Source organism: Mercenaria mercenaria, chromosome 5 (assembly GCF_021730395.1).
Source record: "Mercenaria mercenaria strain notata chromosome 5, MADL_Memer_1, whole genome shotgun sequence".
Classification (NCBI taxonomy): Eukaryota; Metazoa; Mollusca; class Bivalvia; order Venerida; family Veneridae; genus Mercenaria; species Mercenaria mercenaria.
Genome location: NC_069365.1, coordinates 54069428 through 54191323, shown reverse-complemented (window position 1 = coordinate 54191323; position 121896 = coordinate 54069428). Strand labels below are relative to the sequence as shown.

At 35.0% G+C, this 121896-nt stretch overlaps 4 protein-coding genes across 11 annotated transcripts; 2 read left to right on the top strand and 2 right to left on the bottom strand.

The window, feature by feature from the left end:
* Positions 1-397: 397 nt before the first annotated feature.
* LOC123557245 (L-proline trans-4-hydroxylase-like) lies at positions 398-19710 on the top strand. Its single transcript, XM_045348603.2, has 10 exons — positions 398-472; positions 1141-1220; positions 7269-7347; positions 8455-8536; positions 9094-9204; positions 11256-11347; positions 11585-11672; positions 12947-13082; positions 16596-16747; positions 19093-19710. The coding sequence occupies exons 2-10, from the start codon at positions 1211-1213 to the stop codon at positions 19213-19215; spliced, it is 873 nt and encodes a 290-aa protein (XP_045204538.2). The 5' UTR covers positions 398-472; positions 1141-1210; the 3' UTR covers positions 19216-19710.
* Positions 19711-20324: 614 nt separating this feature from the next.
* LOC123557244 (WD repeat-containing protein 19-like) lies at positions 20325-72387 on the bottom strand. Of its 7 annotated transcripts, XM_045348595.2 has the most exons (37): positions 72250-72387; positions 71581-71669; positions 70750-70815; positions 69988-70113; positions 69541-69639; positions 66865-67078; positions 66055-66167; positions 63765-63846; positions 63192-63283; positions 62459-62699; positions 61338-61352; positions 59428-59542; positions 58533-58553; positions 53435-53541; positions 47233-47244; positions 44644-44769; positions 43203-43352; positions 40583-40730; positions 38994-39166; positions 36884-36921; positions 36446-36543; positions 36051-36112; positions 35089-35199; positions 34145-34383; positions 33473-33548; positions 32892-32974; positions 31875-32015; positions 31151-31240; positions 30369-30493; positions 29788-29897; positions 29359-29502; positions 28921-29017; positions 27743-27867; positions 27195-27276; positions 24392-24494; positions 23578-23826; positions 20325-21019 (listed from the first exon to the last, which is right to left on the bottom strand). In XM_045348595.2, exons 1-37 carry the CDS (start codon positions 72253-72255, stop codon positions 20902-20904), a joined length of 4086 nt encoding a protein of 1361 aa, XP_045204530.2. In that variant the 5' UTR covers positions 72256-72387; the 3' UTR covers positions 20325-20901. The 7 variants fall into 7 exon arrangements, with proteins under 7 accessions (XP_045204530.2, XP_053399571.1, XP_053399573.1 ...); XM_053543596.1 differs by lacking the exon at positions 47233-47244; XM_053543598.1 differs by lacking the exon at positions 58533-58553.
* A 4113-nt stretch (positions 72388-76500) lies between these two features.
* On the top strand, positions 76501-98830 carry LOC123559032 (methyltransferase-like protein 27). Of its 2 annotated transcripts, XM_045350852.2 has the most exons (7): positions 76501-76754; positions 85202-85301; positions 91431-91590; positions 92252-92380; positions 92857-92992; positions 93850-93942; positions 97901-98830. In XM_045350852.2, exons 2-7 carry the CDS (start codon positions 85210-85212, stop codon positions 98095-98097), a joined length of 807 nt encoding a protein of 268 aa, XP_045206787.2. In that variant the 5' UTR covers positions 76501-76754; positions 85202-85209; the 3' UTR covers positions 98098-98830. The 2 variants fall into 2 exon arrangements, with proteins under 2 accessions (XP_045206787.2, XP_045206788.2); XM_045350853.2 differs by lacking the exons at positions 76501-76754; positions 85202-85301 and adding an exon at positions 90699-90874.
* Positions 98831-114887: 16057 nt separating this feature from the next.
* LOC123559031 (uncharacterized) lies at positions 114888-119356 on the bottom strand. Its single transcript, XM_045350851.2, has 2 exons — positions 118985-119356; positions 114888-116380 (listed from the first exon to the last, which is right to left on the bottom strand). The coding sequence occupies exons 1-2, from the start codon at positions 119308-119310 to the stop codon at positions 115048-115050; spliced, it is 1659 nt and encodes a 552-aa protein (XP_045206786.2). The 5' UTR covers positions 119311-119356; the 3' UTR covers positions 114888-115047.
* Between the last annotated feature and the right edge of the window lie 2540 nt (positions 119357-121896).

The window sequence follows — 121896 nt, the reverse complement described above, 5'->3', positions numbered from 1 at the left end:
GGGTGCTCACTGAAAATTTATTGACTGAATAGCAAACAGTACAGACCGTAATATTGGTCTGCAATGGTCGCAAAGGCAGAATCACATGCCCCCAGCAGGCTTATGGTTAAAAAGATCCATTCATTGTGATGTTACAGTATGTCATAAATACACATTGAAGAATTAAAGACAAAATCACTATTTATAATTTATTGAACTGAACAATTCCACCAACTGCAAACATTACGACTGTCACGTATCAGTTTTCCTTGTGTTAGAATGACACCTTTTAAGGCTATTTAAACTGACTATGAATAGAAGTGTTTCTTTATCTCATGTCTTGAATCTGTATCTAGATGAACCTATCATGACTTTACAATCATTAACACAGATAAATTGTTGTTGTCACTTTAATATTATCTACTCAAGACTGATACTGAAACCTTGAACTGGAGGAGATTGCCTGTTGAAAAATTGAGACATAGTCTGAAATGTAAGTATATATTTGTTTTCTTGTATTTTATTATTATTTTTTATATCAATTATGTATGCAGTTTTAGAAAATATTTCTATAGAATTATATCAAAAGTTGTCAAAATTTTAATGTCAAATATGCCAGAGTTTTTCTGAATCTCTCTGGTTACTGGAACACTGACCTATATCAAGTTTGGATACTTTATACTGTCTGTCATGCATCCCCAGTAATTTAATTGATATGTTTTTTTTTTTGTTTTTTTTTGGGGGGTGCGGGGGTTTCAATTTTTCAGTTATGTAGCAGTTAGGCAGTTGGCCTAACCAGTGTACCTGGATTCTGTACCATTAAAAACCTGTTCTCTGCACATAACTGCCAACTTCTCCGTATGAATCAGCATTGTAGGACGAATGATTTCAGATACAATGTTTTTTTATCAAAGCGTAATGGAGAACATACACCTTCATACACCTTCCCAAGGAATGGAACTCACAACCCCACAATCCGTAGATCTGACTTATTGAGCTAAGCGGGTGGGATTAATTGATATTGCCATGTTAAAGAAATACGTTACATATTTAGTTGAGCATTAGGAAGCTTACTAATTAGGTCATAATAAATTGCATGTTGAGTAAATAAAGCTTCAAAATTGCTTGACTGTATGATTTTAATAATTATTCTTGTTACAGCTACTGTTGTTGGAAAAGAAAGTGAGAGCAAAACTATAGACTGGTTCAGAGGTTTTAGACTATAGTCACTATGGTGGATAGTAAGTATTTCTAGTTATTTTCAGCAAATGTCTAGAATAATAAAACAGATCTGAAACTCTTGAAAGAACATAGAGTACATGAGCCATAGGGTTGATTGGTACCATCTGGGGGGATTAATTCTTACAGTGATTTTTGGAAAGGCATACAACCCCGGAGTAAGATAATATGTGATAGCAATGTATCGACGGTAGCTTTTGGTGTGATATCATCTTGATATATGCCTACACTTAGATACAAGTTCAGGTGAGCTAAAATATATCCAATGTAGACATACGAATTATGGAACGTATGCTTTTCAGTTTGAATAATTGATGTATTTGTAATAAGTATTTAAAAACAAACAAAATATTTCCTTAATTTTCGACATTTTTGGGTTTGCTTCTTTGAATAAGTGTTAATTAAAATAATGATTATGAAGAACATCTTAATAGCATGGACAACTAATAAGCATAATTATGGCTCATAATTAGATTTTCTTCCGATAGATGTTAGACCTTGAAGTACCATTTCCCCCTGCCTTCCCTAAGGAATCAAGGAATATTCAACATTATGACTTTCTGAAAGTACATACCGAATGCTTTTTATTCCTACATGAATGCCGTTTAAACATTAGGGCTTTTGTAACTTACGTGACATTTAATATGTTTCCTAAAAACATTTAAGAGGATGAAATAGTGCTACACAATGATTAAGAAAAAGTGCAGTCTGTAGTTTATTAACAACCTTATACATGTATAACAATGAATTGAATGTGCTTTAAAACAATATATCTTTCACGTACCCGTTAACATCTTAATTAGTGTAATTTACGTAACAGTGATTTCATTCCAGCATTATAGATATTTTACTTGTACTAATAACCCAATGACCAAGATGTTTATGATTCTTCAATATAATTGAAAGTACAGACTGAATAGTGTTTCTTATAACTATTTTTCTGCAGTGGTAGGAACTTTTCCATGATGTAATCTTCGTATAAGTTTTATGTTACCAAAAATGTACAAAACTGAAATTTCTGAAGTGAAGAAAATGCCCTGCACAGATCGGGAAAAAATATAACATTTTATAATAACTATACATAATTTGTGTTGTTGATCTAGATATTTACTAGAATGCAGTGAATCACCATCTCATTTCAATAGTTGTGCGAATTTTACGTGACAATAATATGTGTTACCAAAATCAGTACAAATCAATTATAAATGTTCAAGAACATAATTATACATGTATATATACTGAAATACATTTTAGAAATGGGCCTAAACAAGTAGAAAACAAATAGATACTCATTGGAACACCATGGCTTCATAGGGACAGAATCATTTTAGTTTAAATGTTAGAAATCTCCTGACACTTACTTATTAACAGATGACACATATATTCAACCTTAATTATTTGACCTTCAACCGATGTTTATGTAAACAAGTAAAGGAACTTGCTGACAATTCAAGCCGTGAAAATCTGCTGAAAGTCAAACAGCGTTAAAAGAGTACTTTCAAAAGTACCAACACTTCAAAAGTGTCAGAGAGACACATCACGGAAAAGGGCACACTTCTGTATATACTTTATTGATATTATTCATGATATACTGGCATTAATACATGCCACAAATGTCAACGACCTAGATGTGAAAATAGGAGTCTGGCACAAGTTGTGCCCACTATTATTTGCGTCCAATCTTATGAACAATGCAATGTATCTACCTGCTTATCCGTTAGTTTATACTAATTTGTTTTAGCTCGATTGTGATGAAAGCTTCAAGCATATTGGTATCACTCTCGAGCCCGCTTCCTGGAAAATCAGTACTGGTGTCATTAGAAAAGACATGGTTGTGACCCCAGTGGGGCTCTCGAACCTACGACTCCTGGATTGAGCCGACACCTTATCCACTAGACCACCGCTCCCTATCTGCTCCTAATAATGAATCTTGAAATAACCCACCCTTGTGCAGAAAAGCTTTCGAGGGTTCGTGGCTTCAGTGTGTCTAGATCAGCCGCAACAGCATCACAGAATGTGTAAATTACTATAGAACAGACTATCAACCTTCATGCCAAGAAAAAGGGAAGCATCATAAGCTTCAGCAGACAATATTTATCATACTACAGGTGTTGTTTGACACAGCACATGCTAGCTACATATGTTGAAGCTACACAACAGAAAACAGACAAGACTTCAGAAGACAAATCCAAACACAAAGAAGTGGAACCTGAGCAGATCAAAGTCGATTATATATGCGGATGTAAAAAAGTGATGACAGATGTAGAAAAATGCATGTATCCATTCAAAGCAGAAATTGGCAATAGTGGCCTTTACTTTAAAAAATCAAAGAAAGTTACCAGCTCGCAGAATAGAATGGCTCAGATAAGGGCTGAAAGAAATGTATTTTGGACTGTTCGTGATATTAGTTGTTGAACACGCATGATGTAGTCAAAGAATTTCCTGTGTCATTTGCAACATCCTACGGAATGCCAACAAACACCGACAAAGCCAAACTATTATACTACGTTGAAGGAAGTATCGAGCTGCAACAAGCCATTCTATGGTGGCATATTTCTGCAAACGAGAATCATAAAGTTTTCATGAACATTTTCTGAACTTTCCCGAAAAAAAAACAATACTTTTTGCGAAAAATGAATAAACTTTCGTGAAAGTAGGAGAAAGTTTTCGTGAAAATATTATCTTGTTAACGAGACAATGTGTCAAAATAGTGAACTGAACTGCATAAAGATAACCCAATAGTCCCCTCTACGGAATGAAGCGTGTTATATCAACCTCAATCCCCAACCACCACCCCTAAGAGTGTCTAAAACTTATAGATATTTTATTACAACATTCATATGGGTTACAAAATTAACGTATTTTTTAACTCCCTTTATTATTTCTGTTAATTTGGTATCTGTTATCATATACAGTAGTTCGCACTATCGTGATTTTTTTCCACTTAGAATAAGAGATTCTTTTCGTGAAAAGTTTTTAAATTTTCACGTAAACTGTTCGCGAAAACTATCTGCTTCAGTGAATGCAGAAATATGCCACCATACCATTCTATTGAAAACGTATCTTACATCATTGACGGCGATGCTTTGATAGTAGATTTCATTGCAGATACATACTTTTCCAAAAGAATTTAGTCTGTCGAAAGAAAACGACGTGTTTTCTGGTCAAAAATACCAAAACATCCGCAGAATTGGAAATATTTCATGAGTAATGATGGCAACAAGACTCAGTCATGTTCAGACAGCTAAATGTTGGGATGTCAACATGTGTGCTCCGACGACATTTTGGAGACGGAGAGTTATTTATATTTGCAGTATAATGGTCGCCCAAAATATCGGAGCATCAACAAGGTTAGATACGGAATGTCTGTCAACAAGAATGGCAACCAAGACTGCGTCCTTAATAGTTCTGACGGCATAGACATGACCCTGATGCCACCATATTAGTCCAGTCAACTATCAGTTACTTATTCATTTATTTATATTAATCTACAAAATTTTTAATATACATATCTGCGTAGCTATTGTAAAAATAATAGGAAAACTTTATCATAATATATACTTAAATTTTATACAATCTCTTCATGTTTTTCTTCATTAAATTGATAATTTTGCAGTTTAACACTTATTCATATCAATATCAAACAACCTTGATCTTTTCTTAAAGGTGTATATTTGACTACTTGCCCATGAAAATAGCCTTTATCTTCCTGGTGTTGTTAAAAATTGCTGATACTTTGATGACAAAAACAGTTAGTGAACAACTTGAGTGACAAAAAGATCGTTCCTGATGAACTTGTTGATATAAACGAAACCAGTGAAACTGATGAAGATTATTCGCGTACCAATATTGACGATATCTTATTAGATTCAGACACTGATGAAGAGTCATAACTAAGAATGTTCTAGTATGTTGAATACATAGAAAATGTGGTTTATTGAAAACAAAGAATAACCTTGACATGATATAGAAAGATAATGACTGAAAATAATAACGGCAGCATATTACCGATTAAGGTAACATATTGTAATGTAAATTACACTTTTACATTCAATTAATTAACATGGCATTTGATATCTAACCGAATAATGATTTTATTGATTAGTTAAAATCTTTCTTTTCTAAACATAATACTAAATAACAACGACTTTAACATGTTTATATGAAATATTATGAAAATCTTGATTTTATGGTAACGTATTTTACTGTATAAAAGTACCATTTGGTATTATTCAGCATAAAAATGTTTACTGTTTAAGCATAAGAATGTTGATACAGAAGTAGGCATGAATATGCACCTTTTAGACAGATCAGATAGTAAAACATCATGTTTAAATAACATATTTGTGTTTTTCGTCTATAGGTGTATTGTCACGTAAATTACAATAACAACAAGGTGGCTTTGATATTAAAAGCTATTGGTCTGCGAATAACTGTCTAATTGTTAATTTAACATATCAACACTAGTTCAGAAATTGCTTTGATTTAACGATATTCATACTATTCCATATCATTTATAGAAGTATTAATTAATTTCAAACAAATAGGTAACGCACATTATTATGCTATAAATTACAAGCGCCCCAACAGCCAATGGCAGACAACTTGATTTTGTGATATGTAGAATTCTACTACCTTATACTCTATGTATTTAAACATGTCATATTAGTTCAAGAATGAGCAAAATACTTTTCTAACTGCAAATTATGAAACAATATTTGTGTTCTTTAATTATGTTTAAGCACTGGTCTATGTTTGTCTGTAATTGCAATCAGTAAACGCTAAAGAGGCAATATTTTAATAACAGTTATTAAATACATAAAATACATAAACTGAGCTGTTTGTCTATCAATTTCCAAGAAAATATATTCCAAAATAAGAGAGAACTATTAGTTTGAAATAGAAAGTCTACTTATCTATAACGGAAGTTTGATGAAAGTCTATTTTGTGGTGGTGTTACTACATGGCTAATAACGCACAAAAAGCTACCACCACTGCAATGCTATCACATAGTTTCTGAATTGTCAGATGTTTACCTATCCAAAAATAGCATTGAGCTTTAATCCCCTCGGATGATACCACTAGCCAAAATTTCTGGGTCTGGCTCATGGACTAATAGGGCAAATTCCCACTATTAATCTCAGTGGTGACTTAACCTAATGAGACCTCGTTCATTAATGTTTGCTTTGCACCTTTCCTTTAGATTTTTTTCCCATCCTTTCTGTTTTAAATTAAGGACAATATTATTTAAGATATACATCATTTTAAACTCTTGTTGATAAAGAAACGTAAATTTTCAAAATGTCATGACAAGTTTTAAAATTATCGTCAAAACACTTTTTGGTAGAATATTGTCAATCATTGTAGACACAGAAAGTTTTATTATTTCAATATTGAGTTTTTTTTGTAAATAAATTATCTTAGTTAGCATAAAAGCAACATTTCTAGGTAAATGTGTTGCATATATTCAAAATCTCCATTATTAGGGGGAAAAAATTATTTTGGCCATAAAATTGACATTTTCAGAGATACATTTTTGTACCTGAAAAATTAGAAAAGGTCATATTTCCACCTCACCCTATTAAAATGTGATAAATAAATATATAAATAATATCAGAATCTTGCATAATAAAGCCGCAAGTAAAACAAAAAACCCATCTGATACAAATTTGATGTATGAAACTTTAGAGAATTACTTCTTTGATTATGGTGATACATGACTTCACAAGAGAAATTTTTGTGTTTTATTTTAAAGAATTGTGTTGTGAAAATTACTTTTTAAGTAAGTATTCTAATTATAAAAACAGATTTGCAGATTTTTTTCCATGATATACACATCAAGTATTTGTTATAGTTACTCTTTAATAAAAATGTGTAAAATTCTTGATTTGCACTATGAATCATGAGTTAGAAAGTCTGAAGAGTTTGCAACCGTAAGATGAACTGAGAGAGATTATAATTATATCCAGAGTTTAAAGTAAGTAGATTACAGAAAAAAGTAGCATGTCTCTTCAAATTTTTGTTATCCCTGTTATATTTTGCATGAACAGAAATAAAATTTGAGGGAGAGTTTGAGCTGACAGATGAGATGAAGAAGCAGTTCGATGATGACGGCTTTATTGTTGTCAAGTAAGTCTATCGGTGTTAGTTTTCAGTGTTTTGTTCGTATGGCGGCAGAAAATTTTGCCTTTGCGACCAGTGCAGACCAAGATCAGCCTGCACATCCGTGCAGTCTGATTTTGGTCTGCACTGTTCGTTTAAACACTTTTTTAAATGGCTTGAACACTGCTTTTAACCTTTACCCTGCTAAATTTCTAAAATGAAATTGTCTATCATTCAATTTTAATATTCAAAGGGGTGTTCACAGATAATTTTCTGATGGAATAGTGAACAGTGCAGATCGCCCATAATCAGCCTGCACAAATGTGCAGGCTGATCTTGGTCTGCACTGGTCTCTTGCCACCAGCAGGCTAAAGGTTAACAGTATTTTTGTAAACTGGTATAAATCTAATGGCTTGATTGCATTATTATTATTATTATTATTATACCAGATTTATATAGCGCCCTTTTCATGATCAATTTCACGTTCAAAGGCGCTTTACATAGTTCAAATGCAGCCACACAGGGCGCATAATTCATCCTCTACTAGTACAGACACAGAGCGATCTGACCAGAGGGACAGAGTGAGACAAAGCCCCCACGACAGAGAGATCAGAAATCAGATACAGGCTTGTTCGGCTAACTTAGCCTAGCTCGTTTCGAATAGACAGCCAGGTTCTTTAACGTGCCCAGTGTATAGCACTGATACACGCAAGGATACTAGTTCTATTTTAAAATCGGTTATACTAACAAGGGATTCATTTTCCTGGTTCCATTTTTTAATAAAATATTTTGCAAAATTATTATGCGTGTAAACTTTGATTTTTATTTTCTTGTAAGAAAAAATTGACAGCTTGCATGAAGATTAAATTTTGTGTTAAGACAATATTTAAATTTCAATATCTGATTTTATCAGTATATAAAATTGGCTACAACAGCTAATTAAGACATTTGTACATGAATAACGTAGATAAATGGAAGAAAAGACTTGATTAGAACTTTCCAAATTGTTTCCTATTGATATTCTATAAATAGTATGTACAATTCATGTACATGTATATGCCAGTTACTTGTACATGCCTTTTGTTTTGCAGTAGTTTTTATAAGATTAATGTTTCCTTTCCATTATAATCTTAGAGATTTGCTGGATAAAGAAGTAATAGCACAGATGTGGAAACTATTTGAAGGGCCTGATGGGATCCTCAAACATTCTTATGAGGTAAATTTACCTTACATTAATCTATCTTGACCTTTGTTGAGAGTTTGCATTTTGTAATTACATCTCCCTCATTTAATAGGAAACATACTATTTTTGCCTTCACTGTCTGTCTATCTGTTCATTTTATCTGCATGTTTATGCCATAAGTTCTTCTAAAAAAACTTTGGTTGAATTCCATTGAAACTTTATACTAAGGAGCCTTGTTGCACATATTTAATGGGTTTTGCTTTTGAATGATTTTAATAGAGTTATGGCCCTTCAATTACTATACATAAAATCTAAGTAGATATTCTTGTCCATACTTCATCTCCAAAACTCGTGGTCAAATTTCAGTGAATCTACACATGAGATACATGTATTGGTATAACAATCCTAGTGGTCGGAGCCCACATTTACTACTCAAGTCAGTCCTGATATTCAAGCCATCTATGCTCAAGTGAAATGTGTTTCACTCATTCACTGTATATACAAAAGTAATCCATTATATGTGTCTTTATTGTTGCAGATGACAGGTTTGTTGCATAAATTCATTTTAAACTGTTCTTTTGTTGTTGCAGACAACAGAGCCAGATGGAAGGAAGATTCTGCGTGTGATGTATCAGCATGCAGGAACTGATGTTAGCGGTATGATTTCCAGGTCAGAGAAGATCGTAAACACTTGTGAAAAGGTCTGTATCTTAAAAGTGGTCCATCATAATATTTGAGCAACATTTTATGACACTTTCCAGTTTTCATTCTGTTACAGATTTATTTAAGGAACAAAAAGACCCATAACATAGAGTTAGATCCCTACTGGAAATATATATTTTATAACTTTCGTGAAATTTTGTAATTACCTCCCTTTTATATAAAAACATTTAAAAGGAGACTATTTCTTTAGATTTTAATATAATTACTAGTTTTACATTAGCATTTAATAGATATTGGGATATTTCAACTACCTGAAACAAAAGACAAGTTTTAAAACTGTGTGTAGCTTCTAATTCATCTATTTTCAATCTATATTGGTTGTGGAACAGAGATAGGCAAAGGAACTTTATAACTTGCATTTTTAATGAAATTTGGCAAAATATGTACTTGTCAATGCAAATCTTTGACAATACAACAGTGCTTATATTTATATTATTTCTTAAGCAAAATATGTTTATTAAATTTATACTTATGCTAACATTTGGTTGGGCAACCTGAACCAAAATAGGAAAAAGTAATTCTAAAAATACTTCCAGTGAAAATCTAGCACGTATTTAGAACTCAATGAACACAAATAAGTTTAAATGATGAACCAATCCCTTAGTTGAGCAAAATCTGATTAACCACCTTTTATGTGGAATCATTTGATTTCATGGGTATAAAATTTTGTGGTTTTGGCCAAAACAGCTACGTCATAGGGACATAGTCAGAGTTTCAAGATAAAAGGAATGGGATTTTTAGCTCCACTATTCGGAGAATAGGGGGCTATTCTACTCGCTCAGGCGTCAGCGTGACCTTTCTTGGTTAAAGTTTTTCGGCAACCTTTATTTTTCTGTCATATATTTGTTACTGTTGCTTATATCTTACTGTAACTTCACATAAACATTGTCCAGTATACAAACAAAGTATGTGCAGGGGCTGAGCCCATTATACCCAAGGTCAAGGTCACCAAGGTGTTATACTTAGGTTATTTTTAAGGTTAAAGTTTTTCGGCAACCATTGTTTCTCTGTCATATCTTTGTTACTATTGCTTATATCTTACTGTAAGTTCACATAAACATTGTCCAGCATGCAAACAAAGTATGTACAGGGACTGGGCCCATTATACCCAAGGTCAAGGTCACAAAGTTGTTATACTTGGAATTATTTTCATGTTAAATTTTTTAGAAAGCTTTGTTTATAGACAAATCTTTGGTACTTTAAAAGATAATGACTTGAAATTAAAAATGTTTCTTTATAATCATCATCTGCATGTGTTGTTACAATCCCCATAACTCTTATTGTATTTTTGACAGAATTATGCCCCTTTCATACTTAATGTTTTTTGGCAATCTTCGCTTTCTGGATATAACTTATGTACAATATAAAATAAGACTTGAAACTTATATGTATCTTTATCATCATCATCTGCATGTGTGGTAACAATCCCCATAACTCTGATTTGTATTTTTGACCAAATTATGCCCCTTTTATACTTAAATGTTTTGACAAACTTCGTTTTCTGGACATAACTTTGGTTCTATATAAGATAATGACATGAAACTCAAAATATATCTTTACCATCATTATCTGCATGTGTGGTAACAATCCCAATAACTCTAATTTGTGTTCTTGACAGAATTATGCCCCTTGGTGTATCTTCCTTTTAAAAGTAGAGGTCTCTTATTGAGACATATATTCATTTTACTGTCAAATTGCCAAATAGTGGCACACGCTGTCTTACGGACAGCTCTTGTTATATGTTGGGATTAAATTTCATGGATTGATGGAACCACAAAATCCTCGAAAATTAGTCCCTCATGAACATCAATGATCTTACTGGATATGACCTTAATCAATGAACATTATCAGGATGAAAGACTTTTATGTCAACAAATGACACATTCCTGCTCAGTCAAAATGTAATAGTGTTTTTTTTATACTTTTGTTTACATCTTGTCATATGTAACAGCTACCAATGTCATGGTCGGAATAAAGCTTGTTTTGAATCCAGATAAGATTTCATGTTTGATTTTTTATGTTTTGACAGTTACTGGGTGGAGAAGTTTATCACTACCACGGAAAGTTTATCTTAAAGAATCCCAAGGAAGCTGGAAGTCATGTCTGGCACCAGGACTATGGGTATGAATTTTTGAAGAAAAAAAAGAAGCTCTTTCCAATATCCTAGACACCCAGAAAAATGCTAACTTTTACACAGAAATACCATTTTGGTGTTATTTGCAAAAACACATGTCAAACTAAAGATGCTTTAGAACAAAACATAAAAGCTATTCAATCTTTAATTGTTTGCAGCATACATGTAGTGATCCACGTCCAGCTTTCAGTATTTGATACATAACTTAAATATTTATTATTCAGATATTGGTACAGACATAATCTATTCCCAGACATGATAACAGTATGGATGCCAATGGACAAGGCAACAAGACAAAACAGCTGTCTACAGGTAACTTAGGCAAAGACAAACTCATATACATGTAATATAAATTTTTATGCCCCCGAAGGGAGGCATATAGTTTTTGAACTGTCTGTCCGTCTGTCGGTCTGTCCGCAATTTTCGTGTCCTGTCCATATCTTTGTCATCCATGGATGGATTTTCAAATAACTTGGCATGAATGTGTACCACAGTGAGACGACATGTAGCGCGCAAGACCCAGGTCCGTTGCTCAAAGGTCAAGGTCACACTTAGACGTTAAAGGTCATTTTTCATGATAGTGCATTGATGGGCGTGTCCGGTCCATATCTTTGTCATCCATGGATGGATTTTCAAGTAACTACGCATAAATGAGTTGCACAGTAAGACCCAGGTCTGTAGCTCAAAGGTCAAGGTCACACTTAGACGTTAAAGGTCATATTTCATGATAGTGCATTGATGGGCGTGTCCGGTTCATATCTTTGTCATTCATGCATGGATTTTAAAATTATTGGGCATGAATGTGTACCACAGTAAGACGATGTGTCGCGCGAAAGACCCAGGTCCGTAGCTCAAAAGTCAAGGTCACACTTAGACGTTAAAGGTCATATATCATGATAGTGCAATGATGGGCGTGTCCGGTCCATATCTTTGTCATTCATGCATGGATTTTAAAATAACTACGCATGAATGTGTGGCACAGTAAGACAACGTGTCTTGCGCAAGACCCATGTCCATAGGTCAAAGGTCCTAAACTCTAACATCGGCCATAACTATTCATTCAAAGTGCCATCGGGGGCATGTGTCATCCTATGGAGACAGCTCTTGTTTGAATAAAGGTTTACTCCTACATTTATTTTTTATAATGGCAGTGATTCAGTTTTCTTAATATATTGTTGGGAACAATTCTAGACATTAGTAAAGTACCGCAGATGTGCTTTCAGTGTTACAAAACAGGAGTTTAAAGACCAGTCTCAAGTCTCCACTTTCTGATTGGTTGTTTCTGAGAACAATTTTGAAATGGACCAATCACTAGGCTGTATTCTTAGACTGGTCTACAAACTAAGTTATATATTTTACATTCAAGTACTTTTGTTTCATGATTTCAGATTCATCAGATTTAGCTGAAACAATACCAGGTGTCAATATTATCCAATCTGTTGTATTCTGTGGCATTTAGAAGTATTATAAAAATGACATACGAATGGAAACAAGATCGTTTGTTTTTTTTTGTTTTTTTTTTTTAATTTGGCTAGATTCTTTTATAAGACTGGTTATTTCTAAATGTTTAATATTTCAATTTTCAGGTGTTGAAGGGTTCTCACAAATGTGGCAGGATAGATCATATCCCTGGAAAAGGCACCATGCAAACAGAGGCCGATCTTGATCGCATAGAGGCTTTGAAGAAAGTTTGTCCTCATCTGTATTGTGAGATGGAACCAGGTAACTTCTGTGATTCACATTTTCTATATAAAGGTCTTTCCTTGATTTCTCTTTCTTATATGACAGTTCCACTGAGATTATTATACATCATTCTAAAAAACACCTAAGGGTGGTAACAGGAATTTTTTTAACCTTTACACCTTTACCCTGCTGAATTTCTAAAATGAATTGGTCCATCATTCAATTTGGGCGATACCATTTGTTTGTCAAAGCGGTGTTCACTAAAAATTTACTGACTGAATAGTGAACAGTGCAGACCATGCAAAGATGTACAGGCTGATCTTGGTCTGCTCTGGTCGCAAAAGCAGAATCACTTGCCACCAGCTGGTTAAAGGTTAATTTTCAAAAAACACATGTATCATGATTAATTTTGAATTTATCACCAAAAGATAAATTTGATGGAAGGTGAACCATGGCATCCACGTCCCGATTTGGTTAAGTTTTTGTATGTAAGCTGGTATCTCAGTAACCACCAGTGGGAATGGATTGAAACTTCACACACTTATTTACTGTGATAAACGGACTTACATTGCACAGATTCCTTAACTCTATTTTGCTTTTTTACAAAATTATGCCCATTCTTCGACTTAGAAATTTTTGGTTAAGGTTTTGTATGTAAGCTGGTATCTCAGTACTCGCTAATGGGAATGGTTTGAAACTTCACACACTTATTCACTGTCATGATCTGACATGCACTGTGCAGGTCCCATAACTCTACTATGCATTTTTACAAAATTATGCCCCTTTTTCAACTTTGGTTAAGTTTTTGTATGTAAGCTGGTATCTCAGTATCTACTAATGGGAATGGATTGAAACTTCACACACTTGTCCACTGTCATGAGCTGATAAGCACTGTGCAGGTTCCATAACCCTGTTTTGCATTTTTACAAAATTATGCCCCTTTTTCGACTTTTGTATTCATTCCATTGACAAGGCTGTTGAATAGTCGAGTGTTTCTGCCCTCCCGACAGCTCTTGTTTTAATGGATTGTAATAGACTCTGTAGGATATCTAAGTTAATAGCAACATTTCCATGCAAAAAATTTATGAAATTTCAAAAAAAAAATTTGCTGAGATTGTGATTTTGCACGAATTTTTTTCAATGGGAAAAACAGTTTTGGCCATAAAATTTACTACTAGTGGATTCAATGGGTCAAGTATTCAAATATATTTTTAGCTCACCTGTCAGTGACAAGGTGAGCTATTGTGACCGCTTGATGTCTGTCGTCCATCGTGCGTCAACAATTTCTGAAAAATCTTCTTCTTGAAAACCACCGGGCAGAATTACACCAAACTTTACAGGAATGATCCTTGGGTGGCCCCCTTTCAAAATTGTTCAAAGAATTGAATTCCATGCTGAACTCTGGTTGCAATGGCAACCGAAAGGAAAAACTTTAAAAATCTTCTTGTCCAAAACCACAGGGCCTAGGGCTTTGATATCTGGTGTGTAGCATCATCTAGTGGTTCTCTACCAAAATTGTTCAAATTATCCCCCTAGGGTCAAATATGGCCCCGCCCCAGGGGTCACATGGTTTATATAGACCTATATAGGGAAAACTTCGAAAATCTTCTTGTACAAAACCACATGGCCTAGGGCTTTGATATTTGGTATGTAGCATCATCTAGTGGTCCTCTACCAAGATTGTTCAAATTACCCCCCTAGGGTCAAATATGGCCCTGCCCCAGGGGTCACATGGTTTATATAGACTTATATAGGGAAAACTTTGAAAATCTTCTTGTACAAAACCACAACACTTAGACCTTTGATATTTGGTTTGTAGCATTGTCTTATGGTCCTCAACCACAATTGTTCAAATTTTACCCCTTAGGTGAAAAGAGGCCCTGCCCTGGGGGTCCCAAGTTTTATATAGACTTATATAGGAAAAAAGCTTTAAAAATCTTCTTGTCTGAAACCATACGACCTAGGCTTTTGATATTTTGTATGATGCATTGTCTAGTAGTCCTCTACCAAAATTGTTCAGATTATGCCCCTGGGGTTAAAAGAGGCCCCGCCCTGGGGTCACTTAGTTATTATGTGAGTTATATAGGAAAAATACTTAAAAAATCATCTGGTCCTATTTCCAAGACTGTTTAATTATAATTACCTGATGACCCCAAGTAATATGATGTCACTTGACTGTGACCTTGACCGTCTGACCTACTTTCTTGTTTTTTAAGATACAGCCTTGAAATTTTGATGACTTACACAGTTTTGCACACAAATCGTAAAACTGAATTTCATTGACCATGAATGTGACCTAGTGACTTTCTTAATATTTCATCATCAGTTTGACATTTGAAACATGTAGCTCATATTACTCAGGTGAGCAATCCAGGGTCATCATGACCCTCTTGTTTAAACTTTTTTGTGTCCCCAAAATATTTTAGGGGCACTTGGAGTTGCCCTTGTCCATCTGTCTGACCTTCAGTCCTTACATCCGTCTGAATTTATGTTGTGCCTATCTAAAAAAGTATTTGACAGAGTTTTCCAACCTCACATGATTGTCATTCAGCATGTGGAGTTATGCACTGGGTGTTTTAAATGGGATTTCACACAGCCAAACCAGAGTTACATGTGTATGCATAAAAAGGGCTTAAAGTTTGTGTCACATGTATCTTAAAATGTATTTGAACTAGGGTTTTAAAACATTATAGGAATATTATCCAACATGTGAATTTATGCACCATAGGTTTGTTTGAGATTTCACTCAGCTAGACCAGAGTTATGGCCCTTGACTTAGTCAAAAATATGCATAAAAGGGCAAAAAGTATTTGACCTAGAGTCATAAAACATTAGAGGATTGTTATATAGCATGTGTTGTGCACCTGGTGTTCTGTTCTGGATTTCACTATTTCAGACCAGAGTTATATGAAGTTCTTAAAAGTTAATGTTGCAATTATCTTGAAAAATATTTCACTTAGTCATGAAACCATGTAGGGTGACAGGATAGGGTTGGCAGCAGTGGGCACACATCAAGTGTTTCTATATAGGACAATTAAAAGCTCAAGGCATGAAAAAATTTCCACTTGCTTCGCTTACACACCATAAATAATAATTATCAATACTTGCAAATCAAGAAGACTGAAATACTGTTGAACTTATATTAAGCAGTCAGCTGATGGGAGCACCATAATGTGGTCTCTTAAGACAGGTGGATGCTCAAGTCAGGTTAAAATTAGAACATTTATCAATTTGGGAAGTCAGCTGACGGATTGCTTAAGGTAAGTGGCTGCTTAATACAGATGGCCTGAAAGGCTGTTGTTTTGGAGGGTAATTTTCTCAGAATAGGGTGAAAATATCCGTCTTTATAAATGAATCATGTATAGGGGTGAAAATATCCGTCTCTGTAAATAAATCATGTATAGGGGTAAAAATATCCACCTTTGTAGATACGAGTTGTTAGAAAAGGTTGTTCTATGTATACATGTACATTTGGTTGAAAAATATTAGTGAACCAGTAGTTTATACACAACTAAACAACAACAAACAAACAAGAAATACTTTTATCTGTAGGAGATGTGTTGTTTCAACATTGTAACTTGTTACATACCAGCAGCCCTAACGACAGTGACATGAGGAGATGGGCGTTTGTTGCCTGTTACAACAAGGCGAGCAATGATTCCTTCATCAAACATCATCATGCAAGCTATACAAAACTTGAGAAGGTACACTAGCCAATTCTTTTTACCTCTACTGTATGAAGTATATGGAGAGCTACACTCGGTGTTGGTTTCCATGTCCATACCTTGGTTGTACTTCTGATGCTGTTTCACTTTGTCCCTGTTATAACATTATGGATTTGTTTCAGACTTAAAATAGTTATCCTCATCATCATCTACATCACATGATTATGTCTGCCATGTCTTTTCCATATTGGGTTAGAATCAGTGTGAAATAGAAATGCTGTTATTGTCTGAGATCAGTTTAAAAATTGCCTTTGATTTAAAAATTGAAATGCATGGTAATAGGTCTATGCCAGAAAAAACTAAAGCGCTGTATCCCCATTCTCTGTAGGACAAGGGTCGAACTTTTAACCAGTGTTTTGATGATTTTTTCACAAAAAGTCAAAAGCTTAGATATAAGTAAATTAAACAGTGGAATTTATCCTTTCATACAATGATTTTGTTATGAATAGAGCCAACTGGATTTTAGACTAAACATAATTAGTGTACCCAGGATATATAGGAAAGGATTTACCCATCATTTATTTGTATTCCACATTTTCTTCAGACTTAAGTCTTTGTAGAACATTGTATGCAAATATGGGTTACTTTAAAGCCAAACCATCCTTGTCATGCACATGCATACGATTAAATGCATTTAACAGCAAACTTGTGCCTAAGTAGTGATTTGCACCACTAAACCTGTCTTTGCACTGTGCCAAGTTATTCTCGTGCCATTATACATGTGTAGGTTGAGTGAGATTAAGAACCTTTTAAAGCACATTTGCTATTTGCCCTCGTGCCAGTGTAGGTGGAGTGAGACTAATGACCTTTTAAAGCACATCAATTAAACGTATAGTATTGATAGCATTGCATGTTTCATAAATCTTGCTATTACATGACTATATAAATGGCCAGTCCATAGTTATGGCCCCCTTCGAAGAAGGAGGTGTAAATTGTTTTGCAGATGTCGGTCGGTCCGTCGGTCTGTATGTAGACCAATCGGTTTCCTGATGATAACTCAAGAACGCATGGGCCTAGGATCATGAAAGTTGATAGGAAGGTTGGTCATCACCAGCAGATGACCCCTATTGATTTTGAGATCTGTATGTCAAAGATCAAGGTCACAGTGACCCTGAACAGTTAAACGGTTTCCGGATGATAACTCAAGAACGCTTGGGCTTAGGATCATGAAAGTTGATAGGGAGGTTGGTCATGACCAGCAGATGATCTCTATTGATTTTGAGGTCAGTATGTCAAAGGTCAAGGTCACAGTGACCCGGAACAGTAAAACGGTTCCCGGGCGATAACTCGAGAACGCTTGGACCTAGGATCAGGAAAATTGATAGGGAGGTTGGTTATGACCATTAGATGACACCTATAGATTTTGAGGTCAGTAGCCTAAAGTTCAAGGTCACATTGGCCAGGAACAGTTAAACGGTTTTTGGACAATAACTTGAGTACGCTTGGGCCAAGGGTCATGAAAGATGATAGAGAGGTTCATCATGACCAGCAGATGACCCCTATTGATTTTGAGGTCAGTAGGTCAAGGTTACAGTGACCTGGAACATTTAAACCATTTCCAGATAATTACCAGAGAACGCTTGGGCCTAGGATCATGAAACTTGATAGGGAGGTTGGTCATGACCAGTAGATGACCCCTATAGATTTTGAGGTCAGAAGGCCAAAGGTCAAGGTCACATTGACCTGGAATAGTTTAACCCTTTCTGGACGATACCTAGAGAACGCTTGGGTCAGGATCACGAAACTTAAGAGGGAGGTTGATCATGACCAGCAGATGACCCCTGTTGATTTTGAGATCATTAGGTCAAAGGTCAAGGTCACATTGAACCAGAACAGTAGAACTTTTGTTTACAGTGAGCAAATAATTTCTGTTCCTTGTGCAATTACTGAATGCATCAAGGGGGGCATTTTGTGTTTGACGAGCTCTGTTTGTATTATAATCATAACCAATATATATTCAGCAGCTCATTTACTTGGATTGTTAGTAAAAAATAAGTAGAAATAAAACTAAGAAACTTAATTTCTGACGTCATGTGATAAAACGTCATGTAATTAAACACTTACTGAATGGCTTGCCAGTCAATACTATTGGTCCTTTGGACAATAGTTTTGACTGTTGACTAGCAAATCATTCAATACGTGTATACATGTTCTGTGTAATCTAAGGTATATTTCTATGACATCTAGTCAGTCTTGATCTTCAACTCTAAACTCCTGTTTAAATTCAGTTATGGACAAAATCAGATTTCCAGTATAATTTAAGGGAAAAAAATTAGAATTTTACTCGAGTAAAAATATCATAATTCTATGTACTTGTATTGCAGGTACCTAACTCTGCTATCAAAGAATGCAAGAATTATAAAGACTTCAGTGGGAAGGAGTTTACTGACCCAATTACCAACATGGAAGATAGAAAGCACTTCCCTCCCAGCAGTGTACAGGGATAATTAATGTGGAAGTTCTTCCCATTAATAAAACTAACATTTTATTGTAGTCTGCATGAAGGAAAAAAATATGCTGATCTGATGTTTTGAATACAGTGAAATCATTCATATTCATGGGGGGTCAATTTCCATGGATTTCATGGTTTAGTCAGTCCATGAAATTAAATTCCAACAAACAAGTAAAATCCCAATTTATTTTATGTTCAAAAGCAGAATTCCATGAAAACATATCCCTAGTAAATAGCCATTTTGGCAAAAACCCACGAAATTTCTTGCACACGAAAATAAACGATTTCAAAGTACCCAGGACTTTTTCTTGGATTATATTTGTACAGCTATTCTCTAGACTGAATATATATGTAGAATATGTGCAGGTTGTAGAAAATGAAAATTTTATTAAATTGTTGTTGAGATATCAGTTTGCACAATCTTTCCAATTTAAATGCCAATTGTAAATTTATGAAAATATGCATAATTGAAATAAATCTGAAATTTTCAGTTGTCTCTAAATGAGTCTATGTTAGAAACAGCGGCTTAATCAAAGGAAGTAAATTTTGATGATCGAGTTGGTATTAATAATCTACCCAGTATTTTGCAAATCATAGGGAAGTAATTTTTGACAGCTAGAAATAGGGCTGTATGGGTTAACTCCGCAATGGCATGAAAGAATTAAAGGGAAGTAACATTTTAACAACTTACTGTATTTTGTAAATGGAGAGAAGAAAAATGAAAGGAAGTAATTAAATGTTTGATGACTATAAGTTCGTATGAGTTACCTCCCCTGTATTTTGCAAAACTGTCAAGGAATCAAAGGGAAGTAACTTTTTGATAACTCACTTTTTAAGTCTGTATGGGTAACCTTGGTTTTTCTATTAGCTATTTATAGGTCAAGTTAACTTCCATACATCAATCCAAACTGGAGTTATTAAGCAGAAACCTCTTTGTCACTCATCAATGATTTTTGCTCATTTGGTTTAAAGTTGCTACCTCACATGATGACCCAAGCAGGCCTCAACTCCAGAAAGGTGAGGCAGGTCACTTGAAGTTGGAAACCTGAACCACTCTATCAAGGTGTCCTCTTGTTAAAAGCATACAGCAAAAAGCAATAAAAATTTGATGGTAAAAAGTGTTTATTCATAAATGATAAATACAGTAATTTGTTTCTGTAGAAAAATAAATAGTGGAATGTAAATAAAATATCAAGAAAAAGAATTTTGTGGACGGCATTAATCACAAAAGCACTAACAAGACGTAATTCTTAAAATCTAGATAAATTATGGTTCTTCTTTCTGAAGTATGGATTTCTGCTTGTAGACGGATATTACACAGAACATTTTTTCTCCTCTTATTCTTACACTACACAGTATCAACACAGTTTATAATTTGTAAAAAAATTTGAGGAGTTACCAGTATACCTTTATTATTATCAAAGTGCATAGCAAAACAATTTGTGTATGTCCATCTGTATTTTATCCAAAATTGAACACACCATTACTGTTCACTTAGTATAGAAAAAAAATTCATTTTTTCAGTAGTTTTTTCTTTTTGAAATGTCTCTTCCAATTTACTGCAAAACATGAAAAATTATCATCAGCAAGTAAAACAATGAAAGCTGAACTGAAAAAATAGAGAATCACTTAAGGAAGTTCATTTCAAACAGTTCTTCATGAACAATGGAACTCGACTGTTTTATTCGACATTGCCTTCCTCGGGGTTCAGGTACTTGTGTGTATCAGAAATCTTCTGTAGGTTCTGTTTGATCACCTTCTCAGAGCACATTGGGCAGTTTTCCTCAGTCTCCATCAATCTGTAATTAACAATTTCATAAATCGTCACATGATAGTTTTGTGCTGAGGCAGCAAAATTCAACAACAACAACTTTAACTTTAACTTTATTTACATAAGGATTCAGGCCTCCGGCCCATAACATGTTAAATTATAATGCAAAAGGTTAAGCTTTCTTTAGTAGGTTTTAACAGTGCTTAACACCAACACAAGGGTGTATGTTCTTTATTAGGTTTTAAGAGTATTTAAGAACAACACAAGGGTATGCTCTTTATTAGGTTTTAAGAGTACTTAAGAACAACACAGAGGTATATGTTCTTTATTAGGTTTTAAGAGTACTTTAGGTATATGACCCATAATAGAGTACCTCCTTTTTGAAGAGTATTCAATTCCTACAATAAATCTACTTTGACTGAAATTTTCCATGGGGGCGTAGGTTCAATCCCCACTGGGACCCAATTTTTTTCTCCTTCATTTTCCTTTTTTCCTAGTAAGTATTTACTATTTTCAAGACTTATTATTGATTTATTGCACAAAAGTGGAAATTTTTCATTTGATAAGCAATTTCTTGCTGTCCAAAGTGAATTTACCTCTGAAACAGAAGGGGGCAGAGTTAGACATCTTTAAAAATACTGAGTTACATGTGGTAAAAGTTCTCTATTTTGCCTTTACTCTTTAGATTACATATTGTGGAAGAAATGTAGGTAGGTTTTACTTCTGCCCCAAGACTATTTTTGAATGAAGTGAGTAAAATTTAAAACAGTCCCACAGGACTCGACCATAATTTTCCAATGTTGGGAGTTAGAATTCTGTCTCATTAAATTAGTTTACTTGAGGCACCCGAGAAAAAATGATATTGGCAGTTTTATTTCGTGTTTTATTATTGTTTACAAATAGTTTGGTGTTTCTTTAATATTAATGGTATAATGAATTCTCTGGAAACGTTTTGGACAGTGGCCATCACTGCAATTTGTCTCTACTTCAGCTTGAGGAAATACCATAAATTATACAAAATTTATAAAAAAACGGCACGGTAAAAGTTGTTTAAAATTTGCAACACAATGCAAAACACAGTCAACTGTAAGAATATACCTAGCAAATACATATACCATTTTTTAAACATTCCTATAAGGGGTCCAATACCTAAAGAACAACACAAGGGTATACAGTACAACCTCTTCAGAGCGGCCCTCTCTTAAGCAAAAACCTCTCTATAACAACATTATCAAAATTTCCCTACGCTGAAATATACTATCAAATTTACCTCCCTCTACATAACAGTCGATATTGGTACCTCTCAGTGTTGCTCTACAGAGGTTGCACTGTATGTTCTTTAATAGGTTTTGACAGTACTTAAAAACAACATAAGGGTATATGTTCTTCATTAGGTTTTGACAGAATTTAAGAACAACACAAGGGTATATGTACTTTATAAGGTTTTGACAGTACTTAAGAACAACACAAGAGTATAATAATTATTATGTTCTTTATTAGGTTTTGACAGTAATTAAGAACAACATAGGAGTATATGTTCTTTATTAGGTTTTAACAGTATTTAAGAACAACACAGGGGTTCTTTATTTGGATTTGACAGTACTTAAGTACAACACAAAGGTGATCCTTATTAGGTTTTAACAGTACTTAAGAACAACACAGGGGTATATGTTCTTTATTAGGTTTAAACAGTACTTAGAACAACACAAAGGTATATGTTCTGTACTTGGTTTTAACAAACAGGGGTATATGTTCCTTATTAGGCTTCAACAGTACTTAAGATATGTATGAGCTATCACCTTGTCAACACTTTCAAAATTTCTCACCAATGCTAACTTATTAGCAAGTAAAACACAACAACCAATCATGAAACATATAGTGGGACAATATGACTAATGTTTTATCCAGCTAATCCATAACAAGTTTTTTTTATTATTTGTGACTTTAATGTGCATGATCCATATATAAACTATCCATCATTCTAAAGGTCTCAGAGGGTTACAGTAAAATCTTTTTGAATAATTTCTAAAATATCTTGAATAATGTCAATTTTATGGCTTACAATCAGGCAAATACACAATTTTGTAAAAAAAAAAAAAAAAAAAAAAGATGTTTTTACAAATTTCACTTATTTTTCAAGGAAATATTGCTATTACAGTATGTTAACTAAGATATCCTGAAAGTTATTATAACAACAGATTCACAAAGAAATTCAAAATTGGTGAAAAACTTCAAGGAAATTTACAATGGAAAATATCCCAACCAACAAAATAGTTATTTTTGACAATACACTTAAAAGCAATCAAGATATTTTGAGAATTTAACACGTCATGTTTCTTTAACAACCCTTGGATTTTTTAAAGTTTTTTTTAGAATGATTATAATTAATAATGGCATCGTCTTGTATTTAAAGAGAAATCAAGTGAAAATCTTTACCAAAATGGTGGGTCAAACAATAGGTGTTACTTTTGTGCTATATGTGAATTCAAGAAGAATGTTTGAATTTCATGCTCAGGTCAAAAAATTAGTATACTAAGAATCTTTTGTATAATTTAAAATGTGGAATACAGAAAAAAAATTACTTACCTTATAAATTCCGAGAAAATAGCTGGAAAGTCACAACTTGGACAAGCTGTCATATCTTCTTTGACCAAATGGCGACCAGTGATGGTGCAGTAAGGAACATTGCCCTTACATTCTGGACAGAGGAGCTCTGTTTCTGCAAGCTGGAACCCACAATATGGACAAGGGGAACAGGGCTCTTCTTCCTCAGTTTTATCCGGCTTTCTTACAATCATTTCAATTTTCTTTTTGTATTTCAGATCTATCTGGTTTCTGAAAAAGGAAAATTTCATTTGTAACAGTGGAGAATAAATTTATTTTCCCCTCAGTGAATGAGTTGTATTACTGTTAGTATTCGTAACAATATGTGACCATCAACTTCAAATCTCTTGCCCTTCATATCTTTTTCTTTAAGTCTCACTTGGGTAACCTCCAACTAACTTGTGGAAGGTCAGTTTTATCCAGCTGCCAATCTGTGCCTAAAATAATTCCAGGACAGGCATCCACGGTTTTCACTTACCATGGAATGCTTCAACCCTAACTGTGTACGTGTGAATTTAAACCTAACAAAATAAAAAAAATCAAGAGCAGATTTCAAATCGCTTGCCCCTCATCTCTTGAATTTGAGACCTGTATAGTTATGAAGCAATCCAGCTGGATTGCAGAAGGTTGTTGATTCTATCAAGGTCTCTGCAAGCACCTGAAATAATGCTCTGAGTGGCAAACTGGGTCTCGTACTTTACTCATTAAAGATGGAAATTCGCCATAGGACCTGTGTAAGTGTGACATGTAACTAAATGAGGATGATATTAGGTAAAATGGGTAAAAAATATTTTACCTGTATTCTGGTCTCATCAACATAGCAGCGTAACTGAATGAAGAATTCTTGAGTCCTGCTCTGTGGCATTCTATCACAGTTGATGTTAGAATAGGTACAATATCTGTAAACAAAGATTAACTAAAGTCATAGACAGATCAATACAAAATTACAACTATTTTAGCGACACATACCACTTTTTTCAGGCTTTGACATAGAAAATTGTACTTCTTCATCACGTAAAATTAAATTAATTAAGTTAGTCATGTTCTCGTGGAAGTTTTCACATTATTCTTTAAATTAAAGGAAGCTGAAAGTCTTAGAGTGTATATACCTTTCCTATTACTTCAAAACAGTAATAAAAGATAAAACTACTCATTTTATTTGCTGCTCTGAAACAACTTAACAAATCTTTTTTAGCTCGACTATTCGAAGAATAGTCTAGCTATTCTACTCACCCTGGCGTCGGTGTCGGCGTCACACCTTGGTTAAGTTTTTGCATGCAAGTACATACAGCCATCATTTAAAGGCATATAGCTTTGAAACTTATTTATTCTTTTTCTAGGTCAATTACCAACCTCACTGGGTCAAGTTCCATAACTCTGACATGTATTTTGAGCAAATTATGCCCCTTTTGGACTTAGAAAATTCTGGTTAAAGTTTTACATGCAAGTTACTATCTCCAAAACTAATGCAGATATTGAATTGAAACTTCACATGTGTCTTCGGGGTTATAAAACTAGTTGATAGCAGCAAGTCCAATAACTCTGACCTTCATTTTGGCAAAATTATGCCCCCTTTTGGACTTAGAAAATTCTGGTTAAAGTTTTGCATGCAAGTACATACAGTCATCATTTAAAGGCATATAGCTTTGAAACTTATTTATTCTTTTTCTAGGTCAATTACCAACCTCACTGGGTCAAGTTCCATAACTCTGACATGTATTTTGAGCAAATTATGCCCCCTTTTGGACTTAGAAAGTTCTGGTTAAAGTTTTACATGCAAGTTACTATCTCCAAAACTAATGCAGATATTGAATTAAAACTTCACATGTGTCTTTGCGGTTATAAAACTAGTTGATAGCAGCTAGTCCTATAACTCTGACCTTCATTTTGGCCAAATTATGTCCCCTTTTGGACTTAGAAAATTCTGGTTAAAGTTTTGCGTGCAAGTACATACAGCTATTACTAAAAGGCATATAGATTTGAAACTTATTTATTCTTTTCTATTCAATTACCAACCTCACTGGTCAAGTCCCATAACCTGACATGTATTTTAAGCAAATTAAGCCCCCCTTTTGGACTTAGAAAATTCTGTTAAAGTTTTACATGCAAGTTACTATCTTCAAAACTAATTCAGATATTAAATAGAAACTCCACATTGTGTCTCAGGGTTATAAAAACTAGTTGATAGCAGCAAGTCTCATAACTCTGATATGCATTTTGGTCAAATTATGTCCCCTTTTGAACTTAAAACTCTTTTGATATTTAACATTTTGGGTATTTTTTTCCTGCTTCTGGGACAATATTTCGAATAGTCAAGCTTGGCTGTCTTACGGACAGCTCTTGTTTAAGTACCTATTGAAACTTATGTAATGGGCAATTTACTGATGTTGTTCTACGTAACTTGTATAACTTACGTGACAGAAATTTACTGATGTTGATCACTACCCTGACCTTGTTCTAAGTAACCAATATAACTATAGTGATAGAAATTTACTGATATTATTAGCTACCCTGATCTGGTTCTAAACTAGAAGATGGTTTTGTAGAAAAGCACAGGTCTCCCCAAAAGCATAGTAGTAATAGGCAATTGGGGACAGGAGCCAAAGTTAAAGAGACACCGATGGTTGGTTTGGTGACTGAAATGTAATAGGGATCATCTATTCTACATGTCCAATCATCCCATGATGTTCAAGTTCAGAACCGGAAACGGTTTTCCATGTTCTGGCCCCTGTGATCTTGACCTCTGAAAGAACGGCCCCAAGATCAATATGGGTCATCTACTCTGCATGTCCAATCATCCTATGAAGTTTCAACATTCTGGGTCAAGCGGTTCTCAAGTTATTGCTCCATAACAGTCTTCCATGCCCGGGCACCTGTGACTTTGACCTCTGATCGAGTGACCCCAAAAACAAAAGGGGTCATCTATTTTGAAAGCCCTATCACCATAACAAGTTTGAAGGTTCTGAGTCAAATGGTTCTCCAGTTACTCCATGTTCTGGCCCTTGTGACCCTGACCTTTGATCGAGTGACCCCAAAATCAATAGCGGCCATCTACTCTGCATTTCCAATAATCCTATGAAGTTTCAACATTTCATTTCTGGTGAAGTGGTTCTCAAGTTATTGATCAGAAACCATTTTCCATGTTCATCCCCTGTGACCTTGACCTTTGAGTGAGAGGTCATCTACTCTAAGCCCTACCACCCTATGAAGTCTGAAGGTTCTAGGTCAAATGGTTCTCAAGTTATTGATCGGAAATGAAGTGTGAAGGATGGATGGACTGACAGGGCAAAAACAATATATCTCCCCCTAGTGAGGGGGGCGGGGGGGTGGAGACAAAATAACTATTGTAATTTATGTGAAGGAAATTTACTGCTACTGTTTGCTACCGTGACCTTGTTCTAAGTAACTAACGTAAGTTGTGTGATGGAAATATACTGATATTGTTTGCAACCCCATTCTGGTTCTAAATAACTACTGTAACTTATGTGATTAGTATTTGCTGCTACTGTTCTAAGTAACTAATTTCACTTTACGTAATGGAAATTTACCGATACTGCTCTCTTCCCTGATCTTGTTTTAAGCAACTAAATGTAACTTACGTGATGGAAATTTACTGATATTATTTGCTACTCTGATCAGCATTCTAGCTCCCTTTAAATGGTCTCCTCTTTTAACATGAATCTGAAATGAGACATTGTAATATGAGCCGTGCCATGGGAAAACCAACATAGTGGCTTTGCGACCAGCATGGATCCAGACCAGCCTGCGCCTCCGCGCAGTCTGGTCAGGATCCATGCTGTTCGCTTTCAAAGCCTAATGGAATTAGAGAAACTAATAGCGAACAGCATGGATCCTGACCAGACTGCGCGGAGGCGCAGGCTGGTCTGGATCCATGCTGGTCGCAAACCCACTATGTTGGTTTTCTCATGGCACAGCTCATATGTATTTACTTGAGATTCTACATTTTTGTTTATGTTTGTTGTAGAGAGGTTGTTGCTCTTGGGAAAATGTTTTGAACCTCTCGCAAGTAACAATTAAACAAAGAAATACATCTAATCACTTAACAGAAACTTCCACCTTATACTGTAACACCCATATCCCCCTATATCATTTGCTAAAAGTAGAGCAATCTACTCATGACAGTTACCTTGACGAGGATGTAACTATGTAGAATCATTAGGTTGTTAGCCATTTCTGTAGGAATCTTGATTTTCTGTTGTTTTAACTCCTGGTACATACTGAACAACACGTCGTGAGCATTCCTGTAATTTCCTGCAAACATAAAAAAGATTCCAAAATAAATTCTAACAGTTTGTATGAAAAGAGAGATGTCACTATAATGGTAAGTGATGACTACTCCAAAAGTAGAGTGCCAATTTCTCTGGGTTAGGGGTAGAGGCAGGGTCCTTGCCTGTGATACTGACCATACATACCTGATTCTTGAACAGCACGCACCTTCTCATAATGCCTAATATATGTAAAGTTTCATCAAAATTTAAAACCAAGATATGGAGAGACTGAACCTTTAAATGATTTAATACTACATCCTCTTGTTCCTGTTGTTATGGTGAAAGTTTATACCATATTATCTGAACATCCTTCCATAAATATAACTTCATAGATAAGAAAAATGATTTAAAATCTTTCACCTTGAAATGTGATCTTGACCACTGATTTAGCAGTGAAGTCATGACTTGACACTATGTCATATAGTTTTATAATGGTGATTTCTGATAACTTTTTGAATATAAAAATACAAATGTTATAGACTGCACAAGAAAAACTCAGTAAAATTTTTGACCTCTTAAGTGTGACCTTGACCTTTAAGCTAGTGGTCTAGGTCTTCTATGGACTCATTGTCTAGTAATAGTGAATATTTGTGCCAAGTTATATGAATATTCATCCTTTAATACATAAAGTCTTTTACCTCTAAGGGTGACCTTGACCTTTCAGTAAGGGGACTAGGTCTAGCACACAACACACCTCATGTCTAGATAGGGTGAATGTTTGTGTCTACTTACTTAAATATCCATACATTCAAGATATAGTTCAGACATAAAAAAGATGTTTGTTTTTTTTGTTTCCTCTATGTTTGACCTTGACCTAAAAGGCTGGGTATGAATCTTTAATTTGAAAAGTAGTCTTGTTACGGTAAATACTTGTGCCAAGCTATTTGAATATCCTTGCATGCATAAAAAATTATTGAGCGAAGAAGAAAAAGGACCTTAAATCTTTGCCCTTAAGTGTGACCTTGACCTTTGAGTTATAGGCTGGACACAAATATTTACACTCATGGACAGACAGTGGACAATGGTATATTGTTACCTGCACTTTGTTCCTCTCGAGCTATGATGATTGCTGTCCTACCAGCCTCCCTCCACTGCTTCAGTGCCATATACAGACGGAACAGGTACTTCGCATCCTGTCAAAATATCATTGATCACTTTAGATATAGTAATCTACATCCATTTGATCAATCTTTTAAAGTTGCAATCTACAAAGTATACCACAAATCTGTACGTTTTTTAACATCAGCAAAAGGAGGCAGTTATTCCTTTTAGTTTTGTCAGCATAAGAAACTATGCTAAATCCGAAAATTAGTATCTCGAGTTAGCAAAATATTTCAACTTATGAGCAACAGAAATGGATGATGTCATAAAAAAATTGCTATGTGCAAGTAATTAGAGGGATGACATTTTATAGTTTCATGATCAACTCTTGAAATTAAAACACAATTTAGGAAAATATAAAACTACGACATACTTTAGGAACACCATCAGTATCTCCCATAAGGAAGTTGACAAGCTCGTGTGTCAGCTGATCATCGTTAGCACGTCCAACGGTCTCGATAGCAAGCTCTATAGCCTGACTGTTCTCACCATCACATCGAAGGAAATGTTTCATAGCCTGAAAGTATTGATTTAGTTCATACTAACTTAGTTTAGTCTCATTCAATTGATCTCACGTCTTTTTCTAGGAAAAATAATACTCTAGGTCTAAAATACTTGGCATCTGAATGATGAATTTTATTAACAGTACTTTTGAAAGATTTTACTCATACTTTGTTTTGATATAGCTTCTTCATGTAAAAAATCTGCTTAATCTTTATTCTTCAATACTAATTAATATGTGAAATAGGAAACATCCAATTTTATCATGCTCTATTTTTGTTAGTTATCTCCCTTCACTTACCCTGTTATACTGTCCACTCAACAAGAAGAATTTTCCAGATAGGAAGTGGTTCTTCTCATTTTCAAAGAATAATGCTATACTCTGGTAGTCTTCTGGTGTAGCATCAGGACCTACAATCAACAGAATGAAACCCATGTTCATTTTTGTTAAGGACTAATTAAATATCTCTGTAAATATATGTCTGAAAATACTGCATTTCTGTTTCTGATGACACTTACCGGTGTATTTTCTACAATGTTAAATGATAACCAATTCATTTTCTTTAATCAGCAATGAAGACAATTTACATGCAACAGTTTTTCATTTTTGTTTCTGTTATGTTCAACATTTTCAGCTTTCAAGGAATGGGAAGACCCCAGGTGCTCCTTCGACCATTTTTTCATGCACAGGTGTAAAACTGGGTAGGACCAGCAACCTTCTGCAAGCCAACTGGATGGCTTCCTCAATAAAGAGTACAAGCAAGGTTTAGGAATAATAGAGGAGCAAGTGATTCGAAGTCAGTTGCCTTAACCATTTAAAGAGTCCTACCGTAAAAACCATACAGCTGTAATACAATCAGCTGTTTGTGTATGATCTATTACCTATAATATCGGCATATATTTCCATCTGGTTATGTTGTTGTGCCAGCTGGAAAGCTTCATCATTACATTTAGACATCACCAGGAACTGTATTGCTGAACCATAGTCATTCAGCTTCTGGAAAAACCTGAAAACAAACATATACATACAAGTAGATAATTTACATTTCACCACACTGTAACATTATTCCCATCATTAAATGTGAAATCTACAACATCCTGACTTAAAGAATTACAATGTTCATCGAAACCACAAAGTTTTGATTATGAGGAAATTTGATTATTTCCCAAGACACTAATTCAAAAACCTTTTCACTTGCCTTATTGGGATTTGTTTAAACCCATAGGGACCTTAGTGTCTAATCCATCCCTTGGAAAGATTCTGTAATTCTATTTTGCAACACATGCCTATGGGAAGTACTTGCAAAATTCGGCTCTTAATTTTTCTAAGTTTCTAATTGGATCCGTCACCACCAGCTGATTCTGTGTGCCTATTTTCTAACCAGAACTTCTATAAATCTATCGCTTACTAAGCCAACTATTTTTTTTTATCTAAATCAGGAACAATGCTAATCTGTTTGTGTATTCGACACTCGTTATGACACCATGCAAATTGTCAACAGTCCGGGTAGCAGTAATTAGCGAGTGCGGAAATCAAAGAAAATCGGGCGACTTGCATTTCGCTTTGAGGTTAAATTTGAGCAAAGTTTGAAGTTCTAGAGCGCCCACTCGCGAGAACCCTGATAATTTAAGTCTGAAATTATTTTTATATTATAATAGCTTACCTAGCAACCATTTTTGCTCCTTCAACAGACTGCACCTCCCTCACAATTTTTACAGCCTCTTCAGGGTTTTGTAGGAACTCTAGATTTATCCTGAAATATAGAGGACCAAAATAATCACAATTTATGCATACCTTCCTGAACTTATTGTTTTGCAGACACATTTCAATATGTGAGCCATTTTTACAAACTTAACAATATTTTCTTGAAACTGCCATGTTTAATGGACCAGTGGCAATTATCAAACAAAATATTCATAGCAGATATTTTCTATCAGATCCACACATTTTAAAGAAATTCAAATAAGCTTTAAATTTCTGCTGCGAAAAATGGTTTAAAACAAATGGGCTCAAAACTGACCATTCACACTTCACACTTGCAGTAAAATTTCAGATGGATTAGCGTTAACCCTTCTTTTTCAACAATCACATGCCAGAAATTTTCAAAATTTTCCAATAGCTATTCATATATAGTAGTATATTAGCATCTCCATCAGGTAAGAGTACTATAAAGCTGCTGATTTATTTACAGTTGCACAGGAAAGTTGAGAAAACACTTGTCGAAGAGAGGCTATGAAATGAAGTCAGTTGTGCACTTCATTCCAGTTTCTTAATGCTGATGATTTCACTTCATAGTCTCTATCCTAAATGTAAAGCCTAAAAGCTTTATTGCATTCCACTTATTACTTCTGCACTAATTATTTTTCCTGTTGGTATATGCATATTACCTGATGACATTGTCCCAGTCTTTAGCTTGCTTGTATGCCTCGGCCGCCTCTTTGTATCTTCCATCAGCCTCCTTCGCCTTCGCATACTGTATGTGGATCTTTGGAGATGTGATATGGTGAAGTAACTCACCAACCTTTGTCCTGAAATATAAACAATGTATAATAAGAACCTACCTTAAATTATGATTTCTCACTTATCTTTTTAAAGTTCTGTGGAATCATTTAATTTCGTGGGGAAGAAATTTTGTGGTGTTTACCAAAACAGTTATTTTGTGGGGATACAAATTTGTGGGTTTCAATTTCTTATCTTTGGGATTCAGTTCTGAGGATTGACAATCATGAATCCATGAAAATTAGTTCACTGCAAATGTTAATGATTTCACACTAGTTTTTTTCATCAGGAAAAATATTTCCCTTATGCTAGATTTTGTTGTAAATAATGTTTTCAATTCTCATTTTATCAGAAAATAACACAACAAGAGCACAGCAATGTAGAGCAATATACGCCCGAAGCGTATGAACTTTGACCCCTAAGTGTGACCTTGACCTTGAAGCTAGCCATCCTAAACATGCGTCTTGATGTGGTGAACATTTTTGCCAAGTTTCTTTAAAATCCTTCAGGCAGTTGAAGAGTTAAAAAGCAGACACGAAGCAGTCATATGACCTTTGACCTTGACCTTGAAGCAAAGAATCCAAAACATGCACTCTGCACGTCGTCTCGATGTGGTGAACATTTGTGTCAAGTTTCTTTGAAATCCTTCAAGGAGCACAAGAGTTACAGATGCGGACACGAAATTGCTAACGGACGGACAGATGGCGTCGTAACATAAAACGTACCTTTGGGCATATAAAAAGCAGGAGTTTTGTCTTGCCTCAGTGATTAGAGCATTGGATTAGCATCTGAGCGACCTGGGTTCAAATCCCGCCACAGGCAATAGGGATTTTTCGTCATAAAATGGTATCCTCTTTGATTTGTTATAGCTAAAAGTGGTTAAGACTGATAAAACATAAACGTACCAATTTTTGCTTCGTATATACACTGAAGCAGCCTTGTCATAAAATCCTCCTTGTTCATACAGCAGGGCTGCCTCTTGCCATTGCTGTAAACATACATATTTCATTCATGGATAATGATATTCAATTCATGTTTTTGTTTAAGATTGTAAAACATATACCTGCACTACAATAGGTCTCCTACTGGTATATCCTCTTCTGAATTATAAAACTTCTGAATTTCTTAATTCTACAACTTTTAAATTTTTCTTAAATGCATGACATCTAACAGAGGTGTTGATAAAATGCTTATCTCTTGAGCTGAATGTAAGTTTACATCACAAGATGTAACTACTGTCAAATTTTGTTTGCTCAAACTCAACGGGACAATCAAAATTTATTCGAGTCGGTAGTTTGAGCCATCAAACAATATACATTATATAGATATTTTGCTGGGACCTGACGATGTGTTTGAGTGAAGGGTGGTGCATGAATTATCCAATTTCGAGCGAACAAAGTTTGACTGTATTAACATTGTAAAAATCTCAATTTTGAAGTCAAGAGTTCCATTTTTCTAGCATGTGTAGAAAATTAGTGTACATTACCTTCATACTTTCTAGAATGCTGGCACACTCCTTCTTCAACACTCTACTGGGCATTTTGCTAGCCATACCTACACCCCTGTAAACATAAAATTCAGATAATGTTGTGTAACCCAAGTGACCACAAAATTCTGAAAATTTTGTGCTTGGGAAAGAAAGAACTGAAGCTAAAGTCGCCATATGACCTATCATGTGTCGGTGCGACGTTAAATCCAAAAAAAAAAAAAAAAAAAAAAAGAACTGAAGCTGTCTTACTGTTACTTCAAGTCAGATAAAATGAAGTTATCTGAGCGAACAAGCTCTTTCAACAGAGACAGGGCTACATTCAGATTCATATACACTCAGTTCATTTCTGAAATGAACTAAATGTTTGTCAGCTAATGCTCAGTCATCAGAAATATTTTAAAAATACTTTAAACTGAAGTCTGAATGAATATAACTATAAATATTTATTTCACTGAGCACAGTATCTGCTGAAACACACAGTTGTTAATTTTGCTCAAACTGGTTGACAATGTAACGGAAACAACAGACATTCCATGCTCAAAATTTAATCAACATTTTCAACTTTGCATGAGACTTCTAAACAATTTCAAATGTGCAACCACTACCACTTTTGGTAATTTTGTAATGCTAATTCAAGATGAAATGATGACAAATGAAAACTGGACATACCTTCTAATATCTCCCATCCTAATGGACATCCTGGCTACTCCAGCAGCACACACCTCATCATGGTCCTTGTCTACTTCCTGTCTGGTGATTCCCTTCTCATAGTGAGCCAGTGCCGTCATATAGTCTCCTGTAAACTCAAGCTGCTGGGCATACTCCTTACTGATATACGGGATCTGTTCTGGGGCTAGAGCCTTTGCCAATTGGAGGGCACTGTCCCAATGCAGGAGATCTCTTCTCATCTAAATGTAAAGGTTTGTATGTTTATTATCCTTAATTCATTTGTTTTGTGGGGGTTTTAAGTCAAAATGACACAAATCAGGTCATATGACACCTCGGCCTTCAGAAGTCAACTGTATGGCTTTCTAACACAACTCCAGCAGAGATGAAAACCATAGATATGTGGGGCAAGTGAATCAAATTCAGGACACTAACCACTCAGCAATGAAGGATCAGTGTCTTTTGAAGCATTCTGATTTTCAGGATAGTCAGTTAACATTACAATATTCCCAAGATTTCAATCAGCATCAACTTGTATGAAAGTAACTGTTACGAAAGTAGCTGACAACCTCATAACATGACACCTGTGTGGTACATAAAGAGCAAATTAAAGTCTTTGTCCAATTCATCATGAAACAATGTAACTTATTATTACTATTATCACTTACTGTGAAATCATTAATTTTTGTGGGGAACTAATTTTTGTGGACTGCATGGTTCATCCATGAAATTTAATCCCAATGAGGAACTAAAATTCCCATTTATTTTATGTTCAAAATTCAAAATCCAAGAACTAATATCTTCACAAATAGCCATTTGGGCTAAAACCACAAAATTTTAAGCTCATGAAATGACAGTTTACAGCACTCTCTTCATGTATATAACATGGTCCAAACTATCACATTTAATAGTCTGAATGCCTTTAAACTGAGCCAGTATCAGCTTACCTCTAAAGCAGCCAGCGGTTTGCCAGAAGCCAGGAACAAATCTTGAGCCAGGTTAAATTCTCCTAGATACATAGCAAGGTATCCAGACAGCTGGTTCCTATCTTCCATGTGCTGAAATATTCATGACATAAATCAAATGTACATTCTTACTTTGTTGACCTTGTGCATCATGTGTCTGATTTGACAACATGATATATACAGGGCAGGATAGCATATATCAAAGAATAACACCTGCTTATTTCTAAGTTTATCTAGCCTAAACATCCTATCTGCAACCCGAGATTTTAAATGTTTTGATCGACTGGTTTAGTATGTCATGTTATCCAGTTGGTATAAAGTGAATCCATTAAGTAGATCACTAAGTGAGTGAACATGGTTACCAAAGTCTTAAATAGGCTACAGATCACTTACTGACTTTCTGATGATTTAAGTTACTGAATGATAGATTTTATTGCAAAGTTATGTTTGATAACATGAACAGGCTTTATTTCTTTGATTAAAATCTACAATGGTTCAACAGCATGGTTTCTTTTTATTGAAAAACTTCATGAATCTCCTTTTAAATAATGGGACTATCTAGTTGATTATCTCCCTTTAAGAAAAAATCCAGTTAATTATGTTTGGACAAAAATGTAAATCTCGCTAAAAATACTTTCGTTTAATAAAAATTCACAGAATTTACACTTGTAGTAAAGAAAATTCAAATTATTTCAAGTGCAAATAGACTTGTACTTCATATGATAAAAAGTTAGTTATTTTAAAAAAAAAATCACTGTTACAGTAGTAAGACATGTCACAATAAAGTATTATTCTGAATGAAGGCTAATCTTGGAATTATCTTAATTAATGATAAACAGCTTTACATACCCTGAAGCAAAAATGTCTTTCGAGAAATTATGACGAAAATTTTCTTTCATAAAAATAACATATAATTCTGTATCAAGGCAAAAAATTGACCTTACCCGTATCTGCATCAGAGAGGCAACCATGCCAACATCTCCCTGTTCCCTGAACACCCGGATAGCTGGAATATAGTAAATGTAGTATACAATTATTTCACACCCACAGTTTTTACACAATGCTGGCTTATCATCAAGTCAAAAGGATCAAGTTAATTAGACTTAAAAGCAACTGAGAATGTTTCAAAGTGCCATAACATACTCGCTGTGCTAGTGTAACAAGTTTTCTTCTTTTCTTTTTTTTTTTTTGCATTTAATTCAGTATTTGAATAAAAAAGTTTTCAAATCTTTATTTTATTCCATCCATATACATGGAAGAAATATAATTTATTCTGCTGAAGCTTTGCTTGATAAACAAATGGGCAAACTGTATCACAAAGTGAAATAATCATACATACCAAAGTCAATATCAAGGCATTTAAATGAAGCATATCCCAGTTTCAGCCAGTACTCCTTTGCATTTAGTTGCTGGCAAAAAATCCAACCGTCTTTCCACCTATAACAGAAATGGCAACATTTTGATATCAAAGAAGCAAATTACATCATATATTAATGATTTTACTGAAGTATTTGAATTCTTGCAATTACCAGCATACTGACAATTTACCCTTCAAGAAACAAAAGTTGACAGCAAATGTTACAAACAGTCAAACAGGATAACTGCATCTGTGACCCCTGAGCTGATCCAGCCAAGTGGGATACATTTGTGCATCAAACATGTGCTAAAGACCACCTCTGACTGATGGCCTGGTAATAAGGTTTATAAATGGCCCAGATTTGCCTGTACTGAGACCCCACCTGTCAACGTTTGACTGTTCATTAATTACTACACCTACCTCTTCAAAGCAATGCATTGGTCCAGGCAGGAACTGAGCTGAAATATTAAATTATCATAGTTAGAATTACATTTGTAACCTTTTTTTCAAGACGAAAAAATATTGAATTGTTTAAAAACTTTAAACAAAAACTCAATGCAATCGAACATTTATCAAATTAAGACTAACGCACAACAGAAAATGAAATTAATGTAAAATCAGACACCAATGATAATGTAAATCAGTAATATACTGTGAAATCATTTAAGTTTGTGGGCATGAAATTTTGTAGTTTTGTAAGTAACCATTATTTTGATGGGATATGAATTCTTAGATTTCAAATTTTGAAGAACAAATGAATGGAAATTTACCGGTAATTAAATGTGTAGATTGACTAAAGCACAAATGCAGAAAGTTCAGTCCACATCAAGTATAAATGATTTCACAGTATAACATGAAATGGTGAATACTGATGGTGACTGACCGACCAACACACTACCATTCCCTATACTGTGGAGACTTACTATTAAAACAGACCCATTCCCTACATACACACAGACCAACTACCAAATCAAAAAGTAAGAGTTATAAGATAACACGGAAAGAAGAATGACAGAAACACACATAATATCAGATTTTTTGGTGATCAAAATTTTGAAAATGAAAGATTTATCTCCAATAATCTCTAAATTTTTTCATATAAAAGTAGATAAAGTAAATAAAATCTGAGTTTACAAGCAGACTTTTTTTCAAGAAATGAAAATCGCAAAATAGTCAAAACTTATCCCTTGTGAAAACTTTGATTTAGTCTAGATGGAACTTGCTCACTAGAATCAAGACAGAGGCGCAGAGAGTATCATTTGATAATCAGTCTTAGAGTCCTCTTGTCACTTTTCCCATAATGCCTGTCTGAAGAACTTTAGTTTTACGAAATTGTACCATTTCAAACAGACCGGCTTATTCTAAATAATGGCCAAATTAAAATGCAGTTGCAAATCTTGCAACTAAAAAGTTTCAGATTCTTTTCCTTCTTTAAAAGCCACTGAAATTCTGTGACTTTCCAATCAATACTTGGCGCACTATTTCCAAACTCTGGCAAATACAATTCCAAATTTTAAAATTTTACTTCATTTCTTTTACATAATTATTTCTGTTCAGACTCTCCCTATATCAACTTAAACATTTGAATAGCAAGATTTTGTGCTCCAACAAAACAATTTCTTGTGAAATACAACAATTTCATTAAAAATTCTCAATTACACAAAGATCATGCTGATATTTCCCAAAACTGGGCACCAGGGCCTTTTCCCAAGGGAAAAAAAAAGGCCCAGACTTTTCTATATCTGACTCTTTCGATATCAGATGAAGTAATAGAAAATGCACATGCTTATAAAATGGCAATTTGTCTTCAAAGTTTAATTCTGCTACCTTGCACTCCACAAAATATTACCATACAATTCTGTATGCCTTAATGCTCCAGTGAGTAAAATAAAGACAGAAAGATACACAAACAGGTGATGTGAAAATATCAAGTACCATATGCTTTTCCTGTAAGAAAAGAAAACTACAAAGTTGAAAAAATTGAAAAACACAACTGAACTGTACAAAAAATCTAAGCCTCTCTGCAAAATTTGTTTTCTTCCTTTTGCTGAAATAAGTGTTCTATCACATTTAAGTTATCTGCTAGCCATCAATGGACTAGCTTATTGAAACAATATATTTATAAATAAGAAGAAACTGAAGGAAAAATTAAGACAAAAAAACACCATTAAAACCACCCCACAATAGAAATGAAAATAACAAATAAACTAACTACTATGTTGTATGGAGTTTACACTGTAAACTGTTTACACTTTACAATTACAAAACATGTATAATTCCTCTCAAGAGGTTGTTAATACAAAGTTTTTTTTAACATAAAAAGCACTCTCCCAGATGTCTTCCCTGTATATTGATATGGTCCAATAAATGAACTTTGCAAGCCAACAGTCAAGTAAGGAATATACATGTACAGACCCTTCTATAAAACATGACCACAAAAAAAGACAAATTTTGCATAAACAACACAGGCCAAAAGATATATTTATTCACTTTTCTAGCTCTTTTTGATGTAATTGATTTAGCAGCTTACCTCTTTTGTAGTCTTGCCTTCAATGGTGTCAATAAACAGGTAAGAGTGGGTATCTAGAGCTATGGTGACAAGTTTTCCGCTCTGAGTTTGTAGAGTTACCTCCCCATTGTGTAACATGATTGGTACCTGTCCATAGGGCAGTTTGGTTGTTCCAACCAAGTCACATCTGGTACCTATGGAAGAGAAAGGTTCAGACAGGCAAATGCAAGTTACTGTATTGATTACAAATTACCAAGAAAACACATTTTTAACCAGTATTGACTTATATCTCTTCATCAGCAATAACAACATACAACATAGAAGTCACTGAGGTCATGAGGAAAGTCAAAATTACTATATTTAAGAAATAATAAGTTCCCATGCATGGTTTATTGTAGAACAACCCGTGTTTTGAGTTCTTATGCATAAGAATATATCATGAAAGCCTTAGGCCGGAGTGATATATTGTTTCGCATAAGAACAAAAACTCGGGTTATTCTACAAAAAATCACACTTGGGAACTTGTTATTTCGATTCTAACAGGACATACTAGTATCATCAATGTTAGAAGAAATGGTAACTACTTTTTACGACATGAACTACACTTCGTGCTATGCATCTGGATCATTCTATACATAGAGGATGACCTCATTACTTTGTACGTGCATGGGTTATCACAAAATTACCATTGATTGATTTTCTCCTATGTGTATACAGGTAAATTTTGCTGGTCGTGTTAGAATTAAACATTGATCATTCAATCAGACAACAAACACTCCTATTGTTTATACACTGTTTTCCGTGTGGTGAGTGATCTTGATATCAGAAAACTTTTGAGACCCGTCTCTGAGAACTACTTTGCCATTGGTCAATTTCTAAAAACAAGTTCAGAAACAGCAAATGAGATGCTGGAGACCGTTCTCCATACTCAAGCATATAACCCGGGAGCCTTAACCAGTGACATTGAGACCTGGAGGTTGCAGATTAAAATTTCATAAATATCGCCTCCATGTTCCCTAACGAAGCAAGAGTGCTGGCAAATATTTCAGGGGCCAGTTGTCACAATAATAATCATCAATTTACTTTCCCCAAGGCTGATCTAAAATTGTTTTGATGTAGTTGAACTGTAATGACAATGATTATCGGAATTTTCCATTTGATTATTCATATATTCAACTCAGGAATTTTGCCAGGTTGATTTGTTTGAGCTTCATTTAAGAGCCATAAATACCAAAGCTCTGGATATAAAGATTATGCAATCAAATGGAACTTGCAAACTGACATTTCAGGTCCACCACCTTAATTTCATTCACATCAAATTAAGCATTTTAAACAAAACTGGCCGTTTTTTGGGGCAAGAATTCTTGAATTTTAAATTTCGAAGATGAAATGTTTTGAAATGTTAATTTTTTGATAGGGTATAATGTTGTGTACTAAAGCATCCATTTACTCCATGAAAATTATTCCCATACAAATAAATATGAATTCACAATACCAGTCAAAAATGTCTACACTATTAATGACAAAAATTAATAGTTTTAAAAGCAATAATTTTCTTAACTTATTCTAAGAAAATCAGAATGGAACAACAAATTTGTAACATTTCTTACCCATGACGTGTTCTCTAGAGTACATGTAAGTGTAGATTTTCTCTTCATCATAGGCAATAAACACGCCCCTATCCAGAGCCCACATTTCCCACAGTACACCTCGGACATAAGGTGAAAAGTCAGGTACTTCAACTAGCAAGTCATTTACCTGTCGAAACAACAGAAATATTTCATACTTGCAATGCAACCATAAATATAGATCTTTTTTTTTGCATTCATAGACCATTAGTAAAATATTGCTGAAAACTTATCCATACATGTTTAGTAAGTGTATAAATGGATAATGTTTGTTTTATAAGTTTTAAAGTCTAAACGATGCAAACTAGAGCTATCACTAAAGGTGATGAATGTACCCCCCGCATGCACTGACACAGTACATTGCAATTTGACGCACACAAGACTGCATAATTAAGTGGACTGTATGTATATAGACTGTATGTATACAGCATAGTAACAAAAAACAAAGTCCATAACTATGTACTGGTGCAGTGCCTAATTCCGGACACATTTAGTGATTTTATGACGATAACTTTGCATTCTGAAACTGCACTTGCATCACATTTCAAATGTATAATTTTAGGTTCTTTATAAATCTCTATGCAAAACAAGAATGTCGTATATTGCTGATTTCATCATAGAAAAAGTCATCTGAAGTGGGCCAGTAAAAGCTGTCAAAATCGACTTTCAGAGTGCTTAAATAATCGGACACTATTTCGGTATGAAATGCAACGAATCTGTGCACCAAAAAATAACAATGAACACGACTTTGTTTGAAACAAAGCAGTCAGATTCAGTCCTGTAAATGTATACAGACATCTCCGTTTGGTTGAAGTTTTATTACCTGTTAATCACGTGATCATGTGGACTAGTTTCTAATTTAATGTTTAACTGCCAAATATAACAATAATATACGCAATAAAATCTATCTTAGCGGAAATTAATGTTTACAAGTTTTCTCACCCACATGCAGATTCTGTTGCTGTCGTTATACTTTTTGACGCAACTATAATGACGCCGGGCCGATTTTATCTTATGAATTGCTTCCCTTGTCTGCAAAAATGCTGGCATTTTCTTCTCTATTGAATTAATTATGTAACAGAAGTCGGTTAAATTTCTTAAATAAATGCTGAGGGTAGTACAGAATTGTAAAATATGTTTTTACGTCAGTTTTGATCAACTAAGAAAAAGAGTCGTCTGCAACAGGCAGAATTGTTTTCTCGTTATATTAGTACCTCGCCGCACCTGAAATAACTGGCGTGCGCTGTATGACGTCATCCCCCACGACACACAATTTTTACTTTAAGCGATGCGGATATTTGAAGGTAATTTTCTCTGAAAACACTTACATTCACACACTGTTGTTGACAAATGGTCATCAAAGCGTTCGGCTGCGTCGATCATTTTCATTCCGGTAAAAATCACGATCGTAAAGCGTTTTTAAAGGTGTCCGAATTATTAAGCACAGTCCGGATTTAGGCACTGAACCAGTAGAATATTTATCTAAAAGAACATAACATGCACCATGCACAACTAGGGTTGGTACTGATCACTTGTGTGAAGTTTCATTAAATTGTGTGCAAGGGTTCGGAAGATTAGGCGCGCACAAGATTGCATATGCAGACTGTATGTACAAAGTATGTTAACAAGAAACAAAGTCCCATAACTCTGCAATTTTTGTGTTGAAAGAACCTAACATGCCCCATGCACAACTACTGTTGTTACTGATCACTTGTGTGAAGTTTCATTAAATTGTGTCAAGGGGATGAGGAGAGATGAAGCGCACAAGATTGTGTCTATGTATATAGTAAAGTAACAAAAAACAAAGTCCCATAACTCTGCAATTTTTTTTTCTGAAAGAACCTAACATACCCCATGCACAACTACTGTTGTTACTGATCACTTGTGTGAAGTTTCATTAAATTGTGTCAAGGGGATGAGGAGAGATGTTGCACACAAGATTGTGTCTATGTATGTAGTATAGTAACAAAAAACAAAGTCCCGTAACTCTGCAATTTTTTTTTCTGAAAGAACCTAACATGCCCCATGCACAACTACTGTTGATACTGATCACTTGTGTGAAGTTTCATTAAATTGTATCAAGGGGATGAGGAGAGATGGTGCGCACAAGATTGTGTCTACGGACGGACAGACAGACAGACAATCTGAAACCAGTATAGCCCCCCTTAGTTACAACTTTGTTGTCGGGGGGTACAAATAGCTCATACGGCAACTTTCCAGCTTTAAACTGTGGAAAAAGTTCCCCAGGTGCTCTTCAAGGAATTATTTCAAGCAGTGGCAGGCAACTGTACAGAACCACTGACTTAAAGCTAGCTGAATGTACTGGATCAGATATGAAATCCAGGAAGAAGTTATCAAGCGTAACTAATATCAGTTGGTGAGTTTAAAGGAAGAGATTTTACACAAGGAGTCTATGATAAAGTCCGGGTAAAATGTAATCACTACCCAATGAAAATAGTATCAATAATATCAAATAATATCATAATATGTTTCGGATATGTTAAAATTATGAATTACAGTTCACAAAAATTGCCTACACTGCCTCGTTTATCTGTCTAAAAGTGTTCACAACATACAAATGTTTAATCTGAAAAAGGCTTACAGGATTGTAAACATATCCATCTTTCTTGTCGTCCATGAAGACCAGTCTGGTTCCACTGGGGTCGGGAAACAACTTGCGCACACCTACACTGTGACGGAACTCATTCACATACTGCCAGTCTTCTATGTAGAAGTAATACAGACCTCCATTCTGGTACAAAAACAAAAGTCAAATATATCTTAGTACAGCTGAAACTCGGTATCTCGAATTACAAGGGATAGAGGGTTTCACTTTGAGATAACTGAAATTCGACATAAAAAAATCGTATTTTGTGCATGTGTTTCCAGGACGGGGCTTGAAAATGTTTTTGAGATAACCGAATATTGAGATAAGCAAGTTCAAGATACCAAGTTTCAACTGTATATTTTAGTATATCGTCGGAAGCCCTTGAGCCGTCCCTTCCCTTGACCCGTTACCATGTTTAGTTTTGACTTCTATCTAGCGAGATCTCTCATCGCACATGTACAATCTGTGGAAAAACTTTTTACTTTCATTTTAACATTTTTCTTGGAAGAAGATGATGAATTATGCAGTGAAAACATGAATTATCAGCATAATTTCATTTTGAATCAACTAAAACTTACTTTTTATTCCCATCCTCAAAAGATTCATCAAAGATTCTTTGTAATAAAAAATTATTTTTCAGGATAAAATTTACGTCTGCTTTGTTTTCATTTCCTCAATTGAAGTCACGTGATGTGACTAATAACTTGGTGTGACGTCACAAGGGCATTCCCAAAATGGCCGATATCTAACTGACAAGTGCTGTTTTTCTGTTAGTTTCTTTTTATAACTTGGAAAACTATTCTGAAAATATTGCATGGATTGAAAGGAATAGGAACATTTATTAAGGTAAGATTAAAATTTTCTGAAAGTGTAAAAGATTTTAAATGCATTTTTGCTGGAAATCATTAACGGGACGGCTCATGGGCTCCCGAGGATACTATTTAAATGAGAATGAAATTTGAAACTGAAAATTTGTAAAAATTTCAAGTTTTCATAATACATTCAACATCGTTCTCTCGAACTCTGATAATAAGAACCCCACCCTTAGCACTGAAGTCATCATCAGGTCCTGGCAAAGTTCCTACATAATGAATATTTTTCAATGGCTCGAAGTACCGATAACTCGAACAAATGATGCCTGTCCCATCGAGTTCGTGTGAACGAAGTTTGACTGTATAAAGTGATATTTCAGGAGGAAAAATCTAAGTTTACTTAACTTCAGTGACATGGCATCATAGTATCTCTCTTTAAAAAGTTAAGCATTAATTTAAAAATGTAATTCATACCTTTTTTTTTTTGAAAAAAAAGATATGCTTCTCTTTGAGATTAATTATGAGCATTTTTCCATTCGTTTAAAAGCTCTAACTCTTTTGGAACATAAATTCTTCTGCCTTATGATGTTACTGCAACCATACACAAGCAGATACAAACTTACATCTGTTCCAAAGATGAGGAATTCTGGTGTCATATCATGGCATGTAATGTGCGTCTGGTTAACATCCTTGTCCGGGAACAGTTTACTTTCCCGCTCGTCTGTTGTACCAGTTGTCTCCCCTTCAATCTACAAATTTGATAACAATTTCATTAGAAAATATAGAACTAATATGTTGCAACAGACACACATCAAAATTGTCACTACTGGGCTAAAATTGATATGAATATGTTAGTATGGGGTTAATATAAGACATTTTATTACTTTCTTGTAATAACTAAGATGTATCCGCATTTTAGTACAAATTATATGTCTTATGGTAGTATTACAAAGTTAAGGAGTATAATATTAAAGTATAAGAAAAAGATAAAGCCACGGTAATTATTGACAGTTGCGTATAAACCCTCCGAAACAAGCTGGCAAGAATGACCCAATCGCTTAAGTACAGCTGAACTGGCCTTTAAAGCCACCTGTACTAAACAACTAATTACGTTAAGTAGTCAGTCAGTTAACTTCCTAAACTGACTTTTTGGTAAACAAATAATCAAGGCCTTCGAGTGGTTTGTTGCCTCATTTGTCACAGTTCAGAGTTCAGATGCACAGGAACTGAACAACAAGTGGTTAAATATCTTAGCATCTGAACGACGAACCTTGGTAAATTAGACAAAAAACCTCAAGAACACCTTGATTGTTTTCCTTCTTACAGGGTCACTGAAATATTTTGGTAAACATTTTGCTGAGTTTTTTTTCTCCAAGTAATAATAAGCCGGACTGATGTCACAATGCTCTCTTACTGGTCAGTGCATCAACTGTTGTTTATCGCAGAATATACACAGCTTGACTCTTCTTTGTTTAACTGGCAATCAAATCTTGTCAATCTAATTTCAACTTTTCTTCTGTAGCCACCTGTCTTAAGCAGCCTGATTGAGTTGTTAATATTGCTAGCTACTTAAGGTTTGACTGTACATCAATCTATATATATTACCAGTAATAAACGAAGAGATCCTTTTTTCTTTTTTTTCAGAAATAACATTATTATGTGTAAATCTTAAAATAGGAAATAACAGCCAGATTATTAAGGAGGGATTATAGAAATGTTATATAACAAATGTACTGCTGGCAGAAATATTTACGAACCAGTCAGATCATTTAAAAAAAACAAACAAAAAAAACAATGGGTTGTTCTTTATTTGTTTGTTTGTTTGTTTTGGGTTTAACGCCATTTTTCAACAGTATTTCAGTCATGTAGCGGCGGGCAGTTAACCTAACCAGTGTTCCTGGATTCTGTACCAGTACAAACCTGTTCTTCACAAGTAACTGCCAACTTCCCCACATGAATTACCAGAGGTGGAGGACGAATGATGTCTGACACAATGTCTTTTATCAAATCGTCAAGGAGAACATACGCCCCGCCCGGGGATCGAACACTCGTCTACGCGTGTTCTTTAACCGTTAGCCTGCTGATGGCAAGTGATTCTGCCTTTGCGACCAGAGCAGACTATGATAAGACAGCATGCTATTCAGTCAGTAAATTTTCGATTAACAAATGGTATTGCCCAAATTGAATGATGGACCAGTCCAGTTTAGAGATTTAGCAAGCTAAAGTTTAACATAGCTTAACAAGCCACACTAGCCTAACATGGTACAACATTTCATATGACATAAATATATGTGCTCAGGGATACTGCTCTCTGATACTTTGAAACGAGGAATTCTAACACATAAGCAAAGCTTAAAACTAATTTGTCAGAAATTTTGACATAAACAAAGACAGTTAAGATTTCAATTTCCTATAACTTTTTTTTTCAGGGCAGTCACTTTAGTGGTACTCTCCTGAAAAGTTAATAAAAGAAAGAGCTGAAATGACTTTTAGTAAATTTCTCAAAAATTGTAGCAAAAGCAGAATTTAGTAATCTAAAAGACTTAAAATTCCTATCTAAAAACTTTGGTAACACAGCTTACTCTGAAAGCCTAAGAGGCTTTAAATCAGTACTATTTGCTAGGGGTCAATTTCTCGCTAATTTAAATTATTTTGTATTTTGATCATTTCCGTAAAATTTAACGAAACTCAGATTTTCATTACCGTTAAGGAAAACAAAAACTTCTCACATGGACATTGAACTTTTTTTGTAATAAGACGGTTTCTAAATTTAGTGAAATTAAGGTCACATGAAAATATGAAACATTAAAATAAGTTACAACTTATCAATCTGCAAGTACTAAATATGAGCCGTGCCATGAGAAAACCAACATAGTGGCTTTGCGACCTGCATGGATCCAGACCAGCCTGCGCATCCGTGCAGTCTGGTCAGGATCCATGCTGTTCGCTAACGGTTTCTCTAATTGTAATAGGCTTTGAAAGCGAACAGCATGGATCCTGACCAGACTGCGCGGATGCGCAGGCTGGTCTGGATCCATGCTGGTCGCAAAGCCACTATGTTGGTTTTCCCATGGTACGGCTCATATTATTACTGGTGTAGATTTAACAACAGAAAGAGAAAAAAACTGTAAAGAAACTGTACTGGGAACTATCTAACATCAACTATACTCTATAGAACAGATTCTGATCTGTCCCAAACTATTGAAACTTACACTAACGGGGAGCTGTAAAAACCATTATAATAATATATGGTATTAAATCAAGCAAATATTTTCATTTCTGGCACAGCTTTAATGATAAATCAACCCTTCATAAAACTCAATATACATATTCTTGTAACAGAAAACAAGAGATCACAGAGTGATCTTGGCGCCCACCAATGTGCCATTTTTGAGTGTTCCAAATTTCAAGACTTACTGACTAGCTCAAGGTTAAATTTCATTTCCGTACACAACACAAATCTATGCATGTGGTCCAGATTTGAAGCCTGTACCTTCAAAAATGTGAAAGTAGGTCACTAGGTCAATGTCAAGGACAAAGTTTGTTTCGGTACACAAAACTATGCATGTGGTCCTAAATTTGAAGCCTGTAGCTACAGAAATGTGAAAGTAGGTCACTAGGTCAATCTTAAGGTCAAAGTTCATTTCGGTACACAAAACTATGCAAGTGGTCCAAATTTGAAGGCTGTAGATTGAGAAATGTAAAAGTAGGTCACTAGGTCAAAATCAAGGTCAAATTCTACTTTGGAATACAAAACTATGCATGTGGTCCAAATTTGAAGCCTGTACCTACAAAAATGTGAAAGTAGGTCACTAGGTCAATGTAAAGGTCAAAGTTTGTTTCGGTACACAAAACTATGCATGTGGTCCAAATTTGAAGGCTGTAGCTTGAGAAATGTAAAAGTAGGTCACTAGGTCAAAATCAAGGTCAAATTTTATTTCGGTATACAAAACTATGCATGTGGTCCAAATTTGAAGCCTGTACCTTAAAAATGTGAAAGTAGGTCACTAGGTCAATGTAAAGGTCAAAGGTCATTTCAGTACTCAAAACTATGCAAGTGGTCCAAATTTGAAGGCTGTAGCTTGAGAAATGTAAAAGTAGGTCACTAGGTCAAAATCAAGGTCAAATTTTATTTCAGAATACAAAAACTATGCATGTGGTCCAAATTTGAAGCCTGTACCTTCAAAAATGTGAAAGTAGGTCACTAGGTCAATGTCAAGGTCAAAGTTTTTTTCGGTACACAAAACTATGCATGTAGTCCAAATTTGAAGGCTGTAGCTTGAGAAATGTGAAAGTAGGTCACTAGGTCAAAATCAATGTCAAATTTCATTTTGAAACATGAAACTATGCATATGGTCCAAATTTGATGCCTGTACCTTCAAAAATGTGAAAGTAGGTCACTAGGTCAAGATAAAGGTCAAAGTTTTTTCCAGTGCACAAAATTATGCAAGTGGTCCAAATTTGAAGGCTGTAGCTACAGAAATGTGAAAGTAGGTCACTAGGTCAAAATCAAGGTCAACTCATGTCAAGGTTCATCTTGCCACTCAAAAATATACATGTGGTCCAAGTTTGAATGTTGTAGTTACTGACAAGAACATTTTAAAAGCTTTTCCCTATATAAGTCTATATGAACCATGTGACCCCCGGGGCGGGGCCATATTTAACCCTAGGAGGATAATTTGAACAAACTTGGTAGAGAACCACTAGATGATGCTACATTACAAGTATCAAAGCCCTAGGCTTTGTGGTTTGGACAAGAAGATTTTCAAAGTTTTTCCCTATGTAAGTCTATGTAAACCATATGACCCCCAGGGCGGGGCCATATTTGACCCTAGGGGTATAATTTGAATAATCTTAGTTGAAGACCACTAGATGATGTCACATACAAAATATCAAAGCCCTAGGCCCTGTGGTTTTGGACATGAGGTTATTCAAAGTTTTTCCCTATATAAGTCTATATAAACCATGTGACCCCCAGGGCGGGGCCATATTTGACCCCAGAGAAATAATTTGAATCATCTTGGTAGAGGACCACTAGATGATGCTTCATACCAAATATCAAAGCCCTAGGCTCTGTGGTTTTGGACAAGAAGGTTTTCAAAGTTTTTCCCTATATAAATCTATATAAATTATAGAAATAAACCAAGGGCCATAACTCACTCATAAATTGTTGAACCAGTCTGATTTTCAGGGGGACACAACTAGGGTACCAATACATCATTCTGACAAAGTTTGGTCAAAATCCCCCCAGTAGTTTCTGAGGAGATGCGATAACGAGAAATTGTTAACGGACAGACGGACGGACGGACGGACGGAATGACGGACGGACGGACCACGGACGCAGAGTGATTTTAATAGCCCACCATCTGATGATGGTGGGCTAAAAAGTTGGCAATATATTCAATTATGCTTGTAACAATCTCTCGAAGCTACGGACTGTACAAGAAATTCACCTATAAGTCATGTGTTAATATCATACCACATTTATACAGCACTCTTTTCATGCACATGTACACGTTCAAAAGTGCTTTACAGAACAAATTGCAAAAATACAAGGCAGTCTGAAATACAGCTAAATCCCCTGCCACTGGTATGGATAGTGAAAGGGTAAACCTTTGACCTTGAGCTGTGACCTTTACCTTGAACTGACATTGCTGACCCATGAATTCTGCACATCGTCTAGATGAGGTGATCATTTGACCCAAGTTTCATGAAAATCCTAAAAGGGGTTTAGGAGATACAGAGCTCAAACCTTTGACCTTGAGTTGTGACCTTGACCTTTAGTTGACATGGCTGACTCATGAGTTCTTGATGAGGTGATCATTTGACCCAAGTTTAATGTAAATCCTTCAAGGGGTTTAGGAGATACAGAATGAACACAAAATGGAAGGCTCAAACCTTCGACTCTAAGTTGTGACCTTGATCTTGAGCCGGCATGGCTGACTCATCTATTCTGCACATCATATTGATGAGGTGATCATTTGACCCAAGTTTGATGAAAATCCTTCAAGGGGTTTAGGAGATACAGAGCGGACACAAAATGGAAGGCTCAAACCTTTGACCTTGAGTTGTGACCTTGACCTTGAGCCGACATGGCTGACTCATGAGTTCTGCACATCGTCTTGATAAGGCTGATCATTTGACCCAAGTTTGATGAAAATCCTTCAAGGGGTTTACGAGATACAGAGCGGACACAAATGGAAGACTCAAACCTTTGACCTTGAGTTGTGACCTTGACCTTGAGCCAACATGGCTGACTCATGAGTTCTGCACATTGTCTTGATGAGGTGATCATTTAATCCAAGTTTCATAATTATCCTTCAAGAGGCTTAAGAGATACTGAGTGGAAACAAAATGGTAGCCTCAAACCTTTGACCTTGAGTTGTGACCTTGACCTTGAGCCGACATGGCTGACTCATGGGTTCTGCACATCGTCTTGATAAGGTGATCATTTGATTCAAGTTTCATGATTATCCTTCGAGGGGTTTAAGAGATACAGAGCGGACACGAAATGGAAGGCTCAAACCTTTGACCTTGAGTTGTAACCTTGATCTTGAACCGACATGGCTGACTCATGGGTTCTGCACATCATCTTGATGAGGTGATAATTTGACCTAAGTTTCATGATTATCCTTCAAGGGGTTTAGGAGATACAGAGCAGTCAGGAAATGGAAGGCTCAAACCTTTGACCTTGAGTTGTGACCTTGATCTTGAACCGACATGGCTGACTCATGGGTTCTGCACATCGTCTTAATGAGGTGATCATTTGACCTAAGTTTCATGATTATCCTTCAAAGGGTTTAGGAGATACAGAGCGGACACAAAATGGAAGGCTCAAACCTTTGACCTTGAGTTGTGACCTTGACCTTGAACTGACATGGCTGACTCATGGGTTCTGCACATCGTCTTGATGAGGTGATCATTTGATCTAAGTTTCATGAAAATCCTTCAAGGGGTTTAGGAGATACAGAGCAGACACAAAATGTTACGGAAGGATGGAAGGAGACCATTCCTATAACCCCCCACCATTTGTGGCGGGGGATTAACAAACAAATACCCATACAAAAAATAATGCATTCCACATTAACAAAAATCATGAATGTAAAACGTATAGATTAAACAAGATAAACATACATACATATTTAAAAGTATTTAAGTGACCCTAGGATAAAATACTGTTCTACGCTGCTTTATGAAGAAGAAAAACAAGAGCTGTCTGATGACAGCGCGCTCGACTATTCAAAGAACTGATTGAAGAATGGGGTCAAAATATTTCCACTGATATTCAGACAAAAGAAATAAATAGATCAGACAAACAATGTTCCTGTATTACTTTGATTTCGATAAGTCTTGCACTAAATGGCAATATATGAGCCAATTTCAAAGTCCAAAAAGGGCCATAATTCAGCCAAAATAGTTATGTACTCTTGCCTACAGATGGAAATCATAATGATAAACAAGTGTTCAAAGTTTAAAAGCCATATGTCAAATAGTTTTGACAAAACATGGACTTGTATGAAAACAGAACCAATTTCAAAGTCCAAAAAGGGCCATAATTCAGCCAAAATAGATTTACAGAGTTATGTTCTCTTTCCTACAGATAGAAACTATTATACTAAACAAGTGATAAAAGTTTAAAAGCCATATGTCAAACACTTTACAAAAAATATGAACTGGTACGAAAAACTTAACCAAGATTTCTAAGTCAAAAGGGGCCATAATTCAGCCAAAATCTTTGATGGAGTTATGTACTCTTGCCTATAACTGAACATGGCGATGGTAAACAGGTGCTGAAAGTTTCAAAGCTTTATCTCAAAAGACTTTGTCAAAATATGAACTGGTACGAAATACTAACCCAGATTTCTAAGTCAAAAAGGGCCATAATTCAGCCAAAATCCTTGATGGAGTTATGTGCTCTTGCGTATAACTGGACATGGTGATGGTAAACAAGTGTTGAAAGTTTCAAAGCTTTATCTCAAAAGACTTTGTCTAAATATGAACTGGTACGAAAAACTTAACCAAGATTTCTAAGTCGAAAGGGGCCATAATTCAGCCAAAATCCCTGATGGAGTTACGTACTCTTGCCTATAACTGGCCATGGTGATGGTAAACAAGTGTTGAAAGTTTCAAAGCTTTATCTTAAAAGACTTTGTCTAAATATGAACTGGTACGAAAAACTTAACCAAGATTTCTAAGTCGAAAGGGGCCATAATTCAGCCAAAATCCCTGATGGAGTTATGTACTCTTGTCTATAACTGGCCATGGTGATGGTAAACAAGTGTTGAAAGTTTCAAAGCTTTATCTTAAAAGACTTTGTCAAAATATGAACTGGTACGAAAAACTTAACCATGATTTCTAAGTCAAAAGGGGCCATAATTCAGCCAAAATCCTTGATGGAGTTATGTGCTCTTGCCTATAACTGGCCATGATGATGGTAAACAAGTGTTGAAAGTTTCAAAGCTTTATCTCAAAAGACTTTGTCAAAATGTGGACTGGTACGAAAAACTTAACCAAGGTGTGACGCCGACGCCAACACCCAACACCGACGCCGACGCCGTGGTGAGTAGGATAGCTCTACTTATTCTTCGAATAGTCGAGCTAAAAACCCATAAAATGTATCGGTCAGTTAACAAAATATTGTACAAAGAAGTGGGTTTTTAGCAGGCTTTTGAAAGCAGCTGGTGTGTCAGCTTCCCTGATCTTTACGGGAAGGGAGTTCCAAAGCTTTGGAGCAGTGCACGAAAAGCTGCGATTGCCATACATCATGGTTTTAGTTTTTGGCATAACCAGTGAGTGAAGGAAACTTATGATAAATGTGTCCCGACAATATTTTATCTATTTAATGACTTGGAACTTGAAGATATGAAGTACTCAGAAGGTTTTGAACCTATTACCTAGGATGTGCTCAGCATAAGTGACTTTTAGAGCCCAAACCGAATTAATTTCTGTCAGCTCTATTGCCAACAAAAATCCTAAATATTTACAGGTTAAGGACCATATCCCATGAACTGGTTTGATACATACTCATTTTTACATTGTTATAATGGGACCTCAAAGTTAATGTCAAAATTCAATTTTTAAATCTTGCCGCACAAAAAACCATATCTAGTGTGTGACATCATCTATGATGTCATTTCAATTTATATATTCTCATGAAAAAGTAGTAAACAGTTTATCATCTATAAGTGTTTAAAACATGAATGTAATAAAAACATTTTTAGATAATTATGCACTGAGAAATACCCACTCATTTTTTTTCTCCAGATTTATACTGCATTCAAGAAGTCATGCACTATCTCTGATACATAAGCTTGCATTTTACTCAATACAAAGTGAATGATCTTTTAATCTTGACAACTCTTAACTAGGCTTATATTTCTGAATTTGAGAACTGAATCCCATGAAAATCCTTACCATATGGAGTTGTATTTTGTCCTCAAAGTGAGCAGCGGCATAGTCTGAATTCAGCTTTATAGAGTGGACGGTACCCAGATACTCCCTGTCCTTCAACTGTTCTAGACCTACAATTACATACCATATACAATCAGTACAATTACTATGTACTACATATCTGGGTAGTATACTTCATTCAGGAGAATCTGTCAGTTCAGCTGTTCAATATAATCACATTTATCATATAATGAGTGAACCAATCACTTAATATAAAGAAAATATTAATATTTTAATTACTGACAGATCATTTATAGAACAACAGACCTATTCATCCATTTCAATTATAAACTAGAAAATGCTTTTGTAAAAAAGCGCATGTCTCCCCAAATGCAAAGTCCTATAGGCAAGAAGTCAATAGGGGTCAGGAGCGAAAGTCAAAGAGACACTGATGGTTGGCTGCAATAGGGATCATCTACTTGGCCTAGTGGTTCTCAAGTCACTGTTCAGGCTCCTGTGACCTTGACCTTTGATCAAGTGACCTCAAAATAAATAGGGGTCATCTACTCTGCATGTCCAATCATCCTATTAAGTTTCAACATTGTAGGTCAAGTGGTTCTTAAGTTATTTCCAAAAAATGATTTTACATGAACAGGCCACTGTGACCTTGACCTTTAATAGACTGACCCCAAAATCAATAGGGGTCATCTACTCTGCATGTTCAATCATCCTATGAAGTTTCAACATTCTGGGTCAAGTGGTTCTCAAGTTATTGACCGGAACTGGTTATCAATGTTCAGGCCTCTGTGACCTTGACCTTTAACGGAGTGACCCCAAAAACATTAGGGGTCATTTACTCTGCATGAACAATCATCCTATGAAGTTTCAACATTCTGGGATTGAGAGGTTCTCAAGTTATTGATTGGAAATGGTTTTCCATGTTCAGGCCCCTGTGGCCTTGACCTTTAACAGAGTGACCCTAAAATCATTAGGGGTCATCTACTCTGCATGACCAATCATCCTATGAAGTTTGATCATTCTGGGTCATGTGGTTCTCAAGTTACTGACTGGAAATGGTTTTCAATGTTCAGGCCCCTGTGACCTTGACCTTTCACAGAGTGACCCCAAAATCGTTAGGGGTCATCTACTCTGCATGACCAATCATCCTATCAAGTTTCAACATTCTGGGTCAAGTGGTTCTCAAGTTACTGACCGGAAATGGTTTTCAATGTTCAGGCCCCTGTGACCTTGACCTTTAATGGAGTGACCCCAAAATCGATTGGGGTCATCTACTTTGCATGTACAATCATCCTATGAAGTTTCAACATTCTGGGTCAAGTGGTTCTCTAGTTATTGATCGAAAATGGTTTTCCATGTTCAGGCCCCTGTGACCTTGACCTTTGACGGAGTGACCCCAAAATCAATAGGGGTCATCTACTCTTCATGATCAATTATCCTATGAAGTTTCAACATTCTGGGTCAAGTGGTTCTCTAGTTATAGATCGGAAATGGTTTTCAATGTTCAGGCCCCTGTGACCTTGACCTTTGACGGAGTGACTTCAAAAACAATAGGGGTCGTCTACTCCAGCAGCCCTACAACCCTATGAAGTTTGAAGGTTCTAGGTCAAATGGTTCTCCAGTTATTGCTTGGAAATGAAGTGTGACGTACGGACGGACGGAAGAACGGATGGACGGAAGGACGGACGGACGGACAGGGCAAATGTTTCTATCTGGTAGCATAACCTTCACATTTTCCAAAATGAGTTGTATGTGTGTATCATAACTGTCAGTTTTAAACTATCATACTAATTTTTTTTCAACTGCTCAAACAAAAAGGTCATAAGATAATTTTTCAGTCTTGTGGAAAAAATAAGTTTTTAGAACTTTTTTCCACTTGGTAGTTTAAATATCCTTGTAACTATTCCGCTTATTTAGTTAGTTTTCTGGGTTTAGTTGGTATTTTACTTAAAAATAAAGAAACACTGATATTTTCAGCCATGCGCTCTCATGCAAAATGCTGCCTGCTTCATTTATTTAAAAAAAAATCCTAAAAAGAAAATTTGAAAAAGCATAGTTACAATACCACAAAATACATAAATGTTTATGCGGCGTTCATTTTTGCTTTAATTACTCAGTGGCTGTATTCGTAAAAGTAAACACTATTGAATGTACATACCGTAACTGTTATAAATAAATTGTCTTACATGTTGGCAATATATCACGTATATATTCAATCATGCGAACAAATTCCAGTTTTAGAAACAGAAAAAGCAAACTTTTAGTCTTGCCAAAATATCTGACTTTGAAGTATATATAAGACAGGAAAAAAAAATGAGCCGCACCATGAGAAAACCAACATAGTGCGCTTGTGACCAGCATGGATCCAGACCAGCCTGCACATCTGCGCAGTCTGGTCAGAATCCATGCTGTTCGCTTTCAAACCCTATTGCAATTAGAGAAACCATTAGCAAACAGCATGGATCCTGGCCAGACTGTGCGGATGCGCAGGCTGGTCAGGATCCATGCTGGTCGCAAATGCACTATGTTGGTTTTCTCATGGTGCGGCTCAAATGTTTCTGTTATCTTTTACAATAAGCACATCATTATAATTACATTCAAACAACAATCCCTTTCATCATTACATTACAGGTATTCATCACAATACATACAATCGAGAAATTTAGAAATGCTACATGGACTTATTGGAAGACTTCGTCTGAGGACGACTTAGCGGCATGACATCTGGTTCATTACTACATGGATAAATGAAGCCCACCATAATTTTTTATTAAAAATTTCAATGAGCAAGTAAGAATGAAAACAATCAAGGCCTTTTTGTGGTTTGTCGTCTTATATACCACGAATCATCGTTCAGACACTTAGATATTAAACAAATTATTCAATTCCTGTGCATCTGATATCTGATAAATCAGTCAACAAATGACCTGAAGACTTTGATTATTTATTAAATAAACTGACCAGGATTTTCAAATATAAAAGTTTGACTTAATTTCTATTTTACAAAACTTTTTCATATCCCACGTTGATGTAATTAAAAATGTTAACAATGCTGATGTCACGATAGGTTTCCTATAGCGGGTTTGCATGATGTTCTTTCCATGACTCTAGCACAGTGAAATGTGATTGGTTTTGAGGCGTAATAGTACTTCATCAAAGGAGTTTTGAGATGCATTTATTTTTGACAATTTTAGTCGATAATCTTTCTAAATATTCTCTAAATTTCAGAAAAGTCAGAAAATCTCTATGAAATGGTGTTTAATGAACTTGAAATCAAATTTTTACATTTAATAACACTAGATTTTTGTAAATATATGCTACTAACATTGTATTGTATGAACTGCCTTTTTTTTTGGGGGGGGGGGGGGGGGGGGGGGGGGGGGCGTTCAGACACAATATCCTTTATCCAATCATCATGATGGAGAACATACACCCCACCAGGGGATCCAACTCACGACCCCGCGATCCATAGATCTGCGCTCTCCCTATTGAGCTAAGCGTGCATAAACTGCAACACAAGCTCCACATACATAGGAGACAATGGTCACGCTTCAAGTAACAAAAAAAGGAGCCACCACAATACATCAGATTTTATGAATAATAAAATGAATATTTCCCACAATTGGATGTTGCGTTTCTAAATTTCTCGAGTATACAAGAAACAAGTTGAGCATACTTTCATACATTTATATGTTAGCACAGCACTGCTCACACATGGTAACAGACTGTACAAAGCTTTTTATACACATCATAACAATTATTAATGTTTAAACCTGTGATAGGGAAAATGTATACAAAATTCAAAACAAAATGCATTGAAAAATATGAAATATTAGTACACAAGTTCAAGAATGCATGCACAAAAATGATGTAATCAAGAAATATATTCATGGCAGATGGCTATCAAACTGTTGATTATCAACTATGGGCCACTTTCATGTTTGGAATATAGTGTGGTCACAGACACAGTTTGTTGAGTCAGACAGTGGATTTCAATAAGTGAAGTCCACTGATACATATGTACTGGTTTTCCTCAGTGACTTCTCCCCATTGTAAACTGAATTTCAGGTTTAAGACACCACATGCTATATATATATATGGTTTTCCTCAGAGGCCTCTTCCTTTTGTAAACTAAATTTCAGCTATAAGACACCACAATTATATCCAAGTTAATCTGGTTTGCACCAAAGTTCAAAGTTCATTTCCTTCTTTTTTTGCAGGATTTAGAGTCACATTGACAGACTTCAGGACATATGGCAACTTTTCCAGCTTTTGATGGTGGAGGAAGACCCCTTGTGCTTTACTGGGACATAGATTCAGGCACGCGCATGCACCTTGGTAGAACCCTCAACTTTCCTTAAGCTGGATCATTCCTCACATTAATAATATTACATTAACCCTTATAATGCTGGCCACAATTTATTCTGCCTTTGCGACCAGTGCAGATCAAGATCAGCCTGCACATCCATGCAGTCTGATCATGATCTGCACTGTTCACCATTCAGCCAGTATCTTTTTGGTATGCACCCCTTTTAACAGTTAATGGTACTGTCCAAATTGAAAGATGGACAAGTTTATTATAGAAATTTAGCAGGGTAAGGGTTAAAGCAAGGTTTTGAACCCACTGCAAAGACAGGCTAGTGATTTGAAGCCAGCCACCTAACCACACAGCCATGGAGGTCCCTCATCTAAATTTCGTTGCCATAAGACCACACTATAATACCAAGAGAAAGTGTCCCATTTTAATAGGTATAAAATTCATAGGTAAGTATTACATATTATTTTAATGCTAGGTAAATGAAATGATATTTTCACACTAGGCCAATGTTACACAAATCCTTGGTACATCAATATAATATTAAAATGAATCAAAGTGTGGTAAGGAAGTTTAGCTTTTATCGAACTGCTGATATATCATAAAACAAATGCTATAAAATATTGCAAACTTCATCAAAAGGATCAAGACTTTATTAACAGTGATGATGTAACACTTATACTGACCTAGTGTCTAAAATTCAAGTGTCATTTTTATATATGCATGCATTATATATGAAATAGTTCAGGATTGGGATGGATGGTAGGTCATGCACTTCAGATTTCTTACCCCCAGAATAACCGTGATGAACTGAATATGGTAAAAATGAAACATAGAGGTGATGGTGATCAGAACACTATGTTGCTACATACACTAGAGTGAAGAAAAAAAAACAACACTCGCTCAATCATCAATGACTCCAGCATCATGGATCACTTCAACAACTCATCTGGTCTAGCTGTTTTCCTTGTATTTTATAACTGGATCGCTTGAAACCTGGTTAACTTGAGCATTTTGTTCATGCCCTTGCAACCTCAAGCAACTGGCTTACAATTTTATTATTGTATATCAGTGACTTTATCCATTTATCACCTAAATCATTTACATGGACCTTAATTTTCTTTTGAAGCTAATAAGACACTTGAACAAACTAACCCTGTTTGCTGTGCTCAAATCAGTTTGGAATGTCAATACAATTATCCAGTTATATCAACAAATTATATCTCAAATTAAGAAATAAAGTTATAACAAACCTATGCTAATACACACTTACCCTTATCATGCTGGACACGATTGATTCTGCCTTTGCGACCAGTGTAGATCATGATCAGCCTGCACATCTGTGCAGTCTGATCAAGATCCACACCATTCGCCATTCAGTCAGTATCTTTTTGGTAAGCACCCCTTTTAACAGTTAATGGTGCTGTCCAAATTGAAAGATGGACAAGTTCATTATAGAAATTTAGCAGGGTAAGGGCTAAACTGATTCAAGCCAAAAAAATCAATTTGCAGAGAACTTTTGATTCCTCTGATTGTTCCTTTCCTTAAATTCCTTTAAATCACTAAATTAAAAACAAATTACAGAATTAAAGATTAAATGAAAACTAAATCCCAAAAATAAGAAATAAACCACTGCAATGAAGCCTGTTTACAGATTTGATAAATTTTTTCTAAAGGATCATACCATTATCTCCTAGCAGGTAAAACCAGGCTCTGTTGTTCATCCCTACAGCTAAATGGTATGGTCCAAGTCCCAGATAAGATGGCTCTACATCAACAGATATGGTAGCTGGTTGCTCCTGTTTTGAGAAATGTGAAAAGAAAAGTACAGAAATTTTGTAAACTACTTTGTGGCATGTACATAAAATTAACTTAGAAACTATCTCTGAGTCACTAGCTTTCATGCAAAAGACGAGACCATTTTACTCATCATACTGAAAGAGATATTTTTATTTTTTATTTATTTTGACAGTGGCGGTGGAACGTGAAAACATGAACACAGTTGATTCCACAGTAACATGGTGATTTTTCAACTTGAAACAGTGGCAGAGGACCAAAGGAACCATACCAAACATTTCAAAAACCTAGGTAAAACCACTGCCCTTCAAGTAAGTCAGCTGGAGGGCTTCCTCACCTGAGGTCCTAAGTAAGATACCTAGAGAGATATGGGACAAGTGATTCAAGTCAATTTCTAACACTCAGCAAAAGAGATTATAATTATTATTACGTATTATTCACATTCTTTATCAAAACAGATATTTTTTTTCAATATTCAAGTGGTGTATATCTACAAGTAAGTTGGTTTTTAGAATAGAGTATGACCAAATTAAATTTCTTGCTAAGTTTGATGTTTTTCACTGATCTGGTTGGTGAGAACTTACTTCAACATGCTGCTTAAAGACATACAATATTTTTGTTCATAAAAGTTAAAAACAGAAACATGTGAGAAAAAAAAAATCAAAATCCACAATTGTTACGGAATACTGCAAAATCATTAATTTTTGTAGTGAACAATTTTTTGTGGATTTCACGGTTGTGTGAATCCATAGAGAGAAATCTCAACGGATAATTAAAATTACGATTAATAAAATCTACAGTCAAACTTCGTTAACTCTAACTCGGATAATTCGTACACCACCCTTCTCTCGAACTTGTCGTCAGGTCCCGGAAAAATCCCTCGAACAAATTTTGCTGGTCCCGCCAAGTTCGAGTTACGAAGTTTGACTGTAAATTTCTCTTTCAAACCTGAAATCCGTAAATTCACGTCCCAAACAAAACCAAATGATTTTACAGCAGTATAGCATGCTTTATTACATTTATGATTAATTACAATGAAAATGTTACATGTAGGTTTTCCTCGATATGTTTATATTGTCATAAAATAATTCAGAACAGTGCCTGACATTTAACTCTGTATGGAATTTCTTTTAAACTTCCCTCTAGACTAAAACAGATTCTTTAAAACCTTTTTTCCTCAGCTAACTTGTAACTAAAATGAGGCTGCGGAACAAGATTTCAAAATCAAAAATATTGAAATACAATAAAGCCATTACGCCCTACCATAAATCTAAGACCAAGAATTTCTACCTTTAACAAGAGAAGCAAGAATAATGATATAAAAAACACCACCTACACAACTAAATGGAATTTATAGAATGACCCAACAAATGAAATAAAATGACACAACCAAATAAATGAAAACAAAAAGTGATTTTATATCCGTTGCCCTGAAATGATTGAACATATGAGCTGTGCCATGAGAAATCCAACATAGTGGCTTTGCGACCAGCATGGATCCAGACCAGCCTGCGCATCCGCACAGTCTGGTCAGGATCCATGCTGTACGCTTTCAAAGCCTATTGCAATAAGAGAAACTGTTAACGAACAGCATGGATCCTGACCAGTCTGCGCGGATGCGCAGGCTGGTCTGGATCCATGCTGGTCGCAAAACCACTATGTTGGTTTTCTCGTGGCATGGCTCAATTTTGCATATTGAAGTTTCCATTTAACAAAACCAACTTAAAGCAACATCTTGTGGTTATAGCATGCACTAGTCTAGTATTAATATACATGTAGTTTGTGATGAAGCCTTACCACATCAGGACCTGGCTATAATAATTCACATAAATAAGTAAAAATAAACAAGCTTTTATAAAATTATGACTGTTAACTTATGAAGTCTTTTCTATTTCTTTTGTGCAAAATTTATGTTTCTGCCTGATATATTAACCTTTAGCCTGCTGCCGGCAAGTGATTCTGCCTTTGCGACCAGTGCAGACCAAGATCAGCCTGCACATCCGTGCAGTCTGATCATGGTCTGCTCTGTTCGCTATTCAGTCAATATATTTTCAGTAAACACCCCTTCAAATAATAAATGGTATTGCCCAAATTGAGTGATGGACCAGTCCATTTTAGAAATTTAGCAGGGTAAAGGTTAAAACTCAACCACAAAGGTAAAAAAAAGAGTGGCAAGGTGTCACAATATACATCAGTCACAGCAATACACTTTCTTTACTTACTGAGCAGACTAGTTGTCAATTTTCTCAATTTCAACTTACTCAAGGGCCATAACTCAAAAGCAACAGACTATCCACCTTGATATCAAACTTGGCCAAAATAATATGCCCATATATATTCAAAGTTTGGTGAACTTTGAATAAAAACTGCTTAAGTTATTAAGTGGACACTGGCACTTTTTGCAACTTCAGATTATTCAAGAGTGACTGGAAGTATCTGAATAGTTATCAAACTTGTCTGAGATATTATGTCATAAACATTATGGCCAAGATTGGTGGACACTGGATACAGACTGCTTAAGTTAGAGCATGGACACTTGTCAATTTCTCAAGTTTTAGTAATTCAAGGAGAATAACTTTTATGAAAATCTACTTGGTTATCAAACTTGGCCAAGATATTATGCCCATACAAATTGTGACCCAATTTGGTGAACACTGGATATGAACTGCTCAAGTTAGACAACGGGCAACTTTAGCAGAAGATGATCATAAAATATGTCATGTTTCAAAGGAGTAAAACAATTGAACAAATGATAACAGCTACCTAAACAAGTAAAGCAAAAACATGACATTTTTTTACCTTGCTAAATATAAACTATTTTTCTTGAGACTATATGATCAGATAAAATAATGAAAAGAGCTACACATGGACTTAGATTACCAAAAATGAAGCATTATTTGTCCAAAATTATGACATACCTGTTGGATGTTGTCCTCGATTGTCACCTCAAGCAGAGAGGTAAGGTGGGCAATCCTGGTTTGTTGTGTGGCGGCCAACATCGGCAGACTTGTGAGATACACATACAAATTTCCTTTTGTAGATGTTATGGCCAACAGCTGACCATCATCTGTCCATTCCATACGGTCTAAACTGCGCTCATCATCCAGGTTGATGATTGCAAACATTTCCTTCAGGTCAGAGAGGTCATGGATCTTGATACTAAAAATAGATCAGTTTACCTGTATGAAATGCATAGGTACAAGACTGAGAAATGTATCTTGAGTGCATGTAAACATGTGGGTTGTAAAGGGTTTTTACAGGTTCTCATAACAGTTCTCATAAACAAATATTTGCATTCCTTCTCCAAGAGAATATAAATTACTTCCCTTCCGTACAAAAATGTAAATACAACTGAATACTAAACAAACATTTCTGCAAAGTAAGCAGAATAATTTCATATTGAAGACCAATATCAACCCCTCTCATGCTGGACACGATTGATTCTGCCTTTGTGACTAGCGTAGTTCATGATCAGCCTGAACATCCATGCAGTCTGATCATAATCTGCACTGTTCGCCATTCAGCAAGTATCTTTTAGGGAAGCACCCATTTTAAGAGTTAATGGTACTGTTCAAATTGCAAGATGGACAAGTTCACTATAGAAATTTAGCACAGTAAGAGCTAAATATGAATATTGTCAGAAATGCTTACCAATTATCTCCACAGGAAGCTGCCTTGTTCAATGACAGAGATATGGCAATACAGCTGAGGTTATCTTTGTGATTACGTGCCTGAAACAACTCCTGAAATACATACAGCCTCAATCAGAAACAAGAACTAATGTTAGTAAAGAAGTTAAGTTTATATCAATGTATTTCAGCTTGAGGGTAGACGTAGTTGCAACATCTACTTCTATCCTTCTCCTGTAAATCTCTTGGATGAAACCCACTTTTGGTTTTTGGGGAAAGAAGCTCATAAGGCAGGTTGGTTAGAAAATACGACCATCAGGCTGAGCAGCTGACACCGTTGTAACCTACATGTATATAATACAACTCCCAATCTTAACAAATTTCTTACTAAAAGTCGACTCCAGTATTTAATAGTGTCACATCAAGAGAGGGGATTTTGACAACCAGGTAGTTCTGTTAATGGTTACAACTGACTAACACTTACTATAATTCTAAACAAAAACATAAAACTTCCCTTCCAGATAATTCAATTTTACATTTCCTAATATTCATTCAACCATTTCCCAAATCCTTGTTACAACATTTAACATCTTACCTGACCGATTTCCTTCATGTGAGTTGAGATAACAACGAAGAAGCCGTGAGAAAATCCAATCATTATATAACCATCTCCGTACCTGTAATAATGATTTTATACCAATATCCAAATGTGAAATCTTTGCAAAATCTTCATTAAACATTTTAGTAGTAACTGAAATGAGATACATTACAATGCTTAAGTGCCTGAGAATTGCCACTTCTGTAAATAAGGGAAAAGTAAAATTTTTCATTTTCCTAAATTTTCATTTGTAGCACAGTTGTTGCTAACTTCAGAAAAGATCAGCACACATTCTGGTTGAAGTAAACCTTATTTATTGGCTTAATCGTGAAACTGATGTACATACAAACAAATACAGTTGTAACAGAAAGAATTAAAAAAAAAAAAAAATCTAATATTTAACTAATACAAAACACAACAGTTGTAATATACAAGAGGGCCATGATGGCCCTATATCGCTCACCTGTTATCATTGCACTTAAGGACAAGTCTTCAAGGTCAAAAGATCATAATAGAAATCAATCAAAAGAATTATGAGAAAATATAGTTGAAATTTTCTTTAAGTAACTTTAAAAACAAGATTTGAAAACTTTTTGTAGAGGTCCACTAGGCAATGCTATATGTCAAATATCTAAGCTCTTCTGGTTTATTTTCAGAAAATTTTGAAGATTTTTCTATGTACAATCAAGTAACCCCATGGGGCAGGGTCAATTTGACCCCAGGAGTCATGATTTGAATAAATTTTGTAAAAGTCTAATAGGCAATGCTACATGTCAAATATCTAAGATCTAGGCCTTCTGGTTTATTTTTAGATTTTTTTTAAAGATTTTCCTATGTAAAATCAAGTGACCCCTAGGGCGGAGTCAATTTTGACCCCGGGGGACAAGGTTTGAACAAATTTTGTAGAGGTCCACTAGGCAATGCTACATGTCAAATATCTAGTCTCTACGCCTTCTAGTTTATTTTTACAAAATTTTTGAAGATTTTCCTATGTAAAATCAAGTGACCCCTGGGGCGGGGTCAATTTTGACCCAGGGGGTCATGATATGAACAAATTTTGTAGAGGTCCACTAGGTAATGCTACATGTGAAATATCTAAGCTCTAGGCCTTCTGGTTTATTTTTAGAAAACTTTTGAAGATTTTCCTATGTAAAGTCATGTGACCCCTAGGGCAGGGTCAATTTTGACCCCCGGGTCATAATTTGAACAACTTTAGTAGAGGTCCACTAGGCAATGCTACATGTCAAACATCTAAGCTCTAGGCTTCTGGTTTTTGAGAAGAAGATTTTTAAAATATTTTCCTATGTAAAATCAAGTGACCCCTGGGGCGGGGTCAATTTTGACCCCCGGGTCATAATTTGAACAACTTTAGTAGAGGTCCACTAGGCAATGCTACATGTCAAATATCTAAGCTCTAGGGCTTCTGGTTTTTGAGAAGAAGATTTTTTAAATATTTTCCTATGTAAAATCAAGTGACCCCTGGGGCGGGGTCAATTTTGACCCCGGGGGCCATGATTTGAATAAATTTTGTAGAGGTCCACTAGGCAATGCTACATGTGAAATATCTAAGCTCTAGGCCTTCTGGTTTATTTTTAGAAATTTTTTGAAGATTTTCCTATGTAAAATCAAGTGACCCCTGGGGCAGGGTCAATTTTGACCCCGGGGTCATGATTTGAACAACTTTAGTAGAGGTCCACTAGGCAATGCTACATGTCAAATATCTAAGCTCTAAGGCTTCTGGTTTTTGAGAAGAAGATTTTTTTAAGATTTTCTTATGTAAAATCAAGTGACCCCTGGGGCGGGGTCAATTTTGACCCCGGGGTCATGATTTGAACAAACTTGGTAGAGGTCCACTAGGCAATGCTTCACACCAAATATCTAAGCTCTAGGGCTTCTGGTTTTTGAGAAGATTTTTAAAGTTTTTCCTTTCGGTTGCCATGGCAACCAGTGTTCTGCATGGAATTCAATTCTTTGAACAATTTTGAAAGGGGGCCATCCAAGGAACATCCCTGTGAAGTTTCATCAAAATTGGCCAGTTGGTTTAGGAGGAGATGTTGTTTAAAGGAAAGTGTGGACGGACGACAGACGGACGTACAACGGACGGACGGACGCCGGACGGTGAGCGATCACAATACCTCACCCTGAGCACTTTGTGCTCAGGTGAGCTAAAAAAGCAAGACGAACTTCCAAATATGTGCTAATTATTCAATCTTACTGTCTCTTGGTTTTACAAAAAAAAAGCCAGGATAGCAAATTTAAAGTTCTGACCCTTGCTGGTTGAACTTACCATCTATAAGACATGATATTGCCATATTTCTGCTGAAATGCCAGCTCTACCGGGTTTTCGGAGTCATGCATGTTGTAGAGAAACAATGTTTTCTTTCCTATAACAACACTCACCTGAAATATTTACAATAGTAATGTTTGACTGACATTTACATATCGGTTATCAAATCTGCCAAAATGTTACTGAAATGTCAACAAATAGAATTTAAAATGTAATAAATCTTTTATCAGTTCTGCAAACATAGCACATGTGATCCCTCTAACAATTTTGCTTTTCTTTATAAGAATTGCATATACCTAAATTTACTTAATCAATACAGTCCACCATACACTAAACCGTATAAATAAATCAATTTCCATGAAAAGGGTTTACATGTAACATTATAGGTGGTGATTCGAACAAGAAAATGGAAAAAGAAATTGTAGCGTTTAATGCGTTTTTTCTCTACTTATATAATCTAATTTTCTGCTATCTGTGAAAGTGTCATCATTATCGTTATCAAATAATTAGGATCGAGAATCTCGCCTTACTATGGTACTGCAGGCTATCAAGACGTTTTGGTCCATATCATGGTATGCACTGAGACTTTTTTTCAGACAAACAGACTGACAACGAGCAAAACCAAATACCCTCTCTTCTTCATTAGTAGGCAAGAAAACCCCAAATGCCTTGACTTTGCCAAACATAAAAGTATGCTGGTGTACACAGTTTGCATTACATTGTACCGTACATACTTCAACCAACAAACACCATACAAAAAGTATATGATCCTCACATAAATTAAATAAATATTAAGTCCTTAGCCCTTACAGTATTTTCTCCCATAGATGATCTCTCATCCCCTTTCATCTCTGAGAACTGTATATCGCCAGGTTCAGCCCTCGTAGATGTCTGACGTAGTGTATCTCCCTCTGGATTGCTTATTGTAATTGTCTTGTCTTCGCTTCCAAGAGCCAACAGGTTCTCATTACTCCATGAACCACATGTAATCCTCCTCGAATGCTTGCCAATAATTGGAATTTTTCTGGAAAAAAATAAATTTTTGCTTATTTGAAGGGCCGGTCTGGAAGGTACTGTTAGTGCTTGTGGACATGACAGTCCTCTAATCAAACTGATGTAGCAAAGTTATCTATAATTTGATTCCAGTGAAATCTGTACTGAAAATAACTACAACCTTTACAACTGTGTTATAATCATTTTAGTTAACTTAAAATATTAATAGATGTGGAGACTGGTTGCCATTCTTTTTAAAACATCCCTCAAAATGCATAGCATCTTGTGTTCACTGCCTGAAAAATGTTTTGATCTTACACTGAAAAGAAACAAGAGGGCCAAGATGGCCCTAGGTCGCTCACCTGAGAAACACACCATAACAGTATAAACATGTTGACCTAGTGATTTCATGGAAACAAATATTCTGGTCAATTTTCATTAAGATTGGACCAAAAATGTGGTCTCTCGAGTTAAAACAAGTATTTTCTTTGATATGACCTAGTGACCTAGTTTTTGACCCCAGATGACCCATATTCAAATTTTACCTAGATTTTATGAAGGCAATCATTCTGATCAAATTTCATGATGATCAATTGAAAAATACAGCCTCTATCGAATACACAAGGTTTTTCTTTGATTTGACCTAGTGACCTACTTTATGACCCCAGATGACCCATATTTGAACTCGACCTAGATTTCATCAAGGCAATCATTCTGACCAAATTTCATGAAAATCAATTAAAAAATACAGCCTCTATTGCATACACAATGTTTTTCTTTGATTTGACCTAGTTTTTGACCCCAGATGACACATATCTGAACTCGACCTAGATTTCATCAAGGCAATCATTCTGACAAAATGTCATGAAGATCAATTGAAAAATACAGCCTCTATCGCACACACAATGTTTTTCTTTGATTTGACCTAGTGACCTAGCTTTTGACCCCAGATGACCCATATTTGAAATCCTAGACTTCATCAAGGAAATCATTCTGACCAAATTTTATGAAGATCAATTGAAAAATACAGCCTCTATTGCATACAAAAAGTCTTTCTTTGATTTGACCTAGTGGCCTAGTTTTTGACCCCAGATGACCAATATTCAAACCCGACCTAGATTTCATCAAGGAAATCATTCTGACCAAATTTTATGAAGATCAATTGAAAAATACAGCCTCTATCGCATACACAAGGTTTTTCTTTGATTTGACCTAGTGACCTAGTTTTTGACCTCAGATAACCAACATTCAAACTTGACCTAGATTTCATCAAGGCTATTATTCTGACCACATTCAATGAAGATCAATTGAAAAATACAGCCTCTATGGCATACACAAGGTTTTTTTTTATTTGACCTAGTGACCTAGTTTTTGACCCAAGATGACCCATTTTCGAACTTGGCCTAGATTTTATCAAGGCAATCATTTTGACCAAATTTCATGAAGATCAATTGAACAAGGAGCTGCGTTCAAATAACGTTTGATGACCCCGGTGGCATCCTTGTCGATACAAAGCAACCCAAGTCCAAAACGAGGTCAAGGTCAAACTGAGGTCACGTGATGTTTGAAGATGAGGAATGGCCACAGGTTACATCTGTATTAGTATCAAATCATTCTTGTAAGCAGTATTGATGCTAGACGAAACAGTCCCATTTGGTTAACCAAGAGATGGCCCATATAAAGCAACCTAAGTCCAAAATGAGGTCAAGGTAAAACTGAGGTCAGGTGATGTTTGAAGATGAGGAATGGTCACAAGTTACATCTGTATTAGTATCAATTCATTCTTGTAAGCAGTATTGATGCTAGACGAAACGGTCCCATTTGGTTAACCAAGAGATGGCCCATATAAAGCAACCTAAGTCCAAAATGAGGTCAAGGTCAAACTGAGGTCAGGTGATGTCTGAAGATGAGGAATGGTCACAGGTTACATCTGCATTAGTATCAAGTCATTCTAGTAAGGGGTATTGATGCTAGACGAAACGATCCCATTTGGTTAACCTTGTACGGACGGAAGAACGAATGGACGGACGGACAGGACAATCACTATATGCCCCCCATATCAATAGATGCCGGGGGCATAAAAATACAGCCTCTATCGCATATAGAAGCTAAATGTTGACGGATGACAGACAGACGACAGACATTGAGTGATCATAATCACTCACCTGAGCATTTGAACCTTCCTGCAAGTTTAGCATGTACTAATGCTGCAGGAACCTCCCTCAAAGTTTAGCTAGTACTTCTGTTGCAGTGAACCAGTTACTTACCTTAAGTTTAGCAGATACCAACTTATCTGAAAATTTAGCATGTACCAACGATGCGATGAATCTGTCTAGAAGTTTACGTGTACTTATAATGCAGTGAACCCACCTACAAGTTTTTCATGTACTAAGTTGCTGTGAACCTACCTGTAACTTCAGCATGTACTAATGATGCAGTGTATCAGTTTCCAACCTGGAAGTTTAGCATATACTGATAATGCAGTGTACCTACCTTGAGGTCTGTTGATTGTAGATGAGTAGGTTACCCTTCACTGTACCTACAGCTAGGTATGGTCCTGCCTTTGCCCATAACAAGAATGACAAGGGATCTCTGAAATATGCAAACAAAAATTAGCTGTGAGATCATTTGATCAAATATATGAAATCAATATAGAAATTATATAAAAGTGATTTTTTTCATTTGTCATGTATAACTAAGAATACTCAAATACAAACAGTCTTTTTTACAGAAAACATTCTCCAGTCTAACCCATCAATAACTACCACCTTTAGAATGGTAAAAAATTTGGTGTACAATGTATTTGCAAGTGGTCATCATTCAGAGGTTAAAGTACACTACAAATGGTCTAGAAATCCCTATTGCTAATGTACTCAAAACATGACCGTATACTGCATGTTTGTGTGATAATTTAAAGAAAGCATGGTTGTAACAACGAACCTGAGTCCACTATCCATGGAAGATGTTTTACCAGTGTTAGCATCCCACATGGTGATGTTTGTGTTTCTTTCATTGATAATAGCCAGAATATCCCCATCCTTATCCCAGCCAAGTCCTGTGCAAGGTCTGTAATTAAAATTGGTACACAAATTTATTTGATTGTTTGTTTGTTTGGGGTTTTAGCACCGTCTAAAACTGCCGTTTTCAACTATATTTCAGTTATGTAATGACAGGCAACTCGCCTTACCAGTGTCCCTGGATTCTGTACCAGTATTAACCTGTTCTCAGGTTCTACCAACTTCCCCACATGAAGCAGAGGTGGAGGACAAATGATTTCAGTCACAATGTCTTTTATCAATCGCCACTGAGAATAAATGCCTTGCCTGCCTATTGAACTCATGACCCTGCTATCTGTACATCTGCACTCTCCCTATTGAGCTAAGTGGGTGGAGAGTACACAAATCAAAAATCAAAAGTAACCATTTGAAATTTCTTTTTCTTATCCAATAATGTGATTTATTTAAAGAATACTAAGAACAGGAACCTGACAGCATCTTTTAAACTGAATTACACTGAATCATGACATTAAAGGGACTGAGATTTCAAGTTAGAGTAAAAATATTGGCTATGTTTTAATCTATTATTAAACCTTAAATTAAAATTTAGTCTTTTTTCAACAAAATTAATAGATGTTAATCATGAACATATCTTTCTTGCGTAATGATATAACTTAACAGTTTTATCAAATTATATACCACTTACCCCTGAAGCTGTATTTCCTGTTTCAGGTCTCCATGTCTGTCATAAATCTTTACCAAATTGTCATTGCTGCAAACATACAAATTTACTCATTGATAAAAACTGATATGGTACAAAAGGCATAATTATCATGCTAGCATGGTTGATTTCATGAACTCGAATCTTACAAAATTGGCTAAATTCAGCTTTAATACTGTACAGACAACAGAAAGGTATATGGTATCAAATCCTTATCTTTTATAAGTTTCAAGAATTACAAACAAAAGCTGTCAGTAAGACAGCACGCTCGATTTTTCTCAGTGGTTGACTCTGAATTAGAGCTTTGCCAGTAAAAACTTTATAAAACTTTAACCAAAAAATTCTAAGTTAAAAAGGGGCATAACTCTGTAAAAATTCAAACAGAATTATGGGGATTGTTTCTCCTGGTATAGACTTTGATAGTAAATAACTATTTTAAATTTCAAGTCAAAAGCTATGATAGTAACAGAGATATTTGACTCTAAATATCAAAAATTTTAACCAAAAAAGTCTAAGTTAAAAAGGGGCATAACTCTGTCAAAATTCAAATCAGAGTTATGGGGATTGTTTCTCCTGGTGTAGACTTTGATAGCAAATAACTACTTTATGTTTCAAGTCAATAGCTTTGATAGTAACAGAGTTATTTGACAAAACTTTAACCAACGGCGACTCCGACGCTGACCTCTTCGAAAGTCAGCTAAAAAATGCTTTAAAACTGTTCAAAGATTCTGGACTTTTGTTTTTCCCAAAGATTTAATGTCATGTTTCCAATCTTTACTGTGAGATGCATGTGAGTCATTAATTTATATACAATACCTGGAGGTTGCAATGTAGTTTCCAAGTGATTTCTGCCATGCATACTGTACCCCGCCACCTCCACGTCCACCGCTGATACAGAAAACACGCTGAAAATAAAATCATTTAAATTGATTTGCACGTTTATTCAAAACAGGACAAACTTTGTGCTAAAATTAAGGGCCTTGGCTAAAAATGTTGCTAAACATCTTTGAAAGTTAAAGTTGTTCCTATTAGTCCTTATATATACTCTGAAGGAAAATTCACTCAATAACCTACATAGTTAATGCTATAAGATATTGGCAGACAGTTGGCAGGGATAGAATAGTACCATTCAAGTATTCAAATTGACTACCGGACCTGTAGACAGCCCTACACTGGTTGTCTAGGGGTCCAGTAACCGGACCTCTAGACTCTAGGTGTAGAGTTCCAGTTACAAGACCCTAGCCACTGTCTTTTCCTTATTGGACTGGCAAGTAGCAACCAGCATGTCGTGACCGGCATTCCCTAATAAACCAAACAGTTCGACTTGCATGACTGAAAACTAGCAAACAGATATTAAAGCGTCCGGAAATAAAATTCAATTTGGTTGTGCCAAGATATGCATTTTACGGACTTCATAAAGTACATGCGAACTACTTGCATAAAAAATGACGTGAACGAGTTAGAATCATTTGAAAAATAACATGCCTTCATCTGTTAAACCACACAGTTCTCAAAATTAGTTAAATTATTTTACAGACAAATTTGTTGAAATTTGTTGAACTTGGCGACTGGAATTTTGAATGGTTATTGGAATATTTTCGAAAAAGTCAATGATTGGGTACTAATTTTGTAAACCAGTCCACTTAACGGTTGCAAAGGAACCTAAAGTAGAGATAATTGCCAAAAAGATTCATTATTAATCCAAATATTGAAAAAATTAAATAACGACACGTCAGGAGCTATACAATTTTGTTAAATTGAGCAGAGACAAAGTACAAATTAGAAATAGTATGTTCAATGGTTCTGAGCTCCACGCATTTCCCAAAAGACATTTAAATCCAGGAACTTGTGAAGAGTTGTCCTTTCAACATAGTTCTAATAGTCGTGAAAAAAAAAAAAAAACAACTTTGGATTTAAGGTCTGCAAAATGGTTTGTTATTTCTTTTACTTATACTATATAGTCGACTATACGCATACTGGCTAATGGATAAACATGATAAATATTTCTGAGCAAAACAGAATCTTCTTATGATTCTTAAAATAACTTCATAACAGCAATCGTGGTAGACTATACAACGCCTAGACAGGCATATTATTAATGTGCGCTTGCAAATGCGGTACAAACTAGTGTATTTGCAATATCAGTGTATACTTTTGGTAACCAGAATTCTTTGGTAACGTTTTAGCATTTATATGCATATTTGTTTCTTTGGTTTGGTTTAACGTGTTTTTACCAGTAAATACTGTCAGTTCCGCTAGAGCCATATCCCCAGAACTGACCTATATTTCTCAATGAATTTGGGCACGAGTAATGCAAAAACATAATTCTGATGATAACTAATCAACACCCAACCTATTGTTGTCATACTGCAGGAACAGAGGTAAGGGGAGGGGTGCAGCCCAAACTTTGCGAGTGGGACCCCCAAAATTGACTTTTTACATAAATAACGGTAGATATAGGGAAAAAAGTCAATGTTAATAAGCAGTTATATGTACTGGTAAGGATTTTATACAGTGTGTATTGTTAATAATGAGAACTTTTTCTCTTTTTTTTCTTTTTCTTTTGGGGAGGGGGGGGGGGGGTGTCTGCTTATGATAGTTAAGTCGTTTTTACTGAAATGGGAGAATAAAAATATCATTATTAACAAGTGTTACGGTTGTACCGATAAAGTTGTAGTTTATAATGTCACCACAGTTCCATCCCATCTACTTTAAACCGAAACAATCACTGCTCTAAAGTTTTATAAAATTCACTGGTTATGATTTTTTTTGTCACAATATATACAACCTAATGACCCTATTAAGTCTGATATATTCTGTATAAACGGAAATGTGCATGAAGAATTTCATGAGTTGGCTCTAAAGTATTTGCATTATCTGTTCATATGATATTTTTTCTGATGTACGTGCAAGTAAATAGTGTAAGGAAAATTCGTTCCCACTAAAAACGTGAACCAGCATATGACAACAACTTGGAAAGTAAGACATGTATACATTTTAGTAATATTAAACGCTGATATGTATATATAAGTTGCCACAGAACTTTGGTTGAATTTCGGATTTCCTTATTTGAGAAACTCTAATTACTAATTTTTACACGGTTTTCTAGTTATTGCAACCTTCTTAGATAACTCAATAATGTAACGTAATTGTTAACTTTACATTCTTGTAAAGAAGTCATTGTGATGCATTTTGCTCATTGTACATCTATATATGAGCCCCGCCATGGGAAAACCAACATAGTCATTGATCAAGACCAGCCTGCACATCCGCGCAATCTGGTCAGGATCCATGCTGTTCGCTTTCCTATTGCAATGAGAGAAACCATAATGAACAGCATGGATCCTGACCAGAATGCGCGGATGCGCAGGCTGGTCTGGATCGGCCATGCTGGTCGCAAACGCACTATGTTGGTTTTCTCATGGCGCGGCTCAATTATCATCTATCTGTCGTAGGAGTTAGTGAATAAGTCGCACGTAGGACTTACTACAAATCTCTGATGGCACCAGCACGATTCCTTAATCTGACAACCTATTGACAAAAAAAAACTTGTTCAAAATATATGGAACATTGTATCTATTTCTGTTAATTTCTAAGACTATTCAAATTTTGTGTAATTATGTCCCTTTTCTTCTCACAAGAGCCAAGAAAGATCAGTCAGAATATATAAGAGAAATGATCTTAAAAAATTAAAAAGATTATCTAGTCGGTAGCCAGACTAAGTAATTTCATAAACAGTCTGTCTATAATTTACAACTCAACAAGACATCAAAAGCACATACATATAATTTTGTATATAAATTTCATTTTAAAATGTACCGTCGATCATGGATATATAAAGTGCCCGTTTGTTACATTCATTTACTACTAATTAAGTGCACTTCGCAGATGGTTTGACAATGCAGCTATATAGTGTGTGGCTTTTTTAATATTTAAGCAAAATACAGAAGATGTTCCGATTCCAGAAGCTTCCTTTGGTTCTTCAACGCGTAGAATTTGAAGCACCCTACACGGGAGACATCCAATAATTTTTCCTACCAAGAGTAATTCCATTCCTAGTGCCGCCCTGAGTGTTAGTTTTTGCAAATGGGCAGAGCATTAGTCGCATGTGCATGTTATCTATTAACTCGAAATTTCGAAATACTAATTCGAAATTTTGAGTTACAAGAACAAAATTTCGAGTAACTTTTATCGAAATGTAGAGTAACTGTTAGAAGTTCGAGATACTAACTCATAATTTCGACTTCGAATCACCACAGTTATAGGTACATTTTGTAGCCCTTGAGTAGCCCTACAGGATGGCCGGGTCAAAAATATCACTGTTTTAACCTTGTTTAAAGTGGCATTATGCGCATCTTACTGCACATAGTATGTTTTTGGTGAAAGTTTCATAAAAGCAATTTTCGGTTGCTGTGCATTTAAATGTGTTAAATTAACGATAATGCCGCATAAGTATTTGAAGTTGATGCTTTAGAAATGGTAAAATAATAGTCACTGTTTTTTCTTCAATTTTCTACGCAGTGATCTCCCTTGCCTATAGGTAGAGATTTCTGAAGTTGAATGGAAGCAACTCCTGCGTGAAGTTTGACTTTTCTTAAAAAGACTGCCCAGTCAAAATAAGAAAAGTCCTATTTGGAAACTAATAAAAGTTTAAGTTATTATTTCGTACAGGTAACAGGAAGAGTTTGGTATATTGGGTTAAAAGCTATAATTTCCCCCACCCTTTTTATACACACTTCTATTTCAGCTGGATTTTTACTTGAAGAATGCGCATAATTCCACATTAAGTTTAAAGGCTTCCGACCCTGTTTGAGCCTTTATGGTAAGGGAATATAGGCATACCCTACATGAATGTGTAGTTATGAGTCCGACCAATATCGTATAAATAGGTAGCTTAGATTTTCAGAAGAGGTCGTTGGTGACCAGATAGTTTCTAACTTGGAATATTTTGCTCTTTTGACCATATCTGGAAGGGTTATGTCCTAGTTCGAGCAGCTACCACCGGAATATACTAGCATATAAATGTAGATATATCCTGGATACTGTAAAAAGTCTTATCTGAAGTAACTCTCTAAATAACCCTCTGTATACTGTATCCCACACTAGAGTAGGGTATACATTTATGTATGGTAGAATATGTTCAAGTCCCGATATGCAGGGAACAATATATCAATATGTTAAATTGATAGAGGAGTCCACTGTTCAATGTCACTCTCTAAGGGTAAATGAGAAGTTCCTTTTCACAGACGGACAGACGTTCAAATTTTGGCGAAAGAAAGGCAATATACTAATTTAGTAACTCAAATTTCCACTTACACAACTCGAAATTGCGACTTATTTACTCGAAATTTCGTGTTAGAAACTTGATTTACCTATTTCGAATTTTCGTCTAGCCTATCTCGAAACTTCGACCAAGTAACTCGAAATTTCGATTTAGTATCTCAAAATTTCAACTAAGGATCTAATTGATAACATATACCTGGCACTAATGCACTGCCGTAATTTTTCTGTATTGAAATGTTGTTAAATTCTAAATAGTATGTATCATCGACATTTTTATGTAGAGTTAAAATGCTAGCAAAATATATAATTCATCTAACAATATATATATTAAAGATAAGAGCTTTCCCTTCTAAACTTGTGTTACAGTAAGGTATTCTATTACAGTAAAGTTGTGGCGCATGTAAACATGTTCAATGAATATTGTATGTTGTCTAAGCGCCGCATCGTAAATGCTCATCTTTTTAATTGCATTTTCGCGTGTCTCAGCTGCGCGCAAAATACTTGCGACCATTCCATCGACTATTCTGAAAGGGAGAAAAACAATTATCGCAATGGGCAAAATTGACAGTTAATTCTTAGATTTCGCAGATGCTAATTTTGATACGTGAAAGAAACGATTAATAATTATGAGAGGACTGACAGCTTTTTAATAAGAAATTGTGAGCAGTTTGCAATTTCTAGTTCAAAATCTCTACATTGGAAACCAGGTAAGTGTTGTTTTACATGTGCATTTATTTTTTGATATTGTGAACAGATCTTGTGTATTTATAAACTTTTAAGTCTTTTTTTGCTGACATGTATCAACGTTCTTTAATAGCTATATATACGTAGTATATATACTATATTAAAGGCAACGCAGATATTTAAGGAGTAACATGAAATTGTTTTCCATATATGCTTTTCAAAATATTTTGATACGTTCTAAATTGTGTTAGATACATTGAAAATCGTATATGACTTAAAATATATACCCCATTGAGTAAAGTCAACGTCTCAGAATTGATATCAAATACATAGTTTTATATTGAACTGACAATGTAATTCTATAACTTTGTAACAATTTAAGAGAAAGGTACGTTTAATATACTAATATACTGAGCAATACAGCTAACAAACCACTTGTTATTTTGCCAATTTCTTTAAAAAAATTGACTGAGGTACATTTTTGAAATTCAGCGTACACTTGGAACAATATGTCGCTGATAACATTTCAAAATTTCAATGAAACAATGACATCATATAAATTTATTTAATCCATTTTTGAAAAGTCGAACTGAAATGCATTAAATATATAGAATTTACAAACTAGCAATAAACGATATAAGCGAAGAAAACGATATCAATAACAAAATAACATACCCTGTTTATATTTGTATGATATCCAAACATTTTCTAGTAAAAAAAGTCAATGTTTGCTCCTCTGTATTCTTATAAATGGTATTTATCAGTTTTCTATGTGTATTTTTGTGACTTACTAAAAGACAGAATGTATAAGTAAAATGAATAAATTATACATATGCGTAACTCAATATCTTTGAAATTATGATATGTTATTAACAAAAGGTTGATCTTAACGCATCTCTAATTTCAAAGGATATTGGCAAAAGAGAAAAGTGTAGGTACGCTGTTTTGTTCAGAATAGTCAGCGACAAAATTTGCCATCAACTATTAATTGGCTTTTTACAAGATTATTTATTAATAATAGTTTCTTCTTCTTGTTCTTCGTCTTCTTCTTCTTCTGATTATTATATTATTGTACTGTGTACAAACGTTCGAGCGTGTTTAAAGTTTTTTTTTTATTAAAAAAACAAAGTAAGACACATATATCTAAAAATAATAGTGACATAAAACGAAACCAGATAAACGGATTTACGATGTGTTAAAAAATGGATTTTAGACACCAGTTAGTTTACAGACATGAATAAAAACAGACAAATCGTGTTTATCTCGCCGACTTAAATGGCAACAAATCATTAAGAGTCAGTTTTCTGGCATACCAGACTGGGGTTGCCGGTGATTTCACTGGTGCTGGAAAACTCCACCCTACATCCCGTGGTGTAAAATGACTCTTGATTTCTTATTACATGAAAAGAGATAAAATTCAAATACCTCGATGGTTCCTCTCTATTCCTTGTAGTATATTTCTCGATTGAAAAAATAATTTATGAAAAATATATAACGTTATGCTGCAAATGATAAAACAAAACCGGAATTCGTTATTTGCCCGTCTTTCCTGTTTACGGACGTTAATTTTCAACGCGTTGTTTGAATACGCCACTATAAGAAAAAAGTGCTATAAAGAAAGGCATTCGTTTGATTCTATTTTATTATTGTTTGTTGAATATGGCATGAAAGAAAAAAGATACTATCACTGGCTATAGGTGCAGACGGAAATATCCGGCTCTCGGATAACTGTTTATACGTTAACTCGGCAGAGCCTCGTTACCGCCTAAACAGTTACCATCTAGCAAGATATTCCCACATGCACCTACTATACCAATGGAAGAATCTTATAAGATGTAACTAAAAACAATCAAACAGGAGGCTATTTTATCTATGGATCTAAATAATATTTTGTTTATTTTTTTAACTGATGGTCTCGATCGACCACCATTAAAATAAGAAAATGGTGGTTTCTGGGGCATTTAAATTTGTTAGAAAAATCTTGAATCATACGCATTTTGCAACTGAAGCAAAATTATCTCATTTTTTTTCATATCTATCAATATCTATCAATAAACCAGTATTTTTATAACCTGACTGTATTCATGTAAAGTGAACAAAGGAAATGCTTTACAAAATTGTCTTCATGTCTAAATATATACTGGAAGAAAACGAACAATCCTGAATCAATTGTACTGTTGTGTATTGTATATCGACCCAAAGAGCGGACGTCTTTTTAATGAATAAAACATTTGAAATGACGTCAACATAAGCACGGGATGACATTAAAATTGTCCATCACTGCTTTATGCGACTGTAAATATACAGTTAATGAATCACCTGAAAAAATTATAAATAAATTACTACTAGTTAACTTTAGCAGACGCTCGATTTAACAACAACAACAACAACAGAAAAGCATATGTCAGAAGCAGCTTCTCGCAGAACAATTTATTATGATCCAAGTACAATGTAAATATACAATATGGGGATAAAGCATAATATCAGTACACAATAACATGTAAAACATGATGGTAAAGGCCCCATGTGGTTCTGGGACGATCTATGTATGAAAATAATTGGAACCACTGCCTTACCCTTGCATGATCGTAAGCAGCGACTAATAGGGTCTTAACATTTGGTTTTGTTGTAACTCTGTGATTCCAGCAGGTATGCAAATTTTGATTCCATACCTCATGTTTTTATTTCGATGTAAATGAGATGTGGAACCAAAATTTGTAGTCCTGTTTGGCGCCATATAACCTATACTGTGTTGGTGCGCCGTAAAACCCAAATAAATAAATAACATGACGGTAAACGTTCTTTTTCTTTTCTGAACGAATAATGTATAAAATAATTATCGGCTCCAAGAAACAAGATGATAACAGAATATGACATCTTGAAATATTTTAAATAAATACGATCTGAAAGTGATCCTAAACGCCATCTGTAGAAAATAAATTGGCCATTCCATGACAAACCCTGTATTATTGACCAAAAGAAAAAATCAAAATTTAGATAAAAGAAATATTTGTGAAGAACATTATTTTACCTTTCACATCTGAAAAGTTTAAGAACTTATATTCACTATTTTAACGCTTACAATGCTTTTAAGTAAGACACCGAAGACATTTAGAGACGTGACGTTATGAAAGCAGTATGACGTCGAAGTGCATGGCGTGTATTTTTCATGCCATTTATGCGACAAATTATGAGTATCACTAACTACACATCATACATTTAAATATTTAGAAAGAGGTTAAAATTATTTACTGAAATATAATTGAATTATGTATATTTGGTTTTATTATGGGTCATTTATCTATACACCGCTATATATTCTCATGGTGGATGGGTGGTTTGGAATATTGATTGCCATAACAACAAAAACAATATTTATTTGTTATTTAAAATACCTGACTCACATATCATGGCCAACGATTAATAAATTTAATACTTTAATGTCGTCTACAAATAAAAAAACATTGTATAACTTGTGTCGTTTTATTAAAGAAGCTTTTGAAATTCGTAATAGCACTCTGGAAATTATGACTGTTTCTTAAACTGAACTGTATATTTTCTATTTGTAATATGTTGCTGTGCTTATTGTCTTTGCCATATTTCTTGTTTATTATTTGTAAATGGCCAAAGGCAAATTGTGTTTTGCTGATTATGCCAATAAACTTGAAACTTGAAACTTGTAAAATATGCCGTGGTAGACTTTTATATGCCTTAGATAATTGAATAACAATTTATACATATACTAACGATTTCTAATTTCTGCATTCCAGTATTTTAAACTATTTATTATACAATAGTTATATCATGTCACTTATACAGGTTTTCTCAGGGAACGGCCCAAATATATGTTTTGACTGGTCTAACATACATTGTGTTTTTAGAATTCTAATATTTAGTACGGTTTGCAGAGTTTCGCTTATACACCCAAACAAAACCCCAACTAAAACTAAAGTAATGGAATTTTAACAATAGACACATCACTGTATCAATTTCAACATTCGTTGTATGAACGAGAATTTTTCGCATACTTTCTTGTATAGATTGAAAGAAAAATTAAATTTCAAATAATAGCACAATATACAATACGCATGTTTCATACTTATATACAGTCAAACCTGTGTTAAGCAGCCAGGCAAGGGAGCAACACAATCTGGCTGTTAACGGCAGGTGGCTGCTTAGGACTGGTTAAAAATGAATTTGTCAATCTGAGAAAGAAGCTGACTGGCTGCTGAATTAAGGCAAGTGTCTGCTTAATAGAGGTGACCGCTAAGACGGATTCAGTTGTATGTAGATCAACACCCCCGTGTTATTTCAGCCATCACGTATAAAGCGTTTTAAACAGTTCAACCAACATTTTAAAGTTTTGCTGAACCCGTTTTACAATGCATGAGATAGCTCTTCCCCCCACCCTCCCCCGGCACCAATCTTATACTTGTCAGATACAAAGTCAGCAACTGGTTGTCAAATCCCTGTGTAATAATCTTATAACTGCTGCTTTTGCCATTGTTGCGACAAAATAATATTTTCTCAGGTGTTACACAGTACCATTCTTTTATGTTTTTGATCATATAACGGAACGTGTTTTCGAACTGTCACGTATGTTGTGAAAAATGTCTTTGATTTACTAGTCATTTTACTGAAGACCGCGGGAATGAAATCATTGCCAACGCTTTAATGAAATACTCCGGATATATGGACCATTGAGATGCACTTTCTTCTCTTCCTGGAATTCATGAAACTAGTAACAATTTATGACAAAGAAATGTCTGTCATCGATTGTATTTGGTTAGCCATTGAGATAGTTGTGGAGATCGCAGTGCCATTTTAATTATTCCAGAATGCTTTTGGTATAATTACAAATGCGCATTTTGCTATCGAATAATGCTTTTTATTGCATGGCCCCTTATAATAATGGAATGGACCATTGAGATGCACTTTCTTCTCTTCCTGGAATGAAACGGAGTAAGATTTTATGAGTATCGATTACGTGTGGTTAACCATTGAGATTTTAATTATTCCAGAATGCATTTGCATAATTATAAATGTGCATTTTGCTATGGAATAATGCTTTTTATTGCGTTGCCCCCTTATATAATAATGAACTACTCCTGATCTATGGAACTTTGAGATGCACTTTCTTCTCTTCCTGGAATTCATGAAACGAGAAAGATTTTACGACCCATCGATTACGTGAGATGTTTGCGGAGATTAAATTTGTATTTTTATTTATTCGACAATCCTGTTGGTATAATTACAGATATGCGTTTTGCAACGAAATAACGCTTTTTATTACATGACATCTTATATAAATTGCCGTTGGATAGTTTGTGCTATTGACCAGTATTAGTTCAATACCAGATGCTGTGAAAAAGTAAAAACTTAAAAGTAAACACTTAAAGAAAATGAATAAGAAAATTTATTTCGGGCGAGTTTTAATAAATTACTTATTGAATGGCCTATCATTATTGACATTCGATTCTTCAAACCTCGTGAATTGTCCTGCAAGTCATTCAGTGAGTACATATATGGTATATTTCCAGTTTTGTCACTCGGTTACTTTTATTGCTTCATTATGGAAACAGTCTATAGGAGCTTTTGTCGTCACTTTGATCGTCGGCGTCAGCGTTGGCGAGGATTTTTCTTTGTGTCCATTCTGTTTTCTTCTCAAAATCTATAAGAGCTATATCTTTGAAACTTTGCTTTTGATTATCATCATTAGGCAAGTAAGTAGGTCAAGTGCCATAACTCTCACGTGCATTATTTCAGAACAAGGCCCTTTCTATATTTAGAAAATTGGAAATTCTTGCTTAAATGTTCTCTTTTCTTTAGGTTTTCTTTACTTGAATACTGTAGGAGCAACTTTGCAACCTTATTTATCATCATTAGATGAGTAATGTAGGCCAAGATCTATAATTTTGATTCGTATTTTGTCAGAATTTTGGCCCTTTATTAACTAAGAAAAGTAGCATTTCTAGGTTAGAAATTTTGTTGAGTTTCACTTTTCATATAGTTTTGAAGGTTTGTACTTGTTTGATATTCATTAGATTAATAAGAAGGTCAAGAACCATAACTCTCTCCTGCATTTCATCAGGCATATGCCCCGTTCTGACTATTTGATAAACGACATTGTGTCTGAAATCATTAGTCCTCCACCTCTGATTCATGTGGGGAAGTTGGCAGTTACTTGCGGAGAACAGGTTTGTACTGGTACAGAATCCAGGAACACTGGTTAGGTTAACTGCCCGCCGTTACATGACTGAAATACTGTTGAAAAACGGCGTTAAACCCAAAACAAACAAACAAACAAACAAACTTTGATCTGATATTTCTTGGTTATTTGTGTTCGGGTTCACTTTTCTCAAATAATAGCTTCAAACTTCATACACATTTTGTCAGCAATGGGCGAGTAAAAAGGCCATGAACTATAACTCTTTTCTTGCATATGGCCTTCGCAGGTGGTGCTCTTATTTTAACTTAAGAAGTTATGATGTTTTGTATACACCAAAGGACAAGGCCTCATTGTTAAAAAGGTTGAAAAGGAAACTTCACATTCTGGCGTTTCATTCCCTCCTTCATTCGTTATAACAGCATATGGTAAAAGTCTTGAAATTCTTATTGAATTTGCCAGTGAAAGTTGAATTTATCACAATGATGTAGATTCCGTTATTTCCTGAAAACTTTAAGACCAACAAACCCTTTTAATAACTCTGCATTGAGATACTAATGTTTATTTCGCTAAAGGTCCTTGTTACTACATTTTATTCTTTGTTTACTCAAATAAGCTGCATATGTAGCTATGGTGGCTGATTTTTGCCATTAAATTTGGCAACGCGCCAACAAGCCAATACGACAAATAACTAAGCCGACACTTTGGAGCCATTGAGAGAAAGTTTTGACTTTATAGTAAGAGCTATTGTTCTATCTTATTTCGATTTTATCACAATATGGCAGACAAATGTATTTTGGGTAAACAAAATCAGAAAGGGCCGGGTAATGCATATTTCCTCCAGCATTTGCCGCCAGCCTGCATATCTTGATGTATGTTTATACCCGGGGAATTTCTACTTTGCCAAACCTTTCTGTTATTTCCCTCATAGAGACTGTAAAGCCTAGGAATTGCGCAATATCCGGATAATAAATAGGTGGAACAGCTACATTTTTCGACTTAATAAAACTGTGTTGGTTGGCAAACTAAATGTTACGATCACATTTGTCTACATTTGTCCCACTCTCTTGGAACTATAGTGCTGTGATTGTTCTATATGTGAAAACGTGTTATAAATTATTCAGATTTACACCCGATGACAAAGTGTTTGCACTGTAGTAACTGTACGAAGGCAACCTCCATTCCACTAAAATTTGTTTGAACCATACTACTTTATATCGTACACCTGATCACCTCCTACGGCATCAAGGGCATGGGTTAGAACGAGACCTTATAGTCTACAGTGATTATCACTTTATATTCAGTTTTAAGAGAAGAAAAAAATCACCTCAAAGCATGTCAGGTGCCTATGTCGGTCATCCTGTATAAGTAAAATCGTGTTTGTATTGCACTTTTGAAACGTATAATGCCAAATCAGCCGATCTGTTGTTTACAAACCACATGCAGACATTAACGATTTCAACTACGTTAAATTGTCTTAATTCCAATCAAACCGCTCTTTCCAAAACGTATCAGTTTCAACTAGATTTTCGACAATTGGTCACTGGTGTCTCCACTTACTGTAAGGACATATGTTACCAATAAACTCCTCATATATTTAAGGGGTTGGAGTAAATGCTCTATAAATTCCCAGGAGCACATTTTCACATACTGAGTAACAATCCTATGATGTTTTATGACTCTAGGTTTAGGCACGGCACAAATTCGGAAGGACGGACGGACATCGTATGCCTGACGGATGGACGGACAGACACACTGACAAGGGCAAACTTAAGTACTTCCCATTTAAATTTAAAAAAATGAGGGACAGGAAAACCTAATCAAACATAAGGTAACCGCTAACGTAACGTAACGTAACATAACGTGATGACCAATACACGTACACCTAAACAAATGCTCGTTAGCTAACTTGACGTAACAATCTTTTTGTTCTGATAGCTGTAGTATATGTATGTAGTCACTGGCAATATTTTTGAACCTTTTTCATTAAATTCATGTCTGAATTTCTAAAAAAAATATCTCAAGCTTTACCCTGCTAAATTTAAAAAATAGACTGGTCTATCATTCAATTTGGGCAGTATTTATCATTCGAAGAGGCGTTCACTGAAAATTAATTGACTGAATAGCGAATAGTGCAGACCATGATCAGCCTGCACGGACGGGTGTGCAGGTTCATCTTGGTCCGCACTGGTAGCAAAGGCAGAATCACTTGCCGCCAGCAGGCTAAAGGTTAAACAGTTACAATGGAACATTCAGACCAGAATATGTCTGTTCTTTTAAACTGTGTTTTTTTTTCTGTATCAGATATCCAGATGTTGATGTATAACATGACGAAGATGGACTCCACTCCCAAGAAGAAAACCAAAACCCATTGGTTTTGTTACAACAGTGCATATTACAAAGTGTAAGTATAAAGTTCCTGAACATTTACGTCAATGTTAACTGAGCAGCTTTGAGTACCCTGAATTATGATTATTTCGTACTGAGTATTTCTTAATATAGCAACAGCTGGGCCGCCAAATATAGTCCGATTAAAAAGTGAGGATTTATAACTGGTAAATAAATAAAATTGCGTTAAATCTAAAACCTTTAATTACATCTTTGTTTGGAATGGATTGCAAAAAAAAAAAACACACAAAAAGCAAGATATTTCTATTAAAGTTGTTATAATCATGGTGGGAGTAGCTTGCTGACTGGTCAACAAATTGATCTCGATCGGGCCCAGTCTGTTTGCAACATGTAGGGGTTACCAAAGTTTTTCCTCTTTTGCACAAGTTCCTTTGAAAGAGGCTGATATGTATGTAAATTAGCTATTTATGGACATGTAGCTAGTAAGGTGATAATGGCGGACAGAGCTTTTTTTTTCAGTTAAAATATCAAGTTTCGCGATTTATGTTTTCATTAAATATCATGGGTAGACTCCTAACAGAGTCTGCTATTATTTTGCTGGCCTCAGAATCAATACCTAAATTTGCAAACTAAGGATGGATGCTGTCGACCTATTGGAAAGTTGAATTGTAAAATTCAAACTATTTCCTTCAATCTTCTGGAGGAAAATTAAAACACTGATGCATTATAGACGAGCAGTAAGTCGAATAACCCTTAAACAAATGATTGAATAATTTCATGTTTTCCGCCATTAAGTTGTGATTTTTATCGCGGAAAAATTCTTAAATTCGCAAACAGAGTACTGGGTAATTCAGAGCATTTTAAATACTGTTCTTAATCTTATGAATGATATACCCCAGACAATGATTTTGTCTTTGAATTGAATCATTTATTGTTTGGAGATCAGATTGGATCGAAGTATTCCAGTGAAAATCATTGTTTGAGATAAAATATTTCGATTGCATTCTTGTCGACATCCGCCTAATATTTGCAAGCCGTTTGAAGATATGACGTAATAACTAAGGTAATAGACCGTATAATGAAAGTCGGCAGTTTCCGTGCGATTACGTAGTCTACCAGTTCGATTTCGGCATCCTTCGGTCATAACAGAAACTTATTTTTGAGAACAAGCGCACGGTGGCGATACCCTGGGTATGCAGGGGTGCAAAATGGCGGCGGAAGCTCTCGATTCAGGTAACATTTTTCATTATTACTGTCTTAATACTTAACCAATTTTAACGAATTAAAGACGAGTGCCCGCTCATAAGAATACTACACCCTCGGCTATAAAGCTTAGGCTCCTGAGTTTTGTTGTTTTTGTGAAAAGTGCAACGGCGCATTCTGATGGAAAAAATGCAACTGCTATGTAGGGGGGCATTTTTATGAAAATGACTAAACCAACTATCCCCGTGTGTTTCGAAAAACGGCTTGTAGGGCGGAACCGGGCTTGACATGTTCCAAAGCTGCTGTAGAACTTTATCAAGTGAAATCGCCAGTTTTCAGCAATTCCGGGCGATTGAAAGGAAATGTTATGTGGGGGTGATTTTGACATGTGGGGGTGACTCAAGTTAACTGGCTGCTAAAGACACGCAATAATACGGACAAATAAAGCCAGCGAAAAATACTTTTAACTGTTAGGGCATATTATATGTCAGTATATATTGTGATGATGTCCGTCCGTTCGTCTTTGCATGTTTCTTCTCATACATCGTTGGCACTAGAAACTTGAAACTTGATCACGATTCTATGGCATTTGGAGAGTACATTTTCATACGACACCTAGATATAAAGCTATAGGTGTCATAAGGGGCCTGGATCTATTATATCAAATTTGGCCATAACTTGTTCTAAATTAGTACTTTACCAATTTGGCTAATAATCAAATAACAACCTTGTTGACAAGATGTTCAATTATATTTTTTAATATTTGACCTTTACCTATATTTGACTTTTCACCTTTACTTTTTAAAGTCGGAACATAGTCATTTTGATGTCCATCTGATATTTGAATCTTACTGTTTAAACGCTAAAAACAGTTAGTTTGCTGAAATGTTTTTTATTACTTCACACATTTGACTCATATTCACAAATACCAATTCTTGTGACAATGTGTTCACTTTGATGTATTTAAGTGTGACAATGTCCTTCATTTTACTTTGATTTTTGCGTTTAAAAATCGGAAATAATTAAATTCCCCATAACCTTTGTCAGATTTTATAACCAACTTGGCTGTAATGTAAACTGAACAATCCATGCAACAAAAAAGCGGCGTATATACGCGATGGTATCATTTGACAAATTCTAGTGATTTATTGTAGTCTTCCTTTAAACACATTGTGGCTACGGACGAAAACACATATTACTTTAGGCAAGTCAATAAACTACAAAATTACCAATAGTAAGTCATTTATTGTAATGTTACATAGTCAATACTATAATATCAAAAGTTGTAATCGCTTTACATTTCCAAATTAATGCAATTCTGTTTCAGTATTGCTATTATACGACAAAGATTGTCTTTATTTAATGAAGAAAACGCTTCACGATCTCGTTTACCACCGGTGCAAATGTCATGTGAGATAGTAAAATTTAATTTGAAATACAAATGCTGTTTCAGTAAGACTTACCCCGACGTATATTACTAAAAACATATTATATCTCCGTTGCCGCTGTTGGATTTTTTACGAATTTTGCGACCGGGTTTATATCAGTTGATCGGCTGCATCTCCACAACCAGGAACAGCGGTGGTAACATTCGTAAAAACTCTTTTAAAGAAATTTGAAAAAATATTAAAAGTGGCATTAGAAATTGTATTGTACTGAAATATAGGCATGACAGTTGAAACTTAAAATATTCTATGGTTCTAAGTGGTTAACCAGTTGTCTAAATAACGATTTTAAACATATTCGATATCGCTATCTTCCGCCGTTCGAACAAAATTTTGATGGGTCAAACTCGTTCACATACACAGGCTAAATTTCAAATATACAACAATTCGGTTTGAAATATCATGCTACGATTTTGACTTTCACTATATATTTCTACTAACACGTTCTTCTTCGTTTTTTTTTCAAAGTTAAAACAGTTAATCAGAAAAACATTGCTGTCACGGCACTCGAAGCATCAAAAACAAAACAAAAATATTTGGTAGGTGGGGCATGGAGTAGGCTATAAGTATACGAGAAAACTAAAAAAAACAAGATGTGTTTTTGAAGCACAATGCCCCCATATGAAGCTGGAAAAAGAGCTATGTGCTTGACGTGTAAATGTGTCAAAACGAAGACCAAGGTCAGATGTTTATTTACCAATGTAATGGGCATGTACATTGTACAATGAATGGGATGTGTGAATATGGAAGGATTTCATAAAGAAATGAAAAAGTAATGGTAAAACTTAAGAAATTTTGTGTTTGGCCTCGAAAAAGTTATCTTGAATGCCGAGTTCATACTTTTAAGCGAGGAGAAGCATGTGTGAGTTTCAAATATATATATATATATATATATATTTTATATATATATATATATATATATATATATATATATATATATATATATATATTATATATATATATATATATATATATATCAAGAAATGAATCATTCATTAGCATTAATTTGATAAATAGGAAAATTGCCAAGTGTCTTACCGTGAAAAAGTTATCCTGAAGGTCATTGTAACATGTCTATATATCAATGTAAAGGTAATATGACAATGAGTAAAGTATGTGAGTTTCAAAGACATCAATTAAGAAATGAATTATTTATATGATATGTTTACGTTTGGAGACAGAGCCTGAGAGAGAGCAACAAAAATATTGTCCCTGATGTAACGGATACGGGGATAAAAACACAGGGAATATTATCAAAATACAAGTACGAATCTGAACGGACGGAGTTGACAGTCTGTTCCAGAGATATGTACCTAAATGTGTCCGTAGAAGGCATTTATATGTTAAATTCACATCCACCTTGAAAATGAAAAATTCTTGAAAAGGTTTTTTTCCACTGAGATAATTTCTTTCCATATTAAATATACTTTATATATCAAATGATCATATCACTGCGAGCCTCTAGCAGCCTAGCAGCCAGTTCAGTCACCCCCACATGTCAAAAGCACCCCCACATAACATAATGAAAACACCTCCCCCACATAGCATTTCTTTTCAATCGCCCTGAATTGCTGAAAACTGGTGATTTCACTTGCTAAAGTTCTACAACACCTTTGGAACATGTCAAACTCGGTTCCGCCCTACAAGCCGTTTTTCGAAACACACGGGGATAGTTGGTTTAGTCATTTTCATAAAAATGCCCCCCTACATAGCAGTTGCATTTTTTCCATAAGAATGCGCCGTTGCACTTTCCACAAAAACTACGAAACTCAGGAGCCCAAGCTTTATAGCCGAGGATGTAGTATTCTTATGAGCGGGCACTCGTCTTTATTTCGTTAAAATTGGTTAAGTATTAAGACAGTTATAATGAAAAATGTTACCTGAATCGAGAGATTCCGCCGCCATCTTGCACCCCTGCATACCCAGGGTATCGCCACCGTGAAGCGGAGAATGCTGAGATTGCATACAGGGTATACGTAAATGAACGGAAATTGCCGATTGTCATTACGGGTAATACCAGGACTGAACGGGAAACTGTCGTAACACGTATTAAATAAAGAAATAGTTACGGCAGTTTTCCCTTCATCTATCGAATATTGGTTTCAGTTGTTTAATTAACAGGAAAACAAATCGAATTGTGTTAGCATATTTGTTATGTGTTTTTTTTTCGTTATATTTGCAATTTATAGCATTTCAAATGATATTAAAGACTTTGTTTTCTAGATATGCTACATTTGTTATCATGTAAACTAGTATGATAGAATGCATTTTCTGGTTAAATGTTTTTGTGTACGCAATACTTCAAACAGCTTAACTATAAACAGGATGAATGTAAAAGTAATTGTATCATAAATTTTACCATTTTCTAACATGGATTGATTTGTTAAGTTAAACAACGAAGAATGTCATGTGTTGTATATTCTACGTACAATAAAAAACGGGTTAGGAGAACATAACAATGACGACGTCAAGAAGCAGCATCACGGTTTATTCATTACCACTCCAATGAATAGATTTCAGCATAATTTTTAGGCAATTTTTATGGCGTTTTTTTTTTAAAAATGAAAATAAACAAAAAGTTATTATATTATTATTTATCCTCTGATTGTTCATGACCCATCGGTCAATGCTTGTATGCTAGTATATAATTCCTGTGCGTCTCCACTCTGAAACGAGGCCTTCATTATCTGACTCTCTATCAAGCAAAGCCATTCTAGATAACATATTAATGTGGTTTCAAACGTGCGATGTTTTGACTTGGGAGAACCACCTCAACACGCGGCTTAAATTACCAGGCATAGAATGCATTTACCAGCTGTATATAAACACACGATGTATGATTAGAGATACCTGTTCAGAATATACATGTTAACCTGACTGACATTCAATATGAAAACCAGTTTCTTGGAAACATATGTAAGGCATGGATCTAAAATGGATGTTAAGATTTCTTATATGCTATGTGACAGATAAAAATGAGGTAAATAAAACTTGCATACTTAAGTTCTAATAACGTTTCATATTAAAACATAATAACTCCCGTGATGTTTTTTTTTAGATCTTGCCAATATGTAAAGTATTAAGATATTCCGTAACAGACAAAGGCAAATTTCACTAAAGTATTTGTAAATAACAGACAATCATTCACATTATACATAACGATTGTATATGTATACGCATGTCTGAAAATAAATATGAGTCACCATGTACATCTAACTTGCAGAACTGTTTAAAATGAATAGCTAAAATTTTGAATAGATTTGCTAAATATTTCAGTGTCGGTAAAATGTTGATATGTAAGGCGGTGACCAGTAAGACCTACCATTTGAGCCCTTAGACTATTGGTAACTCGTTTGTGCTATATATAATTTTACTGATTTGTTTCAGATAACGACAACATGTATATTTAATTCCATCGTCTTGCCGTCTTTAAGATATGGTAAGTTTGAAATAACCGAAAAAGTATTCATGGGAACTACTGAATCTATAAAATGCAGTCTGTTTCACTGACAAAAACAATATCAATGGTATTTCAGTAACAGATCTGGAGACGAAAGAGATGAAGTAGAAGAGAAAAAGACCCGGGAATTCATGGCGAAATATATGGCAAACTATAGGGCCCATAGAAAGGGCATGTCACCACTGGAAGTGGCAGACTATTATTCACACTGGGCTGAAAATATGAAATACGATGAGGTAAGTCAGATAATATTGAAACTGATAATAATTCTTTTCTATTTGTAACTTCTTGGTTACACATGTGAAACGTATTTGAAAATCTATTTTGATGCTGTAAGTATTTATGGTTAAGTGATCAATCCTGGATTTTAGGTCTAATATAGACAAGCCGGACGAAAGTGTCAAACTTTTCACAATTATACTCTATGCTTTGGAGCTTTGTTTTTAAAAGGGTCCCCAAAAACCTGTTAGTCAGAAAGTCCATTTATAGCAAGTAGAAGAGGACTTGTTAGAAAGTTTCAAATTCGTCTAAATTGCATACCAAGTTTAGGTTTGCATCTATTAATGAAATAATAAATATTAACAAAAATATATATATATTTCAACTTTTGTGCGATTCTGAAGCCGTATTTAATTATTCTTAAATTCTTGTCAATATTATTCCAACGTAAATGTATCGCACATTTTGTTCAAGTCAGGAAATTCCGTTATCGCATACGGATAACAGAAATTTAGGAAGATTTGATGATTAATGTCCCTGACAAACTGAGTGATACGATAACTTAAACCTGTCATGCACGGTTACAACTGGAAAAGGGCGGAAAGTCGTGCCACTGTCTCGAAATCCACATAATTTCATTACCTATAACAAATAATTAATTGTCCTCATATTCTACAGGATTTGAATTCGGGAACATATAATGGACCAACAATCATAGCTGACGAGGTAGCTGATTGTTTTCCTGAAAATAGAGATAAGATTAAGATTATAGACATTGCCTGTGGGACTGGTCGTGTCGGAGACGAGGTAAAACTTTGTTACTAAATTATTATTTTTATTATAATCATAAGTTATTATAAATATATGTATTACTAAACAAAAAATGCTGGATTGAATGTATAATAGGCGATGTGAGATCGGCCTGTCCATTTTTAAACTAGAAAAAAATCTTGTTTAGGTATCCTAATGGATTGCAGCCCAGAAATGCTCATCGAAACAACTTATAGTCTAATAGTATTTTGATTTCATCATGTGAAGAAAATCACAAACTGTTCAGTTAATTTACATCTAGCACATGATGCGATATTACAAGGGCAAATAATAAGTATGTTTAAATTGATACATGACAATAATAAATGCTAGGTGCGCTTCTTTTTGGAATTAGAAAATAAATAGCTCGACCGTGAGAAAATCTTTAAACACTGACCCCACCCCGCCAATTCCATTATGTATCTTTTACTTTATGTAGTTGAAGCAGATACAGTGTTTGTTTACGCTTTCAGCTGGCTGTTTATGGCTTTAAACTTATCGATGGCCTTGATCCTTCTGACGGGATGTTGAAACAGTGTAGAAACAAAGGCCTCTACAAAAACCTGTACAAAGAATTCTGCTGTGATAAAACATTACCAATAGAAGAAGGTAAGTTTTCAACCTGATCACAACTTGTAAAACTGAAGTTGGAAGTTAACTTATCTTTAGTTTATACTAATTTGTTTTAGCTCGATTGTGATGAAAGCTTCAAGCTTATTGGAACTCTCGAGTCCGCTTCCTGGAAAAACCAGTACTTGTGTCATATGAGAAGTCATGGTCGTGACCCCAGTGGGGTTCGAACCCACGACCCCTGGACTGAGCGGCCGACACCTTATCCACTAGACCACCGCTCCCCTTATCTTTGACCACTTCTTCCCGCGATCATTCATTAAGGGACACTCGTCAAACATAATTTAAGAACAACAAAGATTTTGTCCTTTTGTTGCTATTTAGTCTATTTCTTGTGTGGACTTTGTGATGCTCTCAGACAAGATATTGACAAGTTATAATGGTGTACTGATGCCTCTGTATGACCTTTTTTATATGTTTCGCTTTTAACAATCGGTTATTTTGTCACTTCTGTTAGAATTTATCTCGGCGCGGAATTAATTCCTTAGTTAACTCTTACTTTCCATTTCGTAATCACCGTAAAAGCAGAAATTTTCGCGAGAGTTTAATTTCGCTATATTCGCGAGGCCCTTCATCTCTCGAAAATTAATTCTAGCATTAGCATAATTCTTATTCAAGTATGGTGCCATTTTTACAATTTCGAAAATATTAAACCTCGCGAACATATTCAAAATTTCAAATTCGTGAAATTTTGACCAATAGAAAATATGTGATTTTACAGTATATATAGAAAAAAAAAGATCATGAGAGGTTAAAATTAGATGGATGTTGCTTATTAGCTAACTTCAATATCCAGAACTTTAGGTGCCATGCGTCATGTATTTTACTTGTTTCAGATGTATACGATTGTTTAGTAGTATCTGGAGGGATGGGAGAGAGTCACATACCATGTTCCGGAATACTCGAGATGATACGTATAGTGAAACCAGGTATGTATATATTTATTTGTATATATCAAACAAGCTTTGTTGTAAAAAACGTTTTATCGCATCTGCAACATAACATAAGATTGGCCAGATCCTCTTTTTACTTTTTTATTTTCATGTAAGGTATGAATATGAGACTCGTAAGTGTGTAGCATCTTTCTGTACGCGGGGCCTCCGTGACCGAGTGGTTAAAGACCTGCTCCAGTCCTACCTTTTAACCTTAAATTATCACTGAAAAAGCATGAAAATCCTGATTATGAACAGTGACGCCTGTTAGAGCCTATTTTATATAAAAATCTATATAAAATACCTGTGGTTTTGCGTGCTAAAGTGTGGCGCGTGGCCGTTAACTGTTACCTATTGTAATCATGGGTTGCATACACACAATATAATTTGAATAGCCGCGGAGCAGGGCTTTAAGGTCGCTGACTTGGAATCACTTGCCCCTCACCGATGTTAGTTCGACATCTCGCTTTAGGGGTAGAATTCTTCATGTGAGTAGGCAATGCAGCCGACTTACGAAAGGTCAGGCCGCGGTTCTACCCAGGTGCTCGCCCGTAATGAAATAATGCCAGGGCAGCACAGTAAGTCTTCCTTGACCATCAAAAGTTGTAAAAGTCGCCATACGATTTAATTGTGTTGACGTGACTACAATGCGAAAATGCTTAAGCACAGTGCATGTTTGGTGATTGGCCCCTCTACAGTTAATCGCTACGCTTTTCTGTTTGATGGAGCGATGACTAGTTAAGTGTAAGATTCCTTGATACTCTTCTCCCAAATCCTATAAAAACAGACGGAGGGAGTGGAATTTCGTCTTGCAGCCTGCTTAGTCGTGCTCTTAAAAGTTAGGCTCTTGTTGCTCTAACTTCAGACAAGTTGTTGAGTACATTGGTATATTTATACCTTAGATTGACCCTATTTTTATGTTCTTGTATTTTGTCACTGTTGTTAGAGCCTTTCTCAGCGCGGGGAGTGATTTTATTTACACTGTTTTGTGTAACTTGTTGAAAATAGGGTAAGTGCGAGGTTGGCATGCCCTAAACGCGTTTAAACTCCTAGTTTCCTCTACAGGTTACTGACCGTTCCAAGGCGGTGCCCCTATTTTCAACTTGTTTTCTGTCCGTCTCGTACCTTGTATTGCGTAGATTGTCTAGTTTATTGTTTGCGTTCCTTTCCGGTTTCCCCTCACTACCCCCTTTTACCCCCATCGCCCAATCCCATCCCTGTCCCTTGCATTTACGCTTCTTTGCATTTGCTTCCTCTCTCCTACCATGAGTGAGTTGTCTTGCCCACCATAATATTGTCCGCCGGCCGTCCTTAGGCGGTACCCAACTGTTGTTTTTTCCTGCTTCTGTGTGTGCATATATGTATCTGTGCGTGTTACTCATGGGCGGTGCCCCACAGTGATTTTACCATGAGTAAGTTACTGTGCCCACCGTGGTTTTGTCCGCCAGCCGTCCTTGGGCGGTGCCCGGCTGTTGCTTTTTCCTGCTAATGTGTGTGTGTGTGTGTGTGTGTGTATATGTATCTATGCGTGTTTGTCATGGGCGGTGCCCCACAGTGATGTTTTTTCTTGTTTGTCTGTTTTTTTTGTGTATGTTAATTGTATGTGTGTGTGTCTTTTGTACATGCGTGTCTGCGACTTTGTAGGAATACTACGTTTATTAAGGAACGTGGCTTTCCCTGTTTAATATTCATCCTTGCTCCACCTTCCCCAACATCCGACCCTTTTATCTACCCCTTACCACCCAACCCCCATTTTCTGTATTTTGCATATATTTATAATGTACTTGTTGTTGGATTTTTGAAGCAACCCGTCTACAATATTTTTTCCGTTGCAGCTTCTTTTATTGTGGGCCTACTTTACCTTTTATCTTTTACCCTACGATAATAACATGTAGACAGAAAAGCAACAAACAATTTTATTTCACGTTTTATTTCTGTTCAGCATTTATCCTACGACAATAACATGTAGACAGCACAGAAGAAACAAACAAATAAACTAACACAGTGGATACCATGTTTTTTCCCAGCAAAACGACTATATCATTCTATCACAATTTCTTTATGTGCAATATCGCACGTAGCGCTGGTGATATATAAGGTGTTTTTGAACTTTTTTTAGAGAACTCAATACGTTCTGCAGGTGCAACACTGCAACGTTTCCTTGAAAATATCCAGTGACATTTCTTACAGAGTTTTGTGTTACACGTAATTGATATTAACCCTTACTCTGCTAAATTTCTATAATGAACTTGCCCATCTTTCAATTTAGACAGTATCATTAACTGTTAAAAGGGGTGCATACTAAAAAGACACTGACTGAATGGCGAACAGTGCATGTCATGATCAGAGTGCACGGACGTGCAGGCTGATCATGAACTGCACTGGTCGCAAAGGCAGAATCAGTCGTGTCCAGCATGATCAGGGTTAAAGAGATATTGATGAAATTAGCACTGAAACTGAACAACCAGTGTCAGTTGGCAGCAATGAATAATTAACCAATTTAATAGAACACCTGCCTTCCGTCTTTGCTGCTGAATAATTGGGGAGATTCATTCACTGAAACAATTGAAACAACTCTCAAACGATTGTTTTAAAGGTGCTTCAAGAAATTATTAATACTGTTGTAGCAAAGCTGAAGGTTAGGTCAAAATATGATATGATAAACCCATCAAATAGTTTGCCTAAATTAAAAATTGTAAATCGACAAGAGCACAGAAAAGAAAATGACAGTATAGATGAAATAGAAAATAATATTATGTTATAAACACTGTGAACATTATCTTAATTGATAATGCTCCACCAAACTACGTTATACACGGAAAAGCAATTTTAACCCTTAGCCTGCTGGCGGCTTTGCGACCAGTGCAGATCATGATCATGGTCTGCAGTGTTCGCTCTTCAGTCAGTAATTTTTCAGTGAACACCCCCTTTAAATAATAAATGGTATTGCCCAAATTGACTGATGGATAAGGCCATTTTAGAAATTTAGGAGGTCAGTATAATGCCATTCGTCTTACAATAATCGAAACCTTTATAGAGACGTAATTGGAAAGGTAATTTGATATTGAATTAACTGCGTCGGTGATGTCAGTAATAATTGAGAATGTAATTTATTGTTGTGTTTTGTTGGTTTTGTTCTAGGACAAGATTTTGTTTTATGGTAATATCTGGTCATGAAATATTTTATTTGTGTTTTTTAATTTGCGTCTTCGTATAAGTGCAAGACTGTCTGTATTGATGTTTTCGGTTGATACTTGTTTGCGGCACCCATTTTACATAAAACATGAGCTACATATAGTCAGATCTTTTTGTAGCAAGTTTACAAAATAGATCTGCTCCAAGACCCTATTTAACAGAAAAGAACAGTTCAAAGGGACGGTCATTGTATTAACATAATAGAAAATAAAATCGTAATATTATAAGAAGCGTTCACTGGTTTAAGGTGCAGATCGAAATATCTGGCTTGAGGGGAACTGTTTAGGAGGTAACGAGGCTTTGCCGATTTACTGCAAAACAGTTACCCGGGAGCCGGATATTTCCATCCGCGCCTATTACCAGAGATATATTCTTTTTCTTGCATACCATATTCTTCAAATATTAGAAGAAATAAAATAAACCAAATGTTTTTCTTTTAAGAGTAGCGTATAGATTTAGGCATTCATTCATAAACTACAGCACGTGAATCATCATAGTTGAGTTCTGCCCAAACCGGGGCTAGAGGGCTTGGACAGTAGCATGCATTTCCACTACCGTTCATGAACAGGCTCAATCGAGCCGAGCCTGCAACATTTTCATTTTTGTCGTGTTGAGCGACCTGTTGAGTTTCCATTTTTTTTTTAAATTTTAAGGCGAGTTTTTTTCCAGCACGGCAAAAGCACTGGAACATCCTGTCCGGTATGCAAAAAAATGTCAGCCTAAGTCTGACCGATTACACTGTACTTTTTGTCTTTTCTAGGCGGACTAATTTTGATCGTGATGAGGAAGGAATATCTGAAGTATGTAGGAGAGTACGTTGATAGACTGGAACCTTTCTTTGCCAAACTTGAACGCGAAAACAAGATGGAAATGATCGAACGCAGGGAGGTGACGAACTATTCCTTTGACAGAGATGGCGTTGTCTTTAAAATAAAAGTGAAGAAGAGTGTTATCTAAATTGTGTGGACAGTTCATGTGGAAGAGTGACATAAATTTTTTACTGATCATTTGATTCAACGAATCAGACTTTCTTTGGCAGTTGGGTGAATGGACATGAGTCAGTCGATTGCAAGGATAGAATGCATTCGTGAAAGTTCTTTTTCATTGAATAGTATCCAGTTCGTTACTAACAAAGTCATGAGCTGAGCTGTATTCTATATTTGTACATACTGTTTTTATGTGTCTGACATACATATCAATTGTCACATAAGCTATGCTGTTCTTACTTATATTGGCTCTGTGTAAATCTGTGCTACATGGTACAAGTTTGTATATGTTAGAAACTCATATTCAAATGCTGAAATAGTTCTAGCAAGCTATTGTAAAAGAAAATATAAGGATTGTATGTGTTTATTTTTGCGTTTATACAGATATAGACCACATTGAGACTTCTTGCAAATTATTATTGTTAAACTGACAAAAAAAAAACCCCAACAAAACAACAACATAACAATAAATAAATCAAGATGGCCGCAAGTATGGCCGACAAAAATAAACAAATTAAACATATAATATTTATTAGCAGTGTAAATGTTGCGCTTTTTATGAATGCCAAAATCAAAATAACGAGTTTTAATACATTTGTGTTTGCTTTTATTGTTTACTCAGTAACGAGTACTGTTATATAAACTGTTCAAAAATATATGCTTAAACCGCGAAATTGAAAATAATAAAATAAAGGTATAATATAGTCAGTAATCAAATCTTGTTTTATGACTTCCTATGATTCTAAAGCTCTTCAAGAATATCTTTATTTCCTCCAAATTGAAGAGCAACTAAGAAGTTAACTAAAGATTTGTGTCCATAGGACACAGGTGTCCCCACTTCTATCACTGTACATGGTTTTATGACACATTTTTGGCCCCCCACTATGAGTGGTGGGGACATACAGATTTAGTCTTGTCCGTCCGTCCGTCCGTCCGTCCGAAAAAAGTTTGTGACGTGCCTAGCTCAAAAAGTATTTGACATAAACTGATGAAACCTTGCATGCGTCTTTATCAAGATATAAACTTGTGCACCTCCTATATTTCGTTTAGCTCCGCCCCCTATTTCAAGAGATATGTCAAAAATGCACATTTCCACTTTGTGACGCGCCTAGCTAAAAAAGTATTTGATATGAATTAATGAAACATTGCACGAGTCTTAATCAAGATATGAACTTGCGAACCTCCTATTTTACGTCTGGCTCTGGTTCCTATTTCCAGAGTTATTGCCTCTGAATTAGTCAAAAATGCACATTTTCATCTAATGACGCGCCTAGCTCAAAAAAGTATTTGATGTAAGTTCATGAAACCTTGCAGGAGTCTTTATCGTGATGTGACCTTGCACACTTGGCATTCTTCTTGAGATTTAAGCGCTATTTACAGAGTTATGGCCCTTGAAATAGCCAAAATAGTGGATTTTTTGTTTGTGATGCTCATAGTTCAAAAAGGATATGGCCTAGAATATTGAATCCTTATTATAAAATGTTTGTTGAGGCTATATCCTGTTAAGACTGCAAACATTTGAATTATTGCCCCTTATTTGTGACAAATGTACCAGTTAGGGCACACCCTGTGTCATACAGACACATTCTAGTTTAAGATGTATTCAACACAAACTTTTAAGAACTTTATGTGTAATTATCACTAAATGAAGGACCATAACTCTGGCCTAGCTGAGTAAAATCCCAGAGAGAACACCCAGTGCAAACTTTCTTAGACTATAAAACAATCCTGTAATGTTTTATGACTCTAGGTCAATTACATTTTTGACATCCATGCAGCACAAACTTTTATTTTTTGACTAAGTCAAGGGCCATAACTCTGGTCTTGCAAAGTGAAAAAAAAAAAACTCAGCTGCACAAATCCACATGCTGGATAATATTCCTACATGATTTCCGAATGACTCTAGGTTATTTGTTTAAAGATATATGCAACACAAGCACTTTATGTGTATTTTTCACTAAGTCAAGGACCATAACTCCAATCTGGTTGAGTGAAATCCCAAGCAGAACACCTTGCCTCAATTTCACGAAAAAACTTAGGTAATTGCTTAATTATGTCTGTTACTAGTATTTCAAATACTTGTTTTTGCCCTTTATGCGTCTTCAATGTTGAATTTTCATCTCTATCTGAACAGTATATGACTATTTCATCGATTAAAACACAACAATTCTGAATTTTACTACAAACGAAATATAGAAAAACGAAATATACTTAAGCAAATACTTAAGTTTGTTATATTGTGCTTTAATAGAAATATCATATTTGCATGACTGAAATAAGTACTGCAGACAAAGACCACTTACCATTGTATAATTTAGCTATAGATACATTGTTATAGAAATAATAAACATTAAATAACAATAATTTAATCAAAAGCACGATTTCAAAATAACATACTTAACTAAATAATTACTTAAGTTTTTTCGTGAAATTGGGGCCAGGTGCACAACTTCACATGCTGTATATACATGTATAATACTAGGTCAAATACGTTTTGTGATACATGCGGCACAAATTAAAACCCTTCTTATGCCTATTTTTGACTAAGCCAAGGACCATAACTCTGACGAGACTGTGTTACATCCAAAATTAAAGCCCCTGGTACACTGCTTCTCGTGTTGAATAACAATCCTTGAGGTTTGATGACTCTAGGTCAACTACTTTTTGAGATAGGAACGACACAAATTTAGACGGACGGACGAACGGACGTTCCTACACATGGGTATTTATGTGGCTACTCTTTTGTTCTCTCTATTGTTCCTTTAGCCACAGACTAGAAAAATAGCTACATAAAAGCTTACGGAATGAATGACATCAAAGAAAAAGTACTATTACATATTGTTCCTATAGCCACCTAAGTATGCAAACCTAAGCTCGGAAGGACGGACGGACGGACAAGGGAAACTCTTAAGTGTCCCCCAAATTTTTTGGGAGCACAAAAAAGAGTACTAGTATATGAAATTTTATGACGTACAAATAAAGAAACCTGCAAACCCCTGTGACAGAACACAAGTAAAATAAATACCAAGCTGTCCATCCAGCTATCCAGATTCAGCTCAAATTTGCGAAAAAGTAAACGGTTATGTGACACTTCTTACCACTGTTATTTTCCATAAAAAATATACATACGTTATAGGTCAGTCATTTGCAGATAAAGCAGGACAGGTATCGTTAGGAGTGCAATTTAGGCCTTTTGCCTGAACATTTAGTAGAAACTGAAATTTTACTCGTTTTTATCATAAAAACAACGGAATTGGCAGGCTGAAAATGTCACATGATGAAGTGCTAAGTATATGTAATATTTTCGCTCTACTTACACTGGTGTCAACGTAAATTTGTGGAAATTCCCTGCACCCTCAGTGAGACAGTGCGATTATATGATACGAAGACGCGATGACGCGATAACGCGATGCAGAAATGCGAAAACTCGATGCGAAGAAGCGACATCAATATTTGTTAATTTAAATTTTAATGAGAAGTGCGTGAGTTGATCGCAGGTGTGCCCGAAATCTTACTCAGCGAATGATATAGCTGGCGGCAATCTTGGACGCCATCTTGTTTATGAGTATTTTGCATGGCAAATGGATTTAAAAACTAGGAAATTTAATGAACATTTTGATATACAGCACATGCCTTAGGCCTTTTACAGACTACTAACTGTTCGTTTTACGCGACATTTTATGATTTATTTCTTGCAGTATCATTAGCACGTAGCTATTAGCATGTATTTACTTTGAAAGGGAACTGAGAGTTTCATTTTACATGAAAACTATTAATGTGAAAAGTTCACATTAGTGTGTGATTTTACTAAATCTTATCTTATCTTATTACTTTTTACTAAATCTTATCTTAATACTTTTTTAATTCCACAGTAAAAGTTATAAAAATATATAATCAGAAGGGTGAGTAATAATTATAATAAAAAAGTAATAATAAAACAATTATTTGATTTATATTATGTAATAATGTTGTACTAAGGAAAACTTATTTTTGTTTGATTTGTCCATTTCGAATTGTCCTGAACCAGTAACGGGTTTACTGGATACAAAAAGTCATCAAGTGTTAAACAAGCGGTATGATATTATTTTAGCCAATTGAATTGAATGTTGTCAAACCTAAGATCATCAAGTGTTAAATAAGCGGCATGGTATTATTTTATTCAATGGAATTGAGTGTTAACAAAACCAAGGTCAACAAATGTAGAATTATGGCCCCTTTTGGACTTAGAAAATAGATTTCTTGGTTAAGTTTTAAGTTTAGGTCAGCTTTTCTCCTAAACTATCAAAGCTATTGCTTTAAAAATTGCAAGACTTGTTCACCACCGAAAGCTGACTCTTTACAGCAAGAAGCATAACTCCATCCGTTTTTTTTGCAAGAATTATGGCCCCTTTTGGACTTAGAAAATATCAGATATCTTTTTTTATATAACCATCATAAAACACACGGGTATGCATCATGATACATTTCTTAGCCAATGGAATTGTTTGTAATCATACTGATTGTTCATTTGACATGATAGTTAGAAGGAAAAATGTTATGAAAGGAGGCGTTTAACTATAAATGGCAAAACTAAATTCCGAAGATCGATGAATGATAAACATTTTTTTGTATGGTGATGAGGCGACTATCAAACTTCATGGGCCTGATCAAAGTGATATTCACCGAGGCCGATATGCCGAGGTCAATATCACCTTAGTCAAGCCCATAGACTGTGATATTCACTGATATTATCATATATTTATGACTACACTTCAAAAGTGTAATGATAAATATCGCAGCTATATTGTTCAACTCTTTCTCAGAAAATAATTGTGAGGTACCAATACATGATTTGTTTAATGGAATATTATATAATGTCAAGCAGGGCGAATCAAGTACTCAATTACTTTCATCTCGAGACAGATTTATGAACGCTTTATTGAAAAATTGAAATCAGATTTTGGACTTATTCTTGATGAAAATCTTCAGTTCTGCACAAAAGTAATAACTGTATTCTTTTGTATTTCCATGATAGTAATTATAAATGATTTGCCAGGAAATGTAAGATTTTATGGGATTTTGACCTTTGACAGGATAGTCTATTTAATGCATATTTTATTGATAAATTTCTATATGCGAATTTTTATGTCATTCAGCCGTTGGTGTGGACGGACACATAAGTTTCCGACCGCCTGACTGATTTATGTAAAGCTGCTTGCGCATTTTCAGAGTAGCTATCTAAGGAGCTACATCTTAATTTCGAGTTGCCAACTTTTTGCGTCAGGGCGCTCTTGATAGTTTTGTTGATTTTCATTTATTTAAGTAATATTTAAGGAGAGAGAGAAACAGCTTTTATGATTGAATTGTATTTCTGAAATATCTTAAAGGACTTTGATAAGTAATTAATAAACTTATTTTGATCAACAAGGATTTGCACTTCCATTATTCATAGTTAAAGGGCAAGGAATGCCTGACAATAAGTTAATTCTATATGAAAGCCATCCTCAAGCCTTTCATAAGGCTGAAAGAATTTTTAAAATCGGATAACTATTGAAAAAGATATGGCAGTTTGAAATTTAATAAAATGGCTGATCATGGAGGCAGCCATTTTAGTGTGTTTATCATCATTTACACACTGTGAATTCTTTATTTAGCAAATAACCTTTTAAATAGATTAATTTCATATGTTTCTTGAGTGTAAGATGTAAAACATGGTAATTTCTTTCATTATAGCTTGAAAAGGTAGAGAAATTGTTTTACAGATATAAGTAAAATACAGTTCAGATATATATCTAGAAAGTTAATAAATCCGCCTTTTTTGTTGCCATGGAAACAAAATGGCCGCCATTTTATCAAATATTTAAATACTCATAACTTTATCATTTTTAAGCCGATTTTGAAAATTCTTTCACTTCTTTAAATGATTCAAGAAGTTCTAGCAGACGGAATTAACATAAGAACAACATTGCCTTTCCCTTCAGTTAAAACACAACGCAAAGGGCTATAAAAGCAAGACATACCCAGAAATCTCAGCCAATTTGCTGGCTTATTGGCGAAATTGTCTCCCCTGAAAACAGCTTATCGAGTGTATCGATTAGCCATTATCGGTCAATTTACGCCTATTGAAATATAGAAGGAGAAAAACTTTAACACATCAAATTACATCAAAAGCATTATCTGACAATATTTATTAAGATATTGAAGTAATCTGCAATGTTTGCACTTTCTTTCAATATAATTTTTGATAAAATAAAATATGATCTTCTTGCTTCACTGTGCGTTTGAAATAAGTAACTAATTTTGATCTAGAGTCCCATTGATTTCTGTAGGAAATGACAGATTTTAAGCTTTACATGGTTTTTTAAAATGATATATTCTGATATTTATAATCATGTCACAACATTTATTAAGTTATTGAAGTAAACTAGAAAAGTTAATCTTTCTTTCAATGAGTTTATTTTTAAGTTATTTTTATGTTTTCTTGCTTCCCTTAGCGTTTGAATATCACTGATTTTACTAATTTGGAAAATTTTGCCCGTCATAGTACATGTGTACTATGATGACACCGGATAAACTAGTTGTTATATTCTCAAGGGGTAAACGTAAACATGTTCCTGCTTTCTATTTCAACAACAGTCAATTAGAAGTTGTAGAGGACTTTAGTTATCTGGTGTGAAATTCAATTATATGGTTCATTTAATAAAACTACAAAGTACTTGTGTGATCAGCAAGGAAAGCAATGTTTGCAGTGCTAAAGAAATCAAGAGTATTATTTCTTGATATGACTTACAATTACAATTGTTTGATACAATGGTGAGCCCAATACTATTTGTATGGTGTGGAAACATGGGGTGTTGGTAATGTTGAAATTATAAAACAATTTCAGTTGAAATACTTAAAAATGTTATTGAGTGTTAAAAAGTGTACACCTAATGTTATGGTTTTTGGTGAACTTGGCACTTTGCCTAAGATTTAATGATAAAAGGTAGAATTCTTAACTTTTGGTGCAAAATAATTAATGCTAAAAAAGATAAAATTTGTAGCATTATGTATAGACTTATGTATGAGTTGGATAAGAAAATATTTACCATTCGCTTTGGATAAATTATGTTAAAAAACTCTTTGCAAGAGTTGGGTTTTGCTGATATTGGTTTAAGCAATCTGTTGTATCTCCACTGTATTTTAAACATATTGTTAAGAATAGAATTAAGGACCAATATATCCAATCTTGGAATGAGCAGTTAAATAGATCTAGTAAATGTTGTACCTATAGAATATTTAAGTCTGTTTTTGAACTGGAAAACTATCTTAAACTTTTACCAAAAAACCTGGCTCAGTCTCTTTGTCGTTTTAGATGCAGCAGTCACAAACTACCGATTGAGGAAGGTCGTTTTATTAACCTAGCTCATAACTTAAGAACTTGCCATTTGTGTAATAACCACTCCTTAGGTGATGAATTTCATTATATTTTTGAATGTTCCCATTTTAATGTTCTTCGTTAGAAAATATATTATCAGTGCATTTTAGAAGACCAAACATGTATAATTTTGAACAACTGTTTGCAAATAGAGATAGGACAATTTCATTAAATTAGCTATTCTTGTGCAAAAGATTATGTCTGCATTTGATTAATGGTATACCACCTTCCGGGTCAACAAACTTCACATACTTAAATGCTCAATTTTTTATACCATCCCATATTAATTCAAAGAATTTTTGTATCCGAGTAAGAAAGTTTTGTATGGGCTCTGTTACTTTTGGGCCTCTCAGGGATTCCTTGTTTGGTTGGGTCTTGGCCGGTCTGTGTATCTGTGGGGTTTTGGTGGAGCTTAATCTGTCAGTTAAGACGTCTTTAAATTTCTGCAGTGAGTGCGGGTGTTTTCTGGGCTCTACTGGATCTGCGCGGATGCATGGCCTGGTTTTGATTCGCCATGTTTGTGGGGTCGTTGGGTTGGTTTTCTTGTGACAGGGCTCATGCATGCTACTTTGAGTTTATGTTGATCACATTCCTGTTGTTAGTAAATGTTACTAATGTTTAGATGGTTCGTGATATTTGTTTGCTGAACTGTTTTGGCTGTTAATTTGTATATGTATATGCATTTATCTGTAATGCTGATGCCCTTAAAGGGCCAAGATTTGAAATAAACTTGAAACTTGGTAAATGTCTCTGAATTAGACAGACATGGTGTTTAATGTCATTACTTTGTCAGATTAAATAAAAATACAGTTATTTTAAATTACATGTTTAAATAAAAAATATTCCACTTTTTAACTCATTTAATACCAGTTTCACTACCAGAGTTATTTATTGGATTAAAACATAACATAAAGTTGATTAACATATAAAACTACATGTTCATAGTTAAACTTGAATATTGTACATGTGTGTAAATATAACACATAGACAATGAAAGTAATATTCGCATTAAAACATACATTTGCAGTTTACTCTTTTTTCACATATCTCACTTAAAAGTAATGGGCAAATATGAAAACATATTATTCGGCTAAACACTTTAAAGTTAAATTATAAATTATGGATATGAAGTTATAAATTTTGATAATTTATCTTAACGTTCAAAATCCAAATTCACATTATTGTAAAGTAAAATGCATTTATAGGCCACGGATCCATCATATTTAAACACCTTTTAAACTGAAAAGACACATTTTCAAGGAGACCTGAAATACACAAAATGTCATGTATTTCGCCCTCGAAAAAATATTTTAAATATTAAAGGCACTGGCCAACATATCTTTCGACAACTAGAAAAAATACTTTTATAAATATCTGGAAATAAATGCTATATTTCTTAAGAAGGCTTTAAAACTTTTAAAATTACTGACAAACTATATGTTACGGAAATACACGAGAATTTGCTGTTTTTACCACTTTAATGATGAAATCGAAAAGCGATTGTAACGCTTGACTCAAGGTAAACTGTCTCTATTATAAAAAAATCTATATTTTGAAGTCATAATTCACTTACTCCATTATAGCGCTATTGGTTACGACGACGGGAAAATGTCTTTATTGTCGCGGTGGTCCTGGGTTCGATTTCCGACGCGGTCATCTTTTTTTTTTTATTTGATTTTTTTTCATATAATATTTAAGAAACAAAAACTCATCTTCTAATGTTCATAATATGAACACACTTCAATTTAAGAGAAGATTATTTTTAGCCAAATATGGAGGTCAGTGCCTTTGAATACATTTTTAAAAAAGTAGGCTGAGTAATGGGAATAACATGCTTCCTGACAATTTCTAAACAAATACCATATTATCATTCAAAATCACCAATTTGAAGAAATAACAATGTTATGTGTATCAGATAATAAACATGTACGTCGATGTAATTCCGTCTTTGTCCAATTAAATTAAAAGTGTTATTTTGAATTACATGTTTGAATAAAAATATTTAAATTTTAAAAAATATTTTTTTAATTAATTAACTTTTAATTTATGATTCACATAGATTAAATATATATCTAAAAGTTACGCTGAGTAATGGGAATAACCTTCCCGGCTCTCAATTTTGAAACAAAAACCCGATTATCAGTCAAAATTACCAATTTGAAGGATATACTGCAAAAAGCCTCGGGCAAGGTATAAAGTCCCCTTGTGTAAAAAGTTTCATTCCATGTCGCTACAATATCACTAATTAACAAAACCAGTGTAAAGTCAAGATTGTCAAGATAAGAGAGATTAACAAAAATCGATACTCGCGTTAAAATGGTATAAAGGGAAACAATCAAATTTTACCAATATAGCTTAATAATCAAGGGACAATACTCTTCAAAACACGGTCTCATTTCTGGACATGATTTGACATTATTTGATATGAATAATAAAATGCCGACGTTTTGCTGGTTTAGAAATGCAGTAGTAATTTAAAATTGCACTGGTCGCAAATGCAGAATCAATCGTGTACAGCATGAAAAGGGTTAAAACCTTACTGGTAACTTACTGGTAGAACAACCATCAGCAGTTTGTATATAAGGTAAGGTGTTTGTAAAGTTTAATCAGTGGCCAGGATAAAATGCTATTTTTTGTTGTTTTGAAGTTAATTCCTATTCCGCCTCGGTAGCCTAGTGGTATATAGCGCTCACTTCGAGGGTTCGCTCCCGGGTCATACAAGAGACGTATGGTCATACCTATCTCCTCTTTACTATTTACATTATATATTTAGTCGAAATAATATTTAATGTTTTCAGCTGGCTGTTCATGGCTTTAAAAATATCGGCGGCATTGACCCTTCTGATGGGATGCTGAAACAGTGCGGTATGTGACCTTGCTAGTTTGCTTTGTTTCAATTCTTACATAAAATAATCAAATTGACAAGTTTGCTTTGCTTTACTTCTTACCTAAAATAATCAAATTGATAAGTTTACTTTGTTTTACTACTTCCATAAAATAATCAAACTGACAAGTTTGCTTTGTTTTAATATTTGCATAAACTAATGTTAACGTGCGATTACGTCGTTGTTTTTTGTTGCGACCAAGAAAGAGCACTACTAATTTTTTTCTACTGTTATAGATAAAGGGCATATTAGAATTGAAATGATGTATACATAGAAAAATCGTGTTTTACTTAAATTAATCTCAAAATTGGTTATACGTCGGCAGAATAATTCACTCGGGCTATGCCCTCACAAGATATAATTATTTTCATATGCCTCAAAATGTCGCATCTATGGTATATCATATTTTACTTTGGTGATTTTGTTCTACATTAAGGGGATAGATAGAGACCTTTCATCAAATATAATGCATACGACAGCATATCACAAAAGAAACATGAACTTCATAAGTAAAACGATTATCAGCTTTTGACATTGTATGGAATTGTGCACTTTAACTTACACTGTATGAGATTGTGCACTTAACGGCAATCCTACATAAAATAAAAAGAAATCAAGGTTACAATGTATATTTTTCTGAGTGTGCATATACTACAAGACGTAAGTTGTTTACAGAATTCATAACAACGTTCAAGTTTAGGTGATGTCACGTTCAGTTAGCCATCCTGATCTCTTGCTTCTTATAAAATGTGGAATGTTTAATGCGATATTAACATGTGTGTTCGAGTTTAACGTCTTTTTTCAAAATTTTTTTTCAGTCATATAAACGTCGGTGTCTACTTGTGCGATATTAACATGAAAATTATATACAGTTCTCTATAAATATACAAGGACATTTCTTGCTGTTGTTTGCTTGTGACGTAATTCATGATTAGACGATATTGATTACAAAAGCGGGAATTAACAAACAATAATGAGTAATTAACTAACTTAATATTACACCCGCCTACCACTGTAATTGAATATTTTTGTTGTTGAATATTTCGGAAGATTCATTCATTGCTGTGTTAAGTGTGCTAATTGCTCCTTTTATGAATTCTCACTTGACAGAATAGCGAATATTTGTAATTTAATGTCATAACAAATCAATCCGACCATACTTCACTTTTTAATCTTTGTAGGCGGACTGATTCTGAACGTGACGAGGAAAGAATATCTGAAGTATGTCAAGGAGTACGCCGGTAGACTGGAACCTTTGTTTGCCAGACTTGAACAAGAAAAAAAGATGGAAATGATTGAGAGGAGGGAGATGACAAACTATGCTTTTGGCAAGGATGGCGATATCTTTAGAATCAAAGTAAAGAACAGTGATGTCTAAACTGAATTGAAAATAATATTGTATGGATGAGTGGCATAAGTGATCTTTTGATTCAATGAAACAAACTGTTTTTGTGGCAATGATAATAGATTTATATGCATGTATCATCTCTGTTATCAAGTTCATTTGCTGTAGACACAAACCGCGGACACAGGGGATCAGGACCAACAACCCTCTTCCGCCACTACCATCAGTATATCAATATCTTTTTAGAAAATGTTTTGTGACAATTCGTAGGTTTTGAAAATGCACTTTTTTACAATCAGTGTTGAAGAGGGGAAACTCTGAAATTGAAACATTTGTGGAATTAATTTTTGAAATAGCACCTACCTATCAATCCTTGATAGAAGATAGAAATGGACGGGTATGTAACTATTCCGTCAAATGACACCGGTCCTGACAACTCAATGAGAAATCAGTAACTTTTTTTCTTTAGAACAAAACTATACGGAACGATATCCCCTTTATATATGTCATATGCCGGCGGAGCCAAACTTCATACGCTTTTATCCTCATTGAAATCGAGGACCGTTTAATTTTGGTGTCCATGGCATGTGCGATACAGAACGGATATCCGGCACAATGTTATGTTCCATGTGTCAGCTGTACAGCTTCTCAGACGGTGCTTCTTTAAAACATGCTGAAATTGTATTAATATATTATCCCTGCTCTCACCCTTTGCTCAGTTTGTTTTAAAATCAGCTGGCAGGGGCGGAAGAAGGGGTGATGATGGGATGGAATATATATGACAGGGTTTCAACGGTCAGTGAAAAAGTCGGGGACAATTTTTTTTCAAGGTCAGTGAATTAATTTGGTTAGTGAATTTTCAAATTTCAACAAAAGTCAGGGAGTTTTAAAATTTAACGCTGATGCTCAAAACGTGTCTTTTGAAGGCTTTAGATATAATTTGTTCACTTATGACATGAGGTTAGTCTAGCAATCACATATCCCATACTAATTAGTTGTAAGGCTAATATAAACATATCATTAGATTATATCCATTAGCTATGTCTTGATTTACCTGTTAGCCTAACAACGTATAAATGTCTGATTACAAGGTATGCTTCCATGCGGTCATTTGCTGCTTGCTGTATAAAGGTGATTGGAATTGGTATACAATATGCTGCTTAAAGTCAAAATTACAGGACTGTATCATTTAGCGGAAATAAGGTTCTGCTAGTTGTACCATGCGTTTATTATAACAGTATAAATAGCATGTTTGCAACATTCGTATTAACCATGTTTGTATGTTTTTAAACTATTGGTTGTGGTACTAACTTAGATTTAACCTCCTTTGAAATTGAGGGTACACGTTTAGTAAAACTGACACTGTGTTGTTACAATGATTTACCGTTTGACTATTGGATGCGGTACTTTGCTGTTTTCTGTTTACTCTTTAGATAAATATGTCATGACATGATCCTTTTACTGTTGCTTATGATAGTCACATACAAATGCTATGTACTCTATTTCATTTAATGTTTTTTTTTAATACTGTGGTAAAATCAAACAGTAAAGTCATTTTGAGGAAAAGGAAAATACCATAATGCATATTTTAGGCTTCATACATTATGGTTGAAACTGCAATTTTTGTTATCATGTAGTTACCAACATTTTGTGTTATGTGACAGACTGAAGCATATTCTATCCTTACATTTTTGGTTAAATTTTGTGTTGTGCTATCGTATCAGAATCCTCTTTATGCATTCTTCTAGACTTGAACATTTATATACGAGGAGTGTTTAATAAATACCCGGAAAGGTGCTTTATTTTTTTCATGTATCCTCAAAAATTAATGAAACTGTTACATAATGTAGATTAGGAAATACTTAATTAATATGTCAAAATTATGTTTTATTTGGACACATTTGTAAATGATAGTATAACTGGCTAGTATAACTGCACTTAAAACATTTTAACAATTCATTCATAAATTTATAAACTTAGACTCTTCCATATGTTCATTTTAGTCTTGCATTTTATCGCATTCCTTGAGCAAAACATAAATTTTATACAAAAGTAAAGTGCGAAACCGGGTACACTGACTCTACAGTTACAACCAGCCACACATTAATGTGTTAGCGAGGTACGCACTGGCAATGGGGGGAGAAGTTTACTTTCAATTTCTCTTTCGATGATAAATTCGAATAAATCATTTTAGTTTTGGGTAACAAAACTACTAAATATCCTCTGTTTAATATGTGCTTTCTGATATTCGGGAGGTCCTGGGTTCGCTCCTTGGCCGATATGAAAATTGTACAAGAAGCTTCCTCATTTAGCGTTGAGCATTCAGAGGTTAATATCTAGGCCTGGTCAGCCCGGTATCAGTATAATGTGAGTGGGTGGGATATCATGTCGCATGTCTATGGCATGATATTTCAGTGAGGTGGCACTGTAAAGCTGAGCATTGTGCCCTCTGCTACAAATAGACACCGTCGTTTATATGATTGATAGTTTTGAAAAAGACCCTAACCCGCCTCCACTCCCCGCCCCACAAAAACAACCCCCCCCCCCCCAAAAAAAATAAAAATAAAAAGAAACAGGATTTTTTCGATTTCCCGTGAAAATTTAATATACACGAAAAGATGAACCCTAATCAAAAGAAGTAAAACAATTAAAAATGACGGATGGAAATTGTTCCTTCGGTAAACATATAAATGATACTTCTAATACTGTAAGGAAAATCTCATCATTTTCTCAGAAAGTAGTTTATCAAATATAAACTTCCCTCGTTGGTGCTGAGAAATGTCTCTAATCTACTGGTCATTTATTGATACAAAGACATCGCAGACGAAGACATTGCCATCGCGATAGTTAAATTCTTCAGACCATTGAAATATATATTTCTCTTCCTGAAATTCATGACGAGTTGCGTGCCATCAGTTTTAACTTTTATGATACCATGAGATATCTATGGAGATAACACTTTAGTATTTATTTATTCTACAATTTGCATTTTATTTTTCAACAGGCCATCGGTAACTTTCAGTGCTTCATTTGACCGGGAGTGATGGGCTCTGCATTGTCAATGGGGCAGAAAAGAAACGTTTATTAATAAACTCATATATCCACAAAACTTCACATAGACTTTAACTTGTGACTGGAGATATATTATTTCGATTCTAACACGTTACCAAGGATTTTTAGCTCGACTATTCGAAGAATAGTCTAGCTATTCTACTCACCCTGGCGTCGGCGTCGGCGTCACACCTTGGTTAAGTTTTTGCATGCAGCCATCAATTAAAGGCATATAGCTTTGAAACTTATTTTTTCTTTTTCTAGGTCAATTACCAACCTCTCTGGGTCAAGTCCCATAACTCTGACATGTATTTTGAGCAAATTATGCCCCCTTTTGGACTTAGAAAATTTTGGTTAAAGTTTTACATGCAAGTTACTATCTCCAAAACTAATGCAGATATTGATTTGAAACTTCACATGTGTCTTCGGGGTTATAAAACTAGCTGATAGCAGCAAGTCCCATAACTCTGACCTTCATTTTGGCCAAATTATGCCCCCTTTTAGACTTAGAAAATTTTGGTTAAAGTTTTACATGCAAGTTACTATCTCCAAAACTAATGCAGATATTGATTTGAAACTTCACATGTGTCTTCGGAGTTATAAAACTAGTTGATAACAGCAAGTCCCATAACTCTGACCTTCATTTTGGCCAGATTATGCCCCCTTTTGGACTTAGCAAATTCTGGTTAAAGTTTTGCGTGCAAGTACATACAGCTATTACTAAAAGGCATATAGATTTGAAACTTATTTTTTCTTTTTCTAGATCAATTACTAACCTCACTGGATCAAGTCCCATAACTCTTACATGTATTTTGAGCAAATTATTCCCCTTTTTGGACTTAGAAAATCCTGGTTAAAGTTTTGCGTGCAAGTACATACAGCAATTACTAAAAGGCATATAGATTTGAAACTTATTTTTTCTTTTTCTAGATCAATTACCAACCTCACTGGGTCAAGTCCCATAACTCTGGCATGTATTTTGGGCAAATTATGCCCCCTTTTGGACTTAGAAAATTCTGGTTAAGTTTTACATGCGAGTTTCTATCTCCAAAACTAATGCAGATATTGAACTGAAACTTCACATGTGCCTTCGGGTTATAAAACTAGTTGATAGCAGCAAGTCCCATAACTGATATGCATTTTGGTCAAATTATGCCCCCTTTGAACTTAAAACTCTTTTGATATTTAACCTTTTTGGGTAATATTTTCCTGCATCTTACGGACAGCTCTTGTTAGATACATCCTTGACGACATTCATTAAATATTTGCCCGTTTTCAATCGGTTTCTTTTCCAGCGCGCCGCTATGCCATTTGACGCCATGACGTAATAATTGTGACGTCAGAACAGTGATTTGTTGTATGATAATTCACTGTTTTCTGCCTTCTTTGTTTAATAGGAAAAGGAATCTGATCGTGTTAGAATTATTATCAAATTGATTTGACGCTAGAATATAGGGATTTGCAGCATATTTTTTTCAGCTGATTTAGTTGAAAACTTACTGATGTAAAAGTAGAAGCCTGGACAAAATATTCGCTAATGATCGTATGATCGTATATTGTCAGAGACCAATAATATCCGTTATAGCACTGCAGGTTCAGAGCAAATCAAATATTGTTTTTGTTGCAAATAATTATTGGTTGAGACCGGTGCAGCGTTTTGTAACGATACATATACACTTGGTGTGAAATGTAAGCATCAAGAAAACTTAAACAATAGGTTCCAATTTGTCTGTATCATTTTTGTCTTTTTTGTGTGTTTTGTCTTGTTAGGTGTATCGCCACACATGTTCAACTTATATAGATAGCTATTTATTTTCAAATGTACAGGTACTCTTGTTTAAATTCACAACTTTATTAAAAGAGCTTATCATTTTATATATGAACTACATGTATTTGAAATCATTATATAAGCAGATTAAAGTTAAAGAAATTTTTGATGTGGGAACCATTTTGGTTGAAATGTCTAATTTTTGTTCCAGACGATTTTTTTATAATACTATGCTTGAGCATACAATGCTCCCTCGCTGTAAGGCATAGAAGAGTTAAAAATGTGTCGCTGTATTTCTTCTTTTGAATATTGATGGACAAGTTTACGAACTTAAAGAGAAAGAGAAAGGTCCATAAAAAGTCTTACTTTATTACGATTATTTCTGTCAACTAAATAAACACGATAGATATAGAAATATTTCCTAGTTAGAAGAGAAATGTGTCCAGAATTTGTCTCGCCCATTGGTAAAACAATATTTACGCAACATCATAAATTTCAATTTCATCCCTGCTAAAATGTCCTACAATTAACCTGGAATGCCGGCGATCAAAGCAAATCGCCCGACAACCCCCTTTTTTACCATCGGACGGAAGCACTTCTCCCTCAACCTCGCCATTTGGAGCAAATTGTATGATGTTGTTGGATGGATACCCACACACTAGGACATTTCTTCCATCCATTTCAAATAATCCACATGCACCTTTTACTTGAGGGCTGTCGTATTTCCCAAGCAGCTTTCCGTCCTGGTCAAGAACAACAAGTCCGTGAGTAGAATCTGTAACATAGATCCTCTTTCCATTTTTGCTGACAGCAAGACTGAATATGTTTTTGAACAAATGTTGTCCCGACTGGTCTTTTGAGATCTGTTTCAATTTTGTCCCCGTCATGTTATAGACGAACACTGTCGTGCGGTAATCTGTAACATATAAGTGGTCATTTTTGTATCCTATACCGCAACAATTATGGTCGGTTTCGAGTAACCTTGTTTTCTTCATTTTCCCATCGACCGAAACAAACTGGATATTTTGATAACAAGATACGGCTACGTCATGCTTTTCGACAGAACATATCTGCCACGGAAAATTCGGCAGATCACATACATCATTAACTTTGTACGAAGATGCATCAAGATGTTTAAGCTTTTTATTATTGTTGTCTGCGAGTATTACAGATCCATCAGCAATCATACATGCACTGTATATCTTGCAAGTGTCTGTGTCTGATTCATGTTTTATATTGTATACCTTCTTTCCCGAGAGTTTATACAAAGCATGTTGTTGATTTATTTTACCCAAACGTGTTTCTTGCATAAGGTTTGATAGCAACTGCTGATTTCTTTGAAACACAAATTCTTGTCTAGAGAATTCGGATGTCTTGTCTTCTGTGCATCGTTCTGCCTTTTCTGTAGCTGTTTTGCCCTTTTTCAGACTCACAAATTGCTGCGACATATTAGAACCAGCTGATGAAATGTTATCTTGTGACATACCGACTTCATCTTGCAATGCTGTAAGAGCACACATGTCATCTTCAATCCTTTTTATAAGGGCTTTATATTTCTTCTCTATTTCATCAATAGTATCTTTTTCTAGCTCATTAAGTTTCCGACCCATTTCTACCCGAAATTCTTTTACTTTATCGGTTTCCTCCACCTTCCTCCTTAAAAGTCGTTTAGCCTCTTCTTTGTGTTTGTCAAGTTGAGTTTTTAAATCTTCTTCTACGCTCTTAAGGTCTTGTATGGTTTCATGAGAATCAGCAGCATTCTTCTCATTTACAACATATTCAGGTATATAATATACGTTCTTACATGACCTGAAAATGAAACATCATTCTTGGAATATAAAGTGCAATTAGGCTCAGTTTTCTGTGCAAAATACCACGGCAATGAAGTCCAAGCAAAATATAAAGGCTACCTCAAATGTTGCATTTGACTACAATGATGTCATATCGAAATTTAAAATAATGATAAAAAAAACCAACCAATTTTATTAGTTCATATATCCTTTACAACGGCGGTAATTTTCGGACACACACATATTGCTTTTGGACTAAATTATCTCGAGCGCTCGCAACAATATCTCGGATGTAGTACGATCGAAAAATGATGTCGTGCGATCGAAATAAGATGTCGCACGCTCGGGATTAGATATCGTGTGCTGAAGAGTCGTTCATTCGGAGTAATATACCGAGCCCTCTCGAAATATCTTTAAATAAGAGTGTTATGATGGTCCTAGCTAGATTGATAACCTGAATTTCACAGCTTAAAATAGATATGATACACGTCTCGTCCACTAGCTATGTTTTTATACAAATCAGAACACTGGAACAATCTCAGCTTAATGTTGTCATGTGATGGCTAATATTGTCCACTGAATACATATACAAATAAATAATCCCACCAACAGCGGAGGCGGTTATATTAACTATCACAACAGCAACCTTTAAGTGCGGTGCGGTGGCTGTAAAAAGTCTCCCCGTACTTGGAATTAGTTTTGTTTTATTTTCTGGTACTTTGGGATCACGGAGTACATTCAGTTTTACAATTATAAAATTCCGCTAAAGCCGGTGCTAGAGGAGTGATGGGGTTTAACATTTCATAACCTCTCACGAACAGACTCTGCTATTATGTTGCTTGGTTGAATTCTATGCTTTCACAGCTTTTACTGATCAGAAATTGTTTTTCTTATGTTATTCAGTTGATCGTAGTTGTGTGTTTATCTTTGGTACATGAGTGTCTGCGCTATTGTGGTTTACGTTGTAGTGCGACTGTTTTTTAAAGAACATGGCATTCCCTTGTATATTCGTCCTTGTTTAACTTTCCCCTTCGGAATCCTCCCCCAACCCCGTCCCCATTTCGCCCCTTACCAATTCCTTCCCCTTTATCAATACTTAGCTTATATTAATATGTACTTGTTGGATGTTCAAAGCAACACGTCTGAAATATTTTTCCATTACAGCGTCTTTTTGTTGTGGGCCTACTATGTAAATGCGTAGCTCTGGGGCTGTGTTTTTGGTGCTCTGTGTTTCCGAGAGATCTACCCTTACCTATTATCTTTCGGCATGATGATAAATTACAAAGCATGTTCGCTCTGACCGTGGCTTATTTTCTCTACATGCATCGCAAATGATTCTTCATTTATATCTGTCTTAGCTTTGAAATTCAGGTGATCTATCTAAAACTATCATAACCCTTTTGTTTTAAGAGCTTACGAGATATTATATCGAGCGCTCGAGATAATGTAATCGAAAAATGTGTGTATGCTAAAAAGGTAGAACTAATAGAATATTCTTATTTTTTTATTTTGAAATTTCTTCATTTCACCAGAGTAGTCCAATACAACATTTGAGGTATGCATTATTTTGTTTTATTTCGTTATCTCAAACGCGCGACATCTTATTTCAGTCGCACAAACACCTTATGTCGAGCGCTTGACATGTTATTTCGAGCGCACCTATCTAAAAATGCACTCCATTTCATTTCGATCGCACGAGATCTTATTGCAATCTCACTACATTTTATCTCGAGCGCACGAGATCTTTTTTCAATCGCACGACGTATTATGTCGAACGCTGAAACAATAAACGTGTTTCTTAAACGAACCATCGTACTTTAATTTTTATTTTTTGCTCACTTTTGGTTTTAGTTTAGTGTGTATAAGTTTTAACCACCATTAAAACGCTTAAAGCCTGATAAAAGAATTTAAAAAAAGTCTTTTTTTTCATATTTTCTTCTGAGAGTAAACCGTTCATTTAAAAGCGAATTGGTTGCAGCCAGATACTTTCGTTTTAATACTCAATAGTTATAAAAATAATTGCGAATTATTTGTGTTTTCTACCAATCATGTTTTAAATATTTCATTCATAAATTGACATAAGATCGTGCAGGAAACAGGTATACTATTTTATTGGTTGCGAGTTTATCCCGCTACCAAAGTTAAGTGTATTTCTGACAATCATGTAGCATCTTTATTTGATTCCAAATCACATCCAAAGGAATTTGTTCATGTGCTACACAAAGTAGTCGCATTCATGAACAATGCGGATGAATTATCAATGATCAAGCAGTTCTTATTCATCCTCTATCCATTCACACTGGCCATTTAGATTATACAAGATCTGTCAATGATTAGGTATTCTAGTCAATGGTTACATCACCGACTTCCAGCTGTTCATGTAAGATCAGGCAGAGTTTATCTTAGATATGAGACACATTAGTATTTGTTTCTTATACATGTATATTTATAGACTGAATGAAAATAACTCTAGCAAAACCCGCAACCACCAGACATCTCAAGGCTTTGATTTTTGTTGGCAGCCAATAATGTTTTATTGGTATACGGTACATACGATCGTGAAATTACTACATCAGGCCTAATTAAAGATATTTATAACGTAGACATTAATTTTTAAACGTACCTATGTTCTACTGCCATGCATGTTGGACAGCCGACATCATCGTCGTTCTGGCAGTACATGACTACTGGCTTAAAGCTATGTCTCTCACATCGTTCTGTAGGCACAACAGGTATAGCTTGCAAAGTACCTGTCTTAAAGTGTCCTTTGTCAAGAATTCTATGACCAGATAACACCGGAATATCGTCATGGTACTTCACACACTTTGAACAATAATAATCATGACAATCTGTACAATAATGTTCCGCTTCTTTTATCTTGCTTTTACGTTTACACGGTGAGCACATTAAAGAAACATTTTCCCGTTTTTCTTCTTCAACAGTCGCCATTTTAATTCTTGTTTATCTAATCCTAGTTTCGTTATCGGTATGTACGTTTAACATTGACCGACTGAAGTAGTTTTAAAGGTAGATTTACCACGGGTGAAAACTGTTTACAATTGTTTTGCTAAATTGTCTAAACATGATGTATTAATTGAGGCCGAATGATTGTTCAAAATTATGTCCATTTTAAGTATTATAGATCAAAACATTCAATGAAAAGCACACATATTTAAAGTTGAAGATAATCCAACAGTTACTGGAATTTAGAAAATTTTATAAAGTATGAAATGTACATTATCAGTCCCCAACTTTATTAATTAAGGTTATAACTCACCATGCAGTTTCTGCACCACCAACATCTTGTCGAGGCAATTATTAACTTGGAATTATAGTGTGCCATAAAGCAATATATAGATCTTAAAACACTTTCGAAACAAATTTAAAACACCCAAAAGCGAACAAATGAATGTTACACTAACATACGGTAGCTCATTAGTTTACCCAGTTATTCTTTTTATAACCATATTTACTTCATGAAGTTATAAATCATAAAATAATCATCATGATACGATCTTAATTTTCATATATACTTAAATGTAAATCAGTTTATTGCATATTTTACTCAAAATAAGTGCATGTCTTTATTCGTCCTCAGAAGATATCTATCACGTTAATTTCATGCTGAATGTTTTAACTTATCTAATACCTGCGTCATGTGGAGCTCTGACTTTGATTTTTCAAATATTAACACTTATTAAAGAGTATAACATACAAATTATTTAAATATCTTAAACTATAATGTACATGTGTGATATCTAATAATGGTAGTATTCAGTTCTTTAAATTAAATCATAAATGTCAATTTCATCCTTGTTCCGGCGACCAACAAGAAGCTTGCAGTTCCTTTGATCGAAACAAATGCACCAACATGTTCCATTCCAAGTGTCAGAAGCCAACACATTCCTTAACTTTTCACCATCTCGGGTAAACTGTAGAATACAGTTGTTGTCACTACCACTTGCAAGAAAACTTTCATCTTCAGCCAAACACAAACTTCGTTCTCCTGTAAGCACGGAACAGTTGTATTTCCCTTGCAGTGTGCCGTCTCCGCTAAGGATAACAAGCCCATAGTTATAGTCAGTCACGTAGATCATTTTGCCGTCATTATCAACAGCAATACTGTGAATACTTGTAAACAAAGCCTGCCCAGTCTGATCTCTGGTGTACCAGTCATGCTGTAGATAAAGACACACGTTGTTGAATCAGCAACGTATAACTTACAAGTTGCAAATGCGATACCATTACATATATGATCAGTTTTAATTACTTTTGTTCTGTTCAATTCATTTGTAACAGAAATGAAATAAATAGTTTCTCCATTAGCAGCTATCGCAGCAACATCCTACTTGTCGACTGCACATATTTGATATGGGGCTTCTGGTAGATCACAAACGTCGATATCAACGTACATGCTATCTCTGCGTTTCAGATTCTTGTTATTTCTATCAGCAAGTACGGTAGAGCCATTCTCGAGTATGCACATGCTACTGATAGTGCATGCTTCTTTATCAGATTGGTGTCTGATGTAGTACGTCTTCTTTCTATTGATTTTTAGAGGTCATTTGATTGTCGAATGCTTCCAATACTATCAACCCCTGCAAAAATGCCAACAATTTTTCATCTTTCCTGAATTCTATTTTGATCTCATGCTTTCCTGAACTTATTCTTTTTCTGCATTTTGCACCTCTTTCCGCAGCTCGTATTCCCTTTGTAGAAGCAACAAATTCCTGCGTGATGTTGCGTGCGTGCGTGTGTGTGCGCGCGCGCGCGTGTGTCGTTTTACGGCTACTGCCATATGGGCGAGTAAGTTTTCTTCTCTAAGATGATTATGGTACTAAAATTGAATCTTCTAATGTTGTCTTCTAAGGTTGATCGTCTAAAGTTAGGTCGTCCACAAAAGTTGATTCTAATGTTGAAGTCGTCTATAGTTGTGTTGTCCCTCACTTATAGTTGTACTAACATTGTTATGATCCTCGTATCATTGTTGGTCGACTTTTGATGAAAAAATCAGTCTTCTGCTAACTTTGATGTTGTACTGCGCCGTTCCTGATGTCTTAATTTTAACGTCTGGTCGATCCGTCTGCAGCTGGCCGATGTGCTATCTAGTCCCCGGAGTGTTGGCGTCTTTCGTCGTCGATGAACCAGCTGAAGGCCAAATTCGAACATCAGTATAACACTGAGATGTCTATGGAAAGCTGTAGTTCACCCCCGGAGTGCTATTCAGTTTTCTCTATATAACCATATTTGTCTGTTCTTCTACTTCCTTTATTCATTGTCGGAGAAGTAGACAGAGAAGTATCGCGTTGAAAAGTTGTTCTTCATCTAAATTTTTAATTCAAAAACCGACGGTGAAGAACACAACATAATTCGGGTGTTGTATAACATGCGGTTGGTTGTTCTTCGTTTCCTTACAAAAATCGACGGAGAACACAGCATAGTTTAGATACTTCCTCGATAATGTACAATACCGGTGTTGGTTGTGCTTCGTCTTTTTTTTACAATCGGCGGAGAAGAACACGATATAGTCTGGAT

What these genes read in the sequence shown, in the direction of transcription:
- LOC123557244 (XM_045348595.2), bottom strand. An exon ending in TCATCACGGTTATTCTGGGG is followed by an intron (nt 53,542 to 58,532) that starts GTAAGAAATCTG and finishes ATGTAATTGTAG; the next exon opens with GTCTAGAACAGTTGAAGGAC. An exon ending in ATGCCTTGATATTGACTTTG is followed by an intron (nt 36,113 to 36,445) that starts GTATGTATGATT and finishes ACTATATTCCAG; the next exon opens with CTATCCGGGTGTTCAGGGAA.
- LOC123559031 (XM_045350851.2), bottom strand. Translation starts at nt 119,310, where the DNA reads ATGGCGACTGTTGAAGAAGAAAAACGGGAAAATGTTTCTTTAATGTGC. An exon ending in TGCATGGCAGTAGAACATAG is followed by an intron (nt 116,381 to 118,984) that starts GTACGTTTAAAA and finishes TTTCATTTTCAG; the next exon opens with GTCATGTAAGAACGTATATT.
- LOC123559032 (XM_045350852.2), top strand. Translation starts at nt 85,210, where the DNA reads ATGTTGATGTATAACATGACGAAGATGGACTCCACTCCCAAGAAGAAA. An exon ending in AAAATATGAAATACGATGAG is followed by an intron (nt 91,591 to 92,251) that starts GTAAGTCAGATA and finishes CATATTCTACAG; the next exon opens with GATTTGAATTCGGGAACATA. An exon ending in CTGGTCGTGTCGGAGACGAG is followed by an intron (nt 92,381 to 92,856) that starts GTAAAACTTTGT and finishes TTACGCTTTCAG; the next exon opens with CTGGCTGTTTATGGCTTTAA.
- LOC123557245 (XM_045348603.2), top strand. An exon ending in TCGTAAACACTTGTGAAAAG is followed by an intron (nt 9,205 to 11,255) that starts GTCTGTATCTTA and finishes ATGTTTTGACAG; the next exon opens with TTACTGGGTGGAGAAGTTTA. An exon ending in GTATTGTGAGATGGAACCAG is followed by an intron (nt 13,083 to 16,595) that starts GTAACTTCTGTG and finishes TTTTATCTGTAG; the next exon opens with GAGATGTGTTGTTTCAACAT.